We start from the raw sequence: 139,265 nt of genomic DNA on the forward strand, positions 1-139,265 counted from the left end.
GGGCAAAAGCCGAAGATTTAAATAATCATATATATCGAGCAGAGCAATAAATCCTGTGCGTCCATTCGCCCTCCCAGCATCGCCACCCTAACTACTGCCTTCTATAGGCAATAGGGGGTGAACCAGTGATATATGTCTTCCCTATAACAGCCAGAATCAAAACACCGACCTCCCTCGATGGCGATGTTTGTCCTTCGGCCACCGACTTCTGCAGCGGACATCGTCCGCACTGGTGATATCATTGTATTAATTAGGCATAAGTTAAAGCACACGATAACGTAAATAGCGGATCGAAGGCTAAACTCAATTTACTATGCGAAATTAACTGGTATCGCTGAATTATTGTCTAACGCAACGGAGAATATATAGCATGTTAAATCTCATCATTCAATTCGTATAATAGCTGCAATAGCTATGTGTACAGTGCACTACTCATTACGCTCGTTAGAGTACTTGAGGAAGACCATTAAAGCGGCGGATGTAAAGCGGCGGATCCGCGCCGGACATTATTATAATTTCGGTGCGGTGCGACGTGCTGTATCTGGACAAGGGCTCGCGGGTCCTGCGGGTGTAGAAGAGATTACGGCGGTCGCCGGGACGCTGGCCACTTGACCAGTATTATAGATGTAATATCGTAAACAACGTCCCTCTCAGCTGGCGCGCGCGCGCGCGAGGAACCGCGCGTTTATGTCCGCACAAGTCACGGCGCTTCGTCGACTCGCCTGGTCGGCCAACCGAGTGCGTCCCGCAGCACCCTTTATCCGGACACCCTTTACAAGCGTTACTGGTGTTTACTGTTGAATATTCATTCTTCGGTCGCACACTCATGGCGGTACGCCACCGCCGCAGCCGCAGCGAGCAGAGAACACGGAGCGCTCGCGCATTATCCGATCTTGCAGCGGGTCGGGGCTGACCATACGCTTACCGTAATCTCTTACCTCGTTTTACATTTTATGCGAATTACCCGGCGCGTTCGTGATAATCCGCCCGGTAAACCGCCGATGCATGGTACGCCTTGGGACCACACTGCACGATTATTGGAGATTGTATCGTGAGATGTGCAATTTCAATTGCTCTCAGAATATTTCGCATTTAATGTTGATTGATCAAGCATTAATTTCGGAGATTTAATTAAGAATTTCGGAGTAAAAGAAATAAGTGCACATGACACTTTGTATTAAATATAAGAGGAATCAATTTTGTATGCGCGCAAGTTAGCTTTGCATGAGTTGTTAATGGATAAAAGAAATCGGCAATCTGGAAACAATAGTCAAACGTGCTTCAAAAGTTCCTCGTTGCCTCCCACTTTCATCGTAAAAATTCAACGCCGCCGTATTATCGCGGAAACAATAAAATAGATCCGCCTGCTTAGTATCCAGCCGCGAGTTACGATTAAAAGATTGGCACCGGGGTCCGCCCAGGTCGTGTCCCGAATTCTCAGTTCTTGGCAAGGTTTCCGCAAGATACCACGGGGATCCTGGAGAGACCCGGCGAATCCAGCATATTCAAGAGGACTAACCGCTGATACGCCTCAATAGCGAGCACTATGCGTTTACTTCGAAAAGTCTTTCTCGGTTTATGCTTATCGGAAACATCGTCGTAAACAAACCTTCTGTGAGTTCCTCCAGAACAAAACGTTCTCGTCGCATTATTTGATCCTGAATGCGACAGGCTTCACGTGCAGCCGAAGGATAGACTTATCCGAGTAAAAGAAATTAAAAAGAATCATTAAAAATAAAAAACGAATCCTAAAATTCTCACAAAGAAACAGATTGTCATCCGCGTAAGTGAATTATCGCACAGGCATCGATATATCCTCAAATTCGAAATTCCAAATTCCAGGAATCCTCTGAGAGAACTTCGCCACGGAACGCACGCGTCTTAATCGAGCGTTCTCACTCGATGCGACATCCGCGTAGACGGGGACCCTTTCGATTGCGTATACCACGACGATAAAACCTCCTTTGCGTGGATTAGTTCGCTCAATCAGGAAATATACTCGGGGACCCCCATAAAGTCTCCCGGAGCACGCGAACCCCTATATATACCCGCCATGTACCACCCTCCTACCTTTTATGTACTTCCCTTCTTTCTCTCGTTGTACAGCGGAAAAAACCAGCACACATGCCGACAGATAACACATGACAATACTCGCGAGCCATTCTCATAGTTTCTCGCGAAATAGAAAGTTCTTATTCATTCACGTACGTGTTTCGCACCAGCGCTGTGATATTTAATAAGATTCCCTTTCCAATGCCAGGTATAAAAATTAAAATCAAAGTCCTTTGATATTAATAAAAATATTTAAAAAATGATCGAACATTTAAAATCGCGACATCAATGCATCTACTTTTCGCGCTAATGTGGAAAGGCGCGCGATGGAGGGGTGGCTCCCCGCGTGAAACGAATTTTTCTCGGACGCGCGCGCGACCCGGATTCGGTTTCGGGGGTATTTTAAAGTCCGTCGGCTCAATGTGCCGCGAAATGCGTCACCCCTTCACCACCCTCCGTCGTAATACAGATGCCATATAGATGGGTACAAATCCCCGGGAAACTCTTCATATCTATAACCGCCTTTCTTTTTCAACTACCTACCTAAAACTACCCTGCGCGACGTGGCCCGCGCGTCCCGCGGGGTAGTTTTAAACAATTCGCTGCTCAACCCCTGCCACGCGGCTCAGTAAATTGCCGTTCGAGGGTGTGGTGTTACGATATGAGGGATCTTTTGATTTCACATGAGTCAATGGGAAGAACCCCTCATGTAGATGGAGTTTTCATGATTTGCGAACGCGCAGCACTCTGTTAAGTCGAAATTGGGCACTTTCGATGGAAATGAAAAGAAGCTTTGCTGCAATTACGTATTTTGTTGGCTGAGAACTGTTTTACGTTCGAATCTTTCGATTTATCGATTTATCAAATTTCTTGATAATGTTTCGTGACATCTGAACGTTAGTTACATCGATTGCAAGTAGATACAACACTGTGGCATATTAGTTTCAAAATTGAAACTATGGTAAAGCTATTTACAAGCAAGCAAAGTAGTTGTATTATAAATGTAATCAACAGATATCTTGTGTTACGAAGAGCGTTGATTTGAGACACGTACCTGAGAAAGAAGTACGGAACGGAGAGATGAATGCGATGACGAGTGCGGGAAAAAATTGAGAGAAGAGAGAGTGATACGAAGGAAGAAAGTAAAAAGGGTTACAAAGTGCCGGGATGAGAAGAGAGAAAAGAATATTGCCGCGAATATTGGCATGGACGTGACATCTAGAGCAGAAAATGGAAACTTACGAAAGGAAAACGCACAGTCGGTAAGGAAGATAAGTGGATGATAATGTTGGAGGAAAATATGAAGAGAAGAAATATCACAGTTGAGAGATATTATTCTAATATATTGCTTATCACCATACGCAACATAATATGATGACACTATCAAGTAAAACGTAGAAAAAAAAAATCTTTTATAAAAATTATTTCCTCGTCTGCAGACAATAATTTATCAGTAAAAAGTCTGTTGTATAAATAAATATAAATAGGTAAATTGCAGAGAGGTGGTGCAAAGGTGCATTTAAGGGCATTTAAATAGAACTGACCCTATTAGTAGGTAATCTTAATTATGAGATAGTTCACCCCGATGTCAATTTCGCAAGGGGAAAATTACTGCTCACGGAAGGGATGGAAACCTGGTGGATGGGGTAACAATGTATTATGTGTTCCTCTGTCAACCCCTCGTGCTAACCACAGACCCGTTCACCCTTCGCTCACTAACAATTCCTTGACTATAGTTGAGAGAATTGATTTCAATCAGAATCTTTAGAGCGTGTGCTCGTCAGAACGTGACACGTTCTCGTTATTTTCTCCATGCTTACTAATTTAATAAACAATTTATTCTAAATGTTAAAGTTGGGCAAATATTATTAGATCACCTCTCATGTGCAACATGCAAATAATGAATCGAGAAAAAGTATAAAATTAATATAAAATATTTTCGCACATAAATCTTTGCAATTATTCAATGCTGTAGCTATAAAAAATAGCTTCAAATATTTTTTATGACTATGAGTGTTTGCCTGCGGCATCCCTTCGAAATAAAGTCGCGGGAATAACTCGACTTACCCGTCGAGGCTCGCCAAGGGCCGAGATATTGAGAACGAAGTGGCCCAACGATGTCGAAACGAATGTTCTACTTGACAAGAGGCTACGAGTATCAGGATTCCGCGGCTGGTCGGTCGTAAGTGATTCTCGGTTCGCGTGGATATTAAACTTTGAGGATGTCACTCGTCACCTCGTCCCCCGCGTTACACCCAGGTCCTGACTCAGCAAGTGTCATTAATAACTTCGAGGAGGCAGATAAAGTGTTAAACACCATGGGCTCGTCATGTACTTGGGCACACGTCATTACCCGAGGATTCGATAAAGACCCGCTGATGTATCGCTTATGACCTTGTCGTTTTTTTGAAAACTTTCAAGTGTAATAAAAATGTAAAAGTATAATAGAATAATAATTCAACAGAAATTTTAGAATCGTTTTACAACAATTATATAATAATAGCCACGTTATTTATGCTACTCTCGAATAATGTCGGCGGCGCTCAATATATTTCACACTCGCTAAATACATTCATATCGTTTTATCTCTGATAGTGATCAATAGCGGGTACATTATAATTTTCTTGCCGCGAGATGTATATAAATGTGAAGTGTTACAATTTGAAAGAGCACGATTACAACCGGCACGAGAATCTGTAATGTACGCATTAGTTGACATTTTCGTGGTTTAATAATTAAGTACGCAGATAAAATCGCGACTACGGGAAAGCTGGAATTATCGCACATTCGATCAAGAGGAGGGCGACTGAATTTTTTATGTCACGTCGCATGTAGTGTTGCACTATGCTTTCACTGTTTACTCCGTCCGATAATACGGCAGTGTACGCGCTAATGTGCCCATGAGAAGGCACGTTCTACCCTTTTCTTCATAGTTCATAGTTCAATTAACAATCCTGACTCGCTGTAATGTGCAAGATTTGTCCATAACAATTGATTAGCTAGATTAGACATGAAACAAGTCAAGATACAAACTCGTAAGAAACCGCGAGCTACATGGTGGGATATCCTGAAAAAGGAAACCTTCGACTTCTGTCGTGAGACCGGATTACATGGCTACAAATACATCAGCCAGACTCAACGTTCTAAACCAGAGCGGTATGCGAGGACTTCTTGATAGTAATTCTTTAATTTTATTACAAGAGCAGCGCACAAAAGTTCACTAGTTCAAAACTTTATTGAGCTTTATTTATCTTTAGTAGCATTGACTTAATTAAGAGAGATGCAAAATCCACTTGGCAATATGTAGAGGCCAATAAATAGCTGCGATTATGTGTACCATCAATAATAATTCATAGGATCGTTTGGGCGATAATAGTGCTCACTTCTTTCTGCTGCGCTCTCGCTTTGATAAATATGTCCTGGGATGATTACGCCAGCCGTCCCACCCTGACGGTCATCGAGTCGACTCATCATGGAATATGGCATTATCCATTTCCCGCAATAACGATATGCAACTTTAATCGCGTATCTTATAATTTGACTAAGGAATTTGTCAATAAACTGTGAGTACTTGATTCTTCGCGTTCGTTGCAAAATTTTATGCATAAAGATTAGACACATGTATATTTTCACTCTTTCCATTATTCATAACACGATAAAAAACCCTCGTCATTATCCATTGATTTGTGTCTGTTTTTCCGTAGGAAAATACCAACGAACATTTCGAAGGAATATTTAATTCAAGAGATGCGGCTGACGATCGAGTTGATACTACCGGGAGTATTCGGATACGACGTTCAGAAAAATCTTACTCGTCTGCAGAATATTATAGATGATAACGATCTATCCATTTTGGATGTGATAAGTTCGGTGCGTATTGCAAATATCCGTCACGTTTACGTGATGATCGTACAAGATATTTATCAATTCCCGACTGAATATTTCAAGCGGGAAAAAGGCACTATTTCTATGAACTTTATCAAGTTTTGCATTGAGTTAATTCTTGCGATTTATTTTTAGATAACGCGAAACTGCAGTACTCTATTAATAATGTGCAAGTGGAAGGGCCTGGTCGTGTCGTGTGACAAGCATTTCAAGCAAAGTTTAGCTCGAGAGGGCTTTTGCTGCAGTTTCAACTATTATACTTCTTCAGACGCGGTGACATCAGACAAGTATAAATATTTTATACAGTAGATTATTAAAGATTACTAATTTATGTGGAAAAAGAGAATACATTGAAAATTACAGAATTTTGTTTGAACAAGAAAAATATTTGAAAATAAAATGTGGACAGAAAATAATACGTACAAGATTGTGTAAATTCAATTCGCTACGAGATATCGCTATATCATAATAAAATAATCACGTTAATGAACGTGCCTGAAGACTACAAATCCCAAAAGATTTGTCTATGTTTTATATATTTTCGTCTATCTTATGTTTTTTAATATAGAAGCTTTTTGTTATAGTGTGCAAAAATCTGCTGCTTGCGGGTCTGAGACCGGTATGAGTGTTATTATAAATCCCGAACCTAATGATTACCACGCTACATACGTTGGAACAACTGGAGTGAAGGTAATGGAATCAACTGGATTTGGATCATAAACTTAATAATGAAATGTATTAAATGTGCGCATTTATAGACCATGGTACATTACTCATACGATTATCCGAATTTTAATGCGCAAAGTCAAATAATACGACTAAATAGCGAACATTTTCTGAGCATCAACCCCGCGCTGATGTATTCAAAAGAAGAAGTGAGAGACTTGGCGATTTCTACACGGAACTGCATATTCGACGATGAAGCTAATGGAGTGTTATATGCTGATGACGAAACGAGAAACTTGACTTTCGCAAAGTACACGTATCACAATTGTCTTGCAGAATGTCGAGCTAGTATCGTAAAAGCAAAATGCGGTTGCATTCCTTATTACTTTCCTCAAAACAGTGAGTACGAAACACCAAGACATATGATATTAGAAAATGAACGAAAATATCACATTACATAACGTATAGATGAAATGCTAAAATAAAATAACCACGTCGCTCTTTTAGGTACTAGAGTGTGTAATTTCAAGGATGTCAAATGCTTAAAAAAATATGAGTGTAAGTGCGTAAATGTACATACATAAAGAGTTACGGATAAATCGCATAATGGCGCATTAATTTTCATATAAATCAAAGTATCAATTAGGGACAAAAACTTGACTAAAAAAAATTAAAAGTATTTTGTGTCATGTGTATTTACTTTCTGCAGCGTACTTTGATAGTTCATGGCCAGATATGGAACAAAATTACAGAGATCTAATAAAATTACAAACTCCAAATGATATCGAAAAGTATCCTTGCGGATGTATGCCGGATTGCACTCTATATGTCTATCCTATAGAAAGTTCTTTCGGGACTCTTGATTCTAATGTTTACTATAATAAGGGCAATTTTTTAAGGGATTCTCGGTAAATGAACAATTCATTTATAAGAAATTAAGTCTTATTTAGAAAAGATATCATAGCAACACAAAAGATTACCTTTTGCAATTAAAAATAATAATCTGAGACTTAACTGAATATTAACTAAATATTTGAATATATTCCATATGTTAATAGTGTTATTGTTACATTTTTGCAGTACTGGCAATAGTATAGAGAATCATAGTATAATACATGTATTCTTCAATGATTTAGTCGGCTTCCAATACCGACAATCAGTTAATTATAATTGGCGAAACTTATTCGGTAAGATAAATATAGTCATAAAAACAATGATGATAATAATAATAATAAATAATATTAATAATAATAGTTAATATTTTCAGCATCCTTTGGTGGTTTACTGGGATTGTTAGTCGGTTTTAGCCTCATATCCATTTTCGAAATTTTATATTTTTTCGTGATACGCTTTATAATAGATGTATATGTCAATTCAAGAAAATAAAACAACGTACAATAACGTATTTAATACTGTAATACATTTAAGATTAAATATTTCAAAATTGATTTAACATATATTCATTTTTCCAATTTGTCATGAAAATAAAATTAATATAATCTCGTTCAAATATACATAACATAGAAATGTTTAAAAAATATATCCATGATTACACAATCTATACATTTTTCCATTTACAATAAAAATGTTCCACAAATTAAAAATTATTATATGATATTAAAAATTAAAATAAAATATATGAAAATAAAAAAAACAAATCAGCAATAAAGTTTCAAACAACAGAATCAGCTGCACTTTGTAACTGAAAATCTGACTGTAAACGATCTGGACGTACCTCCGCTAATTGTGCAACTCGATTACCTTCTATTGTCCCTTTTTTCTTTCGCACAGATGTCATTATTTCTCGAACACATTCGAGAAAAGTCAGCTGGTTTCCATAAGTTTTCAAAACTCTACAAACTTCTTGTATAAACCATGAACCTAAGTAAAGTAAATGGTAAATATTAAATCACATATCTCCAAAATTTTTGTTTCGAGTCACATATAGAATATGTTTCAATATTATTTACCTTCTTCTTTATGACGTATTGATAAAAAACCTTGTAATGTTGACATGAACATATAAAAATTTTCAAACTTGCTTGTATCTTCTGTTTTAGGTACCGTATCATATAAGCCATCTCTTGCTAAATTATCATTTATAATTCCTGGAAAATAAATTAATTGTTCTACAAATCTGCTATAGCATGCTTTAAATAATATTTCACAGTAAAATTTGAAAAGATTTACGTGCATACTGAAATATTCTAAGATACATAGGAAAAATGTCAATATTCTTAAGATCTTTTTAAATTTTCGATGTCTCTCACTGAGATTAATAAAAACAAAAAATACTTTTTTATATCAATTGTAAGTTTTCTTCTTTAAGTTTGCTTCATTACCACGCGTCTTTCCCTGGCAGGCTTGAATAATAACAATTTTTATAACATCCTTCAATTCCATACAACAAACAGCTCTTTCGATTTCTATTAATGAAACTTCTTGCTCATCTGATGATATTATACCTCCTGTAATAAAGATTTATTATTATTTATTAAGAGAAAATAGTTTGCAGAAATATATAAAATTTTCTTCATGAATTGGAAAATATACATTTAACTTTTAAAATAGCGGTTATAAAATACCATTGTATCCTACATTTATTGTGAGCTATTATCCTTACCTGTGTATCCATGACTTAAAATGCAGAGAAACATACAATCAAATGTATTACCATGATCTTTTGGAATGTTGCTTATCTTCTTTAATATTTCTTTTCTTACTAAATTTTCGTGTTTGCAGACTGTGAAACCAAACGCTTGAAATGTTTCAGATAGGCTAGCGCAATCTGCATTAGTTCCATATCTTGTTTCATACTGAGAAATTAAAAATATATAAATATCCAAGAACTTCGTTTATAATATATTTAAATATCAATTATTATTATTAGTACCTCTGTTCTGAAGTCCATCTGATTTATAATAATGCACAATCCACTATTAATAGCTCGTATATTTTTTCGGTAGCAATTCCTTTCTGTAAGGGATGGTTCTTCTAACGAAATCGACTCAGAATAATTTTTATTGTTTATCTCAAAAGTTCTACAAGTATCAACAACGTGCAAATGATTGTCAAACTTTTCCAAATCCCAACAAATTGTCTGCAAGTTCGCAAAACTTGCCAAATGCTTCAATAATCTTATTAAATGTTCTCTATCTAAACCAAAATAACGTTAAAATTATAATCAATTTGTTTATATCATATATATTGCAAACTAAAATATTTTATTAATTAGATACTTGCAAACTTTTAGGAAACGTTTTTTACTTTCTACTTATACAACTTTGCTTCCACAAAAAAAATAATATACTGTACATACCTTTTGAAATTGTAATGTATTTAATTTGCATCCAATAAAGCATATGTAACTCGAGACAATCAACATTGTCTAACAGTGGTTCATAATTAGAATTTTCAGATTTAACAAATCTTATTAATAAGTTTTGTTCATCTTCGTCCAGAGATTCACATACGTCGTATAAACATTTTGCAATCACATTTACATTTTGTGCAGACAACCTGATCTTTGGAACATAGTGTCTATTTAAGATATCAAACGATACTCTCAGCTTCCCTAGTACTTCACAATTATTTACAATGCACAATGCTTCCAAGACTTTATCTTCCCAGTTTTCTGGGTGGCTTTTGACATAATCTATAATTATATAAGCCTTCTCTCTCTTTGCTTTTTGATAAAGATTAAAAATACATGTGAACGCATTCGCGTAATCCTCTATTATCAAAAATAGTATAGAGATCTTTTCGTCCAAATCTAGATCATCTTCTATTTGTCTTAAAATATTGATGTTCATAACTCCCTCAGCTAGATCACATCCGCGTGCGTCCACTGATAGCGACATCACAAATCATATATCAACATTTATAACGTTCATAACTATCTAAAACATCAGTAGTTATCAATCATATTTGCATTTCATATTCGAAATTTCTTGTTATAATACAATGACGCATTAATATATGAAAATTACAAAGTACTTACAGTATTGTTTTTGTTCCCTTATTACAAAACAATGCGTTATGTATCACGAATGCCGACTAAAAATTTTTAGTTTTAAGGCAGGAGCACAGACTTTTGCATAAGCGCATAAACAGATGCATAAGGAATTTGATTGGTCCATTTCCTTATGCACATGCTTATAGACCAATCAAATTCCTTATGCATCTTTTTATGCGCTTATGCAAAAGTCTGTGCTCCTGGCGCTCCTGCCTTTACTTATATGATACATATATACCATATGCACCATGCACACGTCAACGATACATTTATCGATTTTAAATCGTATCGGTCAGTACTAAATAGTTAAACTATCAGTAATCTCATTATAAACGGACGTCTATTTGTATTTCTTTTATTATAACTGTATTGTACCACTGTACTTCTTATAATCAAAAAGAAATGAATATATAATTAGAGGTTAGGAAAAAAAGAGAAAAAAAATAGTGTATGTACCTGAGAGTAGTCACAAAGGATTCTCACGCGATCACTTCGTGCGCATGCATAAATTATGCGTGTGACATGTGATCCTTTTGACAGATTGATAAATATAATATAGAGCTTTGTAAAATCTTCGTAAAATTGCTTTTTTTCCTTTTTATTATTATTCTTACAATCAAATTATTATACATTGATATATGACAATAGTATTTCTTACAATATATTATCTATTAATACTGTTTACAATTGTTAAATCAATTATGGTGCGAAATTTTCGTAAAATTCGTAGGTTATGTTGGAAGTATGATTGTAATTGTGATTGGTCAATTTACTACTGAAGTCTGACTACTTCACTGCGTTCTAAAACTGATTAAAAAAAGAATGAACCAAATAAAAAGAGAAAGTGTTTTGAATCTTTTGAAGCATCAAGAGGACTGCAGTCCATGCATACAGCTAACAATAAGAGTAATTTAAAAAAACGATACTGCAATTAATCTCTTAGTGCAATCGCGAGCATAACGTTCAGAAGGATGTATTTATGAATAACATCAAGTGATTTACACTGACAACATTCCAACATCCATAATTTAATACATGATCACCTTCGCAATGTCATACGCATACGAGTACGGGAACTACACTTTCTACACCTTATTCTTTACAAAGTTCAAATGTGTGTCTATTCTATTTTAGGTGCAGGCAGTGCAAGGTAGTGCAGGTAAAGCGAGCAGAACTCAGGTATATAGGTCGTGAGAGGCGAACGTGCTGCGTTGACGATACGTGCGGGAGAAACACGTCAAGCATCGACAGCATCGTCGATCTGATCGCGGAGCAGTAACGAGTATACGTACAGTAATGAGTGAACGTGGTGAACAGTCGTGAAGAAGAAGAAGAAGAAGAGAAAGAAAAATGATCTAACGTTATCCGACATTGTCGCCGACGACAATACATTTTTTGCACAGACACATAATAGTACCTGTTACCTGATAACGCGAGTCGATGTATCACGGGATCGCCCAATGAATTCGTGACTCGTATTATCGCGCCGTTCTTGCCGCTATTAACGCGCTAAATGAGGCACACTTGACGATGAGTGAACCTCACGATCCTCGGGATTCTGCGAAACGAAACGAAGTGCAACGAGACTGTGAACACGATGATTTCGGCACTGGCCGCGTCGCTTTGATTGACCCGTATGTGAGAGAGATAAGAAAAAAAATGAGCTGGCTACCTCTGGGGACGAGTTTCAGCAAGCCACGGTCGAGAGATTCGCCGCCGAAGGATGCCGATCCATCCGCGTGCTACGATAGTTTCTGCATACATTGGCAGCAGACTTACGAGATTATTCTGCACTCTCTGGTAAGAGCGATCTGTTTTTCTGCTTCTGTACACCTGTTATCTTACGGCATTAATGTATCTGGCTTTTATTTTTGACACAGCACATGCTGAATCTATTATTAGATTCAGTAATATTCAGTTTCATGTTGTAAACTTGATTGCAAAAGCATTGTTAATATTCAAAAACAAGCAAGAATTGCTGTTTATAAGCATAGCAGCTGAGTAATCGGCTGTCAGTTTTGTAAAGAACAAAATGACTTGTGCTTTATTGATATTAAAGCAAATTATAATAAATTAGCATTGAAAATGTGGAGGAAAAAGTATTGTTCAATAAGCATCACAACTACACATAAAATAAGTTCAAAGAGATGTAAATGAGAAATTGTTCCAAAGCTCAATTTTATATCTCTGATGTTTGATGATTCGGATATTTATCAGAAATAGAGATTACGTGTAATCTTATCTGTCGTTGAGGCTCAGATAGCCATATTTGGTATCAAGTATGCCTTATGAACATATATTTATAACTTTTACTTTATTACTAATAATTTCTCATACTATTTATTAAACGCAATTAAACTGTTTATTATTCTGAAATTATTCTGAATGCAGAATTAAGTGCAAATCAGGTTTTATAAAAATTTCGACAAGTTAAAGTTGTCTTTAAATAGGTCAACCATATCATATTACATTACTAAATCGTTATTTTGTACATTTTAGTCTCCTAAACAAGTACCCAATCAAGACGATGTACTTGGAGTTGTTAATCACATCGATCAAATGGTAACGCTGCTGATGCTAGAGCTACGAGACCCAAATTCGCACAATCAGTATCGGCAAAGCAATACTGCGACGCACTCTCCCTGTTTGGAATATCTGTTGAGCGAAAATTTGCTTGTTAAACTATATAATTGGAGCACACACACAGGAAGGTATATCATTGTTATAATATTCATTGTTGTTATATATCTGAGTAATTGCATTCTACAAGTCTAGTACTACATGCATACTGTATTATAAATCTCCTCTGTTTGCAGGTTCAATAATGCTGTAAGATTGGAGCAGATAAAGCTGTACGAGCTATTGGTTTCATACAGTGGTACCCTTCTCGCACACGAGCCAGTTACGAGACCACTTCTGCGATTACTGGAAGAATGCGCCAACGACATTATGCCGTTAAAAGTGGAAAAGAAACTGGTGGTACTGTTGAATCAGCTATGCGTCGCTCTGATGCAAAATATGGCTTTACTGGACCTGTTTTTTCAACCGAATGCAACTGGAAAGAACAAGTAACAATCTATGACAAATTTATTATTATTGATTATTTGTTATGATAAATAGATATGTAATTCTTATTGGAAAAAAATGGGATTTCAGATTTATTATATTCAACTTACTGATACGTCACGTGCATCGGGAAGACGGTGTCGGTCAGCAAGCACGTGACGCTATGTTGTTGTGCATGTCGCTCTCGAAAAAGAATGACGAGGTTGGATTATACATTGCTGATCATTCCAACATATGTCCTGTAAGTAACGCGATCGTGTTATTGCTTCAAACAATATCTACTCGCAAAAGTGACAGTATCAAAAAATAATAGTGTAAACAATTTTATCTTAATTTATGTAGGTATTGGCTACCGGTTTGAGCGGGCTTTATTCCGTGCTTCCGAGGAAACTTGACATCGAGACAGATGACTGGCATCAATTGACGCCGGACGATGTAAACGATTTACCCGCGCTTACGCAGCTCATGAATTCCCTGGAGTTTTGCAATGCAGTTGCACAGGTGGCACATCCGTTGGTGCAGAAGCAATTGCTTGAATTTTTATATCAGGGTTTCCTGGTGCCTGTTATGGGTCCAGCACTGCTACAGGTGAGTGCTTGTTTCATAGGACGCGAGAGAGATTGTACAAAAAAGGTTTTTAATGTCGATGCTTTATGAATTCTTTTTTGTACTAGAGAAAATAATTTTTTTTTGTACTTCACGATTCTAGATTTATATATAAAAGTGTTGACTTATTTATTTTTGTTACATCCATTTTCGCAAATGTACTTCGTCATTGCATGTGGTGAAAGAAGGTATTCACTTTAGTAGCGTATACAAGTGTGCAGATAATGTTAATATTACATATTGCCATTACAAATGTAATATGTTCATATTCTTTATTGCTTTGATTGAAAATATAATTTTCAATCTTGAATTTAAATGTCAGAAATAATCATATGCGAATTTTTAAATCAAGAATCAAGCACAGATATTACTATCGCACAATAAACACATTTTGATAGAAAAGAAAAACAATATTAAATTAGTAATCACTCCAATTTTATTGCATATTTAGTCACACAAAGAAAATTGCGCGAAAATTTTGAGAATAATCATTTTATCCCGATAAATACACATATATGTATATTTCTATTTTTTTAATAAGAAATTTGTAATATTAAATATTTCAGGCGTCATTAGAATTGTTTACACTTCATTGTTATTGCACATAATTCATAATCATTATGTAATCAGTATATTTTCGCAAAAAAAAGAAATAAGTGCGCTCGCATTTATCAATTTATATGTAATTAGACAATTTTATTGTTTTTGTGTGTGCGATACATCTTACGTTATCGAATACATGGGAATTCATCAATGTGGTGACGGTAGAGCTAAGTGCACTGGTATACAAGCTAATGACATTCAAATCGATGTTGCGGTTTATGGTTGTGGCACCTATCTGGTAATATTTTTATGATGCTCATAGGATTCTCTTGGCTTGACCCTAGAACAGCTAGATGCACAACAACATTGGGTTAGTACAAAAATATCACTTTTCACAGTATGGTATTTCAGTCGATGCTTCGTACATAAAATAAAATATAATATTTCATGCGTTGGGCTAACAATTTTCTATAACGTATAATTTTAATGTTTTACATAACTGATGTGTTCAAATACTTTATGATCCTGTTTCTTATTTTTTAAATAGATATAGTCAAAAAATGAATGTATCAAATAGTTACTTTAGCATTTGTCATTTAATTTCTTTTATGAGAGCATTTTATCATTGTGACTAATGCGACATTGATTTGTTACATTTTGAAATTATTTTTGTATATATGCATACAAAATAGTGTCCACTGAAGTACTAATACTTACTGCTATATCGACTCATATTTAATTTAGTAGCATAACTTCTATCATGAATTATAAACCACAAGTAGTACGCTTGCGAATTTTATCAAAGCGCACGTGATGTTATCTGATATATCAGAATATATCATACTGATAATTACAAGAAAGACACTGTAAAATTTTGTGGTTTATAATTGATAACACACACACACACACACACACACACACACTCAAATACATATAACTATTAGGTCGAGTTCTTACGGTGAACCACGAGAGTGAATCTTGCTGTTTTGCGCACTCTAGTTATTGGAGTAAGCAAGACAGCATGATTAACGTCTCATGGGAACTCGACCTTATTGCTTTGCTTATTGTCATTTTCGCTTTTCTTGTAATTTCATCTGATATTTTAATCAGCTAATAAACAGCTTTCATCTGTCTGTATTGTGTCCTACTTGTTTTTATTTCTTTGTATCAGAAAAGGCCAATACAGTATTCATATAACAATAAATGTGCTAGCAATTTATTTCCAAGCTTTATTCCTATGTACAAAAATCAGCAAGAATTCATCATGAAACATTTAATGCAAATACCATGTGATTATTTATATTTTAACATCGCTCTTCATATAATAATTCATACCCTTCTTTTACCACATAGAAGGAAATCATAACACATGTCCTAAACTAAAAAAGTAACTACGAAAAAAATTATAACATATTTCTTAATAATTTTGTCTTCTTTTACTGGTATACCAAAGATTTCTAGAGTTCCTAATTTTATATGAGACTACTAAGAAAAGATTTGTCTTTTCCAACAAAGGGAAAAGAAACGTGCAAATTGATGACAGTATTACAGAATATAATTTCTCTCACTTGTCACTAATTACTAATTAAGAACAAGTTTTTGTCAAGGAGGCATGATTTTATTACACTTTTCTCAATTGTAATTATTTGTGAAAATCTTTACAGACAACCGTGGATGAATTAGTCGCAGCGACAGCTTATTTTGATTTGTTCCTTCGATCCGTGACCGATCCTGGCTTGTTACGGTCGCTCGTTAGGTTTCTGCTAGAAGATAATTATGATGACTGTAGGATATTGGACAGTTTAATACAGAGGATCTCTTCCCGCTCGAGGGTAAATTCGAAACTGTTTTCTTTTTTACAATCTCGTGAGAATATTTAAGCTGTAAACATAATTTTCTAACGTGTTGTTTTCTCCGATTTAGTTATGCATAGTCACTTTGGCATTGTTCGAAACCCTGGTTAACTTGAATTGCGAGGACGTAATGTTGGAATTGTGCTTGGGCGCGCTGAATCCGTGCTCGCACGTGATGCTCTCCCAGCGTAGTCGGTTGCGAGACGTAGATCCTTTCGGACGCGCGGCTGAAAAATTTCTATCTCTGACTCCACGCTGTTGTTCCACATTTACACCATCGGACTCGCAAACGAGCTCTTTACCCAATGCCGCACCATATACATACGACAAGCATGGACCCGACTCATTGAGATCGTTACCAGCATCGATGAATTACGGTGCTAGAACGTCAGACAGTTTGTACGGAAATTATCACGCATATCTCTGCGATGCTAGACAGAAGATAAAAGCTTGCCGCCTAGCGTGTTCCAATTGGTCTTGCCATTATGACGGTAACTTGCCACGAAGTAGTAACACTAGCAGCGCGACTACGTTGATAGATGAACACATGACATTCGATCAGTCGCAAAGGAAGATGGAGGAATCGAGAGCTCTGTTGCTGGAAAGTGCCAGGAATGCAAGGAGTTTGTACGAGAGCGATGAAGGCGCACCGATGGACAATGTACTGCTCAACGTTCAGTCTCTGTTGCAAAGCAAAGACTTGAACAGCAACGAACACGATATCAAAAACGAGCTGACCGCGGATGTCGCGTTGTCTCTCGACGAACAGGCGCAACTAGACGCTGACATTGCTGAGCTGATGAACGAGGACGTCGGGATGACGGAGTACACGGAAGAAACTTGCTTAAACAAAAGAGAATCCGACAGTTGCTTGGACGATTCAGCCACGGCCATGAATTCACTCATGTCCTTGGGAGAGAGTAGCGGCTACGAGAGCTTCGCGCTGAAAGGATCACCGGAATCGACGCCGGACAATGAGCCAAACGAGGAACGCGCGAACGAGCCCGAAGAAAGCCACGTCACAATGAAGAAAGAGATCATTGATGTCATGGAGTCGAGTTCCGCGGCAACTGCGGAGACGTCGTCGTGTAAATCAAACAAGGACACTTCGTATCGGCAGGATGTGTTTAACGGGCAGCCGAATGTTGGCATATTCTTAGACGTGGTTTTACGGAAGCTCGAATGTATGACGAGCAATAACTTGTATGTCAATTTGCACCTCACAGGCCTCATCAGCAGACTGGCAATATACCCGCAACCTTTATTGCAATCCTTCCTGCTGAATCATTCTCTTGTATTCCAGCCTAGCATCAGATCCCTGTTCCAGGTACATATTTATTGTTCAAAACCTGCAGCCTCAAGCAGTGTACTGCAAAAAGAAGTATATTAAAGAGAGAGAGAGAGAGAGAGAGAATAATATTATTTCGGTTTTGCTGTAAATAAAACGTCTTCGTGATTTATATTACAGGTACTTGCGTCATTGAAGCAAAAGATTGATCAATTTCTGTCGAAACATAACAATGTGGACTTGTTGGTCGAACAAGCAAGATTATTTCTGATTAATCGAGAAGACAAGTTAGTGAACGCGAGGAAAAATGCCTTGGAAGCTGCTGCTCAATCGTCGTTCGTCAAAAGGCATTCCCTGACCGGTGACTCGTTCTCAAGAGGTATCATCGATCTCATAAACATATTTATATTTTAGAAATTAGATGCGATTCAAGAGCACATGCGTCCAGTCTCACTTTCCCTTTCTCTTTCTCTCCATTCTTCACTTTTTCTACCTCTGTCTCTCACTCAAACTATGTTAATTATGTCTTTTAATATTTTGTGCCCCACACATGCTGGAAGTATTTAAAAGACGTATGTATTCATGCGAAATACTTTCATGTATGCTTGATGCAGACGTGAATATCTTTGAAGCGCTACAATTATTCAATTATATTTGCAGGGGAGCCAAAGAGAAGAAGCTTGACGTCGTCAATTACACAAATATTCAGACGAACGAGTACCAGCTTGGGTCCCATGAGCTTAACAAATCCTAGTAGTCAACCGTCCAGTATAGCAGAGAGAGAAGATCAACTGCAAATGGTTGGATCTGGATACAGGTAAGAGTCATTTACCTGATTCTCACTGTAATCATATTGGATCATGTCAGCTGTATTATCAGCTGTATCCAAATACCAAATTTACGAAGATCAACTTTTTTAAATTTTGCAGATACATGAAAACTTCATGGGAGTCGCCGAGCGAAGTGAGTCCAGTGCAAAATGTTATTTTATGTGCCGTTATATTAGATGAATGGCTTAAAGAGCTCGCAGCGATTACTCAGGAGCACGCAATTATGTCCCTTACAAATAGTATCGGACTTAGAGCTTAACATGTAAGTCTGTAAAAGCATAAGACTTTTGAAATGGAAAAAAGAAAAAAATAATAGAGTAATTCGAAAATTCTTTTTGACAGGGTAGAACGCCAGTAATGTGATATGTATTATAATTATGACATGTACAAAATTATATATAACGACAGCAATTCAAAAAACGTAACACTAACACAAATTTTTTAGCATGTTAGTCGAATTTAGAATAAGACATAGTATATTTGTAAAAATGTGACCTGAGTTTGATTTTTTCTGAAATTAGAAATAATAAAATCATGAATTTTCAGTAACATATGTTATATAATTTAACAAAATTCAATTAAAAAAGTATAAAAATATTTGTGAGTATAATAAGATACTTGTATACTTTTACTGTCGTATGGAATTTTATAAAAAACTTTTTTATAAAACAATTGGGTTAATATAAATATAATAGCGTTGTTAAGTTTTATGAGTTGATAATATTATTTGTTAGTTATTAAGAAATTTAAATATACATATATAGTTTTTCAATGTAGTGTTTATAAAATTTATGAAATTGTTATCTATGACCATGTGATTATTTTGCAGTTTCGTTATTGTACTTAATGCTTTCATCGCGAATTAAATTTAGTGCATGTCTTGTTTAGATACATTTTAGAAAATTGAATTATGGAAAATGAGAGATGAAATAGCATTGTATTACAAGAATAAATTTTTATATTATTTTCGTTGAAACTTACTTAAATATACTTAAAACCACAAGCATGTAATATATAAAAATGTGAAATATTATTTATATTTTTGTAGCAACAGTATTGTTTTCTCTTAAAATTTTATTATTCATGATAATACTACAAAAATAAATATGATTTCCAGATATTCAATATATTTTCAATATAAAGGATTTCTTACAATCGTTTGCGAAAACTTGCTATAATTTGCTGAACAAAGCAAACACCAATCTAGAAATGTGTATATAAATTTATTTGCACAAAAATAATTGCAATAATTAGTTTAATATTTTAATACAAATTAATATTTTATTAATATATTAATATTTTTAATACAAATTCTAATATTCACTTGGAAATACATGCAGTAGAATACGGTAAAAGAGAGAATAAAATTAAAACTTTTTATAATTTTGTCATTGCACAATTAATTTTTAAACATATGTCATTAGTATATTTAGATATGCTTTGTCTATATTGTGATATTAAAGTAAGCCGCATAAAGATTGATGAAGGATTTATTATTTATGAAGATATAAATGAAAAAATTCATAATAATGTGTCAATCATTATGCAATTGTTAACCGCAAAATTTATTTTAATTTCTTTTTCATTATATCAGTAGATGTAAATTTTCATGTTCTATTATTTACAAATAATTATGGGATTATGAAAATCACAATTCGTTAGAAAATTATTTTTTAAACTTTAAACGCGTTGCGACGTAATATGTGCAATGCTACCAGTTAATATTTTTACAAATTAGTATGTTTGTGAAGATGTCCAGATATTTTTATATCATTTTAAATACAGTGATACAGTGATTAAAATAAATTTACATTGTATTATGTTTTTAAAATATTTTATTATTTTATAATGGTTCCCTACACACACTTCATATATTGGAAAATATTGTCGGAATATATGTATATCTATATTTATTAAGTTCAAGTCTTACCGACAGCTTTCTGTTCACCAAGTTTGCCTTGCGATTTCTTGTCTCTTATTATTATAGTTCTCGTTGTACATATGTAGGTTAAATATATTAACTGTGAGCAGTTCGTGATATACAATTTATGTTTTGACACAATCGTTCCCCTTGAGAAGGCATAAGGATTTACTAACACACATGTACATCGATTTGCGACATGTATCGATTTGCGTACGACTTATGTACGATATTATCCTATGAATACCAGCATGTCAATGCGCAAGCATTACATGTATATTGTGTAAAAAAGATTTTCTTGAATTAGAAACAAGAAATTAAAAAAATACAAAGTTGATCACACACAAATATTACATTATATTATATATTTTTCACAATTATCAAGATTTATATTGCTGTAACATAATAGTTATTATATAGTATTATAAAAGATGTAGTTGAAAAGCATATCGTTGTTGTGTTACAAAAGATATATTTTAATAAATATTAATACGGAGCATCTTTGGCCATTTTCTAAGCACATCCTAACTATACTCCTAAAATTGTAATGAACAAAGATAATTATTTTTCGCTTGCAATTTATGTTTAAAATATATTAATTATATAAATAAAGAACACATAGTATTTAAGTATGTATTAATTTCAACTAAAGTTTATTCAAATGCTTGCTTTTACAGATTACTTTTTTAATATATTACATCGTTTCCAAGAATCGCAGTTTTACGAGAAAAGCATATATGCTATATATGGAAGTTTTATGTTGTTTTCAAGATATAGTTGGTAATAATATTATGTTTTATTAAATTCTTATGAAACATAGAAACGTGTTTTATTTACATATGCACGCATACTCGTATTCATATTTATATAAAATATTATTTATATAAAATTGAACTCGCAATATTATTGATCCAATATATTTGAAAGCTCGGAACGATAGAATCCTGTAAACAAATTTTACAGGTAAAAATTTTATAAGACACGATCGTGTCTTTTTGTGTATCTATTGCATATATACTGTGCATATCTGTGACCTATAAGTAATCAATGTAATTTTCTGGATCATAATTATTTTATAAATAAATATCAACTTCTCTTCAGTTTCACACAGCCTCATCATGTGGCTTTACTATGTTATTACATTCGCAATTGTGGTTTCTTATTGTAACATGCCATTGTGTTACATTTCTGTAATGAGAATACACTTCTGTTTTACATTATTTTATTATTTGCGTTATTGAAGGAACTAGAAGATTTATTCGTAACTGATTAGCGCAATTTATTCTTCATATTCATGATATACATTTCTCTCGCCCATCTTTCATTAGAAAAACGTGTATCTATTTTAATTAATTAGGGAAGGATTAGCCATCGCCTTGAATCTTATTCGATATAATATCGGCTAAACTTCAAATAAAGCTGCCGCAAGAGATTAAAGAATTTATCTTCTTAATTTAACTATTCGTCTAAGTACTTTACACTGTAATGCGTTTAATTGCCTACTAATAACGAAAAAATAAAATTGTTTTATTTACACGTGCATATGCACGCATACAGAGGCTAAAGACAGTCTTTCTAGGATCTTAGTTTTAAATGAATAAATATACAGAAACAGCACAAGTTACTTTTACGCAGAAAATATTTCCGAAACACGAATATAAGGCACTGAAATATATCTTACGATCTATATGCTACGTGTTACACATATATACATAAAAATATATGTGTAAATCATCGTAATCATAATACATGATCGATGCGAATTAAGCTTGTGCAAGTAAAGTTTTTTGCAAAATCTAAGGGGCGATTTATGTACATTCCGCATTGTGCGAATCTAGAACATCATCAATAACCGTAACTGTATATTTTAATAAATATTGCTATATTTATTATTTATAGCATATGAATAAGTAATTAGTATTAAATATAATACCCTAACTACAAATTTGCTAGAGAATATATCGGAAGCATTAAAATTCTTATAACTAAAAACTATCGCAATTCAATATACACGTGTGTGCATAAACTATATAACAAATTAATACATTTGTTAAATGGATAATAAGTAAATAAATAAATGTGCATATTTATTTACTTATTTATTTGTCTATATCTTGAAGATCTTTAGTAGATTTTAGACAATGCTACACAATATTCTTTCGATAATTTCAGTACATATATGTAAATACACACAAAAAATTGTCATATTCTTATAGAACCAAGAATGAGCTATTTTATTGTGCGTTGTCAAATATTTAATTAGCATAAGAAAATACTAAATTCTTATACAATATTATATTTAACATTATCATTATATGATTACATTACACGCGCGCGCATACACAATCTTGTGGTTACGAATAGTAGTAAAGCATCGAATAAATTTTCGAATTTGTAAATAATAAATTTTGTTTAATCTATAAAATTTGTCTTTTTCTCTTCTTTGGCTATAGATCAGTTTTAGTGATACAATCGTAATGTATGACTAATATATTGTAATACTAATATATTGCAATGACTTTTCATTATTATTTGATAAAATGATTTTTTAACTATGATACCAATTTATAAGTAATACTGATTAGACTAGAATTGAGTTGCTTCAAATTCTTTTCTTGATTTTAAAGTAAATTAAGAATAAAATATCGCAATATATAACAAATAAATATTGTATTAATTAATAAATTATAAATTATGCTGAAACAGATTTATAAATTTTAGCTACCAATGGAGGATATTGTGTGAATTATTATTATAACATTTGGCAGATTCTTCAGATAATTTAATGATAAATATTGAAACGCGCGTCGAAGACTTCAAATCGAAAACAGTTAAATTAAATTAAAGCTCCTAACTCTCTTCTCGTTGATCTTAATTTAATGTTATTACGAAGGAATCAGAAGTTCAAGTCATTTCACTATAAATTTTAAGTAAAACAAGTGTAAAATTATTTAAAAAATAATATCTTTCTATATAAGTACATCCTCCATGTTAAAACAACAAAATTTATTCATAATATGCTACTAAATCTTTAAATATGTAAACTCGCAAAACGCATCATTCAAAACATTTAAATTTATCATTACATGTTCTCTTACATATAATTTCTTTCTCACCATATTTTTCGTAGCCCAATTTACTTTAGTTTTCTTTCATTTCCTGTCTCAAAAATAATCCTGTCTCTTCTATATCATCAAGATTCCGAGAGACTTTTTAATATTAGATGTTTCAGGCAATGAAAGAGCCCACTTTCTAAGACCCGTTAACAAAACTGAACTCGTGACTAGTATAGCACCCCCTACTGAATATCGATTTGGTATCTCATTAAAAAATAACACCTGCCAAAAAAATGCAAAGACAATGTCCGTGGATCTTGCTATGGCCACTGGACCGGCTTGTTCCATCTGAAGAGCTAAAGTCAGCAGGATCTGGCCTGCGAAACTAAACAGTGCGAGCGCCACAACCAAAAGTCTATCTGTACCACAGCGCGGTAAGCATAACGCACCGATAGCCCACGATATAAGTGTAGTCTGTACTAAGGCAAATGATCCGAAATTTGTCATTATAACGGAGAAGTGAAGACCTTTCAGTGCGCGTAGTAAGACGTACGCATTCGCGCCAAATAGCGTAGCCGAGAAAGCAGCCACGGCTCCCCACAGGTCCGCATGCCCCGGGTTAATATCCCCGTCCGAAAGAGATTCCACGGTGTGACCAAAGATCAGTGGCGGTCGCGTTATTAAGATCACGCCAATCAGTGTCAAGCACACGGTAACAACGTTGAATAGTCCGCACGGCTCTTTCAGAAATATCCGTGCGAATATCGCGACGAACACAGGAACGGAAAACACAACAACAGAGGCATCAGCCAGCGGCATGTGCCTGAACGCGTAAAAGCTCAACATAAGTCCCGTCGTACCGATGAAACTTCTTAGGATAAGTATTAGTCTACGCCCCTTTGGAAAAGGATGTTCACCCTTGTAAATCACAATTGGTATGGCTGGCAACAGCACCCCCAGAAATCGGAAGATGGCCAGTTCTACAGGATTCACCTCTACCAGACTTTTAACAATAACGCTGCATAATGAGAAGAACAGAGACGAGAGTGTCGCTAATACCAGGCCCAGATAGGGACACGATTTACATAGTAAAGTAGAGAACTTTCTTTTATGATTCGTTGAGTTGCTCTCTACATCACCGTCGACTAAATGTTGCAATTCCACATGCTCCGACATATCTGTAAGAGAAATAGCTTGCATTGCGATTAAGTGCAACAAATACGCGACGCAAGAATCCTATTGTCAATGTAAAACAGCAAGAAATAGTATTCGCCTATGAGACAAAATATTTTCAGATAGAAAACACTTGATGCTTAGAACAGAACAAAATACTGAAGTCTCTGATCGAGTAGGGTCAACATCAACTTTGGCACTTGACACGGTTCAATAACGTGGACCCTGCTTTAATGACACAAAGTTGAATAATATAAAAGCATCCATCTCTTAGATAATCACATAGAAAATTAAATAATTCCAGCAATCGTGTTTGCGAATCATATTTCTTGTAAATCATGAAAATAATAATAACAATGATACAGCGGTAACTGATACAGCATCGAAGATCCGCGTTGCTTTACACTTTACGGTCTCGTTCAGTCATTAAGCATCGTGTCGGTCAAAGTGCAAAGGATTATTGCTGCCACTTACCTGTGACGCTTGTAACTCATTAAACACGTGAGCAACTATGAAGATACGTGATGATTCATGCAGCGCAGGACAAAGTCTATGACGGAAGGTTAAGGGCATTAGCGACCGTGGTGCAATTATCATCTAGCGTCACGAGACATCAGATGCGTCCGTTTCATGTTCACTCGCTAAATGCCATATTCAGCGATAGCGTAGCCAAGTCTGGACTATATCTGCGAGTGTCGGCTCCGACCGCCGTCAGTCTACTTCTATTACTCGTGAGTGGTGCTTCTATTTTCATCCGCTGAACTATCGATTCGTATATACCGCCAGAACGCCAAGTGCCAGTAGTGTATTTCCTTTCTTCCTCCCTGCTTGCGATAGAAAATTCTATCGTTTCGCCGTAGGTCCGTTCGTTTTAGCTGCACCCCTTGCCATTCTCGGGATTTAAATTGAACCGGATACGCGACAAGGAGAAGCTAGACAGCGGCATCTCTTTTCGCGGGAAGCGCCATCTGCAGCATCCCGGAAATTGAGCTTCGCAAATTCCGCAATCGTTATACGCGCGTCTTGTGTGCGATCGTATCTATGCTTAATCTGAAAAAAATCGCTCGAGGCGATGCTGTATTGACGGTTTCAGATTTTCGCCCGCGAAAAGATGTAAAAAAATGCAACTGAACGATCTTACTCCGACAAACGGTGCACATGCAAAACCTGTGCACAGAAGTCGACGTACTGCGCATCGCTCTTTCAGATGCGTTCAATCGCTACTTAGCACTTACCATGAGCGATATAGGAAAATATATTTATCTATATATGTAAATTTGTAATAATGTATTCAAGTCTACGAAATGCGTCAAAGACGTGGCTTATCCCGTTATGCGTAGATCGTGAGCAAGTATTTTTGGCACGCTGGCACCGCGAGCGTTATGCATCATCATCGTCAGAGGTTTTGTAAACAAAATATAACATCGTAATTTATGAGATATCTGATAACGCGTTATCACAGATTCGGAGAATAAAGGAAATACAAGATTTTGGTTATAAAGAGCAGCCGTTTGTATCTTTCTAGCGATTGCAAATACTAATCAACCATGTGCATCCTATTTGTCTACCGCAATCCGAATGCTGATGCTGGATCCTATCGATTGATAGTGGCATCGAATCGAGATGAAGCATACAGACGTCCTGCGTCAGCGGCTCACTACTGGGAGAAACATCCTGAATGTTTGGGAGGTACAAAAATATGAATAGCTTGCCTCTGAAAGTGATTGAACATCATTATTATCAATATAATAAACAATTTTGATATTACTTGATTTACGAGATATTTTTGGTGATCTCACATAGTTTACAATGAAAATAGAAATAAAATTAAATGTAATGTAATAGAAGCCATAACAATAAAATTAAAATGAATAAGAAACAAATTTAATTTAAACAAACTTAAATTACTTATAAAATTATTATCATATCAGGCATTGACATGGAACCTGGTAAGGAAGGAGGAACCTGGTTGGCTTTGTCGATGAAAGGAAAAGCTGCTGTAATCTTGAATCTAGTTATGCCAGAAGGTAAAACAAATTTACCAAAAAAGGGTCGCGGTTCCTTGATAAGCAACTTTGTTATTTCTAATGATTCCATGGAACCATATTTGAACAAATTGCACGCAGAAAATAGTAATGGACAACCTTACAATCCTTATTGTTTGGTTTTGCTAGACTTGAAGTATGTATTAATAAATATTAATTATTATATAAAATAATATTATATTCTAGTGAAATGTTCAAGTGTTCATTATATCCTTTTCTTTCTTTTCTCTAGCAATATATATAACTATATTATAAAATTATGTTATTGTATTTTATCACATATATTTAATTTTGTTTATATATTTTTTTCAGTAATGCAGATATACATTATTTAAGTAGCAACGTAACGTCCTCAGGGCCACAGATGTGTCATGATAATATTATAGGCGTTGGAAATAGTGGCATAGAGTGTCCATATAAGAAAGTTGAAAAAGGAAAGGAAGAATTTAGACATATTGTACAAAATGTGAATACGTCGAAACAAGATAATCTCATCGACGAACTTATTAATTTTCTCAAATCGGAGAAAAGGTATGAAGGTCAAATTTATAATATATTCAAATATATAATTTTCATAGATATTCAAACTTCTTAAAACTTAAATATTGAATTTCTGCAAAATGTTCTCATATAACTGAATATTGAATTTATGTAAAATGTTCTCGTATGCAACATTTCATTCTGCAGATGCCTACCAGATCCCGAATTACAGAGAAGATCTCCAAACCAGTACGAGGAACTTAGTTCGATTTTTATTACTGGAACAGAATATGGTACAAGAACGCATTCTGTGTTATTGGTCGATGGTTCAAATCAAGTAACATTCGTAGAAGAGACCCTTATGCCTAATTCTACATGGAAACGACAAAGTTTTCAGAATAAGTTGATACATATGTATTGATGTTAAGAACATGAAAATGAATATGCAAATTGTAAATATCATGTAATAAAAATAGAAAACGTATTTGCGTTATGTAATCAGAGTTATTATATGCATATATAAATTTTATTTAGATTTATAAATTTCAGAAATTATAAATCTTATAAAGATTATCTTGGAAGATTATCCGAGTTCGATTTTTATATTTTTGCTTAACAATAGAAGTAACGAAACGAACAAGTTTTTGTATGAAAAAAAAATTGATAGTACATTGTACATAAGAAAAGAGAGAATATATAATAACATTAGTGCGAAATTGTTTAATCCAGTATTTTTTCTTATTAAATCATATGCATTCATTTTACCCTAACTTACCCCGAGTCAACTACACGTTATTAATTATTGTCTTCATCATCGGTTTCCTCCATTAAATCTTCACTTAAATCAGAATCCAAGATTTCAGATGACGCACTTACGAGTTCCTCAGAAACGGCATTCATGTCTACTGCAGTCTCTTCTGACGATGTCTATAAAAACATAATAATAATATTTTACCTATTCATCTACGCCTTTTTTTTCACTACAATAATAAGATTCAAACTGATAAAAACCTGTGAAAGAATTTCACGTCCGTCTAAATTCTTATTGACAAGATTCCCCATCCAAAAGGCTGTTGCGCTGTCGTTAAGGACCAACATTCCTTTGACACTGTAAATTAATCTCTCTAGTATAGATTTTGCGGCAGGCACATATTTAGTTAACGGCAAATTCTTCTTTTCCGTGCAATCACAGCATATAGCATGTAAGTATCGCGTACCACCTGGATGACAATACATGACGTTATTATGTGTTTAAAAAATGAAGGGAGAATATATACAAGGTATTCCATATAAACACGCAATCTTGATCTTAACAGATATTTTCTGTCGTTTCTCACTTTGCATCATTTTCAGGATGCTAGTTACGTCGTCCGTTTGATACTTCAAATTATGTTCAAGTATAGGCATGCCAACATTTAGAAATTGCTTTATCAACAGCGGCATGTACCGCAGAAACAGCTGTATGAGAGATTTCGTTTTTAAAGTTTTGCAAATCTGCACGAGCTTTTGTACATTTGAAACAATGCTGTGCCATACCTTTATCCTCTTCGGATCTCTAGAAAACGTTCAATCAATTTTCCAAAATTAACTTTAACTAATTAATTAAATACGATAAGCTTTCTTGGAGAAGTTTTCTCAGAAAGAAAAGAGGAGAATTATTACTTACGAGTTGACCGTTAACAATGATATATTGATGCCTTTGATCAAACCATCGAACAATTTCTTATACAACAGATGGAAAATATTCCTGTTCACGGAAGGTATTTGTGTTAAAGTGCTCTGCACATTTTCTAAATCCGAGACTTCGTTTGGCAACCATTTCAAGATTGATGTCACTACTTGTAACGGTAACGGTTCATTATCCATCCAATTATTTAATAACTGATTGATAGATAACTTATATTGAGAACCGGTATGCTTATCCTCGGGCCATTCCAGACAGAGAAATCCGTATGCTAATTTGGCTAAAGATAAAATCAGTAACTATTATTATTAATTGAAGGTTCTGTTATATCTTTCAAGCTGCAAAACTGAGCAAGTTAGAACCTTGACGCGTTAATAGTGCGTACTTTCACAATTTATTATCTGTGAATTTGTATAATATCAGAAAATATGCAAACGTTGTTTCTACTGACCGTGCCAAGAATTTAACTTGCCTATTTACCTTGGAAAATCAGTAACGTTATAACGTAATAACAAGGAATTTAAAAACTTTGGAGTCTACTCAACATAGGATTGTATTGTTCGTGTATCTTACTCACCATGTTTGTCTTTGTACTGTTGGGTATAGGTTTCGGAATGTTTCATTAACGATTGGCACATGTTAACGAGAGCGGTAGCTAATGATATCTCGGTAGCAACATCCGACAACGATTCAAAATATTTGTACGACTCGGCAACGAGTTCCTTGCAAGAACGCAGCTGTGCATTTTCCTCATTAACTTGTCTAGCTAAGGTACGCAATCCCTCTAAAAAGATGTATTAGTAGCATGTGTGTGAATAATGTGAGACATTTTAATTATCAGTTGATAAAAATGCGGTACCACGCAGCAAGATGTTATATGTTACACTCAAGAATCCTTTCCAATCGAAAATTTTAGTCAGAAGGCGTAACAACAGTTTTGCTCCTTCTCTGAAATCGTGATTATTTTCTTGTCTCAATCGGTTGACGATGTCGTCCAATTTTGAGCAGATCTTTGGCAACAGGTGTATTAAATCTTTCACGAAAGACTCAGAAGGTTCATTTTCAAATATCGCCAAAAGCTCTCTTGTGAGAAAACAGACTTGCTTTATCGATATGCCTTGCATTTCGCAACACGATGACGACTGTGAACCAGTTTTGATATCCAAAAGATGAGCTATCTAAACAAAACAACATAACACATTTTTGTTAAATTTTTTAGAAATAAAATTTTTAAAATTAATTCACGTTTTTGAAATAAAAATTTTTTGTATACATTCATGTCAAACATTAAATTTTTATACCTTTGCATCAAACTTCCTAAAGTATGCTGGATTTTTAGAGCACAGTATGGAACCCGTTTCCCATGGTTCATTCTCCGTAATTGTAATGTTCGCTTTGTTTCCTTTCGAAGATTTCTTCCCTTTTTTAGTAGTTTTGTGCTCCATTTTTACAAATGGTGGTAATGGGAAGTAATGGAAGTAACATGGTGGTGGCTGATATTTAGTATCACATAATGTTAGTAAAACATTTAGTTCACCTTGCAAATCGATCAAAGTATCTAGACGTTTTAGTATCTGTTCTTGCAGTAAGAGATCCGTCTGTGTAACAAAGCCTGTGATTATTTCCCTAAACCTGTAACATTTCTTTTAGTTTTTCGCACAATCACATCATTATAAATCATAAAATAATATTTAATTCTCATACTTACCAATTAATACTGCATATCATGAGATCCAGTATTGGCGGTTCCGGTATATCAAAGTTTCCTGGCATTAGTATCTCACATCCCAGAAGAGCATCTATAGCTTGTAATTCCCCATGCACGCTGAGCCTCATATTACACACTCTGAGAAGTCTAAACAATACTGGCGCAATTGAACCACTTCTTTTATTTCCCAAATTTAGCACACAGTTTTCTGACTCGTTTCCTGTTCCCTTATTTAGCCCAAATTTAGGTACTAAATCTTCACTGATAAACATAAAAATTACATCTATTTGATATTGAACTTGCATTAACTTTAAGTACTTTATATTTATGAAACTCCCCCCAATCACAGAATAAATCAAATATAAATTTTAATTTAATATATTAATCTACTTTTTTAAATCTCTAAGTATCTCATGAGTTACATTAAAAAAAAATATAGAATCACATTGTATTTACCTGGATGGTAATGTATCTGTCATATATGTATTAATAAATTCATCCTCAATACAGCTGGTAATTTTTTGTAAAAAGTTTGCATTAATATGTTCCGTTTGCACGATTACTTGTGACAATTGATCATAAAACAAAGGTTGCGATTTAGAACAACTCTTCACGCTTTTCATTACTTTATCTGCAAAAGATATTTTGTTACATCGCGCATAATGCAAAACTATGATTTTCAAAACAAATTAATAAACATACTAAATAATTCCAGAGCTTGATCACAAGTCTCAACCTTTCCTGCTAGATGTTTTATCGCCATTACTGCTGCCATAACACCTTTGCACTTTGTGCTGAAATATGTGGATCAACATATTTATAAATTTAATAAATTAAAATATTCTATTAACTCCGTGACATGCTTACATCGGCTTAGCAACAGACAACTGTTTCTGCAACAGTATGAACAGATCATCACGTAGCGATTCCGAAGTCACATCGTCAGCTAAACATAATCCATGTAATAAATCGCCCAGAGTGCCAACTTCTTCCAGTCCAAAGCAATCTATCTTTTCTAGCAGAATTCTCAGGTGATTGCAATGAGATATCAAGCAATCTCTCTCAACCGTGTTCTCCGTCATTTTGCAAAGTATAGTCAGTGCGTGTTTTACAGTTTGATCGTTATTGCCCATGAGAAGAATAATCTTTTCTACAATCTCACGCTGTTTAAACAACATGTCTTTTTGGCTGACGAACTGCAATCGAAACCATTCTATTGCAAAATTAACAAACACGCACTCTTCAGATTTTAATAATTTAGACGCCAATTGCAATATCGCTGTTTGCAACTCCTGAACAACCTGAAAATATCACATACAAGTAATAGCACAAGTATTGTTCCGTTTAAATAAAAATCAATCTAGCAAATTTTTCGTTTGCAAGACATGTACACACCTCTTTGTACTCATTGTAAAATGTGTGCAGCAAACTTATCCTGTAAAAGCCGCATCGGATGTTTTGTTTTAATAAAGTTTCTGCGCTCTTTTGTCTCGTTGTCCCAGAAAACACCAGGAGTAGAATGATTAAATCCATGGGCTTTGCATTTTTGTTGATATCTTTTATTAGCGCTAACACAACAGGCACTACGTCTTTAACCAACAACATACACATCTTTAGCGTTTTAACTATCTGCACTTGATTTTTATAGCACTCTTCAACTTTGTCTCCAGCAAGAGGTTGCATCTCTATGTTGCGCAGTACAAGTAACGTTTGCTTGATAATGTCAGGTGTTACAGAATCGTTGAGAAGAAATCTGCAATAGAGTTACAAAAAAGTTGTCATTATTTGTTGGCATTTTACTACCAAAAACACAAGTAAAGGAAAAGTCAGTTAAATATACCTGATAACGGACGGTACAAATTTTATTTTCATATTCGTCTTTAGCAATTGCAAAACTTTAATTTTGTATTCTTCCAGACATTCCTCACTGAGATTAAAGGTGGTGATGCAGTTTAAGATCACATTTATCAATTCATTATTTTCTTCCAACATTTTTATCAGAATTTGCGCGATACTCTGGTGCTGAACGTCTGACAAAATATCTGGCAGGAATAAGATGAGCTCATGTTGGAACCATAGTGGACACGTTTCTAACAACTGTTCTATATTTGTAGTTAACGTATCGACATTGACTATAGTATCCAAAAAACGAAACTGATGTAGCAATAATATGGCCCAGGGTATTTTTTCGGGAGTATCTCTAAAAGGGAAAGCTATATAAAATTTCTTTACTACTAATAAAAGTTATGACACTTTTTAATGTCATGATCATTCAACGATTATTATCACATGATTAAATCTGTATTTAGATAATACTATATTTAGTGATGCACTTACGCCAAGAGAACAAATTCATTGAGCTTAGATATAAAGATATTGTATACATCTGTTTGAATTTCTGTAAATTCTAATAATATCCTTGCCAGAGATACATTGTTTAGAGCACTGAGACCTCTGGTATCGACAGACAATTCCATGTCATTTAACATCCTCTCAAATCTCCCTTCATTTTGAACATATTTATCTATTGTATTAATTATATCTTTTTTTTGGAATTGCTTCGAGTTTAATAGCTTGTTCATCTTCCTTTTGGCAACAGATGCAGGAACATCTAAATAAAGAAATTTAAATGCAAGTGTAATCTCACAAATCTTCTACCTACTTTTTTTTCTAGATAAAACATAGAATATATATTGTAGAAATACTTACTAAGTACATGTACATCATCAACTGATAATGTAATTCCACACTTCTGTAAAAAATTAGAAAAAACACATAGCTCATCTTGCTTCCTGAATGAACGATCCTCGCTGTTGACTTTGCATTTCTCCACAAGTTTATCAGTACTTTTACGTTTTTCTAATCTTGTAGCTGAATACAGTTCTTTAGATGTGTCGTGTTGCTTCTTCTGCGAGATGTTAGATTTGGTGATTGGTTTGATAGGTGATCTATAACTCGTGGAACCTTTCTTCAAGGGAGAATCCTCGTCAGTGTTAGTATTTTGTGTAGTTTTATGTTTCTTCCTGATGACTGTAGGTTCGTCGAATGAAACATCAAGATCACTGTCTTCTTCTGTTCTTTTGGGAACCTCCTCTGTTATTTTGGGACTCGCAACTCTAGATTTGTTCGTGAATGGATAACGACGCTTTATCGGCGTACTATTTTCTGAAGGGCGAGTATCCTCTGGGCTCATGACAGATGTGTTCATTGACACTTGACTATTCAGCTTCGATCTCGACACTGCAGTCTTGGATAATTTATGGCTAACAATCAAATCTTCTTCTTCCGAGGCATCATTTTGAATCTCATAAAAATTTCGTTTTCTGCTTTTCATGGAAGAATTACTCCCTACTGATGATTGACTGTTTAGTGGCTTCAAAGCTGATGATCCGACGCCTGACAATCTTCTATCAATAAATGAATCACTCCTTTCTTTTGTTGTGCAAAGACTTGCTTGCTTACTGCTGATGATGGAATCTGCCCTTTCTGAAGATTGACTATCTGACTGCAGATTTCTGTGCAAGCTGCCCTTGAGCTTCAATTTTCTCCTATCCATGGTGGAAACTGGTGTTCTTTGTTACTAATTCTTTTTAAGACCGATCGAAGTGAATATAATGATTTAGATGAGATGAAGAACATAAGTTTTTAAAATTATATCTTACTGTATTACGTCGTATTCTTATCAAGATATTAAATGTCAATGATTCACTTTCTGCTCGAATTTATTTACTGTCGTCTCATTTGTTACTCTTAATAATTATTCTGAATTAATCAGTTATATCAATTAATCATGTGAAATTGATGCTTGCAACACATTAACACTTTCCAAGAAACTTCACGAAACCTCTTATTTGAATTGCATGAAATAACAGAGGCGCAAATGGCGCCAAACGAACAATTTTTTATTCAACAGAAATGCAGTATGTACACGTCAGTTTAAAGTATTGCCAATAGCGAAGAAGCAAATATAACCAGGATCTCGTATGTCTACGGACCAATAATCGTATTGATAATTCCAGTATGGTATGTTTCTAGATGAAGCTAAACCATCACAAGAAATACATTATCGAAGGTTATAAAGATGGTTGACGATCAGTCGACCACAGTTGACAATCATAGGCACCGTCGGCATCACCGACAATCTTTTATTTGTAAATTGAGTGTGTGTATCTTTCAGTGCTTGTTGAAGAATTCTACGGATTGCTGTCAGTATCTATCAGTAGTTCAACTTGGTTCAGCTATCTTGCATCCCTTTAGCAAGCAGCGTCTAAACAAACATGGTAAGGAAATTCATGTTTTCACTTTGTCGAGGTTTTAACCTCGTTATCTATTTATCCGTGATCATTGACATAGAGTGTGTTCTCCACTTGGCAAAAATATCAGGTAGAAAAGGATAGAAAGCAAAGGTAATGTAGCTTTCTCTCTCTAATAAAAGAAGAGTGGGGGAGTGAACATCGTTCTCGATTGTTTATATACGATCACTTCGTTCTTCTGTTATTAGAGAGAGAAAGCTATATTACATGTGCTTTCTATCCTTTTTTATTTGATACTTGATATTGCAGAGAACACGCTTGGTTTATCTTACTATGTCCATAATAGATAATCAGCTTCGTTATATCAGTTTTTGCACGAAGCTGTTACTACGGTTTGATTTCCGCATGACATTTAAGTTCATAATAGCAACGAAACAGAACATTCCATAATTTGGGATGGTTCGCGAAATTTCTATGTTTATTGGATTACCTCGATTTCCTATTGAAAGATGTCAGACGTAAACATCAGAGACATAAATGTAGAGATTTGAAGTTGAAACAAAGATATATAAAAATTAATTGTGCAATAAACTGTTTTATTCGAAACTGTTCACAGAATGTCTGTGCTAATCTAGACAAGTAGCGTATAATAGAAATTGGCAATCTGTTAAATGAGAAAGAATTTGATTATGATTATTTGATGTGATATACGTTTATTAAAAACAATATGTCTTTGTACTTTTGCAACTGTTAATGCTTGTTTTTATTTAATTTTTTAGTCTCATACCATACTACTGGTACAGCCTGGCCACAGGCCTGAAACAAGAACATACTCGGATTATGAAAGTGTTAATGAATGTATGGAAGGTAACATTATATAGCATTAATTTCAATATTAAGAAATATTAGAGATACAGAAAAATTACTAATCGATATAGATGGTTTTCTTGCCTTGTACATTTTATACTTAAATTGTTATATAAAATATGCTTACATATTTGTATATATTTCTATAATACTTCTATAATAATTATTTGGATACGAATATTAATTAATTAATTGGATTTTTTTGCAGGTGTTTGTAAAATTTATGAAGAACATCTAAAGAGACGAAATCCAAATACCCCAACTATTACGTATGATATCAGTCAGTTGTTCGATTTTGTCGACCAACTAACGGATTTATCATGTCTCGTATATCAAAAGTCAACAAATACCTATGCGCCATATAATAAGGATTGGATCAAAGAAAAAATATACGTATTATTGCGCAGAGCTGCAGGACATAGCGAGTAAACAGTGTATAAAAATAGAAAAAAATGCTTTCCTATATAAAATATTTAAAAAAATAAGTCTATATAATTATTTGTTGCAATAAACCTATAATTTGAAATTTTATTTACGTCGATATAGGTAGTTGTCATATACTTTCCTTTTCGCATGTAAAATATACATTGATCACTCTGTATCATTCAGGCATACGTATATAGCATTTATTATATATATTTAAATGTAATATGTTATTTGTACACTTATTTAAAAATTCCCATAATGTACTCCTCCATTTATGTAATTTGTACAAATTGTTATAAGCATATTTTCCATAGAGTTAGCGTTTTGGAAGGGCAATTTGAATCGGCCAATTGAAAACGCTGATCTTTCAGGTAAATGGATCGTTATTTTATAAACGTCGACGCTGTTAAGCTGATTGCGATAACGTAGGTGTTCTTTTATTGTCTACAATCTTTATTTAATAACTTCCAAAAAGTCCGCAATAAGTTTACTGATCTCTATTGTCTCTGATAAAAAAGCGATGTAGTGATACAACTCAATATCGGGGCAGTAGTGTTTTCTTCTAATGAAAATATAGCATCCGATACTTTCATGGATTCCAATGTCCCTAGCACGATGAGTGTGTGATTGGCGGCGTCAGATCGCAACTATGGACAAATGGGACTCTCGAGAAATAACCAATAAAATGCTTTTGTGTAACCAATGGTCATCTTTGCTGGAAAGCAACCATAGCAAATCACTGTTCGCGCATGCGCATGGCGATTTCCATTGCGCATGCGTGAGAAGTTCGACCTGTAATGAAGCGCAGATTCATCGCCATTTCTGTCAACACTCCCTTCAATTCCCTTTCTGTGAGGAAGCTGGCAGGGTGCAGTGCGTGTTGTTAGAGGCGTCTCTCTTTCGTACGAATAGTTGAAAGCAAATTGGTATACGCAAAATGGCCACGTCAAAAACTACTAATACGTATAACAGACAAAATTGGGAGGACGCGGTAAGTGTAAAAGATCTTTGCGATAATGTTAACATAACAAGGTTATATTTCTATAACGCACTTGCAAATACCTCGTCGTACTGACTTCGGTTTGTTTTGTCTGTATAGGAGTTCCCGATACTATGCCAAACGTGCTTAGGCGACAATCCATACATTCGCATGGTAAGTAACTCATACTAAGCATTAAATATTAAAAATCTCAGTTTTCATCCTTTTCATAATGCTATAATTTTTATTTACAGACAAAGGAAAAATATGGGAAAGAGTGCAAGATCTGCATGCGGCCGTTCACGGTATTTAGATGGTGTCCAGGAGCAAGAATGCGATTTAAGAAGACCGAAGTTTGCCAGACGTGCAGTCGTCTGAAGAACGTCTGTCAGACGTGTCTGTTAGATCTGGAATACGGGCTGCCCATTCAGGTTCGTGATGCTGCCCTAAAGATCAAGGACGACCTGCCACGTTCGGATGTGAACAAGGAGTACTACGTGCAAAACATAGACAATGAGATCGGCAAGATTGATCCGACAACACCAGCTGGTGCTGTTGGCAAGTCCGCTGCAGCCAGTGATCTGCTCATGAAACTGGCGAGGACGAGCCCTTACTATAAAAGGAACAGACCACACATATGTTCATTTTGGGTAAAGGGCGAGTGCAAGAGAGGCGAGGAGTGCCCGTATCGGCACGAGAAACCGACAGATCCCGACGATCCGCTGGCCGATCAGAACATAAAGGATCGTTATTATGGCGTGAACGATCCAGTGGCAGATAAATTGATGCGACGGGCAGCAGCCATGCCGAAACTCGATCCACCCGAGGACAAATCCATTACAACATTGTACATTGGTAATCTGGGCGACGTGTTGACGGAGAAACAGCTGCGTGACCATTTCTACCAGTACGGCGAGATTCGTTCGGTCACCATGGTACCGCGTCAGCAGTGTGCCTTTATTCAGTATACACAAAGGAGCGCCGCTGAAGCAGCAGCGGAGAGAACCTTCAACAAGTTGATACTAGGTGGAAGACGGCTCACTATAAAGTGGGGTCGTTCTCAGGGCAGGCAGACCATATCTGCGGCAGAAGCGACGAGAGAGATCCTCGAGCCCGTCCCAGGACTGCCTGGAGCGTTACCACCGCCGCCGGAGAGTATGGGCAACAATTTCTTCAATCTTCAGACTTCCCCTGGCATGATGCCACCAATGATGATACCGCCACCGCCTGTCGCACCTCAGTTTATGTTCCCGCCACAAATAGCGACTACCGCCACAGCTGCGGCACCGATTTTCCCACCAGGAACGACTCCCATACACTATCCGAGCCAAGATCCGTCCAGGATGGGCGCGTCCCAGGGCATCGGCAAGCCTTGGCCAGAAGAGTAAATGAGAATTAACTGAATTTTTAATAATAACATATATATATATATATCACAAATTTAATATTTGTATATAAGAAAAGGACAAAAATATATCTTTGGCATTCTTGGAAACAATAAGTCATATTGCACGCTTCTTCTGTGATATGACTTTTTCTTTTGCAATATCGCAGACTTTTTATACATAGTACTACGTAGTTAATTTAATAGATTATGGGTACTCTATATATAATATGCCTCTACTGATACTATGAGATGTTAAAATGTTTGTATAACATTATATGAAAGAATACGCTACTTTTTACATTAAGATGTATCTCTATAGGCATGTAAACGTTAAATTAAATTCATATCAAAAGTAAAATTATTTTTTCAATTGTGTTACCCTGCTTAGTTTTTAATCTTTTTTGTAAAATTTTTATTTAATCCATGATCCACGTACTGCATCCAACAATTTATGAATCAGAGCTTGTCTCACATGTGGCTTGTCTAATTGCTACAATATAGGATGTTCCTGGAGGAAAATGTTAAGCAAAATGTTCGTGTCCTCTCGTCAATTCAAATTATCTTGGAAACCGTTCGGATAACAGTTTTGCTTAAAATGATCGATAATTTCCCAGAATATTGATCTCTTCTTCTAAGACACCCTGTATGATGTTATTTACGTCACTGCTGTATAGCTACAGCACCGAGTATAGTAGGCACTGTGACAGTTGTAACATCATATTGAGGCACAGCGCGATATCAAACAAGGCCGTGATAACGTTCAATGGCCGTGTGTGATTAAAGAAGTCTCTTTCCCCCGACCAGATAAAAATTTTGTGCATTTCTCGGTAAAAATGGCTGTGGTAAGTTGACCATTTGACAAAGTATTGCTTCTTGCATTAGGCCGAAAGTTATAGACAATTTTGAGGTTATATGTATATATACCTTGTTTAGAATCATGTAAAATATCTGTGAACATACATCGATGGGAGCCAGCACGAATTTTTGGAATATTTGTAACATTGTATAAAAAAAATTATACAAAGAAAACAACATATGTGCAAAAATTTTGAAAATTTTTCTCATTCGAAGTCAACGTTATCTTTGTGCTGTTGTTAAAGCTATGTTGAACTTTTTTTTTAGGAATTGAAGAAGTTTCTCTATGGACTGTTAAGCGATGTAGAGGGTCTGCATAGCATATTAATTACAGATAGGGATGGAGTACCTGTCATATTTGTAGCCAACGAGAAGGCACCGGAATTAGCTATAAGAGCTAGTTTCTTATCTACCTTCGGAATGGCTACAGACCAGGGAAGCAAACTTGGTCTTGGCAAAAACAAAACTATCATATGCATGTACAGTAATTACCAGGTAAAGCGTGTGACGAGAGAGATTACGTGCGTAACGATTCGTATTAATAAGGATATGTTATTTGAGAAATTGTCTACTCAGGTAATCCAGATGAACAAGTTGCCACTGGTCGTCAGTTTCATCGCTAGTCACAGTTGTAACACCGGCCACATATTATCGTTGGAAAGTAAGATTGATCCTATCCTAAGTAGCTTAAAGAATGCAGTAGTGGAGGCCTGATGGTTACCTGTTGTGCATTATGGGTGATAAACGCTGAACTCAGATATGAATCTGTCGCTGCGAACGTTGCACAGACAGTGCTCGTGCTGCATCGGACACACGCTACTTCTTCTTAAAGACAACAGATTCCTTCTCATACTTCTACTTACTTGCGCTTTTGTACATACAACGTTGGGAGAACCGTATTTTGCGAATTATATATACTATTTCAAGGTAAAACTATTCTATTCTACAGAGAAAGGTAATTTGCAAGGTAATCGTTTCAAAAGTATTTTTGAAGCAGATGTTCTGTTGTTCAGTGGAGATATACATCTTTTATAAAATTTGATATTTGTTAAAAGTTCCCAATCTTTAGTATTAAGTAGCACAGTAAATAGCGATCAATTGAAATTGTGATTGTAAAAAAGAGCTCTCTGAGAATTCGAAGAAATTGAAAACTTTCTTATGAAATTTTCAAGGAACACTTACAAATACACTGACACAGTACTAATGTTATACAATTTTCGAGGATGTACAGCATTTTTTATAAAACTATTCCAATATAATGTGGTGAATTAAATTTGACAAGCACACGAAAACTTTTCAGAGTCTAGATAATCCGCTTTGTACTAGCGAAACTGTTCAGTCATTCAAATGATTATATGGACGCTCAGATTGAGATCAAAGCCTATCAAGTTACATGCAATCATGATGTAAAAATTGACGAGATTTCTATTAAATTAGATATAAATAAATAATTGTATCTAGTGATATTTATTAGATGAAAATAATCTTATAAGAAACACAAGCATATAATAAAAGTGATTTACTATAAAGGATAAATTAAAGGTTTGTCCTCAAGACCATTGAGAATGTTCTGTGCTGCGGTCAATGCCATGTCACTGCGGGTTTTGAGGGTTGCGCTGCCAATATGTGGCACGATTTCTGCAATTGTAAAATACAAATTAATGACATGATTTTTGCATTATACATATATAAATAACAATACATCAGACGCAGCTTTAAAGTTTTTGAATCTCGCGAATTAGCAAATTCTATTATACCTTAATAATCTCAATTATATTGAATCAATTAAAGAAAAAACAAACAAGAAACAAAATGAGCAACCGACCGACATTAGGTAGCTTCAGAAGTTGATGACCCGGTGGTAGCGGTTCCGGATCAGTAACATCGAGCCCGGCGGCGAATATCTTCTTATTCCGAAGAGCTCTCACGAGCGACCCGGTATCGACGAGTTGGCCACGAGATATGTTCACGAGGATGGCCGTTTTCTTCATTTTGTCGAAAGCTTCGTCGTTGAAGAGCTCTCTGGTTTCGTTGGTCAACGGAGCGGAGATTACGAGGAAGTCACTTTCTTTTAAAAGCTCATCCAGAGATACAAACGTCGCCCCAAGTTCATCTCCTGAAGCATGTTACGTGTTTTGAAAGGCGATTTGTATGAAAAGTTGTCTAAAAAAAATATATTTCCCGATGGACCGTGAACACACCTGCTTTCTTGCGCGAGTGTCCGGTGTAGATAAAGCGTCCCACTTCGAAGCCGGTTAATCGCTTAACGGTAGCTTGACCAATATTTCCCAAACCAAAAATGCCGACTGTAGAGCCCTGTAAATCCTGTCCCAGCAACCATTGCGGTCTCCTTTCTGTCTGACCCCTTAATTGGACGGAACATTATCAGAAAAAAATCCACATGTATTTAAAAATAGGATATATCTGATATTTGTGAACTATAATGATTATATGTATTAATTTTTTACTAATAAGTCTTAACAAATTTTTTAACACTCAGCTGACAAGCTATTAAAATTTCTATTGAAATTTAACTTTCTACTTTTTAATAATATATGAATTTTAATTGTAAATTTTGCATTATTAAATATTTATGCAGAAAATCATTTTTGAAAATGATATAAATATTCAAAGTACGTGTTCTCAATTTATGTCATTTGGAGAACTGGATATCCTACCAGTTAAGTGTTGAGTAAGGGGGAGCTTCGTACATTAAATAAATTTAATCTAAAACAAGATAAGATATCTATTACTGTTCCAGCATCGTGCGACCCTCGTGGGTGCGTCTTGCTGCGGCTAACATCAAAAACACAGCAATTTCTGCAACTGCAGCGGACAGCACCATTGGCGTATGTCCAATCTTGATTCCTCTTTTCTTAATAGCTGGAACGTCCAAGTGATCATATCCGGCGGACATTGCCGACACAACTTTTAAATTTGGACCTAAAAGATAGTATTAAATTAAATCGCTTTTTACCAAAAGTGTTTAAGACTCTTGTATGTCAAATGTTTTGAACATATTGCGATGGATTTACCAGCAACATCGAGGAACTCGTTATTGACAATTTGATGATCAGCGAGAAACACAGCGTCTTGACCTGGAAGCGCTTGCAACACTTGTTCTCGAGTACTTATAGGGCCTGGTAAAATTGTCAAGTTGCATCTGTATAATGAAAAACATGAAAATCATAAAGCGCAACATCGCACAATTTATTTACACACCGCAAAAATTCATCGAAACTTACTTTGTTCGAAGCAAGTCGAGGGCGGCTAACGGTACGTCGCTGCTGGTTACCAGAACTTGCGGTAGACCTGGCAGACTCATCGTCGTTCCTGGCTGAAGGATCAAAGTAATTCGAACAAATTCAAGATAATATTCGATACACAAGTTTCCTAAAGTTGTCTTTGTAATGGAGAGTCCTTCAGTCTACTCTTACGTACCTCGAAAAACGGATTCCCTCAAGGTGCACCAGTCTCAACAACCAGATTAAATTTCGCCACAATTACCTTGCACAATAATGTGCACTCCACCGCTTAGTGCATAATACTGCTTTCCAATAACCAGCTTCTGGCTCTTCCTACAACCCGGAGTAGTGCGATGAAAAATCCGAGTACACGCACCGGCGCAAACCGGTTTCCAGATAACACGACAGACTCTGATGTATAGCGAGTGTCTACGTACCTATGTGATAGCATACATCATATAACAGCGTGTAAACAACACGCCTGACCGCCCTTGAGCCACATATTGACAACGTACGAATAATTGTACGTTATTACGCGTCCTTCTCTCGTGTACACGCATCTTTGCGGTTCTACGTATTTTAATAACGATTCCAATATGTCAATCAGAGCTGAGAATTCTTCTTCTTCTTCTCCGCTGTTGTGGCTCAGTGGGCAGAACACCCATTACAAGAGATAAAAATACAATACGATAATAGACGGAAGCAGCCGTACTGCGGTTATTACAAAAAATATGAACGTGATCGTCCAGTCACACTGAACACACCGCGTGTGCTAGAAGCGCACTCTATAACTGAGAATTCGATCACATCATAATATAGGAACGAAGGAGTGACAAGCTCGTGATAGCTCCGCATAGTAATTAAAGTTGAATTGAAATTTGAATCTTGAATTCTTGACGTCGCGCAAATTTGAATAGCGCATTCGCGCGCGAGTTCAGGCTTGCGAGTAAGCTTACCAATCGCGCACTATTCATTGATTTTCCCTATGAATGAACGGAGTTTTTATTATTGAAATCCGTGATTTCTGTATATACAGGTCGTAAATTTCGCAACAACTAACACAAAATAGACCAAAACGTTTATACGTGTTACAGTCCTTCTTTAAATCAGTTCAGATATGTTCTTTTTGTTATAATATTTAAAATAAATTTAAAAATAATATAATAATAAAATATTTACTCTATAAATGCTAGGATCATAATTGGCAATAATAACGGCTATAAATTTGTGTGAAATGTTGTAGTGAAGATGCTATAAATATTAGAAAGCGTTAAATGTGATTTATAAGAGTTTGTAGTAGCAACTTTAATTTTACTATGAATATAATGAATCATAATCGGATTGTCTTTGTGTTATCAATTCAGATAGAATTCAAACATTAATTGAATCTAATCCACATTAATTGGATTTAATTTAATTAATGGAATCTATAATGTCGGGAAATCGGATTATTGATAAACAGATCCATCCAATTATTTTAATGGAAGTTTCGTTGCTCAAAATCAAGCGACAGAGACATATTGATGATAGATATTAAGTTCTCAGTATTAATGTATGTTAATAAGAAAATAAAAGTGCTTCTTGAAAACTTTATTGAAATTATTGAATCGTCGATGAACGGTAGTTCACCGAGAGAGAGAGAGAGAAGCAACTCGCGGTGACATGAGGGAGAAAAAAAGCGGGAAAAGGAAAGGATAATCGAAAGTAGCCGAAGCGTGACTTGAGGAAGAAAAACATAACGATTTGTTTCGGGGATTCTGCCGCAGGTTTTTAACGGCTCGTGGTCGTGTCGCAGTAGCGACAATTGATTCGCGATGGGATAAGCGTGGTGCAAGAAGTAGCCAGATGTAATTGTTGGTTCCTTCCAGAGAGACTAGAAAGCTGCGGCGAAGCGAAACGTATAAAAGAGCGGTGACAGAGCCTTTCTCTTTAGTTTAACGAACCGAATTACTAAGTTTGCTATCAGTTCATCATGAAGATGACGAACAATTTGGTAAATAATACACACACGCATATATACCCATACGTATCAATTAAAAACAAAATTAAATCTCTATATAATCGGATTTTTCAGAGCATCACGCTGTTTCTGCTGTGCGCAATTTGCGCCGTACTAGGCGGACGTCGTTACATCGCGATTCCCGTTGACGGTATCGACGGCATTGACATAATCGAGGTGAATCCAATCACACCGTCGTTGCCGAGAGTGCCCCGACAAACGGAGGCATACGTGCACGTACCCAACAGCGTTATTCACCAGGATGATCCCGAGATACAGCGTTCCGAGCGATCGGCCGTACGTGTGCTGGATTACGTTGACTACGGGGGACACACCGGTTCCAACGGAGCCTTTAGTTGGTATGCTGACTATCCGGCTCATCGTTTGTAATTTTCCAACTTTATTAAATAGAACGGAGCGCCCTGGGAATATTTATTGTTAATGATGTAGTAATTAAAAAAATAATGTATAATGCATATGCAACGCAAAGAGAAAGAGACTTATGCATGAAATTAAGAATTGGAACTTGAAAAATTCTTTCGAAGAGGACACGAGAGGATATTTTCGATATTAAACAGAATTCGAGAATTAAAATGCACCTCTTATACTGTAACTCAGTTTTCTTTATTTTCTGGTATTCATTATGATACAATAAATAGTGTAGGGGGACTGGCAACATCTTGTCATTTTTACGTTAACATTCAGCTAGAGATATTCGGATACGGATCTAAAAATTCAGCGGAAAACGCATCGACCGGTTCTCATTGCTGCATCCGAATAAAACAAACATCGGAGCCATCGACAGTCTCGGGGGATATGATATTATATTCGTCTTTATACAGCCAAGTGTAGTGCCCACATTTTATATACGCGTGTCTCTTTAAAATGTACAGATAGATATACATATACGTAAAATACATATACATACGTACACTAAACATTTGTTCGTCGAAAGTTCGTAAGCAACGCGCGAAGATATTATTAAGTTGATAATAAATTAGCTTCTGATATATATATTATCGCACGTCTTTACGGGCTACATTTATATCTCTATATTCTTTTTTTCAATTTCAGTCAAAAATACACACATCAAAAAAGAGGTTTTGTCGTGGATCTCATTTTATATTTCGATTAAATTGTATGATTTACCATTGGCGAGGAAAATGGGATCCTGGCAATAATGTTAATATTATGCATGGCAAAAAACGATCTGCTTTGGGTTTTTATCATATAGTTTTTATCCAACACAGTTTTCTGTTTCTCGATACAAGAATCGTGACCGTAACGGGATGCGTGGAAAGACACTTCTCGATGTGTGTATTGATAATAATCGATTGACTGCAGAGTCAGAATAATAAATTTGTTTTTTTTTCTCTCTCTCTGAAGAAGGAACACATTTCTCATTAGCAATCTAATGTAATAATTCGCAGCAAGCGAAGCCTCGCCATCATCGAGGTTACTTGCGGTGAAGTACGATCACAATGCGTGCACAATGCTGCGAAATAAAATGTCAGCGTTTGTTGTACGTAGTTGTCTCTCAATCAATCTGATAAAAACTCGTCGATCGTTTTGATTGGCTTGCCGAAAATTCATTAGGGGAGAGATTTTATCCTTTTTAACTCGTATGTATTATATAAAACTATTATTTAATTCCCCCATTCCCAACTTACTCGTTATTGTTGCGTGATGCGTATCTTCAGTTTTACATACTCGTAGCGTCCAGTATTAGTCTCTAAATACTTAGAAATCTGTAATTAACGAATGTCACGGGAGAGATCTGTGATATCTTGTACATATAGTATTAGACTAGTCATATAATACTCATTGTTACGTATACAATGGAACGTCAAACGGCTCGTTACGCGTTAAGTTTCAAGGTATATCTTGCTGAATCTGCTATCGCGACGTCCAAATGTCCCTTAATTCCGACTATTTTAACACAGTAGTTAAGACAGGTACAATTCCGTATGGGAATGAGAGAATTAATCATAAAAAATCAGAAGCAGTCACATTACCTCGTTGATCGGATCGGCTAAGCTTTCAAGAATGATAATCCATAGTTATGGCTCACGTATCGCCGAGTCCTCACATGGTGTACTGGGAGAGCAGAATACGAGGTGTGACCATGGAAGCAGGTGCCTCGGGTCAAGTGGTGCACCAGGCAAGCACCACCTTTTTGAACGGAACAAAGATCGCCCGATCTGGCTCGCTGTTAATGAGATATTTATTATTAATTAAAGCTGAAAACGATGCGGTCGATATCGACTAGATATCGAACACGCTTACTTATTTCTTCTTTGTTTTTTTTTTAATTCTGTAGTTTCAAATAAAAGAACGTGATATTTGAAAAATATTCAACTTTAATAATTAATATTATCCGGAAGATATTCCTTGGAAGCTTCTCCGAGCTTACCAATCAAAAAATCTCCTGCCGTGAAAGGTACCGTCGGATGAACCGTTGACAGACGGTAACTCCACGCCTACATGCGCGTCTTCTCGACCTGGGACAGGACCTACGTATCTTACGCGACCCTGGAGGACTCTGCCCTCCGGCGATATGACTTTCACGAGGTGATCTAGTTTGAGATCCCTTGGTATCTGAAAGACGCACGAAGATTCAATCGATTATGCACATGAAACGATTTCGAGTCGAGTGATTCACGTGTGAAAATCACATAGACGCAGCGGTATAGTGATACCTTTGGCAAATATGGCCTGGTATCCTGGGGAAGATGCCAATCGTGAATCAAGTCAGGCTCTGAATGTCTCCGCGCCCTTCTTCGCCTTTGTTTACTCCAATAATCCGTGCTGGCACTCGAGATGGTCAGCATGGAGTCGATGCTGCGCCGCAGGTAATCCTCCGCTTCGTCGATCAATGATTCGGTGGAATCGCCGCTATTCTCACCGCCGATCGATTCTGAACGCAAGTTGGGTAGACTACCACGCGTCATTGGACACTCTGAAAATTCCGATTACTTTCTCTGTCGTGGTAAATTCATTTTCTGCCGCAATATCAAGCCCTTCTTCCTCTTTAGCTTGCTTAAAAGTACAGCAGGATCTTTAATATCATACCTTGGAACGTCACCTTGGATCGCGTCCTCTTTGGCGTACTTTTTGAAGTTTTGGAGGAGGTTGTCGGAGGATGCACGTGTGTCGGAGAGGACGGCATCGAGGACCACGTAGGACGCGGCGTGGAAGTCGCAACTGGAACCCTCCATGTGTCGAAGGACGCCGCGGTTGCTCTCCAGGAATGCCTTCGTGGCGGACCGCCAACGACCTCAAGACCGGGTGATGGTATCGATGTCAGAGACCCGCGATAACGCGAAGGATACAGATCTGTCGACAACCGACAGTCGCAGGGACTTGGTAGGCCGGTTGCGGGATTGCAACGCGGCCAATAGCCCGCGGGCGAACCCAGAGATTCGCGTCTGTGGACTTCCGGTGTACGAAGACCGCAGCCGCGCGAGTTGAAACACGTCTTAAAAAAAAGACACCGTACCTTTTGTTAATCATACGTCCTTTAAGAAATATTTTTAAATTTAATTAAGCTCGAAGTTTTAGTTTGAATTTTATTACAATTATTATGTATTACGAGATGAAATATTAAATTGAATTATTTCCCCAATAACTTTATGATTTTCTTTTTAATACTGTTAAATTTTTGTTTTACTTTTACGTGTTAACTTTACCTGGGCATGTGGATCGTGACACAGATGATCTGCACTCCTCGATAATTCCGGTACCATGCTAGTAAAGCTGATGTCCGATAACATCACTCTCCTAGCTTCTCGAGTTTTGTCCGACAGTTTCAATCGACCGGATACTCCTGTCGGTAGAGCGAACTTGCTTGGTAACGTTGTAAAGGTATGCGCGACCTTGTGTGCCAGATAGCTCTCGGACCGCCATTGTGCTGGAAGCGCAGATATATCGGTTTGGGCACCGGACTCTCTTCGTGCACCGCTGCTGCGATCCATCACTGGTCGCAACGGCGCAGAGCTCTTTCTCCGACTACCAGCCAGAGCTTCACGGTGAATGATAGGTCTGAAAGGACGATGTACTGACTAAACGTTTGCAAATTGTAATGATAATAAAGTATACAAATTTATAAAATATGGAATTTCAATAATGATTCTATTCGACTAGTTGGCGAAAAGAAATAAGCAACGTGTTACATACAAATGTAAAATCTCTCGATCTCTCTCATAAAAAAATATTCACGAAATCCTGCGAAGCAAATTATCCAAAGTTTTAGAAACCTGTAGGTCGTCGGTGGCGCAGCCAAGGTGTTTCTCCTCGCGGCATGTCGCAGGGACGATCCCGCGGAGCTTTCAGCATCTTCCAGTACGCCGCACTTGCTGATGTCCGTCTCGACCAGGACAGAGCATTGCGACCACATCTTGTTGAGCCTGGTGTTGGAGCTCTCGTCGAATCTGTCGACGCTCTCCTCGCGGTCGATGCTGGAGCTCTGCGAGGAGACGGCTTCCTCGACGGAGCTGGTTTTCTCGCCGTTGCACACCAACGATTCGCCCTCCGCCGATTTCGTGTACTTGAGTAAGATGGGTTGGCCGTCGCTACCGGCGCCCGCGTGCTGCCAAGACTCCGTCTCCGTGATGGACACCAAGTCCTCCTGCAGACCGAGGTCGCGACAGGTCTCATCCGTCGTAAATATCAGCTCGATGTCATCCAACTCCTCCGACTCGTTTTCCGAGTGTTCGTTCGGTCTCGACGAATCGCCCGGTTGGCTCTGCTGAGGCGTTTGTGACTGATCCGCGTGATCGCTAAACATGGAATTGTCGCCCTCAGAGATGGATTTCAGGCTCAAATCCTCGGTGTCCTTCTCAGGTACGTCTAAGTGGCCCACACTCGTGTCTGAAACAAAATTATAATTTCCCTTTAAGAGGATTCGTCCGCAATGATTGTAATAAAATTACAATTAACACGCTCACAGATCGTGAATTGAGAGAAAGCGGCTAATCCTACCTGTGATCTCTATTCGAGGCTCTTCTTCGTTGCTAATCGCGTTCGTTGTTGAAGTCGAGGATTTGCGATTATCACTCTGTGGAACATTCAGAATTGTAGATGTTGCTTCCATAATCTCTATCGGACCAGCCGTGCCTTTGGTTGCAGCTTTGGAGGATTTCGATAAAGCTTGTAATTTGGGGGCGCGGGAAGATGGATCGGGACTCTCGTTGCCGCTGCTGCTATTACTGCTCTGATCAGAGGCTGGTTGATTCTGTATTGTTGGTATGTTCTGAGTGTCGGTAGTGACCTTCTTCTGGGATGTGTCCATGGTGGTTTGCGCAGGATGTGCTGTTTCACTGGGCACGGAAGAACTCGGTGAGTGATACCAGTCTGTCAACTGTGCCCTTCTGTACGTCGAAGAATCCACCGTTACCGCGTATTTATCCAGCTAAATAAAAGCGTGCTTACTCCATGCGAGCTTCTACGACGAGTTGGGCGTCTCTCGACTGAGGTGGCGGACTGGTCGCCGCATCGCTCGAAAATTCGCAGCTCCTCCTCAAGATTCTCCGCCTGAGGATGTGATTTTCGAGGGCCAGACGGCTCACCACGTCGACGTAATTCTCACCAGGATAATTGCCGACGCTTTCCTGCAATCGACGGAGCTCCTTGCGCGACAACTCCAAAGCCGAACGTAACGACACGACCGTCTGTAATGGTGAAGGCAATTGTTGGAGTATTGAGAGATACAATTAAATATATCGGTAAAAGAGATGAATTGTACTTGATGTAACGCTTCCACGACGTCTAATCCGGATATTGCCGGTGATGGCAAGGTGCTCCTGAAGAGCCTCTGATGAGACGGTTGGTCAGCTTCGGCTTCCATGCCTCCACTACCCCGCCTAATGTTTCCAGGTAGGTTTTATTTCCGCCACGGATCATGCCGAATTTTCTATTATCCTTCGTTTTTAACTTGCTCTTTTTCCTGACGAGTCTTTTTACAGCATTCACCTGACTTTTAATTAAATATTTTCACATTTCAAGGTGTCCCTTCTCTGTTCCTCTGCAAAGTATGATATCAATTTTCAACGAGAATCAACGACTGTTGCATTCAACTAATTCCTTATGGCTCATAAGAAACAATCAGAAATATTAATTTTGACTTCAAAGTTCTGGAGAAATATAAATAAATAAAAGAAGTAAAAATGAAATAGAGAGACGGAAGAGCAAAACTTATACATATAGTTGTACATATGATAAACTCTAACATAAAAATGTAAAGTTAATAAGTCTTTATATATATACGACTAATTGTTCTTATAGTTTTGTCGAAAACGTTCTTGGTTTATCTCTTTACGGAGAAAACTCATACATATTCTATATTAACAGAGTGTTATTAAATATGAGTGTCGACTTTGTTGCTTTTTACTGGATTTGCATCGCACTTCGCAGTCGTGAAAAGCTCGTGACGTTTTAAAGGATCCTATCCACTGCACAAACACCGTCATGAATAATTCATCCGCGGAAACTCACCTCGCTGCGAGAAAACTCGCGGTAAATTCACGAACGAGTTCGTACCGTCGGAATTATCGATCATCAGAGGGAATTTTCTATTAATGGAATTAATTAAGGATTTATCCTCGCAAATCAAGCGTTATCGGAGGAAAGTCCGCAAAAAACCGCTGGAAAATCCCTAGAAAATCCGTAGTTGCAGTTGCAGCGATGCCATCCTCAGGCGTACATACGAGATGCGTTGTACGGAAGACAGACGCATCGATGAGAAATTGATCGCGCGGCTAGCAGTTGCCGTCAATTTTCCATCCACGACTACAGATCACGATTGTCATGATCGGGGAAACACACGATGCGTCATGAGAACACCTGCCGCGTTTTTAGCACTGCTGACAGCTGCTGTGTTACCGACAAACTGTCGAGAAAAGCTTTCGGAAAATTGCTGAAGCCACCACAGTCAACAGCGTCGATGGCAGCGTCGATGACAGTTACGAAGACGATAATAATGATCGATTTGATCGCTTGATTCTCGAAGCGGGCTCACATCGTGATCATGGAAGTCGCGAGGCGCGATCAAACGCGAGGAACGTCCGCGTACGCGACGTAAATCATGGAACGCTCCGACGAGAAAATCCAAAGCGCGAGTCCGAGTGGACCGAATCTCGCAGATAGATAAAAGGCGACGACGAAGACGTTCGATCAGGCGCCGTCGCTTGCTTGCTCCACGACTGGCTCTCACGGCACCGCGGCGCGAAGCATCGCGGCATCGCGCACGTCCGCCGCCAACTTCACGTAGTCGCTCATCATGCGAAGCACCGTTCACGCCAACGTTCCGTCGACATTTAACTGTCAATAACACAGACTGACACAGACGAACTGTCACTCGCACCTCGATGCAGACGACGAGACGACGCGAGACGCTTCGCGTCAAGATTGCCAACGTTGCTGCAATGGTTATATCGTGAGGGAAAGGTAACTAGAGTGAATGTAACTAGAAGCTGTAACTTGAATAATTATGGCGCGTCCCATGGTGCGGAATATGCGCAATGCGGAATTGACCGCGCCATTATTCGTCGAATATGGACGAATCGGACATTTTCACCTTGGATATTCATATCTAGATACTTGTGCATTTAAGGTTGAGATTGACATTTTTTAATACATACCGAGTTTGCAACATACATTTTTTAATAAATAAACGTAGAAGATTGAATATAAGATTTAAAAATAAACAGATTTTATAAGTACATTAATTTATAGAAATATAGCAGATTTTGTAGGTTAGGTGTTTTAATCAATAGTCATAAATGAGTATCTAGATATATTCCACTCAGAAATGCTTAATTTGAAGATGTAAAGGTATGAGAGTAACGTCTAATATAAATTTTATCGAATATTTAACATTTTTTTTCTTTGACGTTACTTTTAAAGTATAAATTTTTCGTCGATAATATCGATGCTTCCTTGTTTCATCTTTTTTGCCGGCAAGTGGCGCTACTATTAACTTGTAGCGGTCACGTTCGAAATCCGTGACAACCTGACGTCAACAAGCGAGGGAACGTTGATAAAGCTGCAACGCAGTATCGTCGCGTGCAATGCCAGCTTTACATGCATTCGCGCCCCAATCGAGGTAACTCGACGCTCCCCCCTCGTCAATTTACTGAATCCACAACATATTGCGATGTCCAAGAGAAATCGAGGAAACTGCACGTCGAGTCGTAAAATACGACTATAACCGTAGACTAGAAATACTAAACGCTGGGCAATCGGGACACGCGACATTTCAGCGATTTCTACCTCTTGGCGCTGAGCCCGCATGTTGCTCGCTCGAGCCTCGATCGTTATAGCGCCTAAAGCCAGCACTGGTAACGGAGCGCGCGAGAGAGAAATTGACGTAGCGACGAGGGAGCGAGCAGCGGGGGAGGGGTGGGTGAGCGGAGGAGGCGGAGGAGGCGGATGAGGAGGAGGAGAGATAGACAGTCTCGGCAGAGCGGAGAGTCGCGGTCGGCACCGTGCTTCGTCACGCATTAATCGGGCGTGCGAGAACGTGTGTCACGCGGGTAGTACTTGGGGACGCGGGTCAGGCTCTCTTTAGGCTTCTCGTTCGGGTGTGCGGGCTCTGCGCGTCTGGACAGGGCCCCGGGTTTTAATGGGCGGGGTCGCGTGCACCACCGCTCGAACGAGGGACATGGAACGACCTCGGTGTTCTCAGTGGTGAGCTGCCGTCGCCGCGGCCATCGCCGACCGATCGTCGGTTCTACCACCTTCGAGCGTGTGCCATCGCTTGTTGTATTAAATGGCGCGACTTGACGAGCGTCGAAGCTACGCCTACGGCTATATGACGTCGCTCTGACGAGAAAACAGAGAGAGAGAGAAAGAGAGAGTGCCCCGCCAGTACTCTTTAACCCGGCTCCAAAGGTAGGAAACTTTTTCCCACCGAAATTTCGGACGCGCGCTCTCTGTGTCTGTTCTGTCTTCTCCTCCCTTCTCCTCCCCCTATCGCTCCTCCTCTCGCACTCCGCTGCTCTACTAGCTGTATCTCTTCGTCACTCCTGCTGCTGTCTCTCTGTGTGGTTTTTCTCCCACTCTCTCTTTCTCTCTCTCTCTCTCTCTCTCTGTCTCTGTCTCTGTCTCACCGCATCTCTCTCCTTCGTACTCCCGGACCTCTGGCCCCTATATCCCTTCTAGGATGTTCCCCGACTCTGTCGACTCGCTTGACTCATAAAAGTCGCTTTACGTTTCTCTCTGGTGTGATCGCGGATTAAATACCGCGAGAGGGATACCGTTTTTCCGCACAAATTTAAGATATATATATGTATATATATTTTGTATTATATGCTGTGCAATAATATAGTTCGGTCGGAAGCGCTTGCTTTGCTTCTTTGTCCTCCACGAGTGCGATACGGCGGTCTTGGTCTTAACGATGAGAATCTACCCGTACATTTGCCTGGCACGAATTAACATACAGGGTGTACCGCTCTATCATCTGGCAAGGCAAGAGCTAAGGGAAAAAATGTTCGTTACCCGTAGTAGAAAGGTTCCGCTGCTTCGCTCAGCGTACTGCACCTGCACCGATGTATGTTTTTCTACCTCGTCTGCCTCCCCTCCTTTATCTTCCCGTCTTCCCCCACCACTTACTCCGACGCACATCTGATCCTTTTGTTTGCCGATCGAAATATACGTGTGTAGAGGCGCGCGCGAACGCGCATACCTATACATTTATTTGTGTACAAATATCCCTCACGTGCACACCCGCGCTATGTACGCACACACGCTTGCGATGCTCGCTTCTACACACACACACACATGTATATATGTATATTGCATTTGTCGCACTGAGGAAATTGAGAAGACTAAACGAGAGTGAGGGAGATTCTGTAGAAATACATGTACATATGTGTGAAATAGATGTGCAAAAATAGGGAAACAAATGTTTTATGTTCCCGTTACACAAATATCGATGTGTTGCAGAAAAAGAGCAATTCAATAAACTTGAAAAGTCAGATCTTCCGGTACAACCCGAGTAAAATAAAAATCTATCAATACTTTAAGGTACGTTAGTAATCTATGAGAGAACAGTATAACAATCTACGAGAAGATAGAATATTCGTGTGCGTTCACACTTTTGGAACGCGCACAGACGACTTTAGTACACAGATGTAACGGACGTAGCTCATTGAAATATATAAATACGATTTCACAAGTGAAGCACGCGCACAGCACAAGACACAGCTGTGTCATACCCAATCTCCTCCATTAATAGAATAGACATAAATGTCAGTGCATTAATAATAACAATAACAACAACAAGATCCGTGAATGATTGTAAAATTGAGCGGAAAGGGCGCGCATACTGTCCTCCCCTCCCCCTTCCCACCCTCATATTGCAGCGTACATGCATGCATACACATGTGCGCGTACATTGTGGCAGAGAATGCATATTGAATATGTTTTCCATCTTTGTTTTGTCGAGCTGACACACACGCGCGTCTCATCAGGGTTACGTCGCTCTCGACGATGATGGTCGACGTGAAATAGACCGATCGGATGATCGGAGCAAGCTGGGTGGACGCGTCTGCGATAGGAGATTCGCGCGTACAAAATCGAACGTTCCCGCGAACGGCGAACGCCGTATGAACGGTTGATCTTAGCAATTAACGGTACATCGTCGGTCGAGCATTTAAGCCGCTGACCCTTTAAATCCGTACGCGTGTGACGCCCTTCGATCGATTCTGTGGGTGGGTGTTTGTGTGCGTGTCTGTGCACCGGCCGGGAATTGCGTTTCTACATGCAGGGTCTCCTCTTTGCTAGGGACCCTCACCGATACTCCGATATATTGAAGGTACTTTTACTCGACAGCTTTCCTCCGGTATTTTGGTATCGGTACTCATTTACTGATAGAGATGCTCTATGAAGGAGATTCAGGTGCAAAAAGAGCAAACGACATTCCTAAAATACACTAGAAGCGTCCTGAGAGATGTCTGTCTCGCGAGAAATACACGGTAAACTGATAAACCTGCTGATACACGCTCAGAAATTAAAAATTCGATTTGGAAACGGATGATCTTTGCTCCAAGTGTCGTTCGTCCGTTGCCAATATGTAGGATTTATAGCCGGTCGTTAAATCGCGGATTAAAAACGCACTTGGGAGCACGACTGAAAAATATATAAGTAACAACAACTGGAGCCCTCGGTAGTCGTTCTGTACAGAGTGCACACTTATAAATGCATAGAATTTTTCAATAGACGGACCAGAGAGAGAGAGAGAAAGCCTGGTGCATACGTGATGCTTTTCGGAAGATCCGCTGCAATTCACCGGCTGAGATATATGTACTGCGTAAACGTAACGTTGCATCATTTTCTTAGAATTGCTGCAACCGACTCGCGCTTAGATTAGATACTCTTTCATTGCTACGCGAAAAATACCTTTAATAAGCGGTGCATTATTAAGGGTATCCATATCGAAAAGAAAGGATATAACAAATGACGATCTTTTGAGCTCGAAAACTCCGCGTTTTGCTTTCATTCATCTTGCAAAGTTAGAAAGTATTATAGGAGAAGGGAAGAGTAGGGATATTAGCAAGAGCTTCATGCGCGAGTTAAGAATTCCGAGTGTGCCTTGGCTCGTACCTGGGCATGGTTTTGCATCCATAGGGTAGTTTGGACTGAAAAAGTGTACTTTTTAGTAGAGTCTGAGGCAAAAATTGGCGGCATTTTTCGCTCCTCGCGGAGTTACAGGGACACTTAAGTTCTTTCGCGGTAACCATTACGCGATTATTGTATGATTGCTCGGTAGGATCATTCCGCCCGCCTCCCTTCACGGGGCAAGCTCGTTGCGGGGGCTCGTCCGGGATTATCCGCGGCGAGCTTCGAAACACATCGAGGCTCTAAAAGTCCCATGAAAAATAGATCCTCCGTAACGACAACCGCCCATAGACGGAAATTATAGATGCGCGGCGCGGAGGGGCGCGCCCTCCTCATCGTTCTTCTTACATTATGGAGCAAATTATAAAAGCTACTTTGCGCGGATGGGCGCGCGTTCCAAGTTCGCTGCGAGCGGAGTGTGCAGCGTAATAATTTAGCGCACGATGGGTCTATAGGCGTGTGTCGATCGTCCGCAAACTCCCTGCTGGCAGAAGCGATCGAACACCCTCGCGACAACCACCGTCTTCCCGACCGGTGCACTGTACGCGATGCAACGTTCCATCTGCGGGAAAGACATAGAAACGATTGACGTGCATGCGCATAGTGTACGTGCACTTTTTATGTAAAGTATGGAACGTCCTCGGTGAATTGATAGGGTTGTCAAGAAAAAGATACGCTTCTAAGTATCTGGATTGTAACAGTCATGCTTGAACATGATGATGCATAGATAGATCGCGTCGCCATATTTCGAAGAGACAAGAAGCGATACACGTCAATACGTATAATATGTCGTGGGGAATATTTAGAAATCTCGTTGATTAATATTTAATAATTCTGTTTCCCTTTGTTTGCGACCTTCGTGACTAGCAACCACGTGAAACCGGCCACGAACCAAGCACGTTTTGTCGTTAAAAAATATGACCGCCATTCTTGGCACTATTTGCACCTGGCTTAAATTTTTACCGCAAGTGTTAGCGGTCTAGTGTACTGTCTAGAGGTCTGCATACGATTCACGTGCACAAGCGTAAATTATGAAATATCTGACGTTTATTTCTCCCGTTCTTGCTCTCTTTTTATCTTGGGAGGAAAGAATAATAGCGCCGTTCGCTATAGCTACGTTCTTGCACAACGCTTCGAAATTATAAAGCGCCTACAAGACCGTTGAATACCGTTCCAGAATTATTCGAGGCGACGTTCCCTTCGCAGTCGACCTACGCGCGTCCACCCTTTCTTCCCCACCCCTTTTTTAAAGTCTCACCTGTCTCGCGAGACGCTTTCCAAGCACACGTGCGAAACGCTCTCAGAGTGCAACAATAATTGACTAACTTTGTGCTTAAAGCGTTACGTCATACATTTATCTAACGCTCTCTGCTTCTCGATTTTTGTTTCGATTTTAATTCTTTTGGATCTTGTAAGTCGTTCGGATCTTGGATCTCGTCACTGACGACAAAGCCCAACGGATCGCTCGAATTTGGACAATTTTCTCATTTCATTGTTCATGTAAATTAATTGAACGTAGATCGCCACGATCTCACGTCGTCCTCGCGTTGTAGCAACGCGACGGCGGATCTCGCTCTCCCGTGAGGATGACGGCGACGGAAGAGCGGGCTTGCAGCATGGGAACCGCATCAACGGTAATACATACGGGCGTTCTGGCATTAGAGCCGCACACAACGTTCGCTCTCTTTCTCGCTCGCTCTCGCTTTCTCGGTTTCCCTCGTGTGTCAACACGTTTCCGACGCCCACGACGAGTTACGCATGCGCCTCGTGCACCTTATCAGTTCCTCGCTCTCTATCTCCTTCTCTTTCCATCTTCTTCCATTCTTCTTCTCTCTCTCTCTCTCTCTCTTTCTCTGTCGCACTTTACTCCTTCTGCTCCTCTCTTTCAAAATACGGGAGTATCTCGGGTTTCCCGCACGCCTTGTGTGCACGAACCTTCGCGGCGCAGGACTTTGGAAGGAACTTTTTCTCCAACAAAAATGCTGAAATAACAGTTTTTATTTTTAGATAACAAAGAAATAAAGAGTTTTAGGAATGCAGTTTCACAAGTACCAGAGATAAGGATAAAACGTTATTTTTAATACAATCCCAGGCGAACGCTAATGAGAGAAAGTCCGGGGAAAATATGTCAGATGAAATCTTCGCTGATTAAAATTCGAGTCGAAATTACTCGAGGAATTCGTAGACGAGAGTAAGCGCGGATTTTAGGCCACTCTGTAGAATAATCTGTTTATTAATGTTGAGCAACTGTCCGCGTTCTTCATTCGACGAGATACTCGAAAAGGATTGTTATTACAAAACTACGTCGATAACTACAATTACGAGCAGTTAGTGCGACCAATAGTAGAGAGAGCACGGGCAATAAATCTTTCTCCTTTTCCTGTTTTCTCTTTCTTCATTCTCCGTCTCCTTCCTTTCCTTCTTCGCCGCCTTTGTCCTCGTCCCGCCTCCGGGTTCCGTTTCTCTGGCCGTTCGTCGGATACGCCCCTGGCTTTTCTACAAGTACCCTTTTCTCCGCGCTAGTCAGTCCCTCCGCTGGTTGGTAAGCACGGAATTTTCCAATTCACAAGGGTGCATAGACGATGCGGGTCGTCGACATGGTTCCGGCCACTCGCAACATCCTCGATGTTACCCGCTGCGAACGTGCCACCGGCAAGAAAAATTTCAAGTTACGTCGTCACATTCGGGCGCTCCTATGCCACGTATCGAGGACACCCTACCACCATTACGCTCCTGTCCCAAGAGTGTAAACTTAATCACTCCCTCTCTCTCTCTTTACTCATCCTCTTCTTACTCTGTCCACCTTCCTCTGCCTTTTCTTCACTGACGGATCGAAACTCCTAGCGGCCCTAAGCTTGTAGACGAAATGGAAATTTTCTGATGAAAGAGAAACTTTTTTCTTTAATAATATTAAAACCTATTTATTAAGCGCGATTACAGCGAGTTTTGTGAAATGATTTATCGTCGAGGCAGTAAACGGGAATCTTAATTCGCTCGAGTTCGTCATTGGTCTATACCGTTCCTCTCTCTCTTTGTCTTTGTATCGTCACACTTCTTCGTATGACCCAGCTTTTTCGCTCCTCTTCCGTTCTCATTGCACACACCAATTTTCCAATTGATAAGGGTTGCATAGTTGATACACCGGAGCAACCCTCTGCTGTTTTATCTCTTTTTTTTCTTTCGTTATCTCGCTTCCCCCTTCCTTTCGCCCCCTTCATCATGTATGCATCATGTCAAACTCAGCGCACGGCTATCGTCTAAAATATTGACGAGCGAACCATGTTCCCATGCAAGGAATCGTCAATGTCGCAACAAACGATTTCGCAAACGTCGCTGGGGACAATTTTCCATATATCGATACGGTTGGCATCAATGGGCACAAAGTGAAGTTCCCGAGACGCGCGGCGGCGTCCACGTTCCGCATCCCGTGCGGGTCTTCTTGAGGAAGGACGGAGAGAACTCGCGAGAAACTGAATATTCGTTGATTAGTCGGGAAACTCGGTTATCGATCTCGGTTATCGGGGATCTCGGTAAACACGCGCGAAGCACGGGCGAAGGGAGAACTCGTTGCCCTGCCGAGCGCGAATCGAGCGCGCGCGCGTTACGTAAAATTAACAGTCATGTTCCGAAACTCACTTTCCCGTCTGGGATTTTGGAGGAGAGAGTAGGAGCGAACGGCGGGAGGGAGGGAGAGGGGAGGGGGGAATATCATGAGAAAACGCTATGAAAGGTAGAGTAAGACGGTCATGTGCCAAGTAAGAGTGGGGGAGGGAACATCTCCCTTTACTCGCACGCGAGTAATCGCTTTTCCTAACTGATATCGGATTCGACGAGCGTATCTCCTGATATGTTGTGCCCAAAGACGAATTGGCGGAGAGAAAGAGAGAGAATTTATTGACTGTAGAAAAAAAAGAGAGAGAGGGAAGAGAGAGTGAAGAAATAAACTTGAGCTTTGATGTGACTGCGGTATATTCGTTGCAGTTGTGTCGCGATGCCGGAGCGCGTGTTGATTTTGACTAAACTTGGAGTTATCAGCGCGCTTAGTGTGCTCGGCCATGATATCTGCCTCTGACGCTCTCGTCCGCGACGAGAAAACTGCTCAGCGCGCAAAGGCAGCGCGATTACATTACGAGCTTACGGCACGTACGTGCGGATAGCGTTTTTCTAAAGTCGAAACGTTACGACGATTATTATTGAAAAGATGAATACATGAGGCGATTCGACTCGCGAATAATTAACCTCATTATATTTAAATTATAATGTAATATTTAATAAATATAATATTCTGAAGAGAGAGAGAGAGAGAGAGAGTTGAATATAATCTGAACATTATAATATCGTATCTTGAAATATCTGTACATTGCTGATAAATCCTGAAATTTGAATTAGGTATAGCACATTTCTCGATATAGGATAGTCTTGAATTTTTCGACGAAAATCTGTTTGGACGTGTATATCTTATTGTTAGATAAAGCGTGGGTTTTCGGAAGGTCTTTCCGCATCCATACAGTCACGAGCGAACGCGTGGCGGGTATCTCATTCGATAATGTCGCGCGATTTTTGCGCGAGAGCCGTCTAAACGCCAGAAAACAAGGGCGCAGAGCATATCTTTTCAAATTTACGCTATTACGCGATGCGATGATGAAGCGACGTGCATACGCGTTAAATATCCCGGACGGAAGAGAGCGTTTCATCCATCCTGGATTTCTCTCTCTCGGTGGCGGACAACCACCAACAACATCGCGCGAGTCGGTGGAATTAAAAAATCGTGCGCGCATGCGTCTCGCGCGAATACGCGGCTCCGCACGAAAGTCACACATTTGTGCTCAGTCTGCCGTCAAGAATCGTTTTTCCTCTTTTCTACGCACTTTACCCACACACCGACGCGCGATTATCATCGTGAAACTATGGCGATCTCGCGAGTTTGATTCGCGAGAAATCGAGAAATAAACGAGGTCGGAAACTCAAATCGTGAGACTCGGTAAAAACATCGAGCTTATCCCGGGATCTCTATCGGTACAGGAAAGACACACAGTCCACTGTCGCTCGCCTGTCTGTGTGTGCGGAAAGTCGCTGAAATAAATAAGAAATAAATAGAATCAGAGGAAGGAACGTGCGCCGCGTCTGCGTATCTCGACTGCGAAAGAAAAAAATCTAATCTCGCCGGAATGCGATAGCGGTTTTAAATGTTGCTCCTATGATTTTTACGATGTCCTTCGCGCACGGGCGTCGCGACGCGTTTACTCGGCTTCCTCAGGTCTGTGTCAGCGGGTTCCCCGGAGCGTGGGGACCCGTGTGGGTGCGGCCTCTCGGTCTCGCGGGAAGAAGGGGCTTTCGCTTGTCGGAACGGCGCGGCGCGGCGCGGCGCGGCGCGGCGCTCTCTCTTCCAGAGTAGGTCCTATCCTCGTTTTTTCTTCTTTTCCAGTCGATGGTCCCTTCGTCGCTCTCGTGGCTTCAGCATCAGCACTCCCTCTCGTGTTAGGGTCGTCCCTATCTTCCTTCCTCTCTGTTACCCTCGGCGATATTAAGCTCCGTAGTCCGCGTCCAGGGATGTACATTCATAGGGATGGAATTCGTGTGCGTGCGGGATCACGAGATGCCTGTCGAGTCCCGACATCGCTTCGGCACAATTTTTCTCAATTTTTGTAACATCGTGTTGTTGTATTATACATACTGCGTTATTATTTTTATTATCGAAAGTATATTAATTGCATGATTTAATTTGCTGTTTCGTTTTATTTATATTTTATTTATTGGTAACAAAAGATTGCGATATGGCTTTATACAACGTACTATACTTTATGCATGTTTCGTAGTGTTACTTGAAAAATACGCGGTCTGTCAAATTTCCAAATCTGGCAAAATATCACCATTACTTGCTTGCATACTTCTCTTTTTGCGCAATTTTTTATGTAAGGACCATGTTGTAACAATAAAATAATACTTTACGTGAGATTGATTCACGTAACATTGTCGATGCGACCACAATGCAACGGCGGTCACTGGCTGCGTCCCTTGTGGTACATAAAAAATGCATCACTCGTGCTTTGCAACGTGACGTTTGTTCCACGTACATTGCCATGTCCTGTACGAGGCAGGACTGACTGATCTTTTTTGCTGTTAGCTTTGAAGTTACATGACTTTAAAGTTACATATTTACTTTACAATTATTTTACATCGCAGTAGAATTCACGCTTAAAAGCTCGCAAAGCTCTCGGTGTAGCTTAGGTTTTAAGCACGACTCTTTCGAGTTATTACATAGGGAAAAGTTGACTTTGGAATTTGAGATATCAATGTTAACTTTTGCGGATCATCTTGTTTACGTAACTTGTGAAATGGAATTACACAGCTCGATTGAATCAATATTATTTAGCATAGTGAAAGATATTGTGACAGCGAATGCGAATTGGGAAATTGGAAAACATGCCACTGATTGACAGATTGCTAATAATGATTCGCGCTATTAATTAATTTACGATTAATTAGCACGGTACATATGATTCATAGGGTTATTCCAGTAACTCACTTGCGTTCCTGATAACGGGACAACTGTGCAGCGAGTTATTTACAACTCCGAGATGGGAAACGTTACACGTTGCATCGGGATAGAGATACATTGTGTACAGCACTAAAAGCAAAGTTTTATTCCGAAGCCTCACATCTGCCTGATCTAGGTCTCCCGTTAAAAATTGCACGTCAAGGTCCAAAAGTTCTCTCTCGCTCGATCGAGAGCGCAAGATCCTTGTTCAAATTCCGTGGATTTGAATTTTGAAACGGGCGGGAGTTGAGGTCTCACGCCAATCGCGTGCTACGTCCGCACCTGCGATAAGCGCCCCCTCTCCATCACACATACCCACACGCGCGCGCGCGCGCACATGCATACACGTACTCAGCAATGTTGATTCCCCCACGCCGAGTCCCTCCACTCTGCCGATACCGAACCGAGTCCTGCTCGGTCCTCGGTTAGGTTCAGTCCGTGGTGCGCCGCCGGCGAGTGAAGTGCTCCGTTCTACGCGCAGGGAATCCGTTGTCGGTCTCGCTGTCGGAGTGGCGCACGAGCGAGCGTGTGTTAATGCGTCCGCTGTAGAACAGAGGGGGGAGACAGTGTGGGTACGTGTATACACATCGACAGTAGGAGCGAGCGCGCGCGCGCGCACGTACACGCGTGTGTCCCGTACGCTCTCTCGGAGTCTCGGTGCGTCGTACGTACTACGTACGTCGCGTGTGTCTCTGTCTGCTCCCGGTGGCGGCTCATCGTGGCTTCTGCTCTCGCACCCCGACCACGGCCGCTCGCGCAATCACACACACGTACACACGGATAGACGTGCACGCACGCACGCACGCACACGCAGGAGAGACACGAACGTGGAGGCATGACGGCGACGCGGGAGTGTTACCCCATACGGTAGGACAAACTGTACATCGTGTCTCTTTTCTTTTGCGATAGCGATAGCGGCGATGACGACGAAGACGAAGACGACGATGACGACAACGACGCGACGATCACGACGTGCCGAGAACGATCGAGCGTTGGGCGGACAGACGACTAACGATTCCCAGCGGCTCTACACGGAATCGAGTGCGTTAGGTGCAACTCGATCGGATACGAGACGACGACGACGACGACGGCAACGGCGACGGCATAAACTTGACCACAATTGTTTTGTCCGAATCAATACCCTCCGGCAGCGGCGGGCATTTCGCATATCGCCGGACGAAAACGGAGCCTCGTCGTCGCGAGCGTGACGCTGCTGCTTGCCCGAAGAGCCCGACGTACACCGGAACGTAGATCGGAGTCGGAGTCTACGTGTGTTAACTCCGTCTCGCCGCTCGTCCAGATTCCGCCTCCCTCGCTCTATCGACGCGTGCATAATCTCTCCCGTTGCTCCTCTTGCCCTTCCGGTGCCTCGTCTCCGCTGCTCCATCGTTGCTCGATCACTCGATACCGCACCGAGAGAGCCTCGGCCGTTCGATATATACGTCGTCGTCGACGTGCCGCAGCCGCAGCCGCCGCCGCCGCCGCCGCCGCCGCCGCCGCCGCCGCCGCCGTCGTCGTCATCATGATCGTCTTCGTCGTTACCGTCGATTCACGCGATTCTCTACCATCGACAAGCGCCAAACGTTACTCGTGCCCGTACGAAATACGTATGAGTGCCAAGGAGCTTTTTTTCCTGTCGACGACGTAGCTGTCGGCGATGTCCGCAGCTGTTTTGCTGCCGACCCAGTGTTACATCGCGTATTGCGTCGCCCGCAGCAGTCAGACGAGACACTTGTGTTTTGTTTAACGAGCACGCAGTGTCTTCCTCTCCCTTCCCGTGTTACGTTACAAACGTTATGAACGAGCGGTTCCCACCCTTGTACGCTTCGTGCCCGATCACGCTCGGATCGCGAGGAACTCGCGTTCTTACATCCGGGGATATAAACAATCGTGCGAAACCGGAGCGAAAGCTCCGCAGTAATTTCGGTGAACTCGAAGACTCCCTGTGACCGCTGCGCGATAGCGAAACTGTAACGTTCCGTTTTCGGAACGAAAATTTGAATCAATCGTGGATTCATTCGTTTTGCCATGTTCTTCTTGGAGATATATATATACTTCTCTCGCTGAAACTCTTTTCCTATTTTAGTATTTTATAAATAATAAAAGCATTTTGCCCCCGATCTGTGGTCTATCTCGAGATCCGCTATTGGATATACATGTATATATTAGCTCATCGTTCTTGGACGCTTTAGCGTTTCTCGTTCTTGCACGATAAATAAATAGAATAAGTGAGCCGGTTATACGATTGACCCGCTGACGTCGTCGTGCCAACATTCGTCATTCATACCTATATTGTCACGCGCGGTCTGTACGTCACAATGTAAATCGTGTCTCAAGAGTTGCTACGTCACTGGGCGAGGTGACATAAAAAATGCAGCTGCAAAATCACTAAAAATTAACTGCGTATTATGGCGACGATTTCCGTTGAAAACATTGACGATCGATGAAAGTTAATCGCTAACGTTTAAACATTTTCTTTTGTGATCAGTCTCCTCCTCGAAAGCAAGCAGTCTTTGTGTAAAAAATCTTTATAACGATGATTGACTTTTGGTAAATATATTGTTTCAATCACGGCAATATCATCTATACGTATAGGGTGTTTTTATATTTATGATTTATACGTATTTATTGCCGTTTTGTATTCTCTTTTCGATTTTTCTTCTTTCCTTCTTTCCCTTTGTTAGAGCAATATGGGCAATATAATTTATTTATGATGTACCTATTTGGCTGTCTGTTCAGAGAGATATGGTATCATCGTAACAAACAATGTTTCTCCATCTGCGTTTTTTCGGGTTTAAGATAGCCTTGCAATAAGGCAATCTCGTTTATAATCGCACTTACAATTTCGCTTTCTACCGCTTTCAATCTTTGAAGGTTCAATGAATTTCAGGTTCAAGAGAATTTCAGGAACTTTCTCTTGAACTTTTCTTCTCAAAGAAAAAGGTGTTTTTAAAATTTGATTGCCGATTATAGCATCAAATCTTTTTTCTCTACATTGTTTAATCTATGTTAAAAAATTGACGAATTACTTAAATTTTCAGGTCCATAGTTGATTGAAAATGTTAAAGATAAATTCGCTGATAAGTTATGATTTGTCTTGTGTCGTGATACCGTGTGCGTCAACTGCATGATCGAGGGAAACGTTTCTCTTCGTCCTAAACAAAGAAATGAATGTATTGAACTAAGAGATTGTGTGATAATTTATGTAAAAATACTTCGATCAAGGATACCTGGTCGGGTCAGACATGTGCAAACTGGAATACTCTATAGCTCATGATCAGCGCAATAATATGAAGATATGACGCTTCTATCTTTAATATATTCCATATGAAAAATAAAGTTGGCAATTCTAAAACATGATGCATAGTCGATATAATTTTCAATATCGCGAGCGCGTTACCGACGTCAAAGAAAATCTATTTAAAAATTCTAGACTTCGAATAAAGAATATATTTATTCCGACCTGAGTCTCAAGATATTGAATATTTACGAGCACGAGCGAGCAATAAACATTTCATTACGATACAAGCAAACAATATCGAGGAGCTGTTGTTCCGCGCGCAGTAATTGTAATGTTCAGAGACATTTTGCTTTTCTGAAAAAAGGTCCCGTATAAAAATGGCGCGCCCACGATTGTCACGTTTACTACCTGGAAATCATCTGTAGCGTATCTCTAGCGCTTTTCACCGAGAGATGTAGCAACGATGATAGCGGGAACGATCATCAAACGTTGCACAAGAAACTCAGGCCTAGACTCAGACCATACCTCAACCCTAGGACGCGCAAGCTGGTCGGGGCATATTGTTCGCTAGACGCGGCATATGTTCATGAAGGTCTTGTAGCGGCAAAAGAGCAGGTGGTAGCCGAGGGGAAGACAGGTCTCCCTGGGTTTTTCAGGAAGTCGCCCATCGGGAATGATCGGTGCATTCGCGTTCCATAATAGTCGCTACTGCTGACTAAACCAGGACGTTCAGATTAGGAATCTACGTCTAAGAAATCTGTGTATGTGAGCGCACCATACTAGCTCGAGGTTGAAGCCTTGCCTGGATGCTTCCCTTTTTGTGAGACCGATGTCCCTTTGGACCTATGTCCTGATGTATTCCGAAAGTTTTGGGATGAGGTTCTGAGAAAGGAGACTGAGAATGCAAGAATGTTCTCATCATTCGTCATGGATGATAAATTTTCCACGTTGTTTCCACTTCGTAGGCGATTTAATGTCAACGTCGCTCCTCAGTTTCGCTTTTTCCGTGTGACAAATCGTGTTGATAATGATATTTTTTATACATAATTTAATTTGCATCTACGGTTAAAGGAAAGCACTGGTCAGTGCAAAGTGTGCACGTGTGTGTTCTTAAAGGAAGTTCGGTTCATCAACAAGTCATTACCTTTCGTCTTATTTATTGTTGTTAATCGCTTACACTCCAGATCTTGCTAAAATGGATTTTAAAAGAAAGATTAGATTATTTGTTCCATACTTGTTCGTTCTTATAAATTTTCAGTTTGTTTTCTTATGCTTTATGTATTGATAGAAATTTATTCTTCTCAGTCTTATTACATATAATATTAATAAATCTTATTACATATAAATATGAATCAATATTATTATATGTTAAAAATGATTTTTCTGGGATAATTTTGTTCTGTTTTAATCAATTATTTATACAATATATTCCATCATACATACACGCATACACGTGGAACGGTATATATGTTCTGGAAAGCATTGCTCAATGTTAATACGCGATTGTGCCAATTGCCTTGAGAAAGCGTGCTTCGCACGCGCGATGTTTGTAGTCGCGGATGAGTAACGCGGTTTACCAACTTGCATAGGCTCGCACAATCATGGAATGCATCGCAATTGTTAAGCACTTTCGTTCTCACGAATAACGTCGACTGGCCACGAAAGTTGCTGTTAACGTTGAAACAGGATCGGGAAAGCTCTCGACCGAGTCTTCTGCTATGAACGTTATGAAAATCGAGAAAGTTGAATCGATTTATGAATGCTACGACCATCGAGAACACCCACATGACGATTCGTGCAGGCTTGTCTACTCTCTACACATAATATTTGATAGAAATATTTCGAATAGGAAATTAAATAAAATTTAGTATACATCAAATGGAATCTTTTCTGAAAAAGTTAACCATTTATATGTTTATTATTGTATTTTATTCCATCCTGCGGGGGTGCGCGATGGATCCTCCAGGTGAAAAAGGCATTCGGGTCGGCGAAACTTTTCGTGGAAACGCCTCTTAAGAGCGGATGTGGACGTGGCCGTTCCCCGCTGCGCAGGGCCGTAAGGCACAAAGGGGAATCAACTCTCCCTGTTCCTCGTTTGCTTTTCTCTCTCTCTTTGCTTTTCCCTTCTCCCTTCTTCTCTCTCTCCTTGTCTCTTTTTCTTAGGGACTGCCTAGTATCCAATCCATCTTTCAACGAAGGGTACACCTTTCCATAAGTCCCCATTGTGAATATGCAACAATCCTCGCGGAGATCCTTTCCAAATTCTCTTCGGTATCTGAAACAAGATAATTCAAGAAAAGCACTTTTTATCTGATTTTTCCGATTTGGAGGAATTACTGTAGAAGATATATATTGTTTCATAATATTATATATAATATATAATATATTAATACATAATTCAACTATCATGACATTCCTGCACAATTAAATACTGGTATCAGTCACGTGATATCAGTACGTCAATTAATCATCGCGAATATCTCGAACTACTAATGAGAGGCCATCGAGAGGCCATGGTATCTCGCGAACACGGTTAACTCTCTTTAGTCTTTCACGTTTTTCAAACTTTTAATCCCACATGACCCTTTTGTGCGACTAATTGCATCGCGGACTAATCGCAATGCGCAGTCAATTCGAACTTGAAACGTAATTTGCCACAACATGGTCGCGAGATGAGTTATGTACAATATGTGTACCAGGTGTGCAGGCATACAAGTACATTTATGTGTGCGTGCGATTCGTTCTAGTCCTTCGACCGCCATTCAAACTCCAAAGTTCGTCCCGATACCTAAAACCCTTCTCGATACCTAAAATCCTTTTTTTCTATAAATGGCCTTAATCCTGATGCGTTCAAAGAACTAGAAGATAAATTCTTTCAATGATCGTCTAGAATTCAAAACTTTACAGTCTCGTAATTATATGGCTAGTACGCATGAATCGTCTATGTGTATCCTGGATTACTTGAAAATTTAAAGCGTTAGGTTTCTTCGAGTTAGAACTAGACAACCAAAAGACTTAATACCGTGTTGAATAAGATTCAATTTGTATAACATTTATTGCTTACGAATCTTGCTGGAAAAATATTTCCGCGAATGAATTCAAGTTTCTGCAAGGCTCTACATCAATTATTGCCTAATATAACATAATACCACACAATATACCAAATAATATAACACACATTATATAACATAACAAATCAAAAGTGGAACATGCAATTTGCGCGCGCAAACACATGGAGACCTTCGCAAAAGGAGCGCGCGCGCAAATACTCTCGCAAGGCCTTTTTGGCGACAAGGCAAAGTCGCCGGGAACCACGCGCGAATTTCTTAGTCAGCGGCCATGACTAAGAAGAGGCCGCAACCTTTTCAGGCAAGAGACGCAACCGACGACGAGTGCACGGACGAGTGCGAATTCGCTCGAGTAACGCGGCTGCCTGAGCGCACACGCGGCTCGAATGCGTTCACGCTCGATAATCGAAACGGTTCCCGGTTCTTACTGAACTGGTCGGAGTTTATTTTGCAGCGGTCCAGTTTAACGCGATTGCGAGTAGTTGCGCTGCGTTCTCCGCCTGTGCATATCCCTGATCAGCAATATTGCGACGCCTTGCCCCTCCACAATGAACGGTCGCGATACGTCGATATCGTTATTTATTAATTATATATACAGTTACGGCCTAGGCGATGCTTATAACTATAGTTGTTTTGCCGATCTGGCACTGGCGACCGGATGCCAGTGTTTTCGTTATGGACTTCCTGGGCTTGAAGAGATTGGTACCAAGGTCTACCTGCAGTGTAGAGTGTCATTGAAGTTTACTTACTGATACAATGTTAGGTCATTAACTAAATAATCCGAGTCGCGTCTAGATGGAGATAAATCAAACAAAATGTATACTTATGACAGCACAACATAGCTTGTCATGTATTAATTTTATACGACGAGCAACCTTTAAAAAACCAAAAGATTCTCCGAAATTGTTGTAATATTTGTATAGAAATTTAGACGCGACTTGGATTACTTAGTGAATATTGTACTTTTTTTGCTGATTGTAATATTTTTCATGCCTTGGGTTGTTGATTCTGCTGTGTCGAAACAATTGTTACCTTTCATATAGCCTCTGGTGATCGTGCAGCTATATATCTGAGGGAACATCAGAAATATATTTTATAAGTTAGAACGCTCTCGTACATGAGCGTAATCACTATAAACGTCTGTGACGATTTACCACTCCTTATGTGTTAATTTGCAAGATGAGTATCGAATGTTGACCTCGCGTTTGTTACGGTATTCGCTAGAAAGATATAAAATAATTAATGTATGCATGCGTAATGAAATGTTTTCTAGTTGGAATAACGTGTCATGGATCGCGCGATTAAGTTTCGCAATGCGGTAAGCGGTAATGGCATCAGGCAGATATTTCTATGGACTTGCGTAAAGATTCACGTGGCGTAAATAATCCGTATGCATTAATTGAGAATCCTGTTGGTTGGCAATCTCAAAGAGTCTCAAGGTTGAATTAACAGCAAACAAGACGCTAAATTAAACTTGAAGGAACAAATTTGTGAAGATCAATAATATTAGCAACATTTATATGTACTCCCTTAATTAAAGACGGAAAATTCAACGCGTCGTAACGCTCGATGGAAAGCAGAAAAACTAACGCGAAGGAAACGTGAAATCAGTAGTCGGATCACTATTCCTCGGAGAGCAAAATGGGTCCTCTCTCTCTCTCTCTCTCTTTCTCTCCCCCCCCCCCCTTATTCGTCTCTCTCCTTTCATCCTTCGTCTCCCTTCCTCTCGAGCTCTCTGAGGTGCCAGCCAGTTTCGTGATACGAAGCGGTTTGGATCGATAGAGAGTGAGCTCCTTCGAGCCCTCTTGGCCTGGCGATTCCTGGAGGATTCTGAGGAAGCTGAACGCACTCATGAGGAAAGTCCTGACAACCAGACCCCGATTTCTTATTCGTGGCTCAGCCCGGGGACCAACGACCTTTGTTCTTTTTGAGGGCCGACTCGAGTGGACGGCAGTGGAGGTCTGAGATCGAGGTCTTGAGTCGCGCCGGTCAGGCCAGCTGTGTGCTGGAAAATCGAAAACGCAGCTGCTCGAGAACGCGCTATTTCGAAGGAGTCGATGGATTTCAAGCCGATAGAATGTTACACCGCTGCATTCAAATCCACAGACGAAATAGTACGCGCGCCCGCGCGCGCGCACAGCTGGCTAGGATCGAGACGAAAGATGAGAATGATGCATGTGCCACGAAGAATCAATTCTACGTAAAGCGGAGGAAAACGCAGGCCGCCGAGGTCGTCTGGAGTTTTTCATCGAAATTTAAATTAAAATTTTAACGAGCGTTCTTTCTTTTTCATATAAATTTCCATGCAAATTTATGCTGAGGAGCAAGTATAATGTAAAATATCTTAAGTCGTAAAGTGTTAAGTGGATTTTGGCAACTCTTCCCCAATATCGATAGGCCAAGGGAGATCGATAAGCGTTACTCGAAATCGCGATTATCGCACTGCTCGAACAAGACCTCGTTCGATGGCGGCTATTAATTTTTACTAGCACCGTGACCTTGTATTCGCCAGCGGATCACACATCCGGTCAAGTACTCCGTCGTGATCGTGGCAATTGACGTTTCGTTCTGGCGAAATATGTCGGCAGAACGTTCCCGAGATGCGTCTTGGGGACATTTTCCCCGCATTTGCGGGGAAACGCTTGCACGAGCTTGCTATTTTACGGGCGTGTGTCCGACACAAAGCGGAGAGTGCTAAATCAGGCCGGCGTGGTGCGGCGCGGCGGCTACGCCGTCGCCACGGCTATGCCTCGTATCGAATCAGATCGTGTAAAAGCGTCTCGCGTGCTTTTCAGTCTTGCTCGTGTTCGCAAAATTCGAACCATGTCGTTGCATAAAAAGCCTAATTTGTACAGTATGCAATCATTCGTGTGATTCTCTCCTTTGACTTCATCGTAGCTCGGTTTTCGCTTCCGTTGCATCTCTCTCCTTTTCGAAAGAGCGACAGAAAGAGAGAGAGAGAGAGGAGGGGGGGGGAAGAGAAGAAATCGCCGCCGTCGTGGTTGCCGTCGTCGCCATCGCCACTGCGCGAGAGGAGTTTAAAGGTAAACGGGTTTCTCTCCGCTCGCGCAGACACACATCACCAGGAGGCTGGGCCCCGTTCTCGGCTCCGACTGGCCCACGTACACGGCGTGGCCGGGACGGCGCGATCGCCACGCACATATCGAGGCAACGGTGCTTGCCCGCGCGACGTGCGTCTCTCCCGTGTATCGCTTGAAAATTTCACGAGCGCGATAAAAGGAGTCAGAGTCGAGGGTATCGGGGCGCCGGGTGGTGCAAAGCGGGAGCTTACGGAAAGGAGGCCCTTCTTCCCTTGAGCTCCACGTCGAAACGTATTGTTATCGTTGACCGGCTCGACGTTTACCGGCTCTAGCGTTTTTAACGTAGGAATAATAGATAAATGACGTTAAAAGAAAGTGGAAAGTAGCATTAAATGCTCGATCGTCCGTACGTATCTATCGCTGTTTGCCTCGTCCGTATCACGCGTATCGCATTTACTCGTAATGGCGTTTATCACACTCGCATGAGCGGAGCATGCCTCGCTTCTTTAAAGACAAGTGCTCTCTGCTCTTGCTCTGTTCCGTTCCTCTCTCTCTTCCTCTCGCAGTTGACTCGTTTTATCACGTTGTCAACATCGAGTGAGCTAACACGAAGAGGCTCGTCGCCTAAAAATACACGGCGAACTTACGGTTATCGTTCGATCCCACAGACATTTTTTCGTCGGAACACGGGCCTCGGGCCCGCACGAAAGCGGAGAGGGAGCCGAAGCAACGGGGCCTGGATATTCCGGTTCACTTAATCGTTTCCTCGGACTTGTGTCTGATCGCACGGGGCAGCCTGGCAGCGATACCACAGCGCGCGGTGCCCTGGCCCAAAAAGGCTCAAAAAGCGCCGGCCAGTCGAGAGAGGATCCTGAGAGAGAGATCCGCACCGTCGAATAATGCAAACGGAACGCCGCGCAAACGCGCACGACAATTCCGTTTAAATTATCCGTCGTGGAACGGCATTGTCCCCGCTAAACTAAACGATACATGCGCTGTTTCACCATTCAATCGCATTAAATCACAATGACGAATTTCTTCGAGCAATTAGAAAGCTGAATTTTTGCCTAACTCGAATGCGAAACGTCATTAAGGGTCTTTGAGTCATAAATGAGTCATTCACAAATGAACAAAGGTAAATGGTTCTGAATCAAATTTTAACGGAGAGATATACACGTATATACACGAATAATATAAGACAAAGAAAGAAAAATGCTTTTAAAAGATTTTTTACTTGACTGCACTTCTAACTTTAAAATGTTCTTTAATCTTTTATTTATGAAATTTCCACGTTGACGTGCGGTTTTTTGTCAAATTTAAAGTGATTTAGCATGCTGATCTCTTCTGACATTGAGTCTGAAATTGAGTCGAGCTGAAAGGTTTACGAGACAGGAGCAACAATTCAATTTTACAATTGCAAATAGTGTACGTAATATCGGACACGGTAGCGGTATCACGAATTACCGATCTCTGTAAATTACCGGACTTAAATGTGTTACTTTCCATTATATCCATGTTGTTAGGATACTTCGCACTTGTGGAAATTACAGTATTCAATTATTCACGTATTCGAACCGCGAGCGTATTTCCGGTCAAGAGTCAAGCTTATCCTTTCTACTCCAATACTCGTGTATTACACCACCGCCCTTCACCCACACCATTATGTTACTTGCTAAAGTGCATCCTTGTGTGTTTTTTCGCTGCACGAAGCTCTATCTCTATCTCTTTCGCTTGCGTAAATTATAGTTAGCGTTTACATCACCCAAGTGGCAATAAACGTCGCTCGCATCTTGCAAACGGCGAAAACCTTCCTTCTATTTCAGTTCTTTTTAAAGCTTTGATCTATCTGCGGCCACGTGTATTATTTATGTATTATTCATCAATTTTTAAATGACAAAAACGTAAAAAAGTTTACTTATTATATCCTTATCTTTTACGTTATTTATTATTTTTTTAAAAGAAATTAGAGACTGCACAATTTTTGAGCAAGAAATTGGAATTTAATCAAACGTAAAAATTTAACAGGAACAGAGAGAAGTTGTTTTCGCTTTTGTATATATCTATTTTGTTACATTAACGGCTAATTGTGCCCGATTAATTACGTAAATACCGTAATTGATGAGTATTTTGTGCGTGTGTACGGTTTCTCCGTTGTGCTTATGCCTAGATGTAAACGCTTAAATGTGTCTGTGTGCTTTGCGTGTCGCCAAGCTGTTGGGAAGGAGCGCTTATTCGTTATAATTCCCAGGATTGTTAATACATTTCTGTGTATTTGTCAATATCCTCACGTTTTACAAAGGGAACTCTTGAGAAACATGAAGTTGCGCTGGCGCGTGGGGAACTTTAATACGGAAGTTCAGGCAACTCATCATTGTTGCAACGATTGCTGATACTTTACGATCGTTGCGATAGTAATTTACGTAAATGTACCATCAGACGCACTAATTCTTGCTCTTTATTGTATTATATATGAATTAATAATATTAATTAATTCGCGGACGTTTTTAATTTTTTTAGTCCTGATTAAAGATTTATCTACGTGATTAAATTACATGGATGCTACCGAAATATTATAATTGAATAATATTAGTAATAAGCTATATACGTTTTAAAGGAGTTTTAAAGGAGATGAAAGCATTAGTATTCAGGTACTTAATTAATAAACAAAAGTAAATCCTCACCTAAGCCCGTACTATGAAGATTCGCGGGTTAATTTGCAAAATTCATGTTCATTCATATTCATAATTCGCGACGTCACGAATAGCAAGAATCAGTATTTCTGATTGCGCTACTTTTCCTTATTTGCTCAGCCGATTCTATCATTCAGACACGTAATAACATGGAGTTCCATTTGTGACACAAAAATATATCTCATATACATTTACGTAACAAAGATTTTTCTAACATTGTAAACAGCGATAAGTTTTTTACAATTTACATATTGCATCGGTTTGCCTACCAAGTGCTTGATGGAAAAGTGCTTCATGGAAAATCGCTGTTTGTCAATGTGTCCTACACGCTAGCTGAATTTAATGAATTTTTCAAGTTCCCGTGCCGTGACGCACAAAGCACTGATTCAAAAAAGCCATTGTTACCTGCCATTCGCTTATCGGACAGAAGTCACGTCTTTATCTTGTCTAAAATCGTTAATCGCGAAGAAGGAGCTGCGGCCGCTGTTTATTAAAGACACGATTATTAACGAACATGATATGATAATAGTGACGTAAATATTCACATTACGTGACTTTACTAGCGGGCTATTCGGCTTATTGAGTACGATTTGTATATGGTACATAGTCGCTCCTTTTCATGAGTGCTTTGTTACGAGCCCAGTGTTGATAAAAGTACAATATTGCAGCATCTAGTAGCCAAATGTTCACTTTGCAATTATTAAAAAATATCTAGAAGAACAACATTCGTGTGTGATTGCAAGGAATTCGTATTTCTCACACTAACAATTTCAACATTATTAATAATTGCATAAATAAAATACCTCTTTTTGTTTAATGGTATCGCGATAATAATGTTATTAATGACTGCATTTAAAATGAAATACTTGAATAATTTTATATCTGGATTGTGCAATAATTATTACAAAACGTTATATACTAGATTACACAAGATTGTATAGATATTTTAACAATACTGGTTGCGTACGCGACACGGCACAGTTTGCTAAGGGCGAGTGAGGGCAAAATTGTTGATTCCATAGAAATGATTAGGACGTTTCACGCGCAAAGATATCCACGGTTTACACAGCCACGACATGACATCGTAACGAACAAGCGTCGAGGAACGTGTCCGACCTGGTCGCTAAGAATCAGTCGATCGCACAGTTGTTCTCTGGGCACCTAATGCACTTTCAGTCATTTCCAAATCAAACATGTCTTCAGATAAGCTCGTACGAGTTATCGTGAAACATGACTCTTCGCAGCTTTGCGACATCGATTTCTTCCTTGACTGGTCGTTGGCGTAGACATTTCAAACGTTATCGGGACGTTTCTGTAAACGACATCGGTTTCAGTTAAAAATTAAAAAAAGAAAAGAATTTATCGGTTTGAAACTTTCAAAAACTAATTTATTTTACTGCACGAACGAGAAAAAGCGGCGATAAATTCGAAAAAAGTCGTTTATTATATGAAAAATATTTCTTAATTATATATGAGGAATGTTTATTAGAAAATGTACTCGTACGGCGGAATATCGTTATCTGATATACGTTACAAAATATTGATATTATCCTTGATATACAAACAAGTTTCCATGACAAAATATCAAAATATTGCCGGGCGAAGTGAACCAAGCTACCAAGTATCAAACTATCGATACTTGGTAGTGCTCGCATTATAGCGGCTAGCTCGGACGTCTCTTCGACGCGTCTCGCGTTTCGTAATGTCAAGTCGGGGAGTTTGCGAGGCAAGAGAGAAAGACGAGAAGAGATAGAGAGAAATATGAAAGGAGAGAGAGAGAGAGAAGGAGCGGGAGAGATAAAGAGAAATTTGTTACACCCGTCCAGTCTCTCTCGGGCTTGGTAACGTCGTTTAAATACCTCGTCAGGTTCCTCCCGGTGCACGTCGACTGATCATCAGCGAGAGATTTTCACGAGAGGCGATAACGTGCATCCGGGGACTGCTGGGTGGCTGCGCCGTAAGGAGTTAACTTCCTCTTACCAAACGTGACGACGAGGACGACGTTGGCGACAAGGAGGAGAACGAGAAGAATATCACTGGATGAGAGAGTAGACGACAAAAAGAACAGATCGAGAAAGAGAGGAAGGAAAGAGAGAGAGGGAAAAAGAGAAAGAAAGGGAGGAAAGGAGAGAGGAGGAGACACAAACGAAAGGAAAGAAAGAGAAGCAGAGGATGAATGGCCCCGGGAGTCATCAGCATCGTGGCTTGGGCGTGCAGGGACGTTACAGGGCCGTGGTGGCCAATGGCGCTCCATCAGGGCCTCACGCTCGCGCTCCGGCGCCGTCCCACCCCCGTAACGGATGGCACCCTCACGGCCAGCACCAGCACCAGCACCAGCAGCAGCAACAGCAGCAGCAACAGCACCCCCAACAATTCGCCGCCGGCAACAACAAGGATTACCCGTATCGGCAGTGTCCGCCACGATATCACAATGGGTATATAACGAACCGCCGTTGCACATTGTCGCGAATATGACACGTTCTCTCTCGCAACGTGCACTCCGTGCGTGTGCACGTTTCGAATGACTCGAGAATAGGGACCCGGGCGGTATTCTCCGATATTTGTTTGAGATCTTGAAAATAAATTTGGAGACATTAATAATAGAAAGCTGTACCAAGCTCTTTTGATATTTGTTTTAATTTATAAAAAAATGCAAAGGAGATATGTCGATGATGTCACGTACATTTGCTCGCCTGGGTGCCCTCTGACTTAACACTTGGGCTGAACGTAATACGCGTGTCCTTTGCGATAAAATCGCTGATTGCTAACTTTCATGCACAGCTATTCTTATCAGGCAGATGCATAGGATGTACTGGAAGTTGCGCCAGAACCCAGTATCTGTGCGAATGCAATCCTGAAACGTAAAATTAAAAAATCAGAAAGAGAGAGATCTTATTGCTCGTGTATATCTTCGAAGAGCTTAACTGGCGCAAATACATATTACCTGCAAATTCTTGCGAATCGGTGGAAAATACGATGAGACACTTGAGACACTTTGCACAATTTTCACGTACTTTCTACCAGCCGTAGAAAGTCCAGAGTAAATAAAATTCCGTTTATATTTGGTGCCTGGGAAACGCTCGATCTCCGTTAGATCACTCCGCGTAGTGACGCGCGTTTCGTTATTGGATGGATCGAGCTTTTTCCCGGCCGGTAAAAATTCACGTGCCACATTCCCATTATTCACCGTGCATTTGTGCCGCATTAAACGTCACGGTTTAGCAGGACTTAGCGAAAGTGCCCCGTGCGCGCGCGTTATACGATCGCATATATAACGGATGTTGCGTTCAGACCAGGCCACGGACATACATACGTGTGTATGTCTGTGTGTGTGTGTGTATACATTTAATTTTCAGAGAAGCCGACATTGAAGAGACGACGATTCTCTAATCAACGATAATCAACGGCCGCCGCGGGTGTCGTCCGCGCGTTGCTACGACGTATCACACAAGTTGCAACGATGCATTTTATTTCCGCATTTGCACCTCGAGCCTTTCGTTCGTTCGTCCGCTTGTTCGTTCGCGCAGCGAGTCCACTTTCGTTTATCTGCCTACCAATTAAATCGGTTTATCGATTTTCCTTCTCTCCCTCTGCACGGGCCGCGTGCAATATACCGTTCTGTGTGTTGCTGGATTTTGTTAGATACGACTATTATTATATTAGCCACATGTGTAGACCTCGCAGCCTTTGAATTCTTCATTAGAGCTTCTCATTGGATCTCTTGCAGGATCTCTTGTCTCGATATCTTGTCTTTTATTCCAGCGGCAGAATTTTCGAATCCATTTTCTATTGAAGAACATTCTGAGCAAAGTTACTCGATGGATAACTAGTTAATATCTGAAACTCTATTGGCTCAATTGACTCTCATCCAAATCAAAAAGGTCCAATCCTAAAATAGTCGAAATTATGTCATTAAATTTAGAATTGAGGATTTTAGGGTACTCTACATACATATTCAAATTATCGTTAATTTATTACTGTTTCTGCTAATGATAAGTACTGTCAAGTATCAATGTTGATCTTGATTTCGTTTTGAATCGCAGGATCTTCTCGCAACTCTGATACAGCACATTTGTATCGTTATACAAATGTCGAAATAATTGTCGGTGATTGTAATCGCTTTCTCGATCAGAGAAACACTAGAAAACATTTTTTCCCATAATTCTTTGCTGCTCAAGTAGCATGTATTATTAAGAGGAAGTTGATCAACGACCTCCTGTGCATGCAAAAATTGCAAACTGCATGCAAAGAGACACTGAAAAATATTAATTCACGAGTTCGACTTAAATCACTGTCAAGTTCTACATAAATTCATGTTTGTCTGATGAAAGATTGCACCAGAGAGAATAACTTTATAGATTAGATATAGTATAAAGGCTTCTCTCTCTAAAATTTCTGAGAAAGTAGTAGGAGCTGCGAGAAATGGATATATGTACAGTGATTCACACATTTGTTCACGTGCCTGCAAATATTAAGGATGTTTGTGAACTTATCTTTCTTCTCTCTGGACATAAAGTGATAAATACACGATAAATATTTATGCTATACGCATGAAATGCAGATCTACTCGTTTTTATGATTATATTATTTTAAACACAGAAAAAAGAACGACGTTTCTATATCTATGTGAGCCGATTCGACTCACCAGTATATACAAAAATTTATACTGGATTTTAAATCTCTTAGCAACAGTTTATAGTATTATCGGTATTACATATTGATCGATATTACATATTGAATAACTCGATTAATACACTGACATAGATAAGAATTTATTCAGGAATAGAATTCTGATAATGCTGTAAAAATATTATGAAAATTGCACAGATTTCCACAAGTAGTAGTCATAATTTGCAATTGAATTCGTGACGAGTAACACGCAGGTAACAAGTTCCATAGATACTACAAGTATCGTGACTTTCATTTTTACTGCGATGCTTATTTATGTCGAAACTGCAGAGGGTGTAATCTCGCATCATGTTACAATTTGTCGCTAGCATTGACGCATGACACCGACATCTTTGACAATCGTTAAACTCCATCAATTGACCTCGCTATCCGTTGAACACGTATGGTTTTACAACGTGCGCTTCTACATTTTACTTTCCTTAACTTTTTCTGTACCATGTTTATGTGTTCCAGTGGTTATCTCGTTTAGCATGCTTGCACATACTTATCAGTTTGTACGAGTACATATTTATATACATATACACACATTTTCCTTCTACTCGGAGCATTGCAATTTCCTCTCGCAAAAATGTTAACACGTATCGATATAAATAGGACAGACGAAATAGCTATAATATTCTTCCGATAGAAAATCTCTCTTTTTCTTCTTTTTTTCGCGCTAGGGATGGCACAGAAAGTTTCCTGTGTATATTAATAAATAAGTACAGTACACGAAAATTCCAGTATTACCAAACCCCATAAATATCTGAACGAAATTATGTAAATAGTATTACATTACATCATATATTACAAGCTGCGCAGTGTGATTATTTTACGAATGCCACGAATGTCGTACATTATGTAACGTTGGATTTCCATTGATACGTACATTCTTCATGGTACCATTCACGATGCTAGATGGTTTTACGTTCCACGCGCGCGATTACACAGAATAATGGAATAATATGTATAAATAAATAGACAAATAAATAAATAAATAAATCTCGGTCTCTAACAAAAATAAATAAACCGTCGCGCGTTCCAGTTTATTGAATCGTTCAACTATTACGGTCAATTTATTCGTCCATGCTTGTAGGTCAAGCAAATACATTGAAACTGTCCCACCGCTATTGGATATCCTTTTAAACTGCGGATTCACGTTGACGGACTCAAAGTCGATTTTTCGTTAACGAGAATTCAAGATGGACTTAAAAAATAGCATTGATAATTGCGGAATTGATAAAATTGGCCATTAGTTATTGCAATTTCTATATCTTTAATAATCTTTAATAAATATCGCGATAAATAATAATGATACGTTCAGCATAAAGTGTTATGTAACAAATATACTTATCTTTTTTTTTAAGAAAACATTCGGCCGAGTGAAATAAAGAAATATTTCGCAGATCAATATGTCGCTATACACGACGTGTTTCCATTTTGTTATTTGCACTTCGCAACAACGCACGGCCGTTCGTGTGTCGTAAATAAGACGTATCGTAGCCAGACGTTGCTATCGTTATAATTCTGACTGATGACTGCGACTTTCATAACTGTTCGGCAGCAAGACGCTTACTTAATTACAAGCCAATCAATTATAAACTTGATTTTCGTGTAATCACGATGTTGCAAATCACAGGTTTTTGCAAATCGCATTGAAACTCAATCAACTTGCAGATCTACTTCGCGGTCTAGACTGCGAAAATAAAAGATGCTGAAAGCTTTTGGATGAATTAGGTCGTTGTTCAGGAAGGATGAATGTCGCATAACTAGCACGTGTCGGCAGGATCTCGTTCATGTTGAAGAGCTGAAAGCAAAATTAATTAGTCACATTGAAATAACGTTACATTCGCACACATCATTGCACTTTTGCAAATAGATTTGTGAACGAGCGACGTGATCACATACCAGATCGGATTATGCAATTCTCGAAAATTGATCGCGCGACGTTGAACCGCTTCTGTTTCATCCGCTTGATACCGAGTTAATCGATTGTACTAAATTAATCTCGCAGTCTCTCGCGTTGACCTCCTTATAGATTTTCAAAGTCAGGACGATGCAAACGGTCGCTGCTAGAATTGCAGGTGTTTGGAATAAACGCGAGTAACTCTATTTCAAATTCTTTTAAAGGGCTCATTAAAAAGAAATGGTATTTTCCCGTGAAACTTTCACGACCAGCGAGAACCGATGCAACTTGTTCGGCTTCTCCTGTATTTTGCAAAATTTTGCAAGAATCATCTCGCGAGGGGATGGGACGAGAGATCGATGGAGTCACGTTGAAAAGAGCCCCTCTTCCATAGCGTGGCACATACGTGACTCATTTCTGTCGCGGCCGGGTATCAGCGCTTAACCGAGTTATCACTTTGAGAATGTGCTCGGCGTATCGCACGAATTTATTACATATTTTCCGGCGAGCACGGCGAGCGTTCGCCCTCTTTCTCTTGTGTCCGCCCGTTCGCTACATATTATACGACTCTCCTCATATTTCTCTGTGTACATAGGGATTGCCCTGGGGTTGGCACGTCCTCCGGACCAGCCGGCAAGGAAGTTTCCTATCACGGGAACGTGGGTGGAACCAGCGTGGGATACAAGCCACCCCCGCAGCACAGTCCGCAGACGAGGGGCCCGCCACCGCACTTCCCACAGGAGCCGGTAGGCCCGCCGGCCAATTCCCCCCCCTTGCACATCAATATCTGTGGACAGGTGCGCGCACACACGTACTCTACCTTTTTCGGCATTCCTCCCTCGCCTCCTTTCTCCGTTCATGAGAAAATTGCTTAATTGTCGCCTGTCTCAATTTCAGGAGAACACGATGCGCGGTCCCATATTGAACATGAGTCCCGGCCTTGGAGCCAGCGGGGTAGACATGGAGTATCGTAGAAATTCTCAAGGTATCTGATGGCCCATATGTCTGCTCAGTTATTGCGAGTTCTGCTAAAAGATATTGAGTTTTGAGCATCAATTTTGGTTTCAGTATAGTCTCTTTAACAAATTGCTTATTGATCAAAACTCTTTAATGTATCATACATTTATAACGTAGAGTTGTATGATGCTGTATGTATTTTAAAATTCGTACACACATATTTGTGATGTTAAATAATGTTATTTTAATTGACATGAGATTTCTTGTCGTTTGATTGAGACGTCATGAAATAAAGATCTCTCGATTTCAGCCACAAACCAGCTACCTCTAAGCCCCGTACAGATTCAACCGTCGCCGCCATATTACAGACAACCTAGTCAGGACGATGGCAGAAAGGTGAGCTACTGTTTTGTTTTGTGTATATTGTATATCAGCGAATACGTAGAGAATATGTAGAGAAAACGTCTCAGTTCAATGTCAACGTTCATTCGTGACATTCTGTTCTCGATAATTTACATTAGAAAAGAGGATCGCGATTGCCAGCAGGAAAATTCTTAAGTAGTTAATAGCAGCCATTTTAAACACGAGTAAATTCTAATCTCTTCATTTGACAAAAGACGCAAATTGTATTTGTGTCTTACAATCGGAAAAGAAGCTTCGAGTTTTCTAACCATCCACGATGTTTTCCTGTTCTCGAGTGAGCAAACTGCCTCGTTTTTAAACATATTGAAATGTATCGTTTAGATCTCGATTTAGTAATAATCTTGATTTGAAATTCTTTTTTGCAATAAGTTTATTCGTGACGTTTGTTTAATGTATCCAAGTGCAATGTGGCAAGTTTTCGATTACTTCACGTAACAATGAGAGAAATTTTTCTGAATTCTATATTTAGATAATTTTAAAATCCTGCTTGCAACTGCAAGTGTAATTGATTGAAACAAACAGATAAGTCAGTCATGTGTAAGTCAGGCTGATATTTTCAGAGCGAGTCGCCATCGAGGAAACGTCGTCGAATATCTCGCAACGGTGCTGTGTCCGGGATAGAGGTCCGGGAAACGACGCCTCCGGCTCCGACGCCACCCCTACATACAACCCCGCCGCCCTGGGAATTTGGAGGAGCGCCTCAACGGCGCTCCCCTCGCAATCACATGTCCACCCGCGGCAGTCCGACTGTTAGGAACCGTTATCAACGGTACACGGACTCGTTCGGGCTCTCGTATCCCTTCCTATCAGGTCATAATCCTCATCAAAGCATCCACAATTCCCATCACGGCCTCCACAATTCGCATCACAACATTCACAGCTCCCACCCCCACAGTCTGCATAATTCGCATCACAACATACACAACGCGCATCAGGCGCATCCCCATCCGCATCCGGCAGCAGGCGGCACGGGACACCACCCCGCGCAAGGTGCGAACGCTCCTGTAGTCGTTGACGTGGGTCAGGTCGGTGTGTCTGGCTTGGGGGTCGCCGTTAGCGGGGAACCCCTGTGGCATCCGCAGCCGACAGGTTACAGGATTCCGTGTCAGCTTCACAGCCTCTACGCGCCCCATGGAACGCACCCGTTCGGACACTCGTGCCAAGTGAGTCGATTGTCAATAAACTAACCTTTAAAAATTCATATCGACCTGTTATTTTTAATTCGTGGCTGTTTGATCGTTTGTCCAGATGACGCATCATCACAGTCACTATCCTGCTACTCATCCAACGCATCCGGGTCACGGGTTAGTCGGATCCTTGGTAGGTGCTCCTTCCAGAGGCTACCCGACTCCAACCGGTAATCCTGTCGCGGCGCTGCATCACACGCACGCGCCTCCACCGCCCGTCCACACTACCGATTATACTGCGCATCATCAACTGTCCCAGCAGGTACGATATAATAACTGCGAGCGCATTCTGGATTCTTTAGGAACGTTTATAACATTCTTACGCGACTGCTAACGTCCATTCTCGCATTTCCTAGAGAGAAGTCGAGCTGGAATTGATCGAGTCTCATCATCATCACAGAGTGGGCGCCGCAGCTGGCGCACCGCTACCACTACCGCACTCGTATTCGCCACCAGCTCTCACGCAGGTCACGACACCGCCGCCCATATTCCTGTCGGAAACGCGGAATAGTCAACTGGAGATGATGCAGAACAGAACTCGACGAGTGACATCGAACGTGCTGCGACGGCCGAGATTCAGTAGGTGGCGAGGAACGACTCCGCTGCCAACCATGACGTATCCGGGATATCTATTGCACTTCCTGTACGTAACATCGCCAATGATAACACCCTAATAATTTGCGCGTAAAACACTTTAATCGACACGATGGATGGTTTACTCCCCGCAGAGCGATGTTCAGCAATCCACCGCTGTCGCCGTACAACCAGGCGGAGTTGTCATCGCCCGATTCAGTGACGGAGAACTACGAGGCCCTGCTGTCCTTGGCCGAGAGACTGGGCGAGGCGAAGCCGCGGGGCTTGACTCGCGCGGAGGTCGAACAGCTGCCGTCTTACAAATTCAATGCGGAGACCCATCAGGGTGATCAGACCAATTGCGTCGTGTGCATGTGCGACTTCGAAGCGCTGCAGTCGTTGCGCGTTCTGCCATGCTCTCACGAGTTCCACTCAAAATGCATCGACAAATGGCTTAAGGTAAAACGTTTCTCCCGGGTTAGGTTTTCCTTGCTCGGCATCGTCATGTCTCGTACGATGTTCTAATAATTTTTGCAACTTTGCCTCACAGTCCAACCGAACGTGTCCGATCTGTCGCGGTGACGCCGGAGAGTACTTCGGAAACAGCAGCGGTAGCAGTGACTGACGCCAAGTTGGCGATGTGCACTAGCGTGAAACGTCGCAGCCCTCGAGAGTACTACTACACGTTACGGAGATCCCGGCCGTCGCGTTACTGTTATTCTGCGCGAATCCGTGCTGTTGAACACACTTGTGCAGGAGGAACACCGCCGACGAAGGATGCTCGCTGTTCGCCAGACAAGAGAAATCCTCGAAGGAGCAACAACGCCGTCTGGCCGTCTGAAAAAAGTAGTGAGAATAGTAGTTCGATGTACGATCTCGTTTTATGAGAGAAGAGGCGTGTAAGCGGAGATATCGGAGTCGGGAGACGGTGCAACGCCCTTTCGATTGCGTCAACGAGGATAGCGAGATATGCAATAAAAGCAATCTAGCGAAGAGAAGGACAAAATAGCCGAGAGACGTTAGGATTCAAACGTTTCGTTAGGTTATAGCAGAGATTTTTCTTATGAGATGAAAAAAAAGGAAAAAACGATGTTTTATTTGGATATTGCCTTGTTTTTGTTTACAAATGCTTCAGTTAATATTTTAACGCTCATTAAAATTATTTGTATCGCTACATTTGCATTATTAAATTTGTGTACATAATATATAACTGTATATGCAAATATCGCAACTTTCCATTAACGTTCCATTTTTTTATAGTTTGTCTTTCAATCCAGAGTAATTGTACATATATACATACATATATATATATATTCGCATAAACACCCTTATACATATATGTGTGCGCGTACAAACCAGTGTTAGTTTTGTTTGGACCTAACCAAATGTAGGACATAAATTCTTTTTGCAATAGAAAAAAGTGTGTATCATCTGATAAGGGAAAAAAAAGGATCGTAACTGCCTACCGTTAGGCTCTTGTGTCTTTGTAGTAGATCAGCTAATTATTTTATATTCTAGAAATGTATGTAGGTAATTGAAATTACTTGGCACCTTAAGTGCCGCGGGTAGAGATTGTTGAATTATTGCACCAAATGCCACGTGACTATTTTACAGAATATCTATAGATCCGTGTCTCTGATCCAAAATTTGTTTTTTTTCCTCTCTCTCTCTCTCTCTCTCTCTCTCTCGACAATTGTTAATACGTTGATTGTGTTGTTACTAATGCGTGCTTCATATAGCGCAATCGTGGGACAATTATTGCATATTACACGCACTTTGTGAGGTTTAATTTAAGCGGTATCTTTAAGCACGCGCGAATTTGGGTGCAATCTGCTTTTACCGGCCCCGAGAGAGACGACGCCTGGCACGCAATAGCCAAGTGCACACACAAAAGAAAATGAACGAAAAAGAAAAATGTAAGGATATCGCTTCTGTTTCCTGCGTATCTACCTCTAATAGAAGAAACACAAGACGATTCATATTTTTTTACATACACATCTCATAAACAATAAACATACCTATTATAAGTGAAAGCAAGAGCAACTGCAACTAGAAAACTTAGATATCTCGAAAAACATTCGGTAAATGGAACTAAACGATTAAGATTTCGGGAGAATAACGCGTACGCCCTAAATGCGAAATGCCGCGCGGATAAATAAATTTTTGGTCGAATGCGTTTGGGAAGTTTGATACGTTAAACGTTTTATTAATTGTGTTTCTGCAGAATTTTCGTGCAGGCGGTTGTAACGATGGATGAAACTTTGCCACACAACGAGCTGTGTGCTTTTTTTAGTTAATTACCTTAACGTTTCTGTATTCTGTACCTATGCGAAAGGATAGATTGGAAAGATTTGTTTATATTATTGTTATTTTAAGATGTTTCTCATGTATAATGTTAGATAGCGTATTATGTTATTGGCAAGATATGACTTGTTGAAAAGCGGTTTTCTTATGTTTCGCAAAATTAAAATAAAATTCAGGGGTATGTAACTATCAATTTTGGCCCGATTCAATGGTGTTTACACGACTTTTTGATGTGCTCCTTTCTGACAAAACGATTCTTCCGTTCCAATTTCACAATAATCAAAGAGAGAAGCTCGAATATGTGATTACTCTGCGAACTGAATAGACGTTTTTCAAAAGAATATAATCTGGAGGATCGATACGACTCGTATTTCGGTATATACGTACACGGAACAAGAGTCGTAGAAGACAAGCTACAGCGAAAGCTACGCTATTGGCGTGTATTTTAACGAAAACCGATTTGACAGGGGTGCGCGACTTGTGTATGTTGCGCGTTGTGTATGTCTGTCCGTGTGTATGCGCGTGCGAAGGAGCGTTTGCCAAGATGCGTTTGCTTCTGTACATTCTTTTCTCTCAGATGTAGTAGTAACACGTGAAAGAAAGCTCCTTTATGGTATCCATCGGGATCCATAAAGATATATTTATGCATCGCATTTTATAATTTAAGCTTTAATAGCATTAACTGATAACACTACTAATTGTGTTTCATCACGAGAGTGCTGTCCACATGAATTGTACATTATTATATATACGTATCGAATTACGTGAGTTACGTCTCCGTTGCATTTTCCTTTTTCTCGTTTTTGCGTTTAGCCGTCGTCTTGTTTTTAAGCACACCCACCAGTATCCGACACTGTGAATTATCGTCAATTCGAGGAGGAAATTCGCTTGCTAGCTGATTAGTCGGAATGTTGCCTTCTGGACGTCTCCCAACGTGTGTAGCGCGTGTCTGTCTGTCTGTCTGTCGCGTGATCGAAACCCTCTTTACTCCAAGCGCGGAGACTTGGATACTGGAGAAAAGCACAGAGAGCGTGATGCCGCGAGAGTCATGCTTCCTCATTCTGGATCTGTGTCCTTCCATTCCTCATTGCGTGCCTTTCTGTACACCGACCGACTATCGAGAGACGGAGGATATTTAAGGGATGAACGCGAGCGGGTCCGTTGTGTCGTACGCCCATGGAGCACAGAGAGCGTTGAGAAAGAGAATGTGGAAATTTACATTTTTATACATACCCAGCGAACACTTGAGGATACCGAGACACTGCAGATCTTTGTCCGGTGTTCCGTGAGCGCACTAATGTACCCCATCTATTGTCTCAGACTTGCGTATTCGTACTTGCATCCGGCAAATGCATTCAGCGTTGAACGCTCGTGTATTTGCGCTCCCCTCTATCTGATACGGGAGATCTATCTACGTGCTGCACACCCCCATACGAAAATTAGGGTGAGAATGAGATGTGTTGAGCGAGCCAAGATGTGCGGTGTGTGAATACGGGCCTCTTGCGAAGCAGCGTTGTCGTTACCGCTGGAAAGAGATAAACTCGAAGAAAAGCGTACAACGCGCGAGCCTGTCCACGACGTGTCCACCTGCGATATCCATTACCATGTCACGAAACAAACGGCACAGGTGGGCTCTTCAACGCTATTCTGTAATACTTAATCCTCTAATTTGGACGCTGCTTCCTCGACGCGCCTGTACGAGGAGAGACTCCTCTCGGTTGACGTTTATTCGCAGATTGACATAGTGATAATTTCGTTTCGTAGACCAGAACCCTCAGAGGATCAATATCGATTTTCGATTCGAAATCCATGCAAAGATTCGATACACACCGATAATTGATAATGCGAACTAATCTCCTAGGGTCGATTAATAATCGCGGCCACTTTAGTGTATGTGCATCTACGTCGAAACGTGACGCACACAGAGAAAGCTGGCGCAATATCGTAGTAATGATGTGCCGCTCATTTAGTCCACTTTGTGCTTAAGATTCCCATGACGACTATCTCGACAGTGCGGTACTTGTTTCACACTGGCGACTTTTGATCCTTGAGGATTTCTGTAGTCATTGTTGCCGTCTTTGGAATATTGATCGTCTGAGCTGATCTCTCAAGCGTAACTCGTCCGTGCAACCGCATATACGTAATAAACTATACTTTTTAGTAGTCATATACGGGTCCTAAACTTGTTGTCATAGGCCGCCGCGCGGGAAGGCTTCTACCTTACAGAGATATCAAAAGTCTTGCAAAGGCAACGAGCGAGCGGGCGAAAGAGAGCACCGTTGATCCCTTCTAGATGCGTAAGAAGACATATCACTTTTTCATTGCACTGAAAGAAAAGAAAGAAGGAAAGAATAACGCGCTATCTCGCGTGCCGTGCTCTTTCGAGACCTCTCTCTCTCATTTTCGACTAGCTTGAGCTTCCGCGAACAAAACTGTGAAAAGGAACGTGCGCTCAATGGATGGGTATCGTCGAATCTATGATACGTATTGCAAGTTTCACGACAATTTTACGGATAATTAGTCAATGCTCATGAATAAATAGATCTGCGCATTTGAATGTATATATAGTCGAGTGCTCATACACATATGCAATAGAATTAAGTAAAATTATGTTGTTTACACTGTTGTCACCTTTCGCTGCTATTATACTTTTTCAATATTGCCAAGCTATATGAGAACGTGACATTTTTTCAAATTATGCAACAAGTTTTATTAAATTTACTACTTTAAATATACTTGGAGTTGTGTGTGAAAGTATAACGAGAAAAGTTGGCGTGAAAATAGGAGTAAAAAAAAACGCACACATTTAAGCGTTATCTGCAAATGTTTAAAGAATGAATTTTATTAGTTTGCATTTTTCGCATCTTGTTTGGTGATTAATTTCAGGAATTTGTAGAAAATAATATTTGAAAATGAGAATAACGTTGCCGGCAATGTTGGAACGCGAAAGACTAAATGCAAACGATAATGAAAATTCTCTTTTAATTGCGGCGGTTCTGACCCATCCAACGCGGCGTTCCTTTGTTTTCTGATAGAGCTTTAGATTAAGCTAGTATTAATTTATCGCTAATACGTACGCATTAAGTACACTTAATGGCCATTGTATCAGTCGCAGCAAACAAAAGCACGATCGGTTTCTGGAATGTGTTACGAAACAAATCATCTGCAATTTGCACTTTGCACTTTGAGGCAATTTTTCTTGTTTGAAAAAAAGGAACAGGAGATTAAAGTAACGCTTTGTTCTCCCTCTTTATTGAACGTTCGAGAAATCGATTGTTGAACAGCACCAAAACTGATTGTTCCATGCTAGAAAATCCGCGAGTTGTTTTCAAGCGTAACGATAAGCCTGTGTACATGTGTGTGTAAATAGACAGGGCACGCATTATACGTTTATACAGTATGAATGAATAGTCAACCGGTACACGAACTTCTCATTTCTCCAGCATGTTGAAAATCATTTCGAATTGGCACTGCTCGATATCTGTTCCAAGAAAGGTTTGCAAGAATATGTTAACAGACAGGTACGTGAGCCTTTACAATTTCCCTTCCATTTTGAGAGATTTACGCATTTTTTTGTAATGTTTCCGTAAACGAATATCTCTCAATCTGTCTGTGCTTTCTGAGAGACACACGTGTGTACCTTGCGAGGAATAACTTGCTTGTAATAATTGCAGGTCTTCGATGACGTAATTGTAATATATTTTTCTGCACCGTGAAATCTGTATAGGAAAATGTGTGGGATGTTTATTACTACTGCATAGACCAAGTCTCTCTGGTAGTAAGTATACAGCGAAAAGGAAACTAGGACGATATGCTTGAATTGCGCTTTTGCTCGTGGACGAGCAAGCTGTTTCCTTCACGTGCAATTATCGAGAGAAGCAAAATAACGCGTACTGTAATTCCGTCTCACGCGGCTAATGTCAACCTTACTATACTAACGCATCCAGAGGAGCGTAAGCTCGCGGCTCGCCACCCTTTCAACGATAATCATATCAAGTGACCTGACGATAGAGGCTTATTTTTCATATTTCACGGGACAAAAACGTCACGCCGAGTTTCTGAAAAAAATACGGGAACACAGTTCAATCAAACGCTGCACGTTTCGTAGAAGTAGAACACACGACTGGGTTACCATGTAGCTATCTCTCTGTCTTTTAATCGAAGAACATTTCGGTTCTTTTTCCTCTCTCTCCATCGGATCATAACGTTCCCAAAGTATTGTACGTCCTCAAAATCGCAGGTTCAGGTTTACAAGAAATTTGTTTCCGGCTCATATGATTAGCCTTAGTGTGTACTTTCCGAAGGGAAAGTGCACTCTTTTGTGAAAGCGTAACATTTTGGAAGAGCTTCGTCAAAAATCATATAATTCAGTGATAGGCGTGTAATATTGTTAATTCGTTAATTTCGTGATATTGTTTCAGCAGGGACAAAATAATTGTGCGAATCTGCTTAAAAAGGTGCGCTTTTAGTTCGAGAGACAAATTGTTTTGCTATGTATGGTATTATGATTGCTAGATTTTAAGCCAGGCAGAGCTATCCTCGACAATTTTGTAATTGGTCACGTTTGCACAATAATTATTGCTGTTACCGCTGCCGCATACTTCGTTGATGCATTGGATTTGTTACATGCTGTATACTTGGTATTAGTTACATGATATTTAATCTGCCTATTAGGTACTGTTGTTATCATAATTGTACTTGTATTATTATTATCGCTATTACGATATTGGTTATTTGCGTTATTATTAATGAACTGTGCTATTATTGATTTGTCATATCAATTATTGTATTGTATCTGCCAATCAGAAATAAGCCTTGCACCAGTCTGTATTTTCGATGTTCGCAACACATGTGGCAGAAATTCGCGAGAAACTCGAAGCCGCCACATGAGATAGACTATTGTACAGACGCAAACACGATGCCAAACAACACACACACATTACATATTACTAGCTATGTTACTATTATCATTATCAATATCTTTATGATCATATATGATATTATTCCTATTAAATAGATTACACATTTTTTTACATCAAACTAACATTGATTTTCTGTTGTATTATTACTTCTGTTTTTAGCTCCCACTAGTTATTGTGTGTGTGCATGTATGTATGTGTGCAATTTCTTTTTTTTTTATTGGATTTTCTTAAAATCGTTTCAAATATTCCACGTGGTTTCGCCTAATGTTAGGATACTGCATTAAAAAAGGGCTTTTTCTCTCTCTGTTTTAATTCTAATTTTGTATTGTTAATGTGTATTGTGTTAATGTGTAATTTTGTATTGTTAATTTTTCACATTCATGCCGGTTTTAAACCGCGTCAGAATTATATATAACGCCATACGCCTGATCAATCTATGCTCTCGACGCTTCTGAAAACAGAACAGGGGGATTGGCACGCGAAAACAAGAGGAATGAAAGCGAAAGAAGGGGCACGGAGAAAGCGCAAAAGGCGGGGTGGATTTGCGCGCGAATGTGCTAGGGTGGATGGAGGCAAGCGGGAAGAGGGAAAGAGAGAGAGAAAGAGAAAGAGACACTCAGTCTACATGCACACTCCAGAATTTAAGACGGATATGCTCATATCTTTTGGCATCGGATGGCGACGTGTGAACACTTTCATCCCCTTTAAAGAGACGCGCGTTCGCGCCGATAGCTCAGCTTTAATGAAAAGCTCCCCCGGCTCGCAGAATTTATGGAGGATGAGACCACGGGCTTTGGAGTTTCTCCCCTCCGGGTTTTCCCCTTCGTCGTCGCGTTTTACCCCTCTTGCTGCCTCTCTCCTTCTCTCACTCTCTTTTTCTCTCGGTCTTTGTTTTCTCTGCCCTCTCATCCTCTTATCCCTTTCTCTTCATCTCTGTAAAAAGGTCGTTATTTCCTTTTCTCTCTTTGTTTCTCTGTTTCTACTAGCTTCTCTGCGCTCTTGCCATTGATTCTGTTGCGAAAATCGAACGAATTTTATATAGCTTCACATCTATAGTTTGTCAAATGACTTAGACTCTGTTTTGCTATCGTATGGCTTATCTGTTCTTTTATTCTTGCCTTTTTGGATTATTGCATTTTCATCAAAAGAATTAATTTTTCTATTCTTTTATATTATATCACTATATCTTTTTATTTTAGATTATATCAATATATTTTGTATTCTCTTTATTGTAGGTAGCGTATTGAAGATACGTTTCATTTCTTCAATAGATATCCATTCTTCCTGTGTGCATTTGTTCTTGAAATATGTCTTCTCCTACCAATCTCTTCTCTGGTTACGCAGACGTACGTTTCCAGTGCTCGCGTATATTTTTATCTCGACTTTTTTCTCTCCATCCATTGCTCTCACAATTTACATTTTCTCGTTTTATATTTTTGTTTTCATACCCTTTCAGTACTCTTGAAATACTATCTTGCTGCGTGATATCGACCGAAACGAACGGTTCAAATTTGTTTTGAAGAGGAAAAAAGAGAGGGACGACTACGGGGTGGTCTGCTCAAAATCAATTCGCCCTACGGGATTAACGTGTGCTCACAGGATTGTAGCGCGTGGGTGGCGGTGTAATCAATGAGACATTCTTGTAGAGGGCTGGTAAACTCTAAAAAATGATTAAGAAACTTATTTTTTAAATTTTAAATCTGAAAGTCTGTACGTAAACTAACTGAATCACATCATTATGATAAAGAAAAAAGAATAGTAGTTTATTCCTTCGATAAAACCTGACATTATTGTCTTCTTTTTCTACAATTGTTGCATCAATTTTTGCCCCCCATTAAATAGTGTTAGAGACAATATATATATACTATGCGTGATAGAGTGTGCCGAGATCACGCGATTTACCGAAAATCAACATCACTGAAGCAAACATCGAATCAGAATGCCCATAGTTTATTCACCGTTTTGATATTCGTCATCGTATGTACAAATATACAAATTACTTGTTATAAAACTCCGACCTTCCGCTCTCTTACCCAGTCGTGGAAAAATTCCGTAAAGAGTCGGGAATCAAACGCGAAAGATTCATTTATTTTGATGCATACAATACCTATAAATGCATATAGATACATATAAATATATGTATATATATACGTATTAGAATCTAATGAGATTTTTGTACTTGATACGCGGATGTACTCTATAAAGTCCAAGATTTAAAGAGATTTGCAGGGACATGTAAAATGCATATACATAATATATCAAGAACGCGAATATACTGTGCAATATTTTTCTAGTACGTCGTCGAATTGAATTTCTTTCATTTTGACGGAGAGTGCTCGTTTCGATAATCGTCTTTACGGAATTTTCATCGAAATATTTCGCTCTAATGCGGGTAACACGGATATCGATGGGAAAAAATCCATCGATCAGAGAATAACTGAAAACGTTCTCGTGTAATCACGAAGGAAAATTTCCTATGAAAGATAGTGACTGAATTAAAAGAAAATTCAACAAAAGTTCTCTCTGTAATATCACAAAATCCTAATCTTTGATATCGAATGCTGAAAATATGGAATTCAATTTGAATAAATGAATTCCATCGATTCCTCTTGGGATATCAATGACCGAGAACAGTCTAAAGTACTATAAAATCTCGCGCGAGAGATCTTGGATGAAATCCATTGTAAAAAATGCAGTATATATATATATTTGTTTTTTTACTGCACGTATATGTGCAAATACGTGATGCAAGATCAATAATTTAACGTTGGAGCCATGACAAAATTGCACACGATCTCGATGACATTGATCGATTGGGACTTGGAATAATTGCGTCGGCAACTGGACAAAGGAAGGTACTATCTTCGCTGTTAATATGCATTTGCACTACCTTCACAATCGCTATTTTGTTGTCTTTCTCTGTTCGAAAGCGAGAATTATGTGAAGAATAAAAAGTGTAGATTGTAAGTTACCTATGTATACCAGAATACAATGTATAAAAAGCAATATCCATCACATACCTACATATATACATATAAGCATGTATATATGATTGTTACATACACACTCGTACATATATACATATACATATATATATATATATATATATATATATATGTACTTAAATGATTATTCACCCACCCTGCTCTCGATTCGATTATTCAATTGTCGGAAATTTGCCATTTCGATTGTAAATTACGAGGTAGGATGCGCTTTGTAAGGAAACCAGTGTTGTGCATATTGTACATAACAAGTGAGGTGACCAGTGTGCGAACGAAAGTGGCTAAAACATTGTTTAGAGGAGAAGTTGTTATTCAAGGAAAATAATGTGTCTTACATATGGCAAATAGACGATGAGAAGCTCTCGCGATATTTCTCGTACTACACAATTAACAAGTTTACAAAATAATAGATGTGTTCTTCTCGCATTAGAGGGACTGAAGGTGTAATAGTTTGATAACTACTTGGGAGAAAGAAAAAAAAACGTGAGGGAGAGAAAGCTAAAGTGTGCTTGCGTATGTTGCGTGTGCATGTGTGAGAGAGAGAGAATGAGAGGAGGGAGAGGAGGGAAGAAGGGAGATACAGATTACAAAGTCACGAGGTCTGCTTTGTCTTGTTATAATCAAATACTTTGTATTATGTAGCACAGATCATTAAACGTGTGAACAAACCTATATCATTAAAGCCACTTCAATCAAATTGACACGCATTAATCAAAATGTGAAATGTTTTATCATATTGCCCTTGCAGGATGTGCATTGTAAGTACAGGAGAAAAGAAATCTCATTTTATTTTTTATAAGTTTATGAACGATTCTATTTTCTCTTTTTCGTGTACTAAATATTCAATTTTCCTTTCATTTTACGGAAATTCTACACGAAGCTATTACCTCTCGCAACTTTGTAATTTATCTTATCAGTTGAGCCTCAAATGAAACTGCAGTTAAGTGATAGACAAGATTTTATTAGCTTTTTCCTCTCTCTCGAGCTTCGAGTCTCATAAAAATCCTTTAATTTATCATGTTAAAATTACGGTTCTAATTGAATCATATTTTAGATGAAATGGTGCAAAGTGCGTTTCACAAATTAATCACTGATGCACCGCGATAGATTTTCTGCCATTCATCTTTCGATTTATATATATATTCCCTTTGTCGTCTAATGTACTTCTTCGCTCTTCGTCGGAATCGACCTCTATTATAGATTGCCAAGGAATCGGATTTACATACGTTGGCTTTGCTTTCTGATGAGCTAAAAGAATAAATATATGTGCACGAATTAATTTGATTCAAATTAATATTTGCTATTTGCTAGATTTCAGTTATAATAGTGAAGAAACTATCATTTTTTAAGCGCTCATTTTTTCAGTTAATCATTACTTATGTCATCATTATTATATTTTATAAACATACGAAGCAGTCCTTGCGTAGCGGGCTTGGGTCTATTCTTAGACTCCTCTCTCCATTTCTCGTAAGCTCTCGAGCTCTGTTCCAGTCTCCTTGCACGTTCCTCGTTCACTTTCTTCTGTCTCATCTCCTGGTCCCTATGCCGAGCTACAAACAGGACAACCAATTCTCATCATCGTCATAAATGGAGCAGCGGAGTAAATTACGCGCAGTTATATTGCATCGGTACTCTTTTGCTCCTCTTTTTTCTTATGAATCCACTGACGAAGATACAAGGCTTTTGCGACGGCAGCCTTTTCCTCGATTTCCTTCAGATACTCCTGCAATTCCAATTCACTCTCGAGCGTCGCTTTTCTGTCGAGCTCCTGCTGCCTCTTCTTCTCCACCCACTTGAGGAAATTCTCCTTTTCCAGCCGCGCTTTCTTCTCTTTTTCTCGTGCTATCCTCTCTTCTTCCTCCTGCAGTTTCTTCGCCGTGAGATCCTCCGCTTTCTTTTTGCGCCGCGCATCCTCGTGTTTCTTGCGGATCCACTCCGAATGAGCGGTTCTCCTGTCTAGATCGGACTCGTTCGATTCCTGATCACCGATACTTGAAATGTCTGAGAGCGATGTTGTGAAAATTCGCACGACTTGTCGACTCTCGACTTGACTGGAATAGATCTATCATTATAACTGTCATTCCTTAATAAAAAAAATCATTTGAGATAACGAAAAATGGAAATACTTGTCTTGTTTCATCGCTTCATTTTGATCAACGTCCGCCACAATGCTACTGATCTTACATCGTCGTTCTGTCCGCGCGATCGTTCTTGATGAGACCGCGGATCGGCCTGTAGATGAGTCAAAAGAATCCGGAAAAAACGTCGAGTAACATCTATAGGTATTCTGTCCCGTGTTGACGGAATGTTCGATCGCTGTCTGATCACTGTCTGTTGCATCCTTCGCAGAAGGCAGATTGATAGTTCGACAGTTGCTGCGTTTGGTATCGATTATCTGACCATTAAAATTGTCTGCAAAAGAATTACACAATATTGACAGAATATTGACAGAAATTTATTTAGAAGAGGTGTCTATTACTGTCCTTTGCGGAGAACAATAATAGACTGAATTTAATGGAAAACAATTTTCTACGATTATTTAATTGACACGTATTGATATGTTACGGTGACCTGGTTGTTCATTTCCGGATTTTTGCACTACACTGAATTTTTCTTCGCTGACAGATTCTGCGTAGATAGCAGGATTGATGTACCGGATCTCGGAATCAGAGCTCGAGTTTTTCGCTCGTGTGAAAATCGCATCTTTCCGAGTGCCAGCGGAGTGCACACAGTGATCGATGAGAGTAATCTTCTTCTGGAAATTCGTATAATTCCCTTGACCGGATTCGTCAGACTCGACTCCCGTCTTCCAGCTGTCAATGTCACTGCTATTTGCCATAATCGCACACTTTTAACTATAACACGTCAATGTCTACCGACAATTACTTATTACATTTAAACACATAATCATTGCTGTAATGTTCAGCTATGATTCAATTACGTGCAGACATTTCTGCAAGAGTCAAAAAACCATTTACACACGAATGAACATTCATCCATGATGAATTCGATGCTGTGCTTTTTGTTGAATAACAAGAGAAGAGTACAATCTGTTTTGCTCATTAATAATCACTGATCAAAATGTTAGATTTATGAAAATCCTGATTTAACTGACAATAATAAAAAAAATAATTTGTTTTCTAAAACGCGATCTGTATCCTTGTTAGCTGCAGCATTACAATCATACTCTCTGCATCTAGGATATTTAATCGGGAGAGAAAGAGGAAAAATAAAAATTGTAATAAATATTAAGTTTAATTTCTTTTTTGTTCTCTTACAATTTCTTCTTAAAAATATTCTACTTTTCTTTCCTGAATGACGATTCATTATGATTATCGCAAGTACTATATATAGAGAAGTTATATAAACTTCTCTATAAATCATCCTGCTTATGCGTAGTGCTGTACAAAACTATGCATTATAAATGTTAATATGGAATTGTATTTTCGAGCACAATCAACAGCATGATGATTGATAACAATTTGATGAGATTTATATATATATATATATATACACACACACACATAAATATATATATATATATACATATGATTCATGATAATCTAACGAATCTTTGGACGATATTAAAAAAATATGATAAGAAGAGTTATAGAAATATCTTGTTACTTCGTCTTTGTACAAGTCTTCTCCTTTAATTCCCAACAAGATTCCCAGAATTGTTTGAGTCTATTATCACCGTTGGAACAGAAATGTCGAAAATCTTGTATGATCTTCTTCTGAAACAATTCATCGCCCGTTGAAGTGGACAGTGACTTCCATTTACGACTGACCATGTGATTCCAAGACCACAAAAATCCCATCTGAGATTAAGAAAAAAATCGTAATTTTCATTAAACAAAGTTTGATCAAATTTTTTTATGGATAACTGAAGAAGGATATGTGATAGTTCTGAAACATTTTATTATAATTATTATTATTGTAATAATTGCTTACTTTTCTGTCTACGCTGTGATCATCTTTATTCTTTCCTCCGACGTGTCTGGTAATGTACGCCTCGTGCGGACTAGGCTGATCCGGGTGGACCGGATATCTCTTCTGTCCTGTATTCCGTCGTACGACATTCGTACCGGTTCGTGGACGCGGTCGGGTGTTCGCAGTGGACGGTACTAATATAAATGCATTGCCAGTGACGTGTACGTACTGACGATCATGCTCGACATTCTCAACCAGGCACGGCACGAAGCCGAATCTCTGCAGAATCGCTTCTTGGAATAAAAACAGTCTTTGCGCATAAGTGTCTTCCCGGAATTCTGGATCAATATACAATTTTTATTTTATAAAAATTAGATTAAATTTATAATGTGAAAATGTGATGATAAATCGATACATACCTTCAAACAGATATCGTTTATTCGCCATCAAGCATTCCGTATCGAGAGGAATGAAAATGGGCCCTCTTAGAGGATCGCTCTTCAAGGTATATGGCAGCGCCAGCAAATCGCTGGGAATAGGCACCATTTGAATCCCACACATTTGAGCCTTACGTTGCCAAACGAATATCTTGCAGAGAGAGATTATTATTTATCGATAACACAGTGTTGCACCCACTGACGGGGAAGATGAAGAAGAGGAGGCAAGTTGTAGCTTACCAGATCGGCTACTATACTCCCGGACGACGCGACCCATTGCACTACGAGCTCGTAGGAATGATCTACTTTGTAAATGGATTGGTACCTCAGGTGACCCCATTCGATCCTGTCGCTTTTGTTATTAATATCGATATCGAGATGAGTGTGCTTGTACAATGGTACTGAAAGAAAGAAAGCATTATGTAGAGGTCTGCGCTTGTCATCTGTCCTGTACAAAGATCATGTACAGAGTGTTTCCATTCTCACCTGATCCATTTCTTTCGTCTATCGATTCTGTTACATCAATCTCGTCCTTCAAAAAGGGCGGGACGTTCGATTCGTCGATAATGTCGTAATTGGGTATGGCTATTGGGGACGACACCGTTGTTGACAGTGTTGTCGGAAACGTTGATTCGCACCATCCTTTCGGTGGTCTCATCTCTACCTCCACCCACTCGTTCTCGAAACTTTGCAAATCACCGAGCGGAGCGGAATAGTCCGCGGCTATTACGAGAGATGTGATTAAGTTGCGAATCAGAGGAAAGCTTCAGCCAAAAAAATAATTATATAATTTACCTTTTTGGTTTTCTTTATCTTGCACAATGTGATACAAATAAAATCCTAGAATAAACGGTTGAGAGAAATCGCCGGATGCGTGGCATATTAATTTGTCCTGAATCATTCCCTGTAGAAATATATATCATTATGCTCGTCAGAAACGACATTTTATGCTCTTTCATTTATCATCTTAAATCTCCTTTAAAAATAAAAAACATTTCTTGGAAATCTTTACCTTCATGATATTAATCCCTTGTTCAACTCCTACGCCACCTTCTATATGATTGTTCAGCCATTGGATCGCATCCGCGCTGACAAATGTCTGGCTCGGGAGCGAGGGATGTTGCGTCAGAAAGCCGACGCCAGTCTGAGGGTGTTTCATGGCCTCCAAAATTTCCGCATTCGTCGCATTGCTTTTTATCTTGGTCAGTTCCATGCTCGTACTAGATACATAAATATATAACACATTACAAATACCCTTGCATTTATTACTAAAATGGCAAAAGCCTATTCAGAAAATTCGTCGTGTATTTTCGATGTAAAAATAATAATTATTACGATGCCTTTGTACCTGTCATCGTTAACGTCAAAATGATCCTGCTGTTGTTGCTCGATTGATAGTGGCAAAACTGCTTCACTGGCGGGCGATACACGTCCTCTGTCCATTACTTTCGAGCCCGATCTAAATCACGTATGAGAAGCATTCGTTAAATAATTGTATGAATACAACAGAAAGAAAATGCAGAATGAAGCAACTTATTCCTATTCAAGCAAGGATATCTTTTCCACGTACCTTATACATTACTTTATAGTAAATAAAAAAAAGTACAGAGACAATATACTAATTATATAAAGTGATGCTACTTTATTTTGCTTCGTTATTAATTGAAAGACGAGACAAAATTCTACGTACAAAAATATATCTCAGTTTTATACATCGAGTGTCCTTTTAATCATAAATATAAGTATAGATACTCTCTATATTTCCTCCAAAAAAAGAAAAGAAAAAAAGAAAGGAAAAGATAAGCTTTGATTTGAGCGTGTGTCAGTAACTCAAGTTACACAAAGTTAGTCTGTCACATTGTCACACTTATTTTCCATTTAATATATACAGCATTGATTAATCCTTAATCCCATTTATGCGCCCAATATGTGCGACTAAAAGAATACCCGATAATAAATCTAAGATAGTCCGTTCAAACGTTCAAAAATGCGGAAATATTGTCGCGAACGTAAAGAAAAGTCAAATGTAAACGCGTGCGTCCGTTTCCAATGCTACTCAACGTCATACACGAATAGTTAAAGTATTATTAATCTGAATCGAAAAGAATAAAAGAGTGAAACCAACCTGTTTGGCACGTGGCGAGGAGTGTCGAGGCACGTGCGGGCGGCTGCAGCGGTATTCACTACATGCCTCTCCTGTACAGAGGAGTCACCCCGTCACTCCCTCACTCACTACCAAAATCGTTCTATAGCGCAGAGCACAGATACAAGAGCACCCTCAAATTTAAGCATTGCGTCTGGCAAGTTCGCACCTTGTATGTGTGCTCTGCCGAGCATTCGCTCGGGAGGTGAACAGAAAAGATGAAAGAAGCTGAAAGGTACAGAAACTATGATACAAGGATTCTCTTGGGCTTTCTCGCGTTCCTCCCAAATGCGTTGTACCTGCTCCACAAGTGACACTGAGAAAATATTAATCGAGGTAACGCGGCGACGACGTTATTAAAGCGATTAGGCGATCAACGCGAGTAAAAGTGTGCAGGTAGAATAGTTTGTTATCACATTCGAAGCATTGCGTTTCCTGTATGTTGCGTGATATGCGAGACATGTGTGCAAAAAGGTTCAGGTGTGTCTTGTGTGGAGAGTTCGCAAGATAAAACATACATGCATGATAACAAAGAGATTGAAGAAATTAAAATTAAATTAAAATCATACGCGATACAGTTACATCAAGAGTATACACTGTTGCGTCCGTTTCAGTTGCGCCTAGACTTTAGCACCAAAGATTATTGATCTAGCACCAAAAGCATTAAACTGAAAGAAACTGATTTAACATATTTGTATGCATTAATAACATCAATAATTCCAGTGAAGCAAAGAATAGTTAATTTAATGCTTTATATCGTCACGATGTATGTGAGCATTAAATATCTTTCTTCAAATATTTCTTCATATTTGCATCAAGGATATTCTTTATATTAAATAAATTATTTAAACAAGATATTAAATGTACGGGTGAAAATATAAAGCATTTTAAGATAATATACGTTCCGCAAAATCAACAAGCTGAATTAAACACATTATGATGCAAGTGTTTCGCTTCAGTAATCAAACAATATGTGTGCCATGTGATAAAACCAAGCAAAAAGAAAAACCATCAAACACCAATTCGAGATAATCCACTGAAAAAACGAAAGAGCTCGTAAAACTACACTCCGTTAAAGATTGGCACAAAGCAACAAATGCTGAAATCATCAACGTAGGCATGTTCAAACCTTGGTCTCGGTTTCTCCGGTAGGCGGTTGCTTCCGAGTCGCTCCCTGAAAGGAGAGCTGCCGACTAGACTGGTCTGCAAAGTGATGACACTTATGGGTAACTGTGGATGGCAATGATCAAGCTGATGATCGTGAGAATGTATATCTGTTTAACTGTAATGCGATGTTCAACATTAAATATGTCTCGCACTCGTATAAGACATTAGATCGTAATAAAAAACGAGATAAAGTGTGTAAGGTCAAACATCGTAACATCTCACGCATAACGGATAAGCTCGCTAAAATCAATAGATGCACATTCAATGCAAAAATATCAAGCACGATCACAGTTATCGTGATATACGTATTGTGTAAGCTGCCTGATCATTCCAAATAACACGTATCAAAGAAGCGATCCAGTCGCAACTCGGATGTACATTTAAATCATGTGAGATGCAGTAAAATTGCACCTCAGGCACCGCAATTAAAACTTTCAGAATTATAAATAAACTACAAATCGAATAGAAATGATGAAGTATCTTAACGATAACAGTTTAGCATCCGTACAATCTGCAAGTGATTTTAAAATAGAATAGCAAAAAGAAAAGAATCTTTTCTTTTTGTTATCCTGCGAGAGTTGCCCTTCCTGCTGCAACTTTACTGCGTCTCACGGTACTCGAGAGATCGAGAGTAGTGTACTGTGTACGACGATCCGTCGACTCGAGAGGGAGAATTTTCTAGAAAAGTTTCTTATTATGTCCTGCTCGTAATAAACTAAGCTCGAATGAACGAGAGTCTCATGAACAGCTGGACTCAGTGTATCAAGGCTACAGGAGGGGAGGATATACCTGGTTAGTGAGGAATATCAGGCTCGTGCTGTGCCTGCGTCTGGTCAAATGAGAGGCAGGATCTCTTGGGGGGACACCACCTAGAGCTGTGGGGCTCTGAAACATATCATGCTAAATACCCCTCCCCATACAAACATTCCAGCTACTAGTCTCTATCTGTCCCACGTATATATATATATATGTTGTAGGCAATATCGAATTTCTGTCGCGCAGACCTATCGTGACTTTTGCAATTGTATAATCTCAATCTGCCGCCAATGCGCGCGTCTCACAGATACTTTGATATGTATTTCGGAACGATCGTAGAAGTTTTATATTGTTAAATGGAGAGACTAAATTAATCCTATCGAGAATGTTGCTATATTGTACATGTTACAACTGACGTTAACGCAAAGTGCCAAAGAAGCTTCATAAAAAGCCGTGCATAGTTGTCAATTTTCTAGTTCTTTATCTTGAGGTATTGTATTCCTTCCAGCGTGTTATACAGTATGTCGCAATACTTGGTTTACAGATATATCAGTAAAGTTAGATCATCAGATTGTTATGTCTTGCTACGAAGATCATATTTTACTTGCTATGATAAATACGCTAACAGAAACTGCATAATTCGGAAGTTAATAAGATGTAAATAACTAACACAAGCATTAAAATAAAATCTGCACAAATCAATAAAAATGTGAGCATGCAACATTCAAGTATAATAGAGAGGAGGTATTCTGAAAAATATAAAATTTTCGTAGATTATCTTTCCATAAGAAAAGGCTTTTTCCTCAGACATTTTTTCTATTCTATCTATATAAATGTAATCTTTGTACCCTGCTTGCTCAAACGTCATATTAAAAAAAATATATATAGAATAGCTCCTCAAGCATAATATAATACAACGAAAACTATCAAGCGATTTTAAATAAATATTACATTGCAAGTGGAACAGAATAACTGCGATTAAGATATCTATAAATAGTGAAATGTCCCAAAAAGATTCATATTAGCAGTACTTATTCATACGCAACAAATTTGAAATTTAACTGTTCAACGAGTCAAGATCGAAAATGAGAATTTGCCATAGTAATGTAACTGCTTTTTGGAACGTCTTCTATCTATAACTGGCTACAATTAAATTATTATACAGTTAGAATTCTCGCTATTATAGAATAATTAATAATTCAGGAATTATTAGCTTCATCTCTACACATCTACAGAAAATCAAAAGTGGTGAAGTTACCCAATTTTTGTTAGGGTTTGGTCGTCGTATTTTGTTCAGCCACCCCTCGATAAAGCGTAAAAAACCGTCCATCAACGATGCCTGCTCAACATTACTAGCTGAAGTGTACACGTCGCATCTTGGGGAGCCTTCTAAAATTTTGCGAGTTGCAGAGTTGTGCAGGGGTAACAGAAATACCCGAAATCTCCAATACTTGAGAGCCTTAAAATAAGTATTAACGTTAGTTTCTTTTATCCAAGAATACGTAGAAAGTTAAAATTTTTGTAAATTCACTCACTTCCACTAGGTAAAAGTCTGTATGACCTCGCGTGCAAATGTAATGGTCCAGGTAATTCCAGTTATAGTTCTCGAGTTTCTCTGTGGTGAAAGATACCCACGATACTTCGTAAGTGTCGTGATGCGGAGCATGGAATCGATATCGGTAATGAATATTGAATGGTGGATAAGGATGCCTATGAACATGATTATTATTGTAATATTTGTTACTCAAATTTGTTCGTTTAACTCATCATATCGTCATAATAAAGTTTTGCAAATACTAATAAGCACTATTTAATTAATAGAAATATTTACCGCGGGCGGTATCTTGTAACCGTTATAGAATTATCAAATAACGATATTTTATGGAAGATTCGTCCGATGCTAAGCAGATATTCCTCTTTAGGCTCGGATTCAGTTTGTCTACCACGTATTACCGTACTAATCGCGGGAACGGCATTGCTGCCAGCTGTGCTGTTTTGGTTCTTGTTATTCGATGGTAAAATAATCAGCTGAAAACCCTTGACAATACAATATTCCTGATTATCTTTGAGAATTTTCGGAAAGATGCAATTACAAAATGCATAAGAGAATGTTTTGTACTTGGGCCAGGCGTTGCGAGACGAGCTCTTTAAACACTTCCACTGTTGTGAGTGGTTTCTTGTATATTGCACGTTGTTGAGCAAAATCAGCGTTCACATCATCCGGAAGCAGATTGTAATCTGACACGACATAATCATTTTGCAAACTTCGCTTGTCTGGGAAGTAATCTGTAGTGATGGGTAGACACGCGGGAATCGTTAACGATTTCCAATCGACCCCTGTTCGAAATAAGATTCCAAAGTAATTCACGTGATTAAAGGCACTGTGCTACATTTGTAACAAAATACTACGTTTGTACAAGAAGAAACAGATAAATCTTGGGATATAAACAATTCGATTTTGACTTATAAGCACTTTTATGGCAGATACAAATATACTTTTAAGTTTCGTGTCCGCTTTTATTCAGTATCTATTTCTTCGTTGTAGCCACAAAGAGTAAACTCTCAATAAGATATCATTCATAAAATTGTATTAATTTTAAAGACATGTAGAATATTTTCTTGATGATATCCCAAACAGAGAGAGAGAGAGAGAGAGGAGAGAGAGAGAGAGAGATAAAGTATGTATACGGTAGAAATTCTAAGGCGTGGCAAGAAGATTATCGAGAATTTACTGTATTGTCGATTTAACGCCCCTTTACCAGTACAACAAAATCATTTTATCTCGTAGCAAGAATTACTAATACATAGTATGTATTAGTAATGTTTCTGTATTATACAGAATGTTCTAAAATATAGTGCAAACTAATAGTATTACATTTGAAAAAGTTACTTAAATCGTTTGCAATAAAAAAAATATATAAATCTAAATATATTTATAGAAAGATTTTACAATTAAGAAATATCAGAGATTATATGTAGAATATTCTGTATATTTATATATATGTAAAAAATTATATTTCTTACTAAAGAGATCTAACTATTGTAAAGATACAATATTACACATACATGTGCTTCTCCTCATAATAATACTCGTGTCAGAGCGCTATAATTTATATATGATGAAGATTAAAAGTTGAAAACGCATGCTTTTTGACAATTATTAGTCATAATTAACAAATATTCTGTGAATAATAATATAACACTTTTGTGTTACTGAATCGTGTATGATACAATAGATCTAGTGAGTGTAAAATGGAAAGATATATTATTTTCTTTCTTGGCGCAATAAAATCGCTCGATTTTAGAAAAGAGAGAATATAAGTAAGCTTCCACAAATGATTATCATATATAACATGTAAATGTGCGTTAACATGTAAATGTGAAGAATTGAAACTAACTATTGCAGCACACTCTATCTAGAAAGAAGATGTACATACATATAGAATAATACAGAAAACAAAATAAATAATGCGGAAAAATATATAAACTTTGTGACATAGACCTAACTAACGAAAATAACAATAGAAGAATTTGTAAAGTGCTGTAAAGAACAAGCGGCGGTCTATGCAACAGATGAAAGCACTTGAGAAGTATAGAAGCTCTCTACAGCGTAGTACAAAGCTCTAACGTGAGGAAACATTGCGAAGATATCAGAAAGAGAAGGAGAGAAACACATTTTGTAATTTAAAAAAGAAAGAGATTCGTTCGGAATCCTGAAAGTTCTTAAAACATATATATTACACATGCACCAAACACAGAGCAACAGTAATGATAGAGAGAGAATGGCGAAGAACCGTGAAGAGCTACTTGTGACTACTGATAGTGATGTGTCTACTTCAACTAACGTCTCTAATATAGATAGACAAACGTATACCGTAACCGAATCAATTCCTGATAGTGTATGGCGCTAACCTATGATCGCTGTAAAACAGCGTAAGTGACATCATAGTTGTACATCACACACGTATCCAGCGTTGCGTCCCGATTAGACGTACCACAGCATGGAAATAAATGTAACAACATTATTCGCATCCGTATGATGATCAGATCTCGTTACAGGACATACACATTGACATTTTCAAGAATGAAAATATTTTCTTTTTTTTTGACAATTTCTTTCCCGTGTAGAATATATAAAATATACATGGGCTTGGATGTAATCACACCTGATGATACAGAGATGCGATTCTATGAGGACAGAGCGTAACTGCAAGAACTTGCATTAAGCAAAGCTGCTATAAAGAACACCGTCTTATTCGTATGAAATAAATATACGGAATGAAACAAGTAAAGAAAAAAATAGGACATTATTAAAAAATTACAGATACACATCGTTAAAATGTTCTCTCTGCTACATGTGTAATACATGGAGTTTCACGAATGCAATGCATGATAATGTCCTATGTATTCCGATAGTAATAGCTTGGGATGAGATTCTCAAGTATTTTCATTCTTTCGTAAATTTCATAAATTCTAATTAATCCTTTTTTTAATATCGATATTGTATATATAGTGCATTTAATTGGTCTGTTCTTTATAGTTGCACTGCCGAACTGGTGCAATAAGTTAGAGTGAGAAAAAATATACTTCTCACTTTAACGTATCTCTAACTATTAACTCACTAGTTCGGCAGTGCAGCTATAAAGAACAGACCAAGTATTTTACTTTAAATTTACAGAGATTTTCAGTTTTAAATAAAACGTGAGGTAAATATTTTTTTGACACTAATTACATATCTTATTGATTGCGTATTGTGTGCATATATTTATATAATTGATGAATAACTGATGAATAACTGGGTATTGAAATTATATGTTATTGCAATTAAATAAAATGAAAATTCTCTCTGTTGAATTGTGCAAGTTTATCAATAACTTTGTCGCATTCTTGGAGCCTATACATATATATTTCGTACATCTTTAATTATAGAGAGAGAGAGAGAGAAAAAAAAGAGAGAGAGGGGAACGTTGAGAATAAATGTTTAAATACGATAATGACATCTATAATATGTATACGTTCTTAATATCTCCTGTGGACAATGCGTAAATAAATTCAGATAATTATCTAAAATATATATTAGTGTGCAAACCTGTTGTTAAAGCAGGCGTCCATTCTTGCTCGCCAGTAGCACCCCACAAAAGGGTCAGACTCTTATTCGTCACAGCTGAAGGGGAATTTGCACTTTTGTCTCCATTAGTTGCAAGGGCACTAGACCGCGGTAACTTTCCCTTCGTGTCTACACGAGAATGCATAAATTTAATTATTTAATATGGATTATCTTTATTCGACTGATTTGATACTTTAATAATACTAACGACCTTGAAATCCTATTTGAGATGCTGATCTTGAAATTTGACTTGAATTCGCCGCAGCCTCCATCGGAGATCCGCTCACGGTCGACGGAACAGCTTCACATTGTGCCTCCGGACACGTCGGTTGCGCCGGAACAGCTTGATAATGATGCTGTTGTATTAGTACCCCAGTTGGTCCTGAAATTATCAATATTACGATTTTATATATAAATTTTAAGTAGTTTATATTTATAAATTTTATCGTTTATCATCGTTTATTAGATTAGAACAGTAAGTCCATTGCATTTACACCAAACTGTTATTACAATATACGAGAGTTGTCAATGTAAATCAAGATTCAATACTCTTTTACCTTTCGGAAATATATGAGTCCATCTTCGTCTGTTACTGGTGAGCTTAATTGTAACGTGCGACGGATCGAACGGATTAATTAACGCTCTACTAGGCCTAAGTATATTCGTCGGTTGAGAGATGGAATTTGTCGGGCTGCCGGCGCTACCAATGATGGGTCTGAAAGGCGGAGATATCTCCGAGTCGGTCAAGTCATTCTTAACCGGTGTCTTGGATGCACCTAACACAATTATCATAATTATCACAGCTATTTAATAAATATATCTTAATGATGTAAGAATTATAATATTATCGGAGAATTATTATATGTGTGCTTACCAGTTCTGTCCCCATTAGAATCGCTCGTGTCGTCATCCGTTTTATGGGGTATCGTTATCGCCGCGCTCCGTAATGCGACCGGCGGTGAGTGCGCTTCCGGTGGAGGATGATGTATATCGGGATCAGACATCTTACGTTTCAGGAGCTTCAACAAATGGCCATTGTTATGCGTCTCCAGACACGCCACGCTCGTCTTCTTCGTTCTTGTGTTTATCCTTTGTACGCTATGGAACAACAATAAAGATCCCATATTAAAAACTTGAAAAAAATAGATGTGTATGTGTGTGTACAAATTGTAATTTAGATTTCTATGCTATGAATGTTTCTGAAAAATGTAATGTGTAAGGTTCATTATTTAATGTATATAAATACATATATAGGACTAAAAAATGTACGTTTAGCTCACTTACCTTGAAGTATGAGCTGCCGGTAACTGAAACACTTGCGCGTCGTAAGCATCATAATCGAATAACGTGTTGTGCAGGCATTCTCTCGGATCCTCTTGCAGGAGCCTCGTTTTGCAATGCAATTTCCCATTGTCCACCATTGGCTTCGATACTCTCTGCGGTAGCTTTATTCGCGGGATGAACGTGGAATAGGGGATCTTCTTGTTCGTGGAATAAAAACTAAGATTTATCCAGTGAGGCATGCTGTAGTCATCCGGTGCGTTTACGGAGGAATCTTTGTTATGAAACTGGAGCAGATACTGCACATTACTTCACCGCACAAAGAGCTGTACGAATATATATGTATACGTGTGCGACTTGCTTACCTTTAACAGCGGCACTGCGTGAAGCGGTTGCTCGCCTACGCATACCAAATCGCTGCCTACACCATTGTCAATGATTCTTTGCTTGGTGACGTTTGTCAGTTCTCTGTCAACCTCGAAAACTCCGACTCCGGGCGTGATTACTACGGACAACTGGCCAGTCCTATCGAAACTACGATCCAAGTAGTGCTTCTCGAAGACTGTAAAAATATAGTGACGGGAAACAAAAAGCATAAATAATTTTTTAAATATTATTCTTTATTTGAATTAATTTTTTTACTTACCATTTAGAGACATGTTTAATACTTCTAGAAAATTGCCTTGCGCAGCGGTCGAGTTTATCGCCTTGGGTATACTGATGCCTGGTTTCTGGTGATACTCCAAAACGATCTTCTGATAGTCAGTGAACAGCTTGCGTAACTGCACCAAGACGTTGCTCCAGTCTTCGTACCTCTCATTTTGTATCGCTACTCTATAAAAATCCTCGTAGAATCTGCCTCTATAATCCTGCTGCAAACACTCCCTCATGTGATTCGGAAATTCCTCCAGGCTGGTTGCGTTGTAGAAGGTTCTCGAGAACAGCACGATCGTCACTTCGTGATTGCTACCATTCTTCCTCCACTTTTGGAAGAGATCTGCTAGGAACCCGTTGACCGCTTTCTCGAAGTAAAGGTCACCGTGGATATCAAAGTCCCACATCTCGGAGCTCATTTGTATGAAGAGGTACACCATGCTCGTAGAAGAACGGAACACTACCTGAAAGTAATATTTTATTCTCATCGTAAGCATGAAAGTTCGGCAATAGCGTAATAGCAAATTATCTTTCCAGACCTTGGTATCGTCCGTTATCACGCCGCAGGCAACGCGATCGCCTTGCGACCACATCTCGTGCACCTGGCATCGAATGCTACCACTGCAGAACTCTATCTTTTTGTTGATGTAGACACAGGTGCGTACCTGGAAACGAAATCGTGAAACGTTTATCATATACGGATGTACAAGAGATGCCGATCAGACATGCGAATTTGTAGAATAAAATCGATGCAATACCAGGCTGTTCTTTAAGCGCCACATCTCGCTGCGTCCCATGTACTGATCCTTGAAAGTTAACTCTATGGAATCCAGCGCTACGTCATCCGGATTCACTATGTTCATGTACACATCAGCGAACGTTCTCAGCTGGAACATTGTCGCTACGTTATTCTCCACGCTGATAGTCTCGCGTCCCTGAAGGTCCTCCTTGAAGGAGGTGACTTGCAACAGCAGACGACTGAACTCATCTTCGGGATGGTAGATCTCGACGACATCGCCCGTCTTTATGCCGGGATAATCCTTCGGATTGATTATCAAATCCTCCCCGCTGAAATTCTTCTGATGCACTATCAGCTTGAAGAGCTTCATGCTTCATCCGGCATTCTGATCTGCTTGAAAGCGGTATATACCTTTGCGTGATGAAATAATAATTTTTATTTAGCGATACTTTGATAGCGAGTGCCAGACCGCGAAAGCGGATCGATTACTTACGTGTATTTTACGTTGATATTTTTGATTAGTTCGCAGACACTTGTACGTTATATGCATGCATCGCTTGAATAACAACCAATAACCGTTACTACTGGCTATCAGCTGTCCAAAACAATCTCGGGGACAACTCGAAGGACATCGAAGGACGCTGCTTTCGTTAGATGAAACTGTGGCGCCATGGATCGAAGCGATGACACGCTCAATTATTTAAATTACTCTACCGATTGTTATATTAGTTTATCATTTGGTGATAATGTGTACATCGGTATTATCGATTAATGATTACGCAGACGTAACGTTACTTCTTTATCTACTGAGAATTAGTAATTATAAACTTTTTATACCTCACTTTGTCAATATATTTATATATTTTAATCGATATGGATTAAAAACGACACAGATATAATACAAAATTATTAATACGAGTATCTTATTATATCACGCAGAAGTCTTCATGCAATAAATTTGAGGACATTTATTCACTTGTTTTTAAAAACATGACATGTGTGCTTGTGTGCATAGTTCGTATATGTATAGATGTAATATTTAATATAATTTATATACAATATATATATATATATATATAATTTCACAAACATTTGCATACATTTCTTGGATCACCACGACTGATGTCTCAATCTACCCGAAACTGTTTTTTTTTTTGTTTTCTTTAAATTAAGTAATGACGCACACATAGAAGACAACTCGGTTAAAAATTTCTCTTGTCTTTATTACAACTTTCACGGTATCCTTATGTACGTGCATCTATACTTGATCATGTATTAAAATCGTCACAATCAACATCGCTATACGTACTTATAAAGGTATATATCAATGTTACTGGTGTAAGCACTGAGACTAAATAAAAAAAAATGATTATGGATACGGTATTAAAAATTGTCGCGTGACTATCGACTGTAAAATTGGAGTTGTTTCATATCATTTCATACATGATTGTATGATGGTCTGCGTATTGCGTATTGACGAGATTTCATAATCGCATATATTTTCGCGCGATGGCGCGAAATTTCTAATTGGATGGATGAGAGAATTCTCTCCTCTCTCTCTATGAAAGAGTAGCTTCTAATCTCTTTATCTCCTTTGTGACTTCTGTTTTCCGCGCGACCTTGTCAAGTATCTCCTTGTCGGGATTCTTGAGCGCGCCGGTTTTGATTTTGTCCTCTAACACTTCGATTTCCCTAATTTTCTTCCGGAGATTTTTTAATCTCTTCTGCGGATCGGCCGTCGTTTTCTGCGCGGTGCTCGAATTGTCCTTAACTATATTATTTGTTGTAACTTGTTTCGTGGCGCAGGGCGGCTTGTCATTCTGGACCGGAACTTCTTTATGGAACTCAGGCTCCGAGATCGTCATCTTGAACAAGCCCTCGGTGACGGGTTCAGCGGCCTTCGACTTGCTCTTCTTCTTCTTCTTTTTCGAGCCTTCCTGAGGTTTCGTTTGTGCACCCGGTATTACTTTGTTCTTTGTTGCTAGAGCCTCCAGCTTGGCTTTATGCTCGGCTATGAATTCCGGGCTAGCACCCACGGGATACAAAGGTTTCTTTACCAATTGCTTTCCTTTACTTTCGTATCTGCAGACAAAAACCAGATGATTCAAGATTAAAAATCAGTAATTACTGAATAATTAAAGGTTAACGAAGAGTACATTACGAAACGTACAATGGAACTTCTTCTTGAGGAATATATCCATCCTTCACGCGCCGTTGCTTGCGCCACGTGCCATCAGGCCGTTGGCTCGCTGGGATAAAAGTACCTGAAATAAAAATAATACCATATTTTTTTGAGTCTACATAAATATTCTGCTTGATATTGGAAAAGTCTGTGTTTATGGTAGCACCGCAGTACGTTTTCTAATGATTGAATTAGCTCAACAAGCGAAACAGTTTTAGGAGTAAATCCAGTTAATCAATTCCAATAATAATCCAGTTAATCTATTATTTAAGCTGATTCAATGCTTTTAAGGTAACGTAATATTTGTATAGTTTCAGTACACTATCGCGCTCGAGACTTTTTTTCTGCGGGATCTCTCCCGGCGCAGGGATCAAGATACGGCTGCGGCGTTTGTAACATGTGCGAAAACTCTCCAAGATTGATTATCTAACTATAGCACGTAAGAAAGAACGATCTATTATTACACCGAACCGATCGTTTTACGCTTGTTTACACGTACGAGGTTAGAGAACCGGTGAGAGCTCCGTCGACGGGTCTACGTTCGACTTGCGACGAAACGAATAATGATTGATCGTTACCTGTCTCGTCCTTGATGTAAGTCGACGCCATCGCTATCACCCACGAAAGCGGCGTAAAAAATATAAATAAGTGAATAAAAAGCCTCAACTATCCGCGCGTGCCATTCTGCGATTCTGCACTATGTGGAGTGGAGTAGTTAGTTGGAGCTGTGTTGGACGGTGTGCAGTGTGCGTGTGTGCGTGTCGTGTAATGAGCGAGCAAGTGCGACGTACTTCACTCCTTGCACCAACAGATATCGCCACAATCCTAATTTGAAACGGCTCGCGCAAGAAGTTGCATTAGAGCAACATGTCAGCTCTATAATCGAGAATTGAAATGAAGTGAAAAATAATTGATGGAAGTGTCAGTACATTTCTCCCCAATTAGACAGATTATTGAGGGCAGAATTGATCTTTTTTCCTTCGGTAAGATTTAATGGAAAGTTTTATTTTACGAGCTTTGATTTTCTAATTTTCTTTACTTCGTAATTTGCTGTCTTTCTGTCTTATATGTGTAGGAAAATATGAATTCTTTTTTTTTCAGTGGAATTATAAAAAAGATGTTATATTTCTCAATAAAATATAATTTATTTGTACGTAATAAAACCTGTTTCCTTTTTCAAATAAAAAGTATTTTTATATTGTCACATTAAAACAACACATTTTACAAGCACTAGTAATCGATGTTATTTAACTCTGGAAAAATACAATTGACAAAGCTATCATAAACTAAATAAATTTATTTTCGTTGGAAACCGCGATTTTGTACAATGTTCGAAATTGATCTCGGATAATGAAAAAAGAAGAAGAAATTCGAGAAAAAAAAGCTAAACTAAAAAAATACTCAGGAATCAGATTGAATTCCCAAGTTGATAGGAAGGTTTTCAACGAATTTTGTTTAGTACATGATTAAGGCTAAATCTGTGCAGGACGTTCAACACACCCAAGCAACCGAGTTAAAGAACAGAGACGGATATCACATCGACTCGACAAGTAACGAGTAAGCGCGGCCCCGAGGGTTACCCCTTGGTCTAGCCGGGCTGCTTCCGTATATTCCAGGGATGCTGCGCGCGCGCACCGGGGGTTGCGCTCTGGTCTCATCTCAGTTTCGCAGCCTCCCTTTCGCGACCCGTATCAAGTCCGCGGCGGCTCAATCAGAGGTGTGTACCATTTAACGTCATCCCAGGAACGTCGACATCCCGGTGTCGCAATCGTTGTCGCAATCCTGGATGGTCACCAGCCTCATCGTCTCTCACCCCCGTTCGGGTCACATCCGGCTTGATTCGAGTACATACCCGCTCCGCTCCGGAAAATGGAAACCGTAATCGGTACGTAGCCGCATACGGTTCTTCGTCGTAGCTAGAATCCCTCATCCTTGCACGACGATTACGTGATCCGACTGAGAATGTAGAGCTAGCTGCACGTTGCGCTTTCCCGGATGCGTTTCCCGCATCCTCGAATTCGCGTGTTCGCCCTAAAGGTCACTGGATGGTACATGAAAAAATGGAATCGCGCGGTGCGGCATAAGTTCAAAGGCTCTCTCTAAGGTCAGGAGCAGCGTAGCGAGTAAATTCGAAAAGTCTTCTCAGGTCTTCGGCGACGCCTATGTGGAAGTCCGACAGAGTTGGTTTATGTAATTATCCCGTTGTCGGCTTTAAATAACAATCCATGGGGAGAAGTCGGGATATATATATCTCGTCAAGTTCCTATAAATCTACACTATTGTTTCATTCTAATGGCGTGATTGATAAGGGCGAGAGCGTAAAGGCGGGAAGGTTTTAAAATAAATTATCGAATTCATATTTGGAATTTTGCTTTATATTATAATATACGTTTTATCACGTTTAATTTGAAACGCTCGATTAAAATGCACGATTAAAATTTTGAAGTGGAGCGTAATTAGAAAAGTAGCATAAATTGTGGAGATATTCATCAAAGGAAATGCACTTTGCGAAAGGCACTCTGCGATTGATTTGAGCGCTCCATGTCAAACTGCAAATGAAATAAAGTATCTTGGGTAGAGCCTGTTATCGACTTTTGACGATCAAAATTGTGCGCGTGTGGAGTTTAAAGCGCTAGGCGTTTAGGCAAGTTTATAAATGGCGAGTTATTGTGCGATAGCTTGTACTGTTATATCTACATTATCAGGTATATTTCATTATTTATGCAATTTTTCACTTAGATTATTATTCAATTAAGGCTATGCTATTACATATACATGTGCAAAAGGAAAGAAATGAGAGAAAATAGTATCAAGTTCATACGTTTTTATTATCATACTTATATACCATAAAGATACAAATCGTGTTTGGGATATTATGCAAACTGTAAAATATACGCTACATGAACAACACTCGAAAAACGCATGTATTAACGTAAATCACTTAATTTGCTAGCAGAGATAATTATATCGAAGCAACTAAAATTCCTCAAATCGTAAACGTTTCGGTTAGAGTAATCGCTATCGCATGTCCATCGGTTGTTTTACGATCGGTCGAGGATTAAGACAGGAGAATCTAGAGGAGAGAACTGCCGTGGCGTGTCGAACGGTTTTACCCAAACTGCGGTCCTGGACCTTGCAGCCCTCTCCCTTCCTCCCTACTTCCAATTCCTTCTTTCATCGGACATTGCACCGATGCAAGCAAGGCGTATGAGAAACGACCGCCTCGCCGAAAGATGGGATCGTCAAGGAAAGAGAAGGCGGCTTATGATCTGGATGATGTACGCCCGCATGACAGATGCGCGATTCCATGTCCGTGTCTAGGATATAATCAGTCGCAAAATAAAATCCCAGAAAACGTGAAAAATTCTGAGACGTTTATTTCATTTTCATTTAATTCTATTTTTGTTGAATTTTTCTGGGATGTGATTTATTGCGAGGTGAAATTCCAGTAAACTTGCTCGTTTCTTTTTCATGTATTCTATTTTCTTTTAATTAGTTTAGGACATAAGCTGTCGCGAAGTGAAATCCCAGAAAACTTGTACAACGATTGGGTAACACAGTATTTTTTATGATTTTCAGATGATGAGAGATTCAGATCTCATTTCATTTTCATCTATCCTATTTTTGTTTAATTTTCTGTTAAAATGCTTATTAAAATTCTGTTAATATGCTTACAAATACGCGAAACCTGACAAGTTATTAGATAAAGTTTATTATAGAAAATCAGAGCTGAAGGAAAGTAAACAGATTTCAGTCGCTTAAAAATATTTTCATTTACGTGCATGTACACATTTATGTGCTCAAAAACAAAAAACACGGAGCTACGTTTCACCTACACATGCATTTTTCTTGCCAAGTACGCCGTGAAAACAACGATGTGAAAACGCGGCGTAATTTTGATTTTTACTTTATCACAGCGTTTCTGAATAGGATAACCCGGGATGTCGTGAACCGTGCAAAAAAGCGCGCTGCTTAACGCCAGATTGAACTTTATCCCTACGTATCTCGTGTCCTCGTTGCATAGAATGTTGCAGCTATGGCGTTATGGCGCACTTTGCGCGACAGACGCGAGTTCGTCAAACAGGCCATGACACATATATATATATATATACATGTCGCATACACGACGGTATTATGCGCGCTACACGGCATATCGAGTACATTGAATATCCATCGCAATAACGAGAACGGCGATCCTGTGTGCGTGAGATTGTCGCCTGTGGGCTTTTCGTGGTGTATGTATCGCTCGTGTATGTATCGACCGGCATAATCGCCGGTTTACAAGCATGTATAAGGCGCTTACAGTACTCCGGAATCTTAAAGCGCAATTACCTATACACGGTGTTCCGAAATTTCCCGCGAGGGAAAATCCGGCGGCCTCCCCTCCAGCGGAATGATTTTAATTACCCTTGTAATTAACTTGGGAACACCATTCTCTGTTGCAGGGATACGTCGTCGTTTTAAGTCGTCGGCAGGAGATGAATGAATCCTGTGCGCGACATTTACGATAAATGGCCATGCGAGTATTAAAAGGGCAAGCGATAAGAAAGAGAAAAAGAGGATCGAGCAGATACAGCTGAAAAGGAGATCTCGACCGTAAATTCCCTCATGCGGCTTATCGATCGGCATTTTTTAAATGTACTATCGGTCACCGCGGGGGGTGAGAGCTGCATTTGACAATGTAAAGAAAAATCTACAACAACGGGATTGTCCCCTGAGCGTAATGTTTCCCTACACGGCACTCGACATCATCGTTACCTCAACGAATATCTTATCGCGCTGCATTAATATTTCATTCCCGTCATAAAAGCTTGTCAGCAGTGAAATGACGTGCGTGGGCAATTGCATGTACATCTACATATATCTATGTACACATATATACGAAAATGAGTGAAGTTTACGTCTAGCGATACACTGAACTGATCCGGGAGCAATTTTCCTGCACTTTTCGCGAACATCCATTATCCGCGAAGCGCGGAAGACGCCTTGCGATAAACTGATTCAGGATTGCGTGATATAGATAACAAAGTACAGTAAAGTAAGTTACAAAAAAGACAGAGGAAGACAGGAAGACAAACATCATGATCGTGGAACGGAGGACTACAGCTGATCAGCTGTGATCAGCTCGACTGCCGCACCGACCCTCCCGCTCGATACAAGAAACTCACTTGGCCAGGAAATTCCTTGGTGATGTATCGTCGGGTCCGGGTAAAATGGCAGAGACGATGACACACAATCACACGACACCCGCCGAAAATGCGACGGCGAGAAAGCTGAATCTTACGTCGATGACATTCCTGCCTTCCACAGTGGTCGCGGCCGCAATTAACGCCGAGACGACGATTCCGACTAATCCGTCCACGGTGATGACGGGCGACCCTGCAGCCGTCATTACTGTCAAACCGCATCATCATGTCTACAACGTGACGGAGCATCTCGTTGAGCATGATGAGTTTGATCATAGTAAGTAGCAATGTCACGGAGAAGAAATGTACGCGCTCGATAAAGATAGCGATCGAGGGTGGCTTTAACTCTCTCCTCGCAACGCGGATTCCAACCGGTTGCTGCGGTTGGGTCTTAAAGCTTCAGCTGATGGACTTTCATCGGAACCACCTTGGCGTCTCTTGCAAATAATATATCTGATTTTTAAATTAATTAGTTTCCAAGAGCAACTGCGGAGCAGTTGGGAGATACGATTGTCGGCTCGATCGAAAAAGCCCTCGGGCTGACAGGGTGATCTCTCAGCTGCGGATTTTCGAGTGAACGCAGAGCGGATTTTCTCGATTCCGTTGAATGAGAATCTAATGGAAAATTCAATAATCGCGACGTAAAATGCCTTTTATTTTCCCAATTTTCGAGTATCACTTCGAGTAGTCGATCTCGCGGTTGGGGTTTGTAATCAACGTGCGAAAGATGCAATGTTGGGAGTTATTATTTTATACGATTTAAAACTCGACTATTGCGCTGAAAATGTGTTTGCGTTATTAAAAGCATTTTATACTTCCACCAGAACGTGGTACGTGCATAAACTTCGGCGGAATAATCATGGGACGACGCTACGTATCGCCAGCTAGTAAAATGACCCAAGTTATTATCGTGCTTTCACTTGAAGAACTTTATGGTTATTACGTTTCAGGTATCCTCACCAGCTTTTCAGACATACAAACCGTTTTACTCGCGTGCATATCGACGTTATTGCCGCTGATCATCACCCTGGGGATCGCCTTTGGCATCAGGTATGCTAATTCTCAAGTATGATAGCTCTTTTTAATATGCGCCTGAATTCTTGCGCGTTTCGCAGGCATGTGTGGCGAAAATACCAAGGCGACAGTGGGAACAGCGGGAACGTTTTACCTTACAAGAGCGTCTGTATCTGCGATAACGCAGTCGAGTCTCAGCATCATCATTCACATCCCGGAAATGTTCCCGTTCAAGCTGCTACGAGAGTCCTCTCCGCGCAAGACGTAAGTTAACAGCTCCTCGACAATCTCAGAGACGCGAGAGACATCCGGTAACAAATAGGGGATGTAAAGTCGCTACGAATCACGCTGCAGCCTGAATGACTTCTCCAAACAATCGTTATTTCTGCTTTTGTTTTTTAGTTTGGTCAATTCTATTTATTTATGATTTGCCAAACCGTTCGTGAATCATTCGTCGTAATTAAGGATTTTTTTCTGTAAATGGTAAATGACACAGATGACCCAACGCGGAAGAAAATTACGGTTAGCGCCTGATAGGGAAGAACGTTATGAACTTTAATGCAATCGATACACGCCCGTTTGATCCTCGTATGCATGCTCGATTAGCTTACATAACATAGTAACCACGCAAATACCGTCGGCCTTGGTTTAAATCTTCAAGCTGTGCCGTAATAGGATATGCGGCAAACGTTTACAGAACTTGCCCCAGATTGCGCAGCAGGGTTCACGTAAGAATGTTTCACCCTGCGCCGTCTTGCTCGGCGTCGATTGTTGTTGCGCTGCCAGCAGTCGTGCTATCGGTAGACGATCGCACGTGCAAAAAGCAGACGCGCGCCGATCGAGAAGTCGAAATCTATGGCCACACATGTACCGTTACAACGCTTTGCATTTAATAGCGATGCATCGCCGCGCCGTTGCGCCGGTCATTCGTCTCGCTTCGCTCTTTCGCCGATCTTTTTTTCTCTTTTTTTTCACGGATCTCTCTTCCGGCTAAAACCTTTCTCATAAAGTACCGTAATACGAAACACCGTACAACTTGCGTTTGATAAGTCGCTGATTTAAAATTCGAGTTAATGGGGTTGAATTAAAGCAGTTAACGGTGGTAGTGAGAGGTTTTTAGACGTCTAGTTTTGAAAGAACTGGGCAAGGTGTATCGAAAGTTATGACAATTATTGCAAAATATAAATAACAGCGAACGATATGGTTTTTCAGTTTTACGTCAAGAGCGTAGAGAGATAAGGACTAAGATCGACTATTTCATTATCGGAGAGATTAGATATATCAAGCCACTTTGCATATGTTACACAAGTGGAACCGACGCGTGTTCTGATGATATGATTCCAGTACTGGCGCTAAATATTTCACGATGTTGAAAATTGAACTTGTAGGAATATTAGAAACAGAATTGAAAAGCACTCTTTGTGCGAAATATTGCTCCACGAAATTGTAAACTTTTCAACTTCATCGCGCCTTCTCCAGTTTTGTTTTTTGTCACATCTGCGATGGAATATTGATTGTTGCAATCTGTTTGCAGGCAGGCAGGCAAACGAATTACAACGATTCACGTCCAGGCCTCGTGCACGTGGCCAATAAACCCGCGTTTGCCGAGCTTACGTAGAGGAATCCATTAACTTTGCACCTACCAATTGACAGCGCGTTGCATATTGTTAGAAGCCATAATGTAGCATAATGTAGCAAGCCAGCGAACGTCTGCACGCTGCCGTGTGTAGGCGAGCACATATTGCAAACACATAACGCACACATTATTATTTACGTATGTGTGTATGACTCAGCCAAAAATACCGTAGCGTTTCTTCGGCTCGAGGACGATGGGATTGACCTGATTTTAATTTCGCGCATATGCAATCGTGATAACGGCGTTTAGTCAAATTTCTCTCGCGTCTTTCTCGATGCATATTTATCGCAAATTGTTTTCGTTCTATTATTACGTTTCGCATGACCCACCCCCCGGTGCGGTGCGCACATGCAAATGTCGATGCGCAAAGGTCAAAAAATGCACTCCATTATTCCAATATAGCGCACCGTTGATTTGAATGAACATCAAGGATAGACGCGATAATGTAGATGCAAAGTAGACAGGATGTCGTATGAATTGTCCGTCTACTATTGTCCATCAGAAGTCCGAAACTTTAAGTTAATAGCGTATCTTTAAAACCAATTTTTTGATAAGAAACTGAAGTAAATTATAATTTCAAGAAAGTTTCATTTTGTAAATAATATTTTCAAGAAAGTTCCATTTTGCACGAAGTATACAATACGTACTTTCTGTGTATCATTATTTTTTCTTCGCTTCTATCGGAGCTGCAGAGCAAAAGGGCATATAATGCATAAACACAGGCATCGGTGAAAGTTGCATACGGGTGTTTGACTTCTTCTGCAATTAAACCGGGCCAGCTTTCCATGCGTGGCAATTCGTTTCTTTCCAAGCGACGGTGTCATTAGTATCGCGAGTTGTCCGCCTCTCTCTAATTTCGCCACTCATCGTTTTTTTTACATGCACTTTCTAATAAAATTGCGGTCAATCATTTCCAGTTTCCTGATGCAGCAATGCAAGTTTCAGATCCGTTCTTGATACACCCGATGCTATGTTGAAACATTTGCTCTTTTGCAAGATGATATGAGGATTAAATTAATTTAAATTTTAATCGCAAAGAACGCACCGGCGTATTTGAAAAGTTGGTATACTTTATATAGTGATGCATCGGATATTCATCTCTGCGTTTTTTAACAATTTTAAATAAATTTTTCTTTCTTTTCAGTGAAAATAAGAAGAAAAACAATTTTTTCAGTTGTAAAAGTGAGCTTGCATTCACGTACAAATATCAAATTTCCTGAGGCTGCTCAGATATCAAAGCTTCGAATTACCTCGGGGTTATTTTTTCAACAAATTTGCTCATTCTTTCACCTTTTACACTTGCACCAAAGGCAAATCAGCACAGCAACAAGCACAAAAAACTGCACATGTGTAGTGTTATCCTTTAAAGTGATATTCCTATAAGAACACAAAGAAACACTCGAATAACTCGATGGAGTCGTCTCGAGAAACAGAGTAGGCTTTTCACTCGCATCCAGCTTGCAAGAATTTTCACAGCGATCGACCAAGTCCCAATGCTGCACCCGCACTATTTTCCGGTAATAGTAAGCGCAGCGCTTGTCTATGTCGGTCGCTAGTTGCCCGCGTAGTACTCGGTGGTGGGGGGCACCGCGAGCCTTCTTAAAGGCTTGCGCTTTTTTCAAAAACGGCGCGCTACCCCTTCCACGGCCGTTCTAGGCCCCCACCACTCGATACTCGCGCGCTACTTACGTATCCGCGTGGCCTGTCCTCCCTCTTCCCCTCTAAATCGCACTTTCACGCGCTCGTCGCTTATCCCGCTCTCTCTAGAGCCGTTGCTCTTTAGTTGCTGCACCTTCATTGCTTCTCTCTCGCCTCGCACGCTGCACTCGCTTCCGCACGCTTCTCACCGCAACTTGGCCATGTTCATAACGATTATATCCTACACCGACTCTCCTTCCTTTTCCATCGCCTTCTCGCTTTCCTCGATCGCCTTGGGTCCCTTCGCAGATTTCTGCGGTCTCGAACTGAATAGTCTTATGGTCGAAAAATGTTGAACGCAACATTTTATTCGAGTAATTGAGAGACTCTCTATTGAAAATGCTGAAGCAAAATTGCATACGCGTGAGCGGCCAAACACGCACAAGTATACGTCGAAATTGTTTTAATTGCACTTTTTGTGCACTCGTAATTTTTTTTCTCTTTTTTCCTTTACTTCAAAACATACGAGCCAGCGTTTCATTCGATGCGCAGAGAGCGGCCTCTGAAAGAGGCCTTTTATAAATGCGTTCCGAATACGGGTCTTGGATTTCAATAATCGTTCGAATGATCGCTGTACTACATGTGCAACGCGGATGGATATAGCGATACGACAGAGTGCCGAGAAAGTGTGTCATTGTTTACGCATAGTCAGTTTACTCTACGACTCGTGCCGATACTCTTTTAGCTTCAACTCGTTGGCTGGTCTTTATGCCGTCGCGATATTTTCAGATACATACTGCGCGATAAAATATTAGATACTGAAAAACGATTCATCCTTTAACTGAACATCAGATATTTTCTTTCTGTCATCCGCCACAAAAAAATTGTTCCTTCACACGATACATATAATTCAAAACGTCGTATTTTGTGACTTTTAACGTTTTTAATCAGAAATGTTTTTCTATGCAGGTAATGCAGTTTAAAATTGAGTACCTTGCAAAAAAAGCGCGTTTAGTAAAAGAGAACGCGGCGCTAATAGACTGAATCATCAAATTTCTCGACAACGAATACAACACTGAAGGAAAGTTTGATGTCTCTGAGACATTCCTTAAATATCTTTCTTCGCACTGTATTAACATTTCTATCATGTAACAAGAGTAGTCAAGCTGATGAAGAAACACTGCTTAAATTTAATACAAAAATGGCGGACTTTGGTATATCACGCCTTTATTCCCGGAATATCGAAAGTGATTTCGAGTGCAGAAATACGCTCGAAAAAATCAGCTTCGTACCTGTGAGTGCAATCGAACGCGTCAGATTGCATATGACTACTCATTTTTATTCTAAACACGAGGCACCGTGCGATTTCATACAATCAATCGCGGTATCGGGCATCGCATCGCTGATAAAGCTCGAACGAAATGAAAAGAGAAGAAAAGTAATGTACGTGCTACATACTTTCCTCATGAGTCACACTATTTATTCGTACTGGCTTTAAACGACCAATCGCATCTTGCAATCGCGAAGACGAAACTCCGTCCGTGCGCGCGCGCGGACTGTATGCATATTAAACGCCGTTTTTGTCGAACGCATACACACACGCATACGCACGCGCGCCGCGAGAGAAAGCGATCTGTGCTTTAAACCTCGCGATTCCGGTGGAAGAGCTTGTCCAGAAACCAGAACCAGCGTAAACTAGCTTGATCGAACGTGGTTTCCCCTCCCCCTCTCACCTCCTTACCCTCACCAGGGAGAAAAAGCACGGGCGCTGAAATAAAATCGGCAAGGGAAATGCGCGCCACGGAGCCGATGGAGCTAAGTTAGGTCACTGGGCGTTAATGTGCCGGCCAACCTTACTTTCGCATTGCTAGACTCAATTCATGCCAAGGCTGACCGGGTGCGTTGCCCTCGATTGCCCCTATGCCACTGTGGCCGTTGCTGATCTCCCCCTCGCTCTTCGGCGGCCGACCGAGCACCGCTCGCGCGCCGCTAGACGCTCGACGCTTCGTAGAGACGCTTCGAGTCCAGAGTCTGGCCGATACGATACGATACACGCGTCAATCCCCGCAAAAAATAGAACGAACCGTGCAGTTATCGGCTATTTAAGGGGTGATTAGAAACCTGGAGCGAAAGGGAGAGAAAAAAAAGGAAAAAGAGTTGAGAGTGACACATCTCTAGGGATCTGCTTTTTGTCGGGAGCGGCTTTATTAGGATCAAGGCTAGCCCGCCTTGCTCAGCGCTCCCGTTTAGTCGCGAGACGTAAAATGGACGTGAAAGGGTATTTTTATTGCATTTGGTGGTGGATATATAAAGAGCTGGATATAAATGGCGTATTTGAGTATCCGTGGAAAATCGCCGGATCAACTGGAGAATAGCTTCTTTGTGGAATTGGGATTCGCGAGGAATCGGCGCGAAGAATCGGTTAGAACAAGGCAACATTGATGGAGTTTGCAGTGCACGAAGGGGATTTTGAGATTTTCAATGCAGAGTTATATGCCACGAAGCGAGTTGTTCCCTTGTCAATGAATAGACGTTTCGCGGTCGTTGAGCGTTATACAGAACTCGATCGATTTCTGTGGATCGTGTTGCGCGCGGATTCTTCGATACTGCTGCATATCGTATGTCATTTTCTCAATAGAATAGGCATATCCATTCATTGCGTTATGTTTCGTTATGGTTATCGATAGTCCGCGGATGTATCCAATGCACATGTTCGAACGAAATCTCCGATCATTAGTAGCATGCATCAGGCATTCTTCCATGTTATGTATCTGTATATATGTATCTATATATATATATACAGATACATAATATATATATATATATTATGTATTTCTGCCAATAAAACGTCAACAATACGATGCCAGCGATCTTCAACACTTGATCCAAGTCATTTTCTTCATTAACGTGTCTCTACCATAGACAAATGCACGCCATCTGTTCTTCCCTTCTTTTGGTCTCATCTTGCCACTTCTTCAGCAACAATCTCGCGTCACGTAGTTAGCTGGGACCGCTCCATCCGCGGAGCCGGACGGAAATTTTTTTGCCATCATCATCTCGCTAATCAACTCGCGGTTACGACATTATCGCGGGCTCCTTCGCTTTTCTCGTGCGACTTCTCGCCGCGACTTATCCACGCGATCGCTTATTCGGCCGTACATTTGTCCATCGGTGTGTCTCGCTTAACCACCCGTTTATTCGGCCGTGTGTCCATGCACCCGCCTTTCTGGCCATGCGTGCGGGTCCGTCCGACCGACCGGACCCGCTCGCCGCGTTGTATCGTGTCCGTGGGGTGGCTGACCTAACCGAAGGGGTCGTTGCACTCGTACGCCTGGGTCCGCTTTCATCCCACCACTCGTCAGTCTCTCTTCTCTTCTACTCTCTCTCTTTCTCCTTCTCTTTCTCTCGGCCCTCTCTCTCTCCTTCTCTTTCTTTTCTTTTCCCCCCTCTCTCTCTCTATCTATCTATCCATCTGTCTATCTTCCTCTTTCTCTCTATATTTCTTCTGGTCAGCCTCGCGCGCGCGTGAGACCTATCCTCCCGTCACATTTCGCTTCCACCATCCGGGCGGTGTGATGGCGCGAGCTCTTCCTCCTTTTCTCCTTTCTTCTTGCCTTCTCTTCTCTCTCCTCCTTCATCCTCTCGTTTTCTTATTATTATTCTCTTTCTTCCATCCCTCCTGCCCACTCCCCCACGCTGGTTTTCTACTCTTATCCTACGTATTGTCCATTTCGCTCGAACCCCGAACTGTAGCCAGCTCCGAAAGAAATTATAGTTATTTAGCCACCGACCCCTTTGGATAGTCGATTATTTGGTCCTTCCTCCACACTATCCTCTTTTTTTTCTTTCTCTTTTTCGCTCTCTTTCGCTCTCTCCTGCTCATTCTGCTTCTTTATCTTTCTCGCCTGATTCTCTCTCCTCATTCCTTGCCTCCTTCGATCGTTAAATTATTCTGATCGATATAGATAGATACGGACCACGATGAGTCAAGTACTCCAGATAAATATTAATTTTCAAATTGTTTCAATGTTCCGTAGAATGTCGGGCTTAATGGAGAACCGATAGGAATCGTTTAATCCTCGATGGAAAGCTGAGGAACGTACGTGCTCTGTGACCAGCAAAAAATATTTGCCATCCCTTTTTTCTTCTTTTTGCTGTTCCTCTTCTCTTCGATTCATCCCTATTCACGTTTAATCCCTCTACTTCCCCCGTTTTTATCTGACTCGTTCTCCTTGCTAATCGTATCGTGTAATTGAATGCTGCACATGTCAACAGTTGATATTTTACTCTATTATTTTTTTAACAGTTTCATGTTAGTTACGGCTTTATACGAACCATTACGCAAAATGGTATCGCAACAATGACTTCTCCGATATACAGTACTTGGGACAATCGAAATGTTACACCACGACAGAGTTGCAAATTTAGGTTTTTAGCACGGAACAACGAAGCGCAGTTATCGAATGACGTAGCCATAAAATGATAAGGCCCGTTGTTTGCTATACGTTCGCGAGGCGTACCAGACTATGATAGAGATTAGCTTATCTCGACTACGAGCCATAAGGAGGTCTCTGTTCATTTGCCAGCACTATGTCAATATTATTTCGCTGACCGTCGTCATGCGAATGCGACTCCAAAACTGCAGCTTTATTCGCAGCTCGTATCGCACGTTTGATAGAAAAAAATCACGACTCTTTATCTCTCTTTTCTCCCTACTAAGAATTGGTTCTTCAAAAATAGCAATTGTGAGTTATCAAGTGATTCCGAAAAAATCGTTTCTTAACTTGCGAAAACAGCACAATGATCTTGAAAGTTATCGAATAGCAATCGGTTTTCAAGATCGCTTAGCATAACAGCAATTTTGCAATTATAATTCTCTTTTTAATAGCTGCGACACGCAATTTTGTTTTAACGTACAAAAATCTATGAAAAAAAGTTTTGTATTTTCACCCCTCTTGCAGTCAGATATTTTACTCATCACAAGCATTTTGATATCAAACTCTCAAGTTGGTTGCATATTTGCTTGCGAAAATAGAAAAATGGGATTTAAAGCAGTTTGCGTGTACCGTTCGCTACTACTTTTTTATCTGGCACGATTTTTATCATACAGGTCAAACAAATGCGAATAGCTAGTCCACGCCTGTCGTTTTTTGAAACTGTCGGCTATAAATGTTGCATGAGCACCCAAACTGACATTAATAATGTAAGCACTATAAGGAAAAAATGCAGACGTGTTAGTTTCAAAATATAATGGACGCTGCTAGCAAAATTGCTGACGCGCCGTTTCGTTTAGTAATTTTATCTCTTTCGCGTTGTTCGTTGCTATTTTTTTCTAATTAACAATCCGAATTCAACGCTCACGATCTTTTAGCAATTAAAATTTCTCGAGCGATATAAAATATACCACGTGTATATTTAATTAAAAAATAGTTTCTTTTTTAAAATAATGAATATGTAAATTTCTAGACATTTTATAGACACTTATATTTGGCATATTGCTGTTTAGCATAAATAATAGCACGAACAGCGCATACGGAAATAATGCGATACGTGCAAATCGTATCGAGGAGCCTTGAATTCATCAAGACGAGGTCATTATTTCTCTTGCTTTGGTGCATCAAACATTCACAATCAATTCTGAATGACGCATTAGAGCCTGGCCTCGACGATGAAATATCGCGTATGTTCATTCGCTAGCCTTTCACATTTAGCTTTAACGGATTGCAAATGCAAATATTAATTAATAGAATTTAAATAAATTCTCTAGAGTCTTCCACGTAGCCCTGGCGATCTAATATTAAATGCAATATAATTTATTAAATTTTCTATCATTTCTATTTCACGATTATTCTAACGTACTTAGTAGTTTTAATCGGTTGGGAAAGATATCATGATGTATAATTAAAGTGTAGACTACTCCAAATGAAATATAACTCAAGGTCGCATCTATTCAGTTTGTGGCTGGCTATTTGTAATAGTTAAGGTCTATTGCGGATAGAGAAAGACTAGACTCGATTTGACCGTCTGGGACCTCTAACGGTATTGTTAAAGGATGCGTCACGAATCGAATATTCACACTACTTTTAGTATCTCTACTAATGCGCGTTCCATTCGCCGTTCTATCCTATTTAATCCATGTCTCCTTTCTCGGTTGATTGTTCTTTTTTTTCTTTTGTAAAATAAGTAAAACCAGAACATTTCAAAATTTAATAGTTGCGGCTCATCAAAAGAAATAAGTAGATAAAAAGCTCTCTCTTTTAATTATTTTTAATTAAGTTTCTTATTTAATTCCTTTTTTATTTTTTATGTTTAATCTATTAATTTGTTTATGCATTTAATTCTCTGTAATTGATATAATTATAATATATGCTAGAAAGCATATTTTCTTTTTAGTGTGATATTACATCATCAAGAGAAAAGATGATTAATTACAAGCGTACGTGTGCGACACAGAACTTCTATTTATTTGCCAATTGCCACATAATTGCTGCTAGAACGTCTAGATGTGTCCTTCATTTGTCGTGACCGTCTGCAACCTCTAACGGTGTTAGCAAAAAACCAGACGAGTGTCCTTGAGTGCTTAGTACTTGGGCGTCTGCTAGAAGTGGCGATATGACTGCTCAACGAACTCAATCGTAGAACAAACCGAGAGCACGCCCGACAAATTTATTCCTGCAGCACTGATACATATTAACTTTGTACGCGGGATTCATCCGGAAATGATCAGACGTCAGACGTTACATAGCCAATTAAAAATTTAGCTAATTCTCTACGTTCAGTTAATAAATTAACATTAATTAATCCGAAAGTCGAAAGGTGCTTAAAAAACTTGAGAAAACGTTATTTATCGTGTCTAGCTCTCGCAATGTTTACGACCATCACTTTTTCTCAAAGAAAAGAGGACTGTGATACGAGACAATGAACACATTTTGCGTCTTTCTTGGCGAATATTCAGATTCTAAGAAACTCAGTAACAATATCCGGCTCGCCGATTCACGGCAAAGGTGAAAGGCCGAAGTATATGGAACGACAACAGCTGGAACTCGTTCGAACTCGTCTATGCGACTCTTTCTTTTTTTTTCGCGACATGAGGACACAGCGACAAGTGTCGCTGGGCCTGCAATGCGAAAACGATTGCTACGTATGTTATGTAATACGTATTAGATGTATAAATTAATTCGATATTGTTTCTGAAGAAATCGAGCCTTTATTATAAGAAAATAATAAACAAATTAATCTTCGCAACATTCAATATTATTTTCTAATAATTTCCTCCATTTATCCGGCTGACGAATCCTTTCAGGGAAAAAAGAAAATAAATAAAGACTAAATTTTTCTTCAAAAGAGAGCATCGAATTAATTTGCACACCATTGGAAAGCTCGCCCGAGAACCTTAAAATTTGAGAAGAGTAACGATTTACGTATCACTGAAGTTCACGTGGAAGTAAAAGAAATTTGATTTGCAATCTAACGTGAAAGTTCATCAATCTTATATGCCTCCGACAACGAAGCTACCACGCGGTTTACGCGATGGCTCGATTTGCTGGATGTCTATGGTCCGAGGATGTACCGAGGATCACACTTTTACAGTGCAGACCGGATCTCATCTGGCTAATTTAGGCTGACATCGCGCATTTGACGGCGCTAAATAAGCACATTTGCGTAAAAGCGCGCATTTTACAAGCCGGCGTGGCGGTACGTGGTTTTTCGACTTGCCATCCGCGCGAGTACCAAGTCAAGCTTCGCAATGATACCTGCTCGCTTTGGCTAACGTGACGACCGGTGTACGTATGTGTGTGTGTGTGTGTGTGTGTGTGTGTGTGTGTGTGTGTGTAGCGATCTAACAGAAAAGGAACGACGAGAGACGCAGCGCAAGAGCAATGCCCCTTGGGTCAGGTTCAGTACCCTTTGGCACAAGGCACTCGGAGAACGACGTAACCGGCATGCATCTGCGCGCGTATAGGTGAATGCGTACGCAAACACCTACTTGCATGCGAGATGGCTTTTCGCGACGCGATAGATAAAAAACTGAACGAGACGTTCTTCCTCGCCGCGTGCGTTTCGTAAATTAGGACAACCCCCCCGCGCACGCACAGCCACCGCGCTCGGCTGTAACTAAATATCCCGGCACATCCCGCGGAGCGGGATTCGCGTCTCACGAGAAAAAATCACCACTGTTACAGCCCGTGGTCCTCGAAGCGGTCCTCGGGGCCGAGAAGACCCTCTGACAGGACTGAGAATTGTGACTTCTCTATTCCACGGCTGCATATAAATATGCAAAAGGGTGTATGCAAAAGTTTTAGTCTTTTTTTTTCGGTGCTCTGGTATTATTATTTAAACTTGAAATAAATTCTCGCGTTTTTTACGTTTTTCAAGAGTTGGCATCAAAATTTGTAAATTTATTATTTAATGATAAATTTATAACTTTGGAAAACAATAGTGAACGCGATGAGTAATGAAAAGCTACAGATGCTTTTCGTATTCAGTAAACCATTTGGACTTGGAAAGTTTTTCCGCACGTGACGTATCCACCCAATTTGACGTCCTCGGATTACCACTTATTTCAATCGATGCAGTACCTTTTAAGTGGATAGCACTCTCGAAATGGTGATACGAATTGACTAAGATACGAAAAAAGTTTTTTCGCTAAGGAATTCGGAATTATCCGAGAAATGGGAAAAATCATAAAAAAACAAGAGAAAATATTTTGATGACTTGTGTTGCATATATTATGCACCTAAAAATCGAAAAAGTAAAATGACTAAAACTTTTGCATACACTTTAATATAGGCTTAAACAAGAAAACGCAACTGTTCAAGGCGTAAAGTACGGTCGAGGTGGATCATTACATTGTCGGAGACCCAATTTGCCTTGAATTACAAATGTAGAGCTTGGAATTGAGCCCGCGGATTAATGGTCGGTACAGTAAGGAATGATCTTTTTGTCGCTTCAAGAATGCGCAGGAGGAGTTCGCTACACGCATACGAATGAGCGCGCGATTTTCGGGATATACAAAGTATTGTAATGGAATTAGTAAATTCCCGCGAATTTATTTCCGCGCATGCTTTATTGCGTGATTGTATTTTGGTGCGTTTCAGTTGGTGAATGGCCTAGATGTACCCCGATATATGTGCGAAACGGAAGTGATGGAGGAGGTAAATGTCGCCCCGGCGGCAGCAACCGTGATGGAGTATACCACTTCTGGTAATCACACCAGCAAAAATGCGAATGGGAATATCATCACGCTCACGCTCAAGAATAATCATCTGATCGTGGAGACGGAGGAACGCGCGGTACGTGCATTATTATAATATAAGAATTTTCTGATTCATTATTGTTAATATTGTTACCAATATTGGCGAAATGTACCAGCAAAGTTTGCACAAGCGGTCGGAGACGAGCGGTCGGCTCGTTTTTCGGATGGGAAGTAGATTCGTAATTATCCAACTTGGCCGACCCTATAAGGTCGGAGGTTACCGAGCAATTTCGCCCCCACCTATCGTCCTACTTACAGCCCCGTCTTACTCGTGAAGGCCTGTTCTCCTCCCGAAGATTCTCGAAATCTTGCGGACCGCTGCCTTTGCTTACACCTACATTACCCCTTCCTCTTCTTCAACACTAGAACACGCTCCTTTCTCTTTCCCTCTCTTTCCCTCTCTCTCTCTCTCCCTCGTTCAATTTGCACCGTGTGTCTCCTCATTTTCCGCCGCAGTCCCTCCAAATGCTCTATTCACATTCTCACTCAATCCATTCTTCTCGCACGTACGTGTATAAAGTGCCCCAACCTTTGAACAAGGAAGAGGCGTGGAGCCGATTCGGGTCCGTAACTCGGGGCCGAAAAAAGAAAAAATAAAGATGCGATGGGTAGATACATCTCACGGATTCCCGTGAGAATTGGAACGGCTGTTTGGCCGAATAATAAATTGCTGCTCTAATTGATTCCGTGATTAGGAGAGAGGAGTTTCGCGACTCACGTGCAATAAATAATAGATAAATGTAAGAGACAGCGATTGTCTCAGCTGATGCACAGTGCTCTAACGCTGAAAGAGTTACACTGCTGATAGGAGTGCTATGTATCAGAACCTACATAATGATCTTCGTGACGATTTCGATTTCCAGGTAACGATGGAAGAAAGCAAGCCCACGTCGAGATATAAAGACAGTAACTCGTTCGTGGTGGAGGTACAGCCGGATTACGATAGGAAGCAGACGGAAGGCAACAAAGGATCCTCCGATGATATGACCGCCGGTGTTACCGATCAACAGGCTCTGGTGCACAGAGAGGAGATCCCGGACGACAGATCGTTAGGTAATCATCATCGTACGATGCACCGGACAGATGTCATTTTGCGAATCTACCTCTCGTTTCGTCATTTCACAGGTTTTGAAAATACGCGATTATTTGGGAGCACCAATACCGGTCTGTCGCAATCCGATCTCTCGATATCCAGTCAAGGTTCCGCCAATCCGAGCTACCGCTATGGCAATCAGGTTGAATACGACGTAGGCCATCTCGGGTATCCCATGTACGGTGGCAGCTACGAGTCCGACGTGCTGTCGAGGAAACTGGAGGGACGATCCAAGTGGGTGGAATTCGACAAGTCGCCGGATATCGAGAAGACTCTGTTGGACGACTCGAGAAACTTGACCAGCGACGAGGACGAGGAGGACAAAAGTGTAAGTTAACAGAGAGATCAGTTGATTCACCGAGTCTCTTGTTGCATTCTGTTACATCATACCATCAGTGTCAATCAATGACACCGTATCAGTCATTGATGAAAGATTCCTGTAACACGAATTTGCTTGCAGCAGGAGTACTTTGGAAAATCAAAAGACATGTCGTCCCTGGAGGACGTCGTGAGCGCTGTGATGCGAGAGGATTCTCTGGAGATCAACAGTCTGCCGGATACCGTGCGATCGAATCCGAATCTGCAGGTGAACGGCACGACGCCCAACAAACTGGAGATCATGGAGCAGAAGGCTCTGTGCAACGACTTCGCGAGCAAGGTGGAGAGTAACAAGCCCGTGATAACCGGCGCGCTGCTGAAAGACGACGTTCAGGAGGATGCGTTTCAGGAGCAGCAGCGCAAGCTGGGCAACGGCACGCTAACGCCGGAGCACAAGGAGAACAGGATGACGGACCACAAGCCGGAAGGCAGTGTCTTCGTGCCGAGTCACAAGCGAGCGGGCAGCATCCCGCCGCGGCTGATCGAGGAAACGCTCGAGATGGATCGCAAAAAATCGCTCGACATCTATAACAAGTACAGCCAAATCAAAACGAGCACCAGGGGCATGCTCCCGAGCCTGAGCCCGAAATTCGAGCTGCTGCAGAACGAGGTGAGTCCCATCGAGGAGAAGGAGAGTTAATGTGCGCGTCAGACGAACGGAAACCCCTCGTCGTCGAGTTTGAACCGGTCTCCCGACTATCGTCGTCGTCGTCATCATCGGCAGGATGCAACGTCCTCGGGATAAATTGCAACGAAAGATACTAGTCAGGGATTACACGAAGAAAACCGCAGCGAATACAGTTAATACACTGTACACGTAGGGATTATGTTACTTAGTATAGTGGACACGTGTAACGGAATTGTATCGTAATTGCGCTCGACCACGCGGCTGCGCATCTGCGCGATTGCCTGGCGACAGACATTTCGCGCAGATATCAGCCGGATACCTAAACGAGTACCTAAATATATAAATCTCATACGACGAGGTAAACTTGGTGCGAGAATTAAGGTTTAAGATGTAATCGATTTAATCGAATCGGAGAAGGGAGGTGCGACTGCCGTGAAGACTTTCCGTTTCCACAGCATGCTTTGGTCGGCACTTTAGAGATCCACAGGATCGATCAATCGAGTCAGTGCGATCGATTTGTCTTTAACGGACGAAGGGTGTAACATGTAGCCCGAAACAGATGTATGACAGCGTTTTGTAACTGCAAAAAGTCTCGTTTCTCTTTCGTCGTATGGCAACGTACAATAATTTCCGAAACTTGATATGGACTTTAATATGGACCACGTTGTTTAGTTCGCACGGATGAGAGACTTTTCGCGATTGAAGCAAACAAGCGATAATGATTAGTGTTAACGTAGCAGCGTAACGTACGAGCTAATCAAAAAACATTGAAATAAGAAATCTTTTTTCATCAATTTTGCATAGGAATATATCGCTCTCGATTTGTGATAGTTATCTAGTACACTACGAAATCAACATTAACTTGAAGATACACGCTCGATCCGCTTGAACTTGCTATTTCTTATTCAAGAAATATGTAGTTATATTATACATATATATTATATAAACACATTTCTTTCCGCGCAAAAGTATATTAACATTTGTCCATCTTGGAATATATTCGCTAAAATTAACTACTTGAACTACATTTTTGCAAAACAAATTTATTAAAGTTACCTTAGTAATTTTTTAAATAGAAAATTTTTGCTGCGAAAACTGATAGATTACATCACCTTCATTTTACAATGAAGAAAATTCAATATGTGCTGAATTTTGGATTGGCAATCCGTTTATTAATATTTCTGATTTGAGATTCTTCGATTGAGCATTATCGTAACGATTATAATATATATATCGTAGTAATTATAAGCTCTTTGAAATTAAAAAAAAACATTGCATTCCTAATATTCACATTAAGTAAATAAGTCAGTATGCATATACACATGCATCGATAATGTATATGTATACGTATATGTGTACATACATATATAGGTATAACGAAAATTGCACGCACATAGAATATAAAGCACTTACACGTACATACATGTTATGCGCGCACACAATGTTAAACATTTTTTATTAGCTTTATAGGCGTTTCGAGATGTGAAGTCGACGCTTGAGACTTGACGATTACGTGGATTCTAGTGCCAAAATAGTTTCTTAAGGCATCTCATGAGAGAATTTGCAAGAATATTTATAATGATCACTTGTCTGTGTATAACTATGTTTCAGAGAAACATTATGTTACCAATATTTCAAATTTTATATGATTCCGTTGAATATTGCAAACATTATCGAATGTTATCTTCGTGATGCGTGAAAATTTTTGCGAAAAATTTCACGACATGATATCGAATGTGTCTGAGAAAAGAAAGCAATGTATTATATGTCCGCCGACATTTATGTTAGATGCTGTTCCAATTTTTATAAAAGTATTATTACTCATGCTATTGTTATCATATTTATACTTTGCTCTACATATTGTTTCAATATATGTATCCCCTCATGCATCGCATTAATCACGTTAATTGCACCAGTAAGATTTCGCAATTTTTACATTCTGCTCATAATTACTATTTAATCATCCTTCGGATATGATAACGCTTCGTTAGACGAGATCATGTTCGAAGCTAATTTAACTAATATAACGATGTTAAAAATTTGCGGAATTGCCGTAGCGACTCGTAAGGACAGTTTCTAGGATGTAGTCGTATAGAGAACACGGTTTCGGTGTTTTAAATAAAACCTGAATTGTCCTGCGCGAACCAAAGACATCATTCTTATGTACCAAATATATACATATATATATATATACATACGATATATATACATACATACACATATGTATATATATGTATATATGTACACATATATATCGTAAGATCTACAAGATATTTGGTATGCTGATTGTCAGAGTAAAATAAGAAATGTCTTGTAAGTGAATACTTTATGAGACATGTCATATTTTCCTCTGTCAAATTTTGAGGTAAAATATGCAAGCAGTATTCATTTTCCGAGATATTTCGCGTTTTATTCTGACATATTCTGTATTATTTTGTGTTTTATTCTCACGTATTCACGTCACAATTATCTCCTCTTAATTCTGTTATCTAGCGCTATCTTAAAATAGCTAGAAGAATTGATTTTGTGACAAAAAATTAAAATTGTATATTTCTATTTTGGAATAAGTTGCAGACGTGCAGAAAATTGAACCATCTTCCCGTTCCATCTTTTATTATGTGTACAAAAACGCTATGGAATAAAATAAAAACCGATGTGAGGAATATTTTGCAGGATATTTTATATTTTATATACGTCAGAATACGTTAGAATAAAATATATGATTGAGTATCAGATCAAAAAATTTATTATTCTGCCTAAGATATTTTATTGTAGATTCTATGCAAGTCATGATTACATTGTACGCTTACAAGACACCATTGTAACGGAATATTTCAATCATACCATCTTACATTTAACTTACATTAACATCATATCGTGTCAGAATCTTATTTGAATGATTTGTTCATTTGAATTTTCTATCGTAGCAATTAGATTACGCGAACTTTACGAATGTAGTTTACTTTCTTTTTTTGTAGACTAGCACTAGTCTTAAAAGCGAATGCATGAAAATATGGATTTTGTATGCGATCTAGATATCATATATAATCGTGAATATTGATACTGATTATCGATAACATATTTCTCACTCATGTACTGGGATGTACCGTGTACTTCGAAATACGATTTAGGACAGGACAGCATCTTTGAACGTGACCCATGGTCACTAGTAGCATCGAAAAGGAATCTTTCATTTTCTCTCGATATTTACAGGTCTCTATTACTGCGACATCCAAAATAAAATTGCTGACATAGAAAATACCGAAAATTGTCATAGAACTTAGAATTGACACGCGTTGGAGTTGCGAAAGTAGAGATCGTCTAAATTCATAATGCAGGATCAGGAGGAACGATAGGAGAAATGTTACGGAAATGATCGATTTTATTAATTGCGCATCACGCTTTAGCGCTTCACGATGAAATTATTTTGCTATTATTATTGTATATTAAGAGTTTGCTGTATTTTTTAAAAATATGCTTTTACACATATATATATATACACGTACGCGCATGCGCGCAGTTAAAATGATGTTATATGATTGTTTGTACAAAGCGAAAGCAGATATATTATATTCGTCTTAACATAACATATTTTACAATATTCTATATTCTCTGGTTTAAAAATTTTAGAAATTCTGTCTACTCTATATTTGAATTCTATATTTTTTACCGTATTCTGTATTTATTCAGTCTAAATTAATAGTTCCTCTTTTACTTTACTGAGACTTTGATTTTAATTAAGAAATATTATATTAAATATTATATTATTAAGAAATATTATATTAAATATTATATTATTAAGAAATATGATATTTTTATAAACTTATACTTTTTATTGTCTCACATCGTCTTACCTTTGTTGAATTCTTTTGTATATATTAAAAATATAATTAACATAAAAATATTTTTAATAAAGCTTTGTTAATGTGTGATCAACGATTAATAAAAATTATATATTATATCAATTTTACACGGGATGACACATAATTTTATCTGCAGGGCAGAATAAATGTGTGAGGTATTGTCTGTTTACGTGAAAGTGCAGATTAATGTTTGATTGTGAAAATCTAAAGTTGTTTCTGAGGGTGAAGGAGTTGAGAACGAAAAAGGTAACGATATGGATTGCTACGAAATCTTTCTTATGTGATTGACGAATATAAATTCGGAGCAAACCCGCTGAGACACGCGTCCGTCCTTCTATGTCGTAAATGATTAGATTCGTTCTTTCATGCGCTAATATACATATACGCATTTAATTGTATGTGTAGAATAGTTTTCTTATATATCCATACCTAAACTCTTTCCATCGAAAATTTATTTTTTGTCGAGAACATTGTACGATCCTTCTCGCCATGAGAACAACAATGTTCTACGTAATTTTATTAGTTAGGAAGATTGTTATATTACTTTTTACTTTGTTAGAAATATTGAAGCAGTTATGTTTAGTAATATTATGCATGAGAGGAATAATGCGAAGAGTTTAATGTAATACGGAAAATCGATATAGTATCGACATAGCGTATAAAAGCGCGCGTATACGCTTCCGGAGAGTGTTTTAATATTTTATAACGTGCAAGCTAACTCAAAGAAAACTGTAATACTAACATCTGCTTTTTTTCGGGATAAGTTCATAATGAAATCGAAGTAAATTATTGCGCTCATTGCACAAATTCATTTCTATTAGTCGCTAAGAGCTTCCATTGTATATGTCACCTTATTTTGCAAAATAAACTACTGCGCACGAATAAGACAATAGTTTTGTTACCATTGTTGTTACCATAATTCACTGCGAAGCTATTTTGCGTTTATATCTTACATGATTATTTATTAATGTAATTTATATGTGATTATTAATTGGCTTTATTAATTATATAAATATATTGTTTTTTATATATGAAGATACCGCAATGGAAGGTATGCGATATATTACATTTATGTCAAACTCAAATGCTCTGTTCCTCAAATTCTGTAAAATTATTAATTGCATTCCTTGTGAGCATTTTATGTATTGATATAAAA

At 39.4% G+C, this 139,265-nt stretch overlaps 17 protein-coding genes across 42 annotated transcripts; 9 read left to right on the forward strand and 8 right to left on the reverse strand.

The window, feature by feature from the left end:
* The first annotated feature begins 4,538 nt into the window (after positions 1–4,538).
* On the forward strand, positions 4,539–8,018 carry LOC105280478 (sodium channel protein Nach). 2 transcript variants are annotated; one of them, XM_026971447.1, is made up of 10 exons: positions 4,547–5,208; positions 5,409–5,615; positions 5,757–5,922; positions 6,073–6,224; positions 6,522–6,627; positions 6,696–7,002; positions 7,111–7,161; positions 7,313–7,511; positions 7,684–7,790; positions 7,871–8,018. In XM_026971447.1, exons 1-10 carry the CDS (start codon positions 5,063–5,065, stop codon positions 7,987–7,989), a joined length of 1,560 nt encoding a protein of 519 aa, XP_026827248.1. In that variant the 5' UTR covers positions 4,547–5,062; the 3' UTR covers positions 7,990–8,018. The 2 variants fall into 2 exon arrangements, with proteins under 2 accessions (XP_019887591.2, XP_026827248.1); XM_020032032.2 differs by lacking the exons at positions 7,313–7,511; positions 7,871–8,018 and having other exon boundaries at positions 4,539–5,208; positions 7,684–7,848.
* LOC105280305 (caspase-8) lies at positions 7,927–10,734 on the reverse strand. Of its 4 annotated transcripts, none has more exons than XM_011340745.2 (7): positions 10,604–10,734; positions 9,923–10,502; positions 9,497–9,579; positions 9,227–9,419; positions 8,946–9,071; positions 8,574–8,711; positions 7,927–8,484 (listed from the first exon to the last, which is right to left on the reverse strand). In XM_011340745.2, the coding sequence occupies exons 2-7, from the start codon at positions 10,461–10,463 to the stop codon at positions 8,276–8,278; spliced, it is 1,290 nt and encodes a 429-aa protein (XP_011339047.2). In that variant the 5' UTR covers positions 10,464–10,502; positions 10,604–10,734; the 3' UTR covers positions 7,927–8,275. The 4 variants fall into 4 exon arrangements, with proteins under 4 accessions (XP_011339047.2, XP_011339042.2, XP_011339044.2 ...); XM_011340740.2 differs by having other exon boundaries at positions 9,497–9,759; XM_011340742.2 differs by having other exon boundaries at positions 9,497–9,759; positions 9,923–10,498; positions 10,604–10,728.
* A 131-nt stretch (positions 10,735–10,865) lies between these two features.
* On the forward strand, positions 10,866–19,784 carry LOC105280304 (UPF0518 protein AAEL005291). Of its 8 annotated transcripts, none has more exons than XM_011340735.3 (13): positions 10,866–12,418; positions 13,118–13,329; positions 13,435–13,686; positions 13,775–13,925; positions 14,027–14,272; positions 15,156–15,203; positions 16,498–16,665; positions 16,757–18,013; positions 18,155–18,353; positions 18,535–18,546; positions 18,635–18,791; positions 18,904–19,066; positions 19,147–19,784. In XM_011340735.3, the coding sequence occupies exons 1-12, from the start codon at positions 12,149–12,151 to the stop codon at positions 19,061–19,063; spliced, it is 3,132 nt and encodes a 1,043-aa protein (XP_011339037.1). In that variant the 5' UTR covers positions 10,866–12,148; the 3' UTR covers positions 19,064–19,066; positions 19,147–19,784. The 8 variants fall into 8 exon arrangements, with proteins under 8 accessions (XP_011339037.1, XP_011339036.1, XP_011339038.1 ...); XM_011340734.3 differs by having other exon boundaries at positions 10,866–11,524; positions 11,753–12,418; positions 18,904–19,780; XM_011340736.3 differs by lacking the exon at positions 18,535–18,546 and having other exon boundaries at positions 18,904–19,780.
* Positions 19,785–21,371: 1,587 nt separating this feature from the next.
* On the reverse strand, positions 21,372–25,560 carry LOC105280306 (solute carrier family 35 member G1). Its single transcript, XM_011340746.3, has 2 exons — positions 25,429–25,560; positions 21,372–24,959 (listed from the first exon to the last, which is right to left on the reverse strand). The coding sequence occupies exon 2, from the start codon at positions 24,955–24,957 to the stop codon at positions 23,911–23,913; it is 1,047 nt and encodes a 348-aa protein (XP_011339048.1). The 5' UTR covers positions 24,958–24,959; positions 25,429–25,560; the 3' UTR covers positions 21,372–23,910.
* Positions 25,561–25,597: 37 nt separating this feature from the next.
* Positions 25,598–27,963, forward strand: LOC105280309 (transport and Golgi organization protein 2 homolog). Of its 2 annotated transcripts, none has more exons than XM_011340751.1 (5): positions 25,598–25,685; positions 26,480–26,643; positions 26,886–27,135; positions 27,312–27,530; positions 27,687–27,963. In XM_011340751.1, exons 2-5 carry the CDS (start codon positions 26,502–26,504, stop codon positions 27,898–27,900), a joined length of 825 nt encoding a protein of 274 aa, XP_011339053.1. In that variant the 5' UTR covers positions 25,598–25,685; positions 26,480–26,501; the 3' UTR covers positions 27,901–27,963. The 2 variants fall into 2 exon arrangements, with proteins under 2 accessions (XP_011339053.1, XP_011339052.1); XM_011340750.3 differs by lacking the exon at positions 25,598–25,685 and adding an exon at positions 25,922–26,356.
* A 29-nt stretch (positions 27,964–27,992) lies between these two features.
* On the reverse strand, positions 27,993–34,843 carry LOC105280308 (Fanconi anemia group D2 protein homolog). Its single transcript, XM_011340748.2, has 15 exons — positions 33,581–34,843; positions 33,209–33,482; positions 32,712–33,071; positions 32,267–32,624; positions 31,739–32,172; positions 31,574–31,665; positions 31,328–31,502; positions 30,872–31,132; positions 30,465–30,795; positions 30,023–30,341; positions 29,741–29,947; positions 29,146–29,443; positions 28,817–29,034; positions 28,491–28,699; positions 27,993–28,406 (listed from the first exon to the last, which is right to left on the reverse strand). Exons 1-15 carry the CDS (start codon positions 34,425–34,427, stop codon positions 28,275–28,277), a joined length of 4,515 nt encoding a protein of 1,504 aa, XP_011339050.1. The 5' UTR covers positions 34,428–34,843; the 3' UTR covers positions 27,993–28,274.
* A 141-nt stretch (positions 34,844–34,984) lies between these two features.
* On the forward strand, positions 34,985–36,640 carry LOC105280307 (enhancer of rudimentary homolog). Its single transcript, XM_011340747.3, has 3 exons — positions 34,985–35,151; positions 35,904–35,991; positions 36,200–36,640. The coding sequence occupies exons 1-3, from the start codon at positions 35,149–35,151 to the stop codon at positions 36,418–36,420; spliced, it is 312 nt and encodes a 103-aa protein (XP_011339049.1). The 5' UTR covers positions 34,985–35,148; the 3' UTR covers positions 36,421–36,640.
* A 585-nt stretch (positions 36,641–37,225) lies between these two features.
* On the forward strand, positions 37,226–39,141 carry LOC105280310 (pre-mRNA-splicing factor RBM22). The gene is made up of 3 exons (XM_011340753.2): positions 37,226–37,408; positions 37,517–37,570; positions 37,651–39,141. Exons 1-3 carry the CDS (start codon positions 37,355–37,357, stop codon positions 38,782–38,784), a joined length of 1,242 nt encoding a protein of 413 aa, XP_011339055.1. The 5' UTR covers positions 37,226–37,354; the 3' UTR covers positions 38,785–39,141.
* Positions 39,142–39,446: 305 nt separating this feature from the next.
* On the forward strand, positions 39,447–41,162 carry LOC105280312 (ragulator complex protein LAMTOR3-A). Its single transcript, XM_011340755.3, has 3 exons — positions 39,447–39,625; positions 39,906–40,133; positions 40,215–41,162. Exons 1-3 carry the CDS (start codon positions 39,617–39,619, stop codon positions 40,350–40,352), a joined length of 375 nt encoding a protein of 124 aa, XP_011339057.1. The 5' UTR covers positions 39,447–39,616; the 3' UTR covers positions 40,353–41,162.
* Positions 41,090–43,556, reverse strand: LOC105280311 (glyoxylate reductase/hydroxypyruvate reductase). 2 transcript variants are annotated; one of them, XM_011340754.3, is made up of 8 exons: positions 43,321–43,556; positions 43,080–43,216; positions 42,884–42,975; positions 42,674–42,801; positions 42,392–42,581; positions 41,840–42,003; positions 41,464–41,754; positions 41,090–41,276 (listed from the first exon to the last, which is right to left on the reverse strand). In XM_011340754.3, exons 3-8 carry the CDS (start codon positions 42,961–42,963, stop codon positions 41,161–41,163), a joined length of 969 nt encoding a protein of 322 aa, XP_011339056.1. In that variant the 5' UTR covers positions 42,964–42,975; positions 43,080–43,216; positions 43,321–43,556; the 3' UTR covers positions 41,090–41,160. The 2 variants fall into 2 exon arrangements, with proteins under 2 accessions (XP_011339056.1, XP_019887559.1); XM_020032000.2 differs by lacking the exon at positions 43,321–43,556 and having other exon boundaries at positions 43,080–43,300.
* A 273-nt stretch (positions 43,557–43,829) lies between these two features.
* LOC105280313 lies at positions 43,830–45,475 on the forward strand. Its single transcript, XM_011340756.2, has 2 exons — positions 43,830–44,876; positions 44,958–45,475. The coding sequence occupies exons 1-2, from the start codon at positions 44,856–44,858 to the stop codon at positions 45,270–45,272; spliced, it is 336 nt and encodes a 111-aa protein (XP_011339058.1). The 5' UTR covers positions 43,830–44,855; the 3' UTR covers positions 45,273–45,475.
* A 9-nt stretch (positions 45,476–45,484) lies between these two features.
* Positions 45,485–52,275, reverse strand: LOC105280314. Of its 3 annotated transcripts, none has more exons than XM_011340759.3 (10): positions 51,375–52,275; positions 50,626–50,856; positions 50,313–50,551; positions 49,863–50,200; positions 49,139–49,751; positions 48,572–48,923; positions 47,955–48,360; positions 47,582–47,841; positions 47,296–47,480; positions 45,485–47,091 (listed from the first exon to the last, which is right to left on the reverse strand). In XM_011340759.3, exons 2-10 carry the CDS (start codon positions 50,725–50,727, stop codon positions 47,028–47,030), a joined length of 2,559 nt encoding a protein of 852 aa, XP_011339061.1. In that variant the 5' UTR covers positions 50,728–50,856; positions 51,375–52,275; the 3' UTR covers positions 45,485–47,027. The 3 variants fall into 3 exon arrangements, with proteins under 3 accessions (XP_011339061.1, XP_011339059.1, XP_011339060.1); XM_011340757.3 differs by having other exon boundaries at positions 50,626–50,904; XM_011340758.3 differs by having other exon boundaries at positions 50,626–50,904; positions 51,271–52,275.
* A 1,025-nt stretch (positions 52,276–53,300) lies between these two features.
* LOC105280315 (RING finger protein 44) lies at positions 53,301–90,491 on the forward strand. Of its 5 annotated transcripts, none has more exons than XM_020032001.2 (10): positions 53,301–53,771; positions 76,944–77,511; positions 82,246–82,447; positions 82,548–82,635; positions 82,918–83,003; positions 83,591–84,193; positions 84,279–84,479; positions 84,574–84,860; positions 84,946–85,249; positions 85,341–90,491. In XM_020032001.2, the coding sequence occupies exons 2-10, from the start codon at positions 77,249–77,251 to the stop codon at positions 85,413–85,415; spliced, it is 2,109 nt and encodes a 702-aa protein (XP_019887560.1). In that variant the 5' UTR covers positions 53,301–53,771; positions 76,944–77,248; the 3' UTR covers positions 85,416–90,491. The 5 variants fall into 5 exon arrangements, with proteins under 5 accessions (XP_019887560.1, XP_011339064.1, XP_011339063.1 ...); XM_011340762.3 differs by lacking the exon at positions 53,301–53,771 and adding an exon at positions 62,292–63,608; XM_011340761.3 differs by lacking the exon at positions 53,301–53,771 and adding an exon at positions 63,615–63,903.
* A 5,355-nt stretch (positions 90,492–95,846) lies between these two features.
* On the reverse strand, positions 95,847–98,129 carry LOC113562084 (coiled-coil domain-containing protein 34). The gene is made up of 5 exons (XM_026970317.1): positions 97,590–98,129; positions 97,145–97,430; positions 96,651–97,069; positions 96,428–96,568; positions 95,847–96,266 (listed from the first exon to the last, which is right to left on the reverse strand). The coding sequence occupies exons 1-5, from the start codon at positions 97,855–97,857 to the stop codon at positions 96,106–96,108; spliced, it is 1,275 nt and encodes a 424-aa protein (XP_026826118.1). The 5' UTR covers positions 97,858–98,129; the 3' UTR covers positions 95,847–96,105.
* A 137-nt stretch (positions 98,130–98,266) lies between these two features.
* On the reverse strand, positions 98,267–111,910 carry LOC105280317 (GATOR complex protein DEPDC5). Of its 6 annotated transcripts, none has more exons than XM_026970270.1 (25): positions 111,729–111,910; positions 111,255–111,625; positions 111,036–111,161; positions 110,489–110,960; positions 110,208–110,404; positions 109,846–110,129; positions 109,436–109,659; positions 109,119–109,337; positions 108,773–108,943; positions 108,544–108,690; positions 107,367–107,375; positions 105,574–105,791; positions 105,286–105,491; positions 104,990–105,164; positions 104,713–104,913; positions 103,488–103,583; positions 102,661–102,734; positions 100,737–100,847; positions 100,401–100,608; positions 100,184–100,292; positions 99,875–100,111; positions 99,629–99,789; positions 99,371–99,539; positions 98,973–99,289; positions 98,267–98,839 (listed from the first exon to the last, which is right to left on the reverse strand). In XM_026970270.1, the coding sequence occupies exons 2-25, from the start codon at positions 111,603–111,605 to the stop codon at positions 98,642–98,644; spliced, it is 4,680 nt and encodes a 1,559-aa protein (XP_026826071.1). In that variant the 5' UTR covers positions 111,606–111,625; positions 111,729–111,910; the 3' UTR covers positions 98,267–98,641. The 6 variants fall into 6 exon arrangements, with proteins under 6 accessions (XP_026826071.1, XP_026826073.1, XP_026826068.1 ...); XM_026970272.1 differs by lacking the exon at positions 102,661–102,734 and adding an exon at positions 101,514–101,584 and having other exon boundaries at positions 111,255–111,646; XM_026970267.1 differs by having other exon boundaries at positions 111,255–111,646.
* A 272-nt stretch (positions 111,911–112,182) lies between these two features.
* On the reverse strand, positions 112,183–114,165 carry LOC105280319 (partner of Y14 and mago). The gene is made up of 3 exons (XM_020031990.2): positions 113,996–114,165; positions 113,406–113,499; positions 112,183–113,317 (listed from the first exon to the last, which is right to left on the reverse strand). The coding sequence occupies exons 1-3, from the start codon at positions 114,024–114,026 to the stop codon at positions 112,795–112,797; spliced, it is 648 nt and encodes a 215-aa protein (XP_019887549.1). The 5' UTR covers positions 114,027–114,165; the 3' UTR covers positions 112,183–112,794.
* Positions 114,166–114,986: 821 nt separating this feature from the next.
* On the forward strand, positions 114,987–138,996 carry LOC105280320. Of its 2 annotated transcripts, none has more exons than XM_011340772.3 (8): positions 114,987–115,302; positions 117,863–118,880; positions 119,554–119,653; positions 119,719–119,881; positions 131,990–132,184; positions 133,011–133,200; positions 133,273–133,568; positions 133,701–138,996. In XM_011340772.3, the coding sequence occupies exons 2-8, from the start codon at positions 118,631–118,633 to the stop codon at positions 134,256–134,258; spliced, it is 1,752 nt and encodes a 583-aa protein (XP_011339074.1). In that variant the 5' UTR covers positions 114,987–115,302; positions 117,863–118,630; the 3' UTR covers positions 134,259–138,996. The 2 variants fall into 2 exon arrangements, with proteins under 2 accessions (XP_011339074.1, XP_011339075.1); XM_011340773.3 differs by having other exon boundaries at positions 115,000–115,302; positions 133,704–138,996.
* The last annotated feature ends 269 nt before the right edge of the window (positions 138,997–139,265 follow it).

Source organism: Ooceraea biroi, chromosome 1, assembly GCF_003672135.1.
Source record: "Ooceraea biroi isolate clonal line C1 chromosome 1, Obir_v5.4, whole genome shotgun sequence".
In the NCBI taxonomy this organism is placed as follows: Eukaryota; Metazoa; Arthropoda; class Insecta; order Hymenoptera; family Formicidae; genus Ooceraea; species Ooceraea biroi.

What these genes read in the sequence shown, in the direction of transcription:
- LOC105280315 (XM_020032001.2), top strand. Translation starts at nt 77,249, where the DNA reads ATGAATGGCCCCGGGAGTCATCAGCATCGTGGCTTGGGCGTGCAGGGA. An exon ending in GTATCGTAGAAATTCTCAAG is followed by an intron (nt 82,636 to 82,917) that starts GTATCTGATGGC and finishes TCTCGATTTCAG; the next exon opens with CCACAAACCAGCTACCTCTA. An exon ending in CGTTCGGACACTCGTGCCAA is followed by an intron (nt 84,194 to 84,278) that starts GTGAGTCGATTG and finishes TCGTTTGTCCAG; the next exon opens with ATGACGCATCATCACAGTCA.
- LOC105280304 (XM_011340735.3), top strand. Translation starts at nt 12,149, where the DNA reads ATGAGTGAACCTCACGATCCTCGGGATTCTGCGAAACGAAACGAAGTG. An exon ending in AATGCAACTGGAAAGAACAA is followed by an intron (nt 13,687 to 13,774) that starts GTAACAATCTAT and finishes ATGGGATTTCAG; the next exon opens with ATTTATTATATTCAACTTAC. An exon ending in ATCATTCCAACATATGTCCT is followed by an intron (nt 13,926 to 14,026) that starts GTAAGTAACGCG and finishes TAATTTATGTAG; the next exon opens with GTATTGGCTACCGGTTTGAG.
- LOC105280309 (XM_011340751.1), top strand. Translation starts at nt 26,502, where the DNA reads ATGTGCATCCTATTTGTCTACCGCAATCCGAATGCTGATGCTGGATCC. An exon ending in TTGGTTTTGCTAGACTTGAA is followed by an intron (nt 27,136 to 27,311) that starts GTATGTATTAAT and finishes TATTTTTTTCAG; the next exon opens with TAATGCAGATATACATTATT. An exon ending in TTTCTCAAATCGGAGAAAAG is followed by an intron (nt 27,531 to 27,686) that starts GTATGAAGGTCA and finishes TTCATTCTGCAG; the next exon opens with ATGCCTACCAGATCCCGAAT.
- LOC105280317 (XM_026970270.1), bottom strand. Translation starts at nt 111,605, where the DNA reads ATGAAGCTCTTCAAGCTGATAGTGCATCAGAAGAATTTCAGCGGGGAG. An exon ending in CAGACTTTTACCTAGTGGAA is followed by an intron (nt 104,914 to 104,989) that starts GTGAGTGAATTT and finishes ACTTATTTTAAG; the next exon opens with GCTCTCAAGTATTGGAGATT. An exon ending in TGATATTCCTCACTAACCAG is followed by an intron (nt 102,735 to 103,487) that starts GTATATCCTCCC and finishes ATCACTTTGCAG; the next exon opens with ACCAGTCTAGTCGGCAGCTC.
- LOC105280320 (XM_011340772.3), top strand. Translation starts at nt 118,631, where the DNA reads ATGGCAGAGACGATGACACACAATCACACGACACCCGCCGAAAATGCG. An exon ending in GCATGATGAGTTTGATCATA is followed by an intron (nt 118,881 to 119,553) that starts GTAAGTAGCAAT and finishes ATTACGTTTCAG; the next exon opens with GTATCCTCACCAGCTTTTCA. An exon ending in GGGATCGCCTTTGGCATCAG is followed by an intron (nt 119,654 to 119,718) that starts GTATGCTAATTC and finishes CGCGTTTCGCAG; the next exon opens with GCATGTGTGGCGAAAATACC.
- LOC105280312 (XM_011340755.3), top strand. An exon ending in GCATGTACAGTAATTACCAG is followed by an intron (nt 40,134 to 40,214) that starts GTAAAGCGTGTG and finishes TTGTCTACTCAG; the next exon opens with GTAATCCAGATGAACAAGTT.
- LOC105280313 (XM_011340756.2), top strand. Translation starts at nt 44,856, where the DNA reads ATGAAGATGACGAACAATTTG. An exon ending in TGAAGATGACGAACAATTTG is followed by an intron (nt 44,877 to 44,957) that starts GTAAATAATACA and finishes CGGATTTTTCAG; the next exon opens with AGCATCACGCTGTTTCTGCT.
- LOC105280478 (XM_026971447.1), top strand. Translation starts at nt 5,063, where the DNA reads ATGAAACAAGTCAAGATACAAACTCGTAAGAAACCGCGAGCTACATGG. An exon ending in AAGGAATTTGTCAATAAACT is followed by an intron (nt 5,616 to 5,756) that starts GTGAGTACTTGA and finishes GTTTTTCCGTAG; the next exon opens with GAAAATACCAACGAACATTT. An exon ending in GACGCGGTGACATCAGACAA is followed by an intron (nt 6,225 to 6,521) that starts GTATAAATATTT and finishes TTTTTGTTATAG; the next exon opens with TGTGCAAAAATCTGCTGCTT.
- LOC113562084 (XM_026970317.1), bottom strand. Translation starts at nt 97,857, where the DNA reads ATGGCAAATAGCAGTGACATTGACAGCTGGAAGACGGGAGTCGAGTCT. An exon ending in ATCCGGAAATGAACAACCAG is followed by an intron (nt 97,431 to 97,589) that starts GTCACCGTAACA and finishes ATTCTTTTGCAG; the next exon opens with ACAATTTTAATGGTCAGATA. An exon ending in CGCTACGCAAGGACTGCTTC is followed by an intron (nt 96,267 to 96,427) that starts GTATGTTTATAA and finishes TTATTCTTTTAG; the next exon opens with CTCATCAGAAAGCAAAGCCA.
- LOC105280314 (XM_011340759.3), bottom strand. Translation starts at nt 50,727, where the DNA reads ATGGAAGCCGAAGCTGACCAACCGTCTCATCAGAGGCTCTTCAGGAGC. An exon ending in GCCTCGAATAGAGATCACAG is followed by an intron (nt 49,752 to 49,862) that starts GTAGGATTAGCC and finishes ATTTTGTTTCAG; the next exon opens with ACACGAGTGTGGGCCACTTA. An exon ending in CCAGGCCATATTTGCCAAAG is followed by an intron (nt 47,481 to 47,581) that starts GTATCACTATAC and finishes TGCGTCTTTCAG; the next exon opens with ATACCAAGGGATCTCAAACT.
- LOC105280305 (XM_011340740.2), bottom strand. Translation starts at nt 10,463, where the DNA reads ATGTCGCTATCAGTGGACGCACGCGGATGTGATCTAGCTGAGGGAGTT. An exon ending in CTGCCAGGGAAAGACGCGTG is followed by an intron (nt 8,712 to 8,945) that starts GTAATGAAGCAA and finishes TTTATTTTCCAG; the next exon opens with GAATTATAAATGATAATTTA. An exon ending in AATACGTCATAAAGAAGAAG is followed by an intron (nt 8,485 to 8,573) that starts GTAAATAATATT and finishes TACTTTACTTAG; the next exon opens with GTTCATGGTTTATACAAGAA.
- LOC105280308 (XM_011340748.2), bottom strand. Translation starts at nt 34,427, where the DNA reads ATGGATAGGAGAAAATTGAAGCTCAAGGGCAGCTTGCACAGAAATCTG. An exon ending in ATATAACATCTTGCTGCGTG is followed by an intron (nt 29,948 to 30,022) that starts GTACCGCATTTT and finishes ACATCTTTTTAG; the next exon opens with AGGGATTGCGTACCTTAGCT. An exon ending in GACGTGAAATTCTTTCACAG is followed by an intron (nt 28,407 to 28,490) that starts GTTTTTATCAGT and finishes ATGTTTTTATAG; the next exon opens with ACATCGTCAGAAGAGACTGC.
- LOC105280307 (XM_011340747.3), top strand. An exon ending in TGTTAATGAATGTATGGAAG is followed by an intron (nt 35,992 to 36,199) that starts GTAACATTATAT and finishes ATTTTTTTGCAG; the next exon opens with GTGTTTGTAAAATTTATGAA.
- LOC105280306 (XM_011340746.3), bottom strand. Translation starts at nt 24,957, where the DNA reads ATGTCGGAGCATGTGGAATTGCAACATTTAGTCGACGGTGATGTAGAG.
- LOC105280310 (XM_011340753.2), top strand. Translation starts at nt 37,355, where the DNA reads ATGGCCACGTCAAAAACTACTAATACGTATAACAGACAAAATTGGGAG. An exon ending in GACAAAATTGGGAGGACGCG is followed by an intron (nt 37,409 to 37,516) that starts GTAAGTGTAAAA and finishes TTGTCTGTATAG; the next exon opens with GAGTTCCCGATACTATGCCA. An exon ending in ACAATCCATACATTCGCATG is followed by an intron (nt 37,571 to 37,650) that starts GTAAGTAACTCA and finishes TTTTATTTACAG; the next exon opens with ACAAAGGAAAAATATGGGAA.
- LOC105280319 (XM_020031990.2), bottom strand. Translation starts at nt 114,026, where the DNA reads ATGGCGTCGACTTACATCAAGGACGAGACAG. An exon ending in TTACATCAAGGACGAGACAG is followed by an intron (nt 113,500 to 113,995) that starts GTAACGATCAAT and finishes TTTTTATTTCAG; the next exon opens with GTACTTTTATCCCAGCGAGC. An exon ending in CCTCAAGAAGAAGTTCCATT is followed by an intron (nt 113,318 to 113,405) that starts GTACGTTTCGTA and finishes TTTTGTCTGCAG; the next exon opens with ATACGAAAGTAAAGGAAAGC.
- LOC105280311 (XM_011340754.3), bottom strand. Translation starts at nt 42,963, where the DNA reads ATGAGTCTGCCAGGTCTACCGCAAGTTCTGGTAACCAGCAGCGACGTA. An exon ending in CTCGACTTGCTTCGAACAAA is followed by an intron (nt 42,802 to 42,883) that starts GTAAGTTTCGAT and finishes TTCATTATACAG; the next exon opens with ATGCAACTTGACAATTTTAC. An exon ending in TCTGAAGCTACCTAATGTCG is followed by an intron (nt 41,277 to 41,463) that starts GTCGGTTGCTCA and finishes TTACAATTGCAG; the next exon opens with AAATCGTGCCACATATTGGC.